Raw genomic sequence first — 144179 nt, forward strand, 5'->3', positions numbered from 1 at the left:
CTGGGAACCCCAAAGTTGGGAACAGAAAAGAGAGGGGTGCCAAGCTGACCATAGCGTAGTGAGTTTGAGGAGATCATAAAAAAAGGTAAAAGTTGCACTCCCAAACAAAAATTGATTAAAAGCATGTTTCTTAAATCAAAATGGAAGACCAGAGAGCAGCTCCCACCATATCTGCTATACCAGCGCTGCTGCAGCCAGGCACTATAGATGGGGGAAGAGTCGCCGCTGTGGGACACAGAAGACACTACCAGATGATGTGCTCACATTGCCAGGACCTGGCAGTGTGATTGAGCACAACTTTTACCTTTTTTTTTTTTTTTGATCTCTTCAATAAACTCACTTACTACACTATGGCCAGTTTGGCGCCCCTCTCTTTTCTTTTTCTGTTGCATTTTACTACAACATGTTGGAGTAAATGGAGAATCTGCTGTTTGGTGACAGTAATTATTTTCTGTATATAGATCAGTAGTTCTCAACCTTGCTAGGGCCGTGTCGGTGGGTAGGAACTGTGCTATGACCAAATTGTGTATGGATCTCTGAAGGATCACATAAATAATGAGAAAAAGCACAAACATACTGTGTATAAAAGATATTAAATCAATAAAATAATAAAGTCCAAAAGTGAAATAAAAAAAAAAGTCCCATAAAATGCAATGAAGTGGGCAAATCCTTCCAATAGCATCTCATGAGAAAAAAAAAAAATCCACCACCAGATAAATTGAATGCTTATCAGCAACAAGCTGGGAAACAGCTTATATATAATCGGGGCACACGATCGTAGTGGCGTCCTACTAGGATCAACAGGATGGAGAGAGGATGGCCAGAATAACCAGGCAGCCAAGCACATCAGGGTAGCTCCATCCGAAAAATCAGTATACAGGCAGCAGGGAGGACCCAAAAAGAATAAAAGCATGGCTCTCCATAGCGCAAATCAGTATGTATAAACAGTTTATTAAATAAAGTATTGCACTTGCGTAGATAGCAGAATGTAAAAGCATGGATTAAAATGGCAGCAGCTGGCCGGCCGGCCGGCCAGCGAACACCCGTCCGAGACACACAGCGATGACGTCAGCGCGTCAACCTTCCAACGTATGTTTCGTCTTAGAAGGACGTCGTCAAGGGAACGACGTCTTGACGTCTTTCTAAGACGAAACGTACGTTGGAAGGTTGACACGCTGACGTCATCGCTGTGTGTCTCGGACGGGTGTTCGCTGGCCGGCCGGCCGGCCAGATGCTGCTATTTTAATCCATGCTTTTACATTCTGCTATCTACGTAAGTGCAATACTTTATTTAATAAACTGTTTATACATACTGATTTGCGCTATGGAGAGCCATGCTTTTATTCTTTTTGGGTCCTCCCTGCTGCCTGTATACTGATCTTTCAGATGGAGCTACCCCGATGTGCTTGGCTGGCTGGTTATTCTGGCCATCCTCTCTCCATACTGTTGATCCTAGTAGGATGCCACTACGATCGTGTGCCTGATTATATATAAGCGGTTTCCCAGCTTGTTGTTGGTAAGCATTCAATTTATCTGGTGGTGGATTTTTTCTCACGAGGTGCTATTGGAAGGATTTGCCCACTTCATTGCATTTTATGGGACTTTTTTTTTTATTTCACTTTCGGACTTTATTATTTTATTGATTTAATATCTTTTATACACAGTATGTGTGTTTTTTCTTATATTATTTATGTGATCCTTCAGAGATCCATACACAATTTGGTCATAGCGCGGTTCCTACCCACCCAGTATTCTATTTGATTGTGCATATCCCACAATTTAGAACTGCTGCTAATTTATGTATTTTTCTTTTTTGTGTTGGCGCGGTAATATTTTTCTGTTTATGGTTTGCTAGGGCCGTTGACCCCTTTATAAAATTTCCCAAGTTGTGGGGACCCGACAGTAAAATTAATTTTGTAGCGTGGGTTGTCAGCACCCAAGGCAAGACAAGTAATTTGTGCCCCTAATGGACCTTTAGCGCTCCGAGTCCCTTCCAATCGTACAGTATTGAAACCCCTTATGGTACATTTTAGGATGTACCACTCTCGCTCTCTTTGTTCTCCTTTCTTTATCTATCCTAATTTCTTGTTTCCCCCCCCCTCCCTCTCTCTAGCTGTCTTTCTTGTTCTTTGTCTCCTTTTTTCTCTCTCCCTTCCATGTATTTTTATTTCTGCTCTTACTCCTTGGTGGGGAGTGGGGGGAATGGGATGAGTAGCAGTGCTGGCAGAGAGTTGGGATCAGTGGCAATGCTGGAGGGAGTCTTGATCAGTCAACTTAGGTGCTCTTGATCAAGGTCATCTGCTGATCTGAGAACTGTAGTGGGGACTTTTAATGGCAACTATAATCCCAGGTAGTGTTACCCACTGTGTCTCGTAACAGTGACACCTATGCCGAAATCAGGAGATGGGGTCTCCTCCAGCCCCTCCCACTTCACATTCCTCACCAGTCAGCTGACCTCTATTCTCTGCCCCCCAGCCATGCCGTGAACTGAATAGGCAGCTGCGAAGAGGCTGGGTGGGTGGCCGCGGGCTCCAGGAACAACCAAGCTCCAGGAACAGCCTTGCTGTGCGGCCACAGGCTCCAGGAACAGCCCAGCTGGCCGGCCGCGGGTTCCAGGAACAGTCCTGCTGGGCGGCCGCAAAAAGGCTGGGAGAGCGGTGCGGGCTTCAGGAACAGCCCAGGATTCAGTGACCCCTGGCAAATCATCATTCGACCCCCAGGTTGAGCACCACTGATATAGATGATCCAGTCAGAGGTTAGTGGAAAATTTGTGCTCTGCTCAGAGATGAGCCATCAATGTTAAATCTGCCAAGCAACCTTCTGACCTGCATGAATAGAACACAGAAGCAGCAATGTGTTCTATGCAAACCATTTATAAACAGTTTAGTGTATTAGCAACATTTGATATTTGACCATAAAGTAAGGGGGAGTTCAGCAGTGCCAATGGGTCACTGGTGAGGCCCTTTCATTCAATTTAGAAGTGATGTGGTGCTGCAAGATGCAAATTTCTGCAAAGGACAATGCCAGAGAAGAGGTTTTAAAACAGAGAAGCTAATGACAAACAGAATGTAATGGCTGAACATGAACAAAATGGTTGCTACACACAGCTATTCGTGAGCGCAGTATGCACGACCATTACACCTGGCACCCAGGGAAATCTGAGATTGTACACTGAACTGCATATCCATGGCTCAGTGTACATCTCAAATTGAGACAGTTGTCTCAACTTAAAGCGGAGTTCCACCCAAAAGTGGAACTTCCGCTCATCTGATTCCTCCCCCCCTCTGGTGCCACAATTGGCACCTTTCAGGGGGAAGGGGGGTGCAGATACCGGTCTACTACAAGTATTTACACCCACTTCCAGGAATAGAGTCACGCCCCTTCTCGCCAACCCCCCCCCCCCCCCCCCCCCCGCTGTCTCCTGGGAAACACACAGGTCCCAGGAGATAGTGGGGACCACATAGGATGCGCAGTAGGGAACCGCGAAGTGAAGCCGCAACGCTTCACTTCCTGATTCCCTCATAGAGAATGGCGGCAGCAGCAGCCGAGAACTAACGGATTGATCGGCTTCAGCTGCCGACATCGCTGGACTCCAGGACAGGTAAGTGTCCATTTATTAAATGTCAGCAGCTGCAGTAGTTGTAGCTGCTGGCTTTTAATTTTTTTTTTTTTTTTTTGGGTGGACTCCCTCTTTAAGCACAGCTAATTAGCTTTTAAATGTTCATTTCCTAAGCTGTGTTGAAAAAAAAAAAAAAAAAAAAAAAGAAAAAATAAAAGTTGTTGGTTGCAAAAATAAGATAAGACTTATTTCAGGCCCTTTTTTTTTAGTGGAACTATACTCCCCTCCACTCCAGAGATGCTACGTCCTGGAACTCTCTTACCAGCTGCTGACATCTTACGTTGGTCTTCTTCCAGGTTCATGATCTGCGGCCATATTGATTGTCCAGGCCAAGAGGACATCACTCCCACACATGCAGGGGGGGGGGGGGGGGGGTTCACCTCATCTCACCAGATGCCAAGATTGTACACTCAGCGGCTTGTCTCTTCTGTTTTAAACAGGACCTTCACCCTAGGAAGAAAAAGTAAAATCAACAGCTAGAAATCCTGTACAAATACTGTAGCTGCTGACTTTTAATAGAAAGACACTTACCTGTCCAGGAATCCAGCGCTGCCCTCACCCAATTCCTCAGCGGTCTTCAGGTCTAAGAGAACCTGGCTGTGACTCCTTGTGGCTTCCCAGCCAGCTTTAACACGATGCATGTGTGAGCTGCGCTTTGTGAATGGGCCTGCAGCCTTCTGGGACCTCTGATGTGTCCCAGAAGGCTGCGGGCAAAGGTGAGGGGGGCCTGAACTTCCACTTGGATCACCTAGGTACCCGTTCCTCAAAAAAAAAAATTATATTGTGCCATATGTGGTAGAGGAGGAGGACACAAAGCGGAACTTCCCCTTTAGGGTGAAGTTCCGCTTTAAAAATCCTGCTTGTTTGACAATTTTTTTCCCCCCAGCATGTCTCTTTCTGTGAAAAAAAATGCAGATTTCTCTTTGAAAGGAAAATTTCCATGTTAATGCATTACAGCCAGGCATCTAGTATTTTCAGAGGTCAGCAATGGCAGCTATCATATCCCCTCCATAAAGAGAACTTTGGATAATTACAGTTACCTTGCATCTGCCTAACGGGATGATGGTGCTTCCAACAAGGATGTGCCCAGGGAAAGAGGGGCAAATCTAATTTCCTGATGAACTTCTACTCCCAGCAGTAGAGGCTGTTCTAATGTGACAATCAACAGATTAAAGTAGAACTAAAACCATTCCCCCCCCCCCTCATTTTTGGATAGAATAAGGGAGGGTTATAACCCCTGTCAGATTTTTTTGCCATCTGTTTCCCATAGGGGAGATTTCCCTTCACTTCTTGTCCCATAGCCAAACAGGAAGTGAAGAAAAATCCATCAAAAGTGGGGGAATGTCTGGTTGTCACCACTGGAAGATTTCCCCTCTATTACTATTCTGGGGACAACCCAAAATTTGGGATTTTATTTCACTTTCGCTCTCAGTGATAATGGTAAACAGGACAAATAGAGAGGGTGAATCTCCCTAACAGGGGCACAGGCAGCAATAAAAACCTGACAGGGGTTGTAATTCCTTTCCACTCCATCCTAAACTAAAATAGGGTTTGCCTTTAGTTCTGGTTTAACCACTTGATCCCCTCCCTTCAGAGACTGGGCTGCAGGGCAGTACTCCTACATGATAACGACCCCAAACACACCTCCAAGATGACCACTGCCTTGCTAAAGAAGCTGAGGGTAAAGGTGGACTGGCCAAGCATGTCTCCAGACCTAAACCCTATTGAGCATCTGTGGGGCATCCTCAAATGGAAGGTGGAGGAGCGCAAGGTCTCTAACATCCACCAGCTCCGTGATGTCGTTATGGAGGAGTGGAAGAGGAACTCCATGCCTAAGAGGGTTAAGACAGTGCTGGAAAATAATGGTGGCCACACAAAATATTGACAGTTTGGGCCCAATTTGGACATTTTTACTTAGGGGTGTACTCACTTTTGTTGCCAGCGGTTTAGACATTAATGGCTGTGTGTTGAGTTATTTTGAGGGGACAGCAAATTTACACTGTTATACAAGCTGTACACTCACTACTTTACATGTTGTCACATGAAAAGATAGAATAAAATATTTACAAAAAAATGTGATGGGTGTACTCACTTTTGTGAGAATATATATATATATATATATATATATATATATATATATACACACACACACACACACACACACACACATACATATATATATATACATACACACACACACATACACATATATACACACTGCTAGAGGGTGGACCTGAACTGGTTAAAGTGCCACTAAAGGCCAAACTTTTTAATATTTTTGGATAGAGTGGAGAGGGATTAGAACATCTGTCAATTTTTATTGCTGTCTGTGTCCCCCATTAGGGAGAGTCACCCTCTCTATTTGCATTGCTCCCAGCTGTCCCTGATTTGAAGCAATGTCCCTCTGTCCCTCTTTCCTTCTCATTTGTCTGATTTTGGTCTGATCTGTATAGATGTATATAAAAAGCACTTTTTATATCTTTCAAAAATTGTTTTCCGGTGCTAAACCTTTCATCCAGTTTCCAAATTGCTGCATATGTAAAATTCCAGAAGCCAGTATAAAGGAATAGTAGTGGTAAAAATAAAAAAAAACCCTTGTGGGTAAACGAAGGGCCAGTCTACTGTTATTCAGACTTTTTTTTGGGGGGGGGGGGGCTTCACACTGTGGCCATCGGGATTAGAAAACATCCTGGTGTCGCCGGGGAGGAATGGGGCCCCCAGTGCTGGTGTCGCCGGGGAGGAATGGGGCCCCCAGTGCTGGTGTCGCCGGGGAGGAATGGGGCCCCCAGTGCTGGTGTCGCCGGGGAGGAATGGGGCCCCCAGTGCTGGTGTCGCCGGGGAGGAATGGGGCCCCCAGTGCTGGTGTCGCCCCAGTGGCCAAATAAAAGCAAGCAAAAGGCTGCATAAAAGCAAGAAATGTACAGGGTGTAGAAGGACTGGAGATTTATTATTTTAAAGTGGTGATCTCTGTCTAGAATATTGGGCAGCACAGAGAACGTCCTCTACTAACTTGGACAATATTTACTTGGCAACTCAATGTAAATACATAAAAAAAAAAAATAGAAATTAAACAGAAAAATGCTGCAATAAAAAAAAAAAAAAAAAAAAAACACAAAAAAACTGAGTACCAGTAACAGAGTACTCTGTTCACAATATTGCATTGTAATTCTGATTGGGCCCCAATGCATGTTAACACAGTGGATGGGTGTGAACCCAGCCTAATGCCCTATACACACGGTCGGACTTTCCGATGGAATATGTGCGATCGGAGCTTGTTGTCGGAAATTCCGTCCGTGTGTAGACAAATCCGACGGACAAAGTACCACGCATGCTCAGAATAAATTAAGAGACGAAAGCTATTGGCTACTGCCCCGTTTATAGTCCCGACGTACGTGTTTTACGTCACCGCGTTCAGAACGATCGGATTTTCTGACAACTTTGTGTGACCGTGTGTATGCAAGACAAGTTTGAGCCAACATCCGTCGGAAAAAATCCATGGATTTTGTTGTCGGAATGTCCGATCAATGTCCGACCGTGTGTACGGGGCATTAGGCTCCATTCACACTTGTATGACTCCAAAGTTGCAACTTGGATAGGACTTTGGCTTTGACCAGTGATCATGAACAAAGGCTGCACACAAGTTGCATTGTATAACATTCAGGTACAACTTTTCATGCAACTTCTGAGGGGTTAACATTGAAGTCTATGGCCTTCAAGTTGCATTAAAGTCGGACCAAAGTAGTGAATGAACTGTTTTGAAGTCGTTGCAACTTAAAGTGACAATAAAGGTTTGGGTTTTTTTTTTTTTTAAATAACAAACATATCATACTTACCTCCACTGTGCAGCTCGTTTTTGCACAGAGTGGCCCCGAACCTGCTCTTCTGGGGTCCCTTGGCGGGTCTTGCGGCTCCTCCCCGCATTAGATAACCCCCTGGGAGAAGCCCTCTCCCTTGCGGGCGCACTCCCGAGTCCAGTATTCGGTGTCCATAGACACCGAATGCAGGACTCGCCTCCCCGGCGCCAGCATCATTGGATTTGATTGACAGCAGTGGGAGCCAATGGCTGCGCTGCTATCAATCTATCCAATCAAGAGCCGAGAACCCCGGGCAGAAAGAGAGCACGTCCCCGTGGGACAAGTTCGAGGGTTCAGGTAAGTAAAACGGGGGGGCTGGGGGGGACAGTCGCTGACAGGTGTTTTTTCACCTTAATGCATAGGATGCATTAAGGTGAAAAAACATGAACCTTTACAACCCCTTTAAAGTCGCGCAGATATTAATGTTATCATTGGAAAACATGGGGTACGACTTGTCGTGCAAGTTTGATGCCCAAAGTTGCATGACAAGTCGCACAAGTGTGAATGGAGCTTAAGGCCCCTTTCACACTGGGGTGGGGCGGCGTCGACAGTAAAGCGCCACTATTGTTAGTGGCGCTTTACCGTCGGTATTCGGCCACTAGCGGGGCGGTAACAGACGCCCAAGACAGATAAGGGGAAAATAGGAGGGAGGAGAAGTGACGAGGATGTGTGGTATAGTGTATCATTAGGTAGCTCCCATTAGGTGTGCTTCAAACGTTTGCCTTCACACCAGCAGAGTCTGCAAATGAGAGGAGACAAAGCTATGCAAGCAAGCATTGGTCAATGTATTATATACTAAAGGTACTGAGTTCCACAAGGAGAGAGGGGAACACTTACATGATGGTATGAAGCTCCTTCCTACTAAACACCCCATATAGTACAAACCATTCATCCAGCACGCCGCCGTCCGTAACAATGACACTGTATCACTGACCGGTGTCTTGCCGAGAAAGTTCCCTCGGCGGATAAGTTCCCCCCTGTACTGCGCAGGCGCAGCACCTGCGCAGTACGAACTACTGTCAGCCGCCGGAGATAGCCGAAGCTCAAACTTTTCAATCAGCTGTACACGGCGCCTGCGCCCTAGGTCCAGTTTCCTTCCCCACCATCCAAGTGGACCTAGAGGGGGAATCAAAAAGAGCCGAGCGAAGCGAGGCCGTGCCCGAAGCGTGGCGAGCGAAGCGAGCCCGCGAGGGGCCCTTTTACAGGCGCCGTGTACAGTTGATTTTCAGCTATTCACCTTCGGCTATTTCCGCCGGATCCTACTGCACAGGCGCAGCGCCTGCGCAGTAGAGGGGGGTCCTTATCCGCAGAACACCGGCATGGCATTTAAAATGCTTCAGGGAGCGGAGTTAGGCGTGGCGCCGCATTAGGCGTGCGGCGTCATCACGTCATTAACCCATCAACAGAGAAAGGGAAAACATATGGCTGTGAGTGATTGCGAGGCAGCGCCGCGCTCTCTGCGGCTTCCCTATGCCATCACTCAGCATGCCAGGAGAGCGGGCAGGACTAACGAAGGCTCCTCCCACAGATAGATCTGTTTTTGCGAATCTGAGCGGTTTCCTAAAAATAGGCCTTAACCGCTCTTACTACATCAAGGGAATGTAGTGCCTTCTTTTCCTTAGATCGAGACTCTGGGGAAAAAAGGCAGAATAATATCTTGGTTCAAATGAGAACCGGTCATCACTTCAGGTAGAAATTTAGGATGAGGCCACAATACCACCTTATCCTTATGCATGATTAAAAATATGGCTCTTTACAAGACAGAGCCGCCAATTCCGATATTCTTCTTGGCAGAAGATATGACAACCAAAAAGACTTTTTCTTTAAAAGAACTAAGGGAATTTCCCATATAGGTTCAAAAGGCTGATTCTGTAAAGCCGACAAGACTAAAACTCAAATCCCAAGGATTTAGAGGTGCATTGACAGGGGGATTAATTCTTGTTACCCCCTAAATAAAAGTACGCACCAGAGAGTGAGAAGCAAGAGGCCGTTGAAAAAATATTGATAAGACCGAGACCTGGCCCTTGATTGTACTCAGGGCCAGGTTCATTTCCAATCCCATATGCAGGAATTCAAGAATCCTCCCTATGACATACTTCCTGGGGTGCCAACCCTTGGATCAATACCAGAAAATATGTGCCTTCCAGATTCTAAGTAACTGACTCTGGGGGCCGGCTTCCTAGCATTAATCAAAGTAGACACTACTGAAGGAGATAACCCACGATCCATTAGAATGTGGGTTTCAATAGCAAAACCGCTAAATTTAGCGTTTGTAAGGTAGGATGAAATACCGGACCTTGAGCTAGAAGGTGTGGCCATAATGGCAAGGTCCAAGAGACTTCTACTGTCATCTTTATGATCTCGGCGCCACGCTAGGGCCACCAGAATCACCTCTTTTCGTTCCTGCTTGATCCTGCGGAGAAGGCGCGGAAGTAGCAGAACTGGAGGAACGCATAGATCAGTGAAAACTGATCCTATGGGAAGACCAAGGCATCTGTTCTGCACGCTAGTAGATCCTTCGTCCTACACACAAAGTTGTCAACTTTGTTGTTAATCTGGACGTGAACAGATCTACGTCCGGATAATCCCATTCTTGACATATCGAGAGGAAGATGTCGGGGTGAAGGGACCATTCTCCCGGAAACAATAGTTGGCGACTTAATAGTCCGCCCGCCAATTCTCTATCCCTGGAATGGACATTGCTGCTAGACAAGGTATGTTGCTTTCTGCCCAAGCTGGAACATGATTCACTTCATTTTGGACTGTACGACTTCTCGTGCCCCCTTGTGATTGATGTAAGCCACAGCCGTGGCATTGTTGGATTGAATCCTGACAGGACAATTCCGTAGCCTGAGCATCCAGAATTCCAGGGCCAGATGTACTGCCCTAATTTCTAGAACGTTGATGGACAGGGTCCTTTCTGGTTCTTGGACCATATCCCCTGGACAGAAGCTTCTTCCAGGACTGCTTGCCAACCTAGAAGACTGGCGTCCGTTGTTACCATTTTCCAAGATACTGGTAAAAAAAGAATTTCCATTTTTGGAGGTTGCTGATATTAACCACCAATTGAGGCTAAGACACACCTAGGTGGATGAGAGTATTGGAAATAAACCAAAGCCTGAAAATTCTTGTTCCAGACCGACAGAATAGCGTTTTGTAGCAGTCTTGAATTAAACTGCGCATAAGGAACGGCCTTGAAGGAGGCCACCATTTTCCCTGACAATTTCATGCACATCTGCATGGAAGGATTTTTCTTTGCTTTGACAAGTTGAATCAGTTCTTTAATGGAACCGATTCTTGCCTGGGGTAGGAATACCTTCTTTGTATGGTATCTATGGCTAGCCCCAAGTTCTGTAATCTCCTTGATGGTTTTAAAGGAAGATTTTTCTAGGTTGAGCCAACCTAGGCATTCCAGGTAGCTTACAGCAGAGATTCTTTGGTTTGGGCCAGAGACTGATTGATCTACTAAAAGCAGATCGTCTAAATAGGCTAGGACTTATGCCCTGGGCCGTTAACCTGACTAAGGGAGGTGTGAGGAATTTTGTGAATACCCGTGGAGCAGTGGCTAGACCAAATGGCAGAGCCGCAAACTGAAAATGCGATTTTCTACTTCAAAGCGTAGAAATTTCTGATGAGTGGGAAATATCGGCACGTGGAAATCTGCATCTTTGATATCGATTGATGACAGAACTCTCCTCCTTGCAAAATGGAGACCACCGATCGGATTGACTCCATGGGAAAGGACCAGATATTTAAGTGCCAGTTCAGATCTTTGAGATCAAAAATAGGACTTACCTCCCCGTTTGGTTTTGAAACCGTGAAAAGGTTTGAATAAAACCCTGAACTCTGTTCCTCTAAGGGAACCTCCGATATCACCTTTTGAGATAAAAGATGATCCAGAGCTAAAAAGAGACTCTTTCCCCTGGATTTCTGAAACATTTGATTTTAGAAAACGGGAATTCTCGGGACTCTAGTTTGTAACCTAGAGAAACTGAGGAAGACCCCCCCCCCCACACTGTCCTGACATTGTTTCTGCCAGATTTGGAAATTGCAGAAGCCTTCCCTCCACCCGAGCGAGCGGGAGCGCGCCTTCATAAGGAGGCCTTAGCATTTTGCTTTGCAGGCTACCTGCCCCAAGACCTCTTCTGGCCCTGAGACTCTTGGTCTTGACGGTGGCAGGCCATCGAGACTGCCTAGGGGCAGATGCTCCTGGTACTGGAGACGAAGCACGCTAAAATGAGAAATGTTTGAACTTCTTAATTTTATTGGCAAAAGAGAAAACTTTTCCCATTAGAATCCTTTGGATATATTTATCCAGATCGTCTCCAATAACCGCTCACCATGAAAAGGCAAACTGGCTAGGAGTTTTTTTACATGGAGCTTCGGCTGACCAATTTACCAGCCACAGTACTCTGTGTATGTACTAGTCCCAACATAAGCCGTGAGGCTTAAATGATAGAATTTTTCATCGCATCCACCGTAAAACATAGTGCATCTGATACGCCCTCCCATTGTTGGGCCTGCTGATCAGGAAGAATCTTAAGTATCTCTACAAACTGATCCTTTTATGGACTGAGATACCCCAATTGCCATAAGAATCGGCTGTGCTACTGAACCTGCCAGAGACATGTTGTTCTTAAACAGGAGTTCCAACTTTTTAACTGTTGGATCCTTTATCATTTGCGCATTGTCTATCAGACAAGTGAGATCTTTATTCACCGAGGTGATTGCAGCATTAATTGCTGGAACCTCCCACTTCTTATAGAATTCTTCCTCCATAGATACACTTTATCGGAGGAAAAAAAACAGCTTATCCAGGTGTTCCCATTCTGAATATATCAGCTTTTTTAGCCATGAATGGATAGGAAAAGCGTCCCCAGACGGGGAAGGTTAGTGATCCCAACCACAGGTGGGCTCATCACAAGACTGCACTACAGGCAGCAAAAAAGGTTAAACGAACCAATCTAGTGAGGGAGTGTACCAGAAATGTGAGATTACTCCCTCCATACTAGGATCCTCAGAAGAGGATATATTAGTATCTTCCAGGTCTCTTTGGAAGACCTTCCTGATCCCCTGCCCCTTGTACCTCAAAATGAGGGTCCTGACCACTGGATGGGGATCTGCTATGATTGAACCCACTATGGAAAGTGATCATAGCATCAGATCTTCTTTTCCACTAGAAATGGTAGGAGAAAAAACCTCCTGTGTGATAGAGATAGATAGATAGATAGATAGATAGATAGATAGATAGATAGATAGATAGATAGATAGATAGATAGATAGATAGATAGATAGATAGATAGATAGATAGATAGATACATACAGGGACTGAAGTGTTCAGTGCTGCTGCAACACCAGTCTCCCCTGACGGCTCATTCTGACCGACCGCATCACTCTCAGAGGAGGATGACATTCTTTTGGACATGGATTTAGGTTGTTTGTAAAATAATCAAACCACTACCACTCAAAGCCTAATGTTCAAAACAGAGGCACTACCAATGCAAAAATGGAAATGTATCATAACACAGAGTGGTACTGTGGATACATAAAAAGTATGCTTGTGCCACGTCCTATAACTTGTATTAATACTCAAAAATCAGAAAAGAGGGACTTTTGGACTTTTTAGGCACCACTACAACAAGTATCTATAAAAGAATTAGTTTATTGAAAAATACATACAAATAGGACATCGATTAAAACCACAAATCATATGTATACATCGAAATATAATGCAGCGATAGCTATACAAAACCATCTAGATATGTAATACTTTATTTTTACACGATTTTAGATAGACTTATTGTGTAAGTACTTTATATAAAATACCCTTGCCATTAGCCTTCCTTTCTCCCCCCTTCTCCCGCCCTTTCCCTGCCCCCCCCCCCCCATTTTCTTTCTTCATCCCCTCCCATCCCTTTCTCCCTCTCTCTTGTTCCTATTTTCCCCCTTCTTTTCTCCTCTTCTCCTTCCTTTCCCTTCCCTCACACCCCCTCTCTCCCTCTCACCCCCCCCCCCCCCCCCCCGTATTAATAGAGGCACTACCAAATGAATGCATACACTGCTAGGTTATAGTCCAGCAATAAAAATGCTGCTCTTAATGCCCAGCCTGAAGCAATAATAATAATGTGTCAAAGGAAATGCCTGTGTCACCAACCTGAAGTAATGCCACCTCTTTGCTTTTGTGTCCCTCCACAGCCTGCAGCAGCACCCAGTGTGCTGCATTAAAAACTTCCTCCATGTGTTCCTGACGCCGTTAGCCCCGCCCCCCGCGCTGTTTTATGACTCCACCCTCCTTTTCAAAAGGACGGGTTTTCCCGCGCGAGCGGCGGGTTATAGGTTTCACTGGAATCCCGAGCCGGTCCAGCGGGGGGGGGTTAAACAACCGCAGAGTTTTTTTGTTTTTTTTTAATTGAATCTGGGCCTTTAAACCCCCGAGGGGGGAATCCCAGCGCAGGGGCTACCGACAGGAGGACAAGTTACCCCTTCTTACCAGAGGTTCTGCTGCTTTGCCGGAGGAGAAGGAGGAAGTGTTCGCTCCTGACACAGTGGCTGTTTCCAGCATGAGGCGGTGAGTGCTCAATACAGCCCCCAGTGGTGACACATAGACATGACAACATTACACACTTAAAGCGGGGGTCCACCTAAACCGCCAAAAAAAAAAATATTAAAAGCCAGCAGCTACAAATACTGCAGCTGCTGACTTTTAATACATGGCCACTTACCTGTCCCAGGGTCCAGCGATGTCGGCAGGCGATGCCGAGAACCCGCTCGGTTCTCGGCAGCTGCCGCCGCCATCCTAGGTGAGGGAATTGGGAAGTGAAGCGTCGCGCTGCGCATCGTAACTGGTCCCCGCTATCTCCTGGGACCTGTGTGTTTCCCAGGAGACAGCGCGGAGGGACAGGAAGCGGCATAGACTCCCATGGGAGTCTATGCTGGAAGTGGGTGCAAATACCTGTCTTAGACAGGTATCTGCACCCCCCTCCCCCCTGAAAGGTGCCAAATGTGACACCGGAGGGGGGGAGGGTCCCAAAAAGGGGAAGTTCCATTTTTGTGTGGAACTCCGCTTTAAAAGGAGACTTTTCATAAAAATTTCAAAACCTCCACTTACCTTTTCCCGCCGCAGGGTTATCTGTGGTAAACCACCAGACCCAATCTTCACCCTTCACGGTGGGCTCCGTAACACCTTCAGGAACAGGGGAACCTCGAGGTATCCCACAATCCTGGACCTGTAACAGCACCCCCCCAGTAAAACTTTATTGGCCTTACTACCAAAAGTACTGGATCCCAGGGTCCAGCTCTCTAGAAAGAGAAGCATTCGCAAGCAAAAACCTCGTTTCTTCGGATATGAGGCCCGGGTACCATAAACCTGGCCTGAAAGACACTCTGAATGGATCCGGCCAGCATGGCTAGCCCCAGCAAGGATTGTTCCAGTGGAGCTCAGCTCAGCACATCTTTACTCGTGACCAACACCTTAGACACTGGCGAAAAAACTGAGGTACTCCCAGTAGTGGGAGGGGTTATATAGGGAGGGCACTTCTAAATTTAGGGCGTGCCAGTGTCCATCACCTGAAGGTGGCCTATAACCCACATAGTAACTACTATGGCTCTGTGTCCCCTGATGTATGAAAAGAAAAATTGCCCCTACCTGCCTGCTGTTATCTCCTATAGCACTGTAAACAGTTGCGCATGCACAGCTTAACCTTACAGTGCCGGGCCAGGATGATGGCTTCCGGCGCAGGAGTGATGTCATACCCTGCTGGCCAATGAAGAGGCCAGAAGACCGGCACTAAGATGCCGGCGCAGGACAGGTAAGTACCGTGACTTTAGTTCTGCTTTAAAGTGCAGGAAATCCAAAAGTGGACTGTAAGCTGGACAGTGGTGGCTGGTGCTCCAAAGTTTTTTGGGGGGGGCGCAAAAAATTTTTGAAAAAAAAAATCATCAATTGCAGCCACTGTGCCATCAAACGCTGCCACTGTGCCAAACGCTGCCACTGTGCCCCTCAAACGCTGCCACTGTGCCATCAATTGCAGCCACTGTGCCAAACGCTGCCACTGTGCCATCAAATGCTGCCACTGTGCCCATCATATGCTGCCAGTGTGCCCATTAAATGCTGCCAGTGTGACCCCTGCTCGCTGTCTGCCCGGCACTTACCCTGTCTTGGTGAGGAAGCGGGTGACGGCGACGAGCGGGGTCCTTTATGCATCTCGTGCCGTCCTCATCTCACATCCTCTCCTCCTGATAGGCGTCCAATAGCGGCGCCTGTCGTTTCAGCTAATCAGGTGACAGGTAACAGATCCGAGCCCCTGATTGGCGGAGAGGCAGTTTAGTGTTAGGAAAGCGAATAGTCATTCGCTTTTCTAACACAGCTGAGTGACCTGCGAGCGCCCAGCATGGTCACCTTTTTTTATGCCTATTAGAGCCTATAGCTCTAATCAGGTGCTTCAAAAACTGTCCCCCCCCCGCTGCTGTAATTCAGGCACCCTGCGCCCGAAAAGGGCACAGCGATCGCTCCAAGGACTCAGCTCAATACATGACAGGAAACTGAATGACCCACCGTGTCCCGGGGGGATTCAGAGAAGCAATGACAGAACATAGAGAACATCCCCTGATCATCATGCAAAAAGTTCATTGCAGACATCCATGTGTTAGATTTGAGAGAGAGAAAAAAAAAAAGCTTGCAACATACAAAGGAGGAAAATACTCAAACCATCTGTAAAGTGTGGGGGTTGCACAGGTATTGTGAGTATAGAGCAGAGGTCTCCAAACTTTCTAAAGGGTAACCCCACTTTTGTGGGGAAAAAAAATATCAAATAAAGAAAAAAATAATATAGCACATATAATCATATTGTAATTGAATGTTATTAAGAATGACCTTTCCTTTTCAATCTGCAGCCACTGTAATTTTCTGAGAATGCAATAGGACTACCTGGAGTTGTTCTGTACACAAAATGTGTACTGACCACACCCCAGAAACATCATTTCCTGCTTGTGTGATTGGCTCGCCGATTTTCCCAGAAGTATGCCTAAGATACTTATCAGATTTCAGGCATCCCCTGCAACAAAAATGTCATTTTTGGAGAGATACTTTCCAATAGGAACCCGTCTAAAGGAATGAAGGCCCAGGAGATTTCCTCATTAGTGCCCTGCAGCTGCACACCTGACAGTTAATAATGAAACCACTCCCATTAGACCTACTCAGTACAGAGGCACAGACAAACACATGTGGATTTCTTCAGAATAACAAAAGGTAGGAATCTACAACAAAGGTTTTTTCTAATCCTTGCAATGTACATAGATCACCCGGGGGGGGGGGGGGGGGGGATTTTTTTTTTAACAAAAGTGGAGTTACGCTTTAACTAATCTTTATTTTGTACAATTCTCCTTTAAGGGGGTGTGGCAAGGGGCGTGTCCTATGCCTACATACTTTTGCTAGTAGGTGTCCCTCATTCCCATCTCAAAAAGTTGGGAGGTATGCATTTGTCCCGTTTACCGATATTACAGAAAGTAAAAGAAAATCATAGTTACATAGTAGGTGAGATTGAAAAAAGACACAAAGTCCAAGCTATGTGTGTGATTATATGTCAGTATTACATTGTATATCCCTGTATGTTGCGGTCGTTGAGGTGCTTATCTAATAGTTTCTTGAAACTATCGATGCTCCCCGCTGAGAATCTTAAAGAGGAACTGCAGTCTGCTCACATAATTTGTAATAAAAACATCTTTGCCATTCTGAAGCTTCCCTCCAACCACTTTGCCTATTATTTTATATATACTGTGATTCTGCACTTGCCAAATATGCTGCAGAAATCCCCCTCCACTAAGTCTGGCTGCATCCATTTTAACTGTGGGAAGCTGAAGCTGCTGTTCACTTCCTTTACACAGACACACAGAAGTACACCTCCAGCTCTGCAGCTCTGATTGGCCCACTTATGACTCACCCCCCCTTCCTTCCTGGCAAACTCACGAGAGAGAGAGAGAGAGAGAGAGTGTGAGAGAGAGAGCTGTGTATGATGTGATTATGATGATTAGCCTAGGCTAATGACCAGACAAGAAACAGGAAGTGGGCTGTATAAGGTATTTACTGGTAGGAAAAACAAATATTTCACCATCCAAAGCTAAAACAACAACAAGGGCAGAGGATTTAATAGATGGAAAGATGAAAAAATGACTGAAGGTCTGCTTTAAATTTTGCGAATAGCGGAGGAAGTTCTCCAACGGGAACATTAGTTCTGATGACACCCTGGATTCCCTCACTTTGGAGGGATTTCCTCTCACTTCCTGTTTTGACTATGGGTCAGGAAGTGAAGGAAAATCTCCCCAATAGGACACAGATGGCTATCTGTAACCCTCCCTTACTCTGTCCAAAATGGAAAACAAAAAACACTTTAACCCCCTGCACAAACAGTTCTGCACAATCCACTTCTATGACTGATAGCAAATATTCTATCCAAAATCAGCTACTATAGCAAAAACTGGATACATGCAACATACCTCCCAACTTTTTGAGATGGGAACGAGGGACACCTATTAGCAAAAGTATGCAGGCATAGGACACGCCCCCTGCCACACCCCCTTAAAGGAGAAATATACAAAGACAATTTGTTAAACCCACAAGTTTTTTTTATCACTACTATCATTTTAGATTGGCATTTGAAATTTATAAATATAGCAATTTAGAAAATGAGATGAAAGGTTTAGCACTGGGAGAAGCTTTTTGAAAGATAAAATGTGCATTTTATATACAACTATATAGATCAGCCAAAATGAGGGACAAATGAGGGACTTTGTTCCAAATCATAGGCAGTCCCTCGAAATCAGGGACAGTTGGGGGCTATGCATGCAACAATACTGTTATAAATACGTGTAAAATGCAAAACTCCGGTGGGTGTAACAACATGTCCGCTTTCCCCCTTCTTAGTATATCCTTACTGTTGGACGAGTGTGGGGTGTAGCAAGATGGCGGCGACGGAACGTCACTTCCGTAGCAAACTGTGATGGGTCGCCGAATATGTCGTTACAGCGGCATATAAAGGATGTTCGTCCCTTTTGAGGCCACCGTTTATCACTCTAGTAACAAGTTAATTGTCTCCAGCACCCCCCTGGATTCAGGTTGGCGGCCATGTTTCTGAAGACCAATTCCTATTGACTTATACAGGCAGGCTGCGCTACAGAAGTGGAGACACTCAACACCCGGAAGTAAACTTGTACATTTCACAGGCTGAGTCGCGTCTTTGTGACGTTTCAGACAACAACAGAGGTTTGCAGGAGGAGAGACCACAGAGGGAACATGGTGAGTGCACTGTCTTCTAATACTAGAGTCACAGGGTGCTGGGACATAAAGAGAACCTGTCCTCATGGAATGAAGGAGGAAGCACAGTAGTGTCAGGGCGGATATAATGGAGTGTCTGAATATTGCAGCATGACCTGGGGAGCCCTGAGCCCCTGCAGCCTGCAAATACTAAATGCATGGACCCTGTGTTATCTTATAAGTCACACATCACTCACATGTCTGCCATAGAGCCTCAGCCTGCCGGGACATGGATTCCCTCTACAGGGATGGAGCGGCTGGATGATCACAAATGATAAACTCTCTCATTATCTTTGTTTTGTCTTTTAGGGGGAGAGAAAAGGAACCAACAAGTATTACCCTCCGGATTTTGATCCCGCCAAAGTAAGTGCGACTACAGGAAGTGTGATTTATGTTTTGAAGTAGCAGTGGATTTTTGTTTACATGTCTGTAAAACCCCATAATGGTCTGTTCCTTATACCTATACAGGATTTATATAGCGCCAACAGTTTGCAGAGCACTATATAAATTCCTTCACAACGTCTGACTTCATTTACTACCAGAATGCCCATAGAGATGATCGCCATCTGATTTGGCTGACGACAGTCCGGTCAGGAAGTTGTTATAAACCAAATGGCAGGTTTTGACTTCCCAGGGGAAGTGCGATCTTAAAGCGCGACTAAACCCATCGGTTTAAAAAAAAAAACAAAACAACCAAATTGTCAAGCCATAAAATAGCTGAAGTCATAACTGATCACATGTGCGTCATCATGGCAGTTATAGGTCAAACAGAGGCCAAGATGGCAGCTTCCATGGCTGAAAAGCATAGGAGGGTTTAGTTCTGCTTTTAAAGTGTAACCCTTAAAATTATTATGGCTTAAAGCAGGGGTAGGCAACCTTTCAGAGGTTGAGATCTACCTGGACAACTTGGAAGAAGGCAAAGATCCCCGAGGGGAAGGGGGGGGGGTCCACTACACGGAGCCCTTTGAAAAACAAAAATCTATCAAGCTCCCAATAAAAAGACAGCATCACTGTAGTGTCCTCTGCCCCTCCCCCTACAGTAGTGTTCTGTACCCCCCAACGCAGTGTCCTCTGCACCTTTCACATCAGCCCCCCACACACACCGTAGTGTCCTCTGCCCCCTTCCCCCCACAGTAGTGTTCTGTAACCCCCTCTCAACGCAGTGTCCTCTGCCCTCCTTCACATCATCCCTCCCTGTATTGTCCTATGCCCCCCACAGTTATGTCCTGTACCCTCTAATGTTGTGTCCTCTGTCCCCTTCACAACACCACCCCCCCCCCCAATCTGTGTCGCCTGAACCCCTTCATATCAAGCCCCCCCGTAGTGTCCTGTGTACCCCCACCCCACTTACACACGGCGCTGTGTAGGTAGCACTTCCCTGCCAGTGTGTGTTCATCAGAGCGGAGGTCAGGAGACCGCATAGTGCTGGGTGAAAGGTGGGAGCAGGAGACACATATTAGCCAGAGTTCATATTAGCAAGTTGGTGATTGAGCAGCTCCCCCCGCCATCCAGCTTCTACCTCCCGCTCTCCGCTCTGCAGTTGGGGGAGGCAGAGCCATGGTCACGATCCACCTATCACCTGCGCCCCCCCCGGACAACCGGTTGATCGCGATTGATGGCTTGCTGACCCCTGGCTTAAGGTATATCTAAGGGCAAAACATTTATTTATATATTTTTGGCTAGAGTGTAGATGGATTAGAACACCTGTCAGTTTTTTTTTCCCTATCTGTGCCCCCGTTGGGGAGATTGGCTCTTTCCCTTTTGTCCTGTTTACTATCATTGATCGTGAAAGAAAATACCACATATTAGGTTGTCACCAGAACAGGAATAGAGAGGAGAAATCTTCCAATGGGGACACTAGTTCTGGTGACAACCAGGGATTCCCTCACTTTAGAGGGATTTCCTCTCACTTCCTGTTTTGACTATGGGACAGGAAGTGACTCCCCATTGGGACACACATGGCCTTCCCTTACTTTATCCAAAATAAAAAATTTAGCTTTACTTTAAAGGATAAGTTCACTTTTTGAAACATGTTACATGTTCCACCCATATTTAGGTTGGAACGTGTAACTAACATGTTCCAGCAGCTGCAGCCTCTCCTCCTCCCCAGTGACAGCGAGCGGGCATCTTCTCCGGGCGCTTGCTGTCACTGTTTGAAAAAGACATGGCCGTGCGGGGCTCTGCCCACCCGGCTGCATCATTCATTCACAGAGTTCTGTGAATGGGAATATACCTGTCACAACAGCCTTTGCTGCTGTCGGTTTATAGTTTCAATGAACTACTATGGTGCCGTTGAGCGTGTGCATCTGCCTGCCCGTACGAGCAGATACACTGACAAGCCTGCAGGAGTCCTGCATGGTACCCGAGATCTGCTGATCACAGGTGCGACGCTTTCCAGGCTCCTAGTAAAAAACAAAGAAAAGCAAATGCACATTTTTTAACTTGCAAAAAGATGTACATTTTAATATATAAATATATATATTATTATTATTTTTTTTTTTTTTAAGTGAACTTTAAATGTGTCTAGTAGGATCTCTTCTCAGCCTTTTGGCCAAGATTAGGTGTAGTATCTGTTCTCATCAGTGTAAGTGGGGGTGCTCTGCCATCATTCTGGCTTTATGACTGGGATGGTTGACTGTATGGTGTCACTGCTGGTATGATGGGGGTCCTGAGGGATCTTCCCATGGGAACAATAATCATTGTATAAGATGAGGGCTGGGAGTAATTCCCTGGTGGAAAATTCTGAGGGGCCTGGTGCCACCTGATTTGAGAGGTGCTATCTGGTCTGGCCAGGGGATGGGATGGCGGAGGGCCCATGGTGTCAAGCCACAGAGGGGTGGCAGACTAACACTATGGGTGTGGGACCCCTCCCTGTGTGAAACTGCACTAGGCCATGACAACCAAGTTTTGTATTTTTGTTTTTTTTTCTGCACAACACCTCATGGACTGGAGCAATTTTTGGTGCTGGGCTGCAAGGCTGCGCCAATGCACCTGCATTTTTTTTCATTTTTGCATATTTATTTTCTCTCCATGCATTTTACCTGCCCTTATTTATGTGGTTTCCTTTTCACTCAGAATTGTAGGGTGTGGGTGTTCCGGCCTACCCTGAAGTATACGGGGAGGATGTGCAGCTATTGGGTACATTCTGCCCATGCTCTTCGAGAGAGCTCCTCACCTAGTACCCGCTGGTTAACATCGGCTGATCATGAGGAAAGGGGGCCAACCAGGCCTTTTGTCTAGGTGGAACTGAGTGTGTTTTACTCCTGTACGGTGTCTTGCACCCCAGGGGTCCAGGGAAGGGTGCTTCCTCTTTCGGAGAGGACTAAAATACACCCCTAAAGGGGTTGTAAAGGAATTTTTTTTTTTTTTTTTTAAAACAAACATGTTATACTTGCCTCCACTGTGCAGCTCGTTTTGCACAGAGTGGCCCCGAACCTGGTCTTCTGGGGTCCCTCGGCGGCTGTCTCAGCTCCTCCCCGCAATAACTAATTGCCTTCATGCGAGCTCTCTCGCATGGTGGTGAGTTCCTGCGGGCGTGCTCCTGTGATACAGCCGGCGGCTATAGCCGCTGACTGTATCACTCGGCCTCGCCCCCCGGCACGCCGCGTCATTGGATGTGATTGACAGCAGCGCGAGCCAATGGCTGCACTGCTTTCAATCCATCCACTCTAGCCAATCAACGGCCAGGCTGAGCGGCGAAGAGGATATCGGGGGGGAGAGCGCAGTAGGTTTAGGGGCTCAGGTAAGTAAAACGGGGGGGCCGGTATTGTCGGATGTTTTTTCACCTTAATGCATAGGATGCATTAAAGTGAAAAAACGAGAACCTTTACAACCCCTTTAAAGTGATTGTAAACAATGACCTTTTAAAACAACCCATTCCGTTTATAATAGAAATGAAAGGCAAAACATTTTTGTATAGATGTAAAAAAACATTATAAATACCCTTTTTCTAAAAGTGATCACATTCCCTCTGTTCTCAACTGCAAAAGAGCCTGGGGGAGGAGAAGCAGCAGCACACTGAGCTTCCCAGTAAATGGCTGTGCAGCAGGGGCATGTCAGGACAAGTCTGATCATTAGAGAAGAGCAGGCTGAGATCCCAGCATATCTAGAGAACTGACCACACTGCTTAGTGTGGTCAGTTTTGAATAGAAAAGCAGAGGGACTGGCATGAACACCAGGTATTTCGCCCAAAGGAGGCAATACAAAGAGAACAGGATACTTTCTCATACAAGTACACAGTACAGCAGGCACATAGCAGGAATATGAAGTGTTGGGGTAACAAACGCTTTAAATGCACTTTTTTGTGTGTGTTCACATTTATTTTTTTGCTTGCTGCACCACGAAAAGGGAAAAAAAAATGTTTTGTAGGGTATGTTGGTGTCACAAAACAGCCGCCTGTTGTGTCTCAGTTTATGCCTTTGGACACAAATAGCTGGTGATCCTGCCAGTCCCTTTCATTTCATTTTCTAAACTGACCACGTTAAGTACAAAAGCAGATCCATTCTAGTGTGGTCAGTTTGGATCTCTTTTCCTAAAAGATACAGAAATGCAGCGCCTGCATCTCTGTGGTCAGTTTTAAAGACACCCCCCCCCCCACACACACACACACACACACACACACACACACACACACACACACACACACACTCATCCCCACCAGGCTAATTGACATCTTCTGGAGGAACACATAAGGGGAAAGTATCCCCTGCTGTGTATGAGGTCAGTTGTAGAGAGGAGCGCAGAAGGACCATGGTCCTGAAGTACAACATACACCACAGAGAAAGTACTTCAGCGCTGTTAGAAGTCAGCAACAGCCTGCCCCCTTCTGATTCGAGCCCAACAATGGAACATAGAGGAGGCTATGGGACTGGTGACGTTACTAAACTTTTTTGTTTTAGAAAACATAAAATTGATATTTTCAAGGAAAATATTTTGATCAACCAAAATGTATTTTCCCAGATGAACTCCATTGTTTCCCAAATGTGCACAGGCACCAGAGACGTCTACTCATTTACCCAAAAAGGATCATGTTTATGAACAGATCTTTTATTATGCCTATGACTAGTATTAAAAGGACTTTATCACTGGGCGGAGGGGGAAAACTGCTGCAGCTAGAAGGTTTGGGCACCCATAGGTGCACATACCTGAGGGACCCTTCCAAATCTTCCTCTTATGGCTGAATTTCCAGCTACTTTGATGAGCAAAACTTCAGCACTTTCTGATGGGCAAACTCTCCCTTGCTTCCTACTTACTGTATATTCCTATTGGCCAGTGAGACATTAGGGTTTTTTTTGCTAAAACTGGAGCACTCAGAATCTGGTGCAGTTGTGCATAGTAACCATTCAGCTTCTTCAATTAAAGTGGTTGTAAACCCTTACAGACCACTTATTGCTACAGGTAAGCCTATAATAAGGCTAACCTGTAGCTACCCAGGATATCTTCTAAACCTGCACGGTTTAGGAGATATTCCCTGTATTTGCATGTGCCGATGTCATCGGCACATGCGCACTGACACAAACTGAAGCAATGGCACGTATGTGTGTTGCTTCAGTGAGTGTTTCCGTTACCACGCGCATGCACGGGAGTGACGTCATTGACGTCTCCGCCCAATTACAGCGCCGGAGCCGCGAAACTCGGAAGTAATTCCCAGGAGTGATGTCGCCGGCCGGTGCTGTGTACGGCCACCGCAGCGAGGGCTTCGATCTCAGGTGAGTAGTACATAATGAGCTAGTATGCTATACATACTAGCTCATTATGCCTTTATCTTGCAGGTGTTAGGTTTTTTTTTTTTTGTTTACAACCACTTTAAGCTTTAATGGTAAAACCTGGAAGCTGATTGTCTACCATGCAGAGCTGCACCAGATTTTGCACTTTCCAGTTTTAGTAAATCTCCCCCATTGTGTGTACGGTAATGTAGAACACATTTTGATAAGTCACCTTCTTTTTTATTTTTTTGTATAACACTCAGATAAAATAAAAGTTTTTACAAGCCTCATCTAATCTTTTTTTTTTTTTTTTGCTGTCAGCATGGCTCTCTCAATCGCTACCGGAACAGTCACCCGCTGCGGGAACGGGCCCGGAAGCTGTCTCAGGGCATCCTTATCATCAGGTAAGAGGCTGCACAATTTTGTTTTTATTGTTAGGGTGGTGTAAAGCAGTGGTTCTCAACACTGTCCTCAAGTACCCCCAACAGGCCATGTTTGCAGGTTTTCCTTTATCTTGCACAGGTGCTTTAAATCGGAGTCAATGGCTTGGTATTCTGGACAGATATTTTATTGTAAGAGAAATTCCCAAAACATGGCCTGTTCGTGGTACTTGAGGACAAGGTTGAGAACCACTGGTGTAAAGGAGAAGTGCACTTTAAGACAAAGTATACATACCCTTTTTGGCCCTGACCTTGCCTAATCCACCCTCCCCCTCCACAGATGCATACTTACCTAGATCTGACAGGCGCTGCCTCCAGTGCTTGTTCACATCCTGTCTGCACCTGTGCATTACAGCCCTATAGCCTTCTCCATAGACTTCTTTCTCTATGAAGCTGTAATGTGCAGGTGTAGCCAGAACAGTGAGACTTGTCCTGGCTGTACCTGCATATACAGGAGGTTGTGGTAGTTCGTCCAAGGTAAGTATTGAACAGCTGCAACCTTCACTCAACTACAGGGGCTCTACTATGTAGGGTTGCCACCTCACCCTTTTAAAGCCGTAGCGCTTTACAACAGTAGGGCAGACAGTGCAATTACAATCTATATGTGTTCGGTTTAAAGGAATGAGGTGGCAACTCTACTGCTATGTGTTACGGTTAACCTGACCATACAGGTTGTAATCTGATGGTACAATCTTAACTAAAATGACCAAAACAAAGTAATGTGAGGGCCCCAACCTACACAATACAATCTGTATCAGATCAGGCCAGCTTTGCATTACAGAGTTGGTGAATGGAAGGAACATTGCACAATCAGATTTTGATGTGTGTAATCAACACTCGTCACACTGAGATGACATCATACATTGTCAGCATGAGATCAGGCAGTTGTCAGAGCAGCAATTGTCAGCCTGTAGGGGACACTCTCACTCCTAACTCTGACCCTAGAATTACATCTCTGTTTTTGCAGTCTGCGTTTGCACAGACACAGCAGCACATTCATTTGCATGGGCCGCCGTGCCTGCGTTTCTCTAAAAAAAAAAAGTGCATGCACCTTTTTTAAAACGCGGCCCATGGGGTAATCGCATGATCATTTTGACCATGCAATTTCCCTGCTGTTCCTGCACCTGCAAACGCAATGTTTTTTTACATGCGAGGGGGTGCCATTTAGAATGAATGACCGCCCTGCGCGTTTCCTTACAGCAGCACGTTTTCACTGTGAGTGGTTGCAGGTGTAAGAATCGCTGTGATTCCTACACCTGCAGCCACACACATAGGTGTGAACCAAGTCCTAGGGACCTGCTAAGACGTTTTTGATTTGTCTGATTCTTGTTTACCTCTCATCTTGACAGGTTTGAAATGCCATATAACATATGGTGTGATGGCTGCAAGAATCACATTGGAATGGGTATGTGCTCATTTATTCACCTCCTTGTCCTATGGCTCTGTCATTATTTCTTACTGACTAATCTGTGCTCTGTGTGTCCCTCAGGTGTGCGATATAATGCAGAGAAGACGAAAGTGGGCAATTACTACACAACTCCAATATACAGGTAACGTCTTATATTTAGGCTGTATATCTCATCTAGAAACTAACTAAAAAATGTAAGTAGTTGTAAAGTCTAAAGATTTTTTGCCTTCATCCATACTGTGCATGAAGGTAAAAAACCTTTAGTGTGCAGCTCCCCCCTGCAGCTCCCCCCTGCAGCACCCCTTAATACTTACCCGAGCACAATCTAGATCCAGTGATGTGCAAGAGAGCAGCTGCTGTCTCAGCTCTCTACTTCCTCATTGCTCAGAGACAGCAATGGAAGCCATTGGCTCTTGCTGCTGTCAATCACAGCCAGTGGGGCGGGGCCAAGCCCCATTCTGTGTAGGGATGCACCAACATTTCGGCTGCCGAGAATAGGGGTTTTTTAGCATTGTGGCGAAAGGAAAAAAAGGTGTCGCTAATGGGTGCTAAAAACACCTGCGATTTTTGCCACAATTTTACTGCGATTTTTACCCTGCTTATGGTGACTGAAAAAGTGCATTAAAAAAAATGCAACGTGGGTGCATTTTTGATGCGTTCTTGCTGCCTTTTCAATGCATTTCAATGGGGAGGTGCATTTGTGGTGGAGTTTTTTTTAACTGACCAAATATGCACCAAAAATGCAGCAAGCAGGATTTTAACACCCCTTCAAAAGGTGCTGATAATGGCCAACAATAAATTCATATTCATTTAAATTCATGACAATAATTAAAAAGTCGAATATAATACAATTATTTATAAAAAAATATATAATTTTTTTTAAAAACCCTCAATTTTGATTTCGGCCAAGTGCATCCAGAAATTTCGGTTACGGCACCAGAATTTTCATTTTGGTGCACCACCGGTTTTGTGTCTTATGGAGTGACAGCGAGGGATCGGATAAGAATAGGATCGTGGCTGCACTGAGCAGGTAAGTATAACATGTTATTTAAAAAAAAATTATAAACCTTTAGTATCATGGCGTAGCATTTATTCTGTGCTAGAAAAGTGACATATGGAGTTTGGTTGCTAAGGCCAAAATATTAAATTTTTTTGCTTTTTTATTATAGGTGTTTAGTGCGGTCTAATGTGGATTAATGGTGGTGTCTTCCCTATGAATATTCATTCATTAGGTTTAGGATGAAGTGTCATTTGTGTGTGAATTACATTGAGATGCAGACTGATCCAGCTTCTTGTGATTATGTCATTGTGAGCGGAGCGCAGAGGAAGGAGGAGCGATGGGACATGAGCGAGAACGAGCAAATCCTAACAACAGGTCAGTGTGGTGGGAGGAGCTGTGGTGCAGAAGTGCTGCGCCCCCCCCTCAAAGGCTGACACTGCTTGGGGCTCAACTGGCTTTGTTTTCCCACACCATATTATTTTCTTGACCTTTACAGAACATGAACAGAAGCAAAAACTGGAGACAGATTCCATGTACCGGCTGGAACACGGTGCTGCAGATAAAGAGAAGCTGAAGAAGGCCATACCCACACTGTTTGAGCTGCAGGAAGCACAGGGTGCCTGGAAGGATGACTTTGCTCTCAACAGTCTTCTGCGCACCAAGTTTAGAGTGAGCTGCCTTGTGTATTGTTGTTTGCCATTTCCCATTGTGTTATGATTATTCCTAAAGAGAATTTTCAGTTAACACAGAAGGATTTCTTTACTGCCATACCTCCTGGCTTTAACAGGGGCACCTTTTGTGGGCAAAAAATTAAAATGAACTTTTTATGCACTTTAGAACCCCTTTCACACTGGGGCCACGGCTGCGTTGGCGTTGCTTTCCGGCCCCTTTTAACCCCAAAGAAGAAGTTAGAAACTCCCGTGTTGCGGCACTTCCAAAACGCTTTTCAGGCGCTTCAGAAACGGTCCACATTCATTTCAATGGGCAGGGTGCTTTGGGAGCGCTAAATACAGCGCTCCCAAACCGCCTCCAAGATGCTGCTTGCAGGACTTTTCGGGACGTCCTGCAAGTGCACCGCCCCAGTGTGAAAAGTCACAATTGAATGAATTGGAGTCAGTGTTCAGGCACTTAGCAGTGTGAAAACCACCCCAGTGTGAAAGGAGTCTAAGGGGGGGCAAAGTCACCAAGAATAAATACATAAATAGTCCACCTTGTGAAAGCTCATCATTGCCAGGGACTTAGGTAGGGTCACTCCTTGTGCATCTGGACTAAAGGAGGTTTAACCTCCACATATAGATAGTAATAGCTGTGAAGATGTGGAAGAGGAATTAGTTCTGGATAGCTCGTTTGATTGTGTTTGTGTGTTTTTGTTTTTTTTTAACCACTTAAACCCCAGACCATTTGGCTGGCAAAAGACCAGAGCACTTTTTGCGATTCAGCACTGCGTCGCTTTAACTGACAATTGCGCGGTCGTGCGACGTGGCTCCCAAACAAAATTGACGTCCTTTATTTCCCACAAATAAAGCTTTCTTTTGGTGGTATTTGATCACCTCTGCGGTTTTTATTTTTTTCCTGAGTTTAGGCCGGTACGTATTCTTCTACTTATTTTTGGTTAAAAAAAAAAAAAAGCAATAAGCGTTTATTGATCGGTTTGCGCAAAAGTTATAGCATCTACAAAATAGGGGATAGTTTTATGGTATTTTTATTAATAATTTTTTTTTTTTTTTTTACTAGTAATGGCGGCGATCAGCATTTTTTTTTTTTTTTTTTTTTTTTATCGTGACTGCGACATTATGGCGGACAGATCGGACACTTTTGGCGCTATTTTGGGACCATTCACATTTATACAGCGATCCGTGCGATTAAAAATGCATTGAGTACTGTGTAAATGTGACTGGCAGCGAAGGGGTTAACCACTAAGGGGTTAAGTGTGTCCTAGGGAGTGATTCTAACTGGGGGGGGGCTACGTGTGACACAACGCTGATCACCGCTCCTGATTACAAAAAATTAAGTATTTCAAATACTTTTTTTGCTTTTACCTGTATTTTGTCTTAAATGGTGACAAGGTCACTTTTAAAGAACAGTGTCCTTTTACAAATGTGCATTATGTACTGCTTGCTTTGAGACTACAGAGCAATTGGAGCACAATAAAAATCAAAGAAGAAAGAAGCACCCAATCTATCTACTGTCATAACTAGATTGAATACCCAGGCACAATTTCAATTTATGCTAGCTTATAAAAAACCAGTAAAAGCAGTAAAAAATGGAAAATTTGGATATCCCATCCCAGAGCCACCAATTACCTAAAAGAATGTAAAATTTAAATTTACCCTTCAGGCTGAAATATTGTGACCATTCACCTAAGCAATTAGTCGGTGTAGAGCAATATCTCTGATATTCATTACTTTTTGGTTATTCATTAATTTTAATTTCCCTTCCCAACATTATTTCCATACTCCTAGTTTATACTGTAAGAAGCATAGTTAAAGTGGTGACCTTCCAGTCCTACAGCTTGAACCCAACTGGGGTAGGCTGGACTAGGCCATCAAGGTTTATATCAGTACTATACTTTATGCTTTTTCAGTTTTTGTATTACAAATGTTGTATAATATATGCAGCAACTTCAATTGATTTGTATTTGTTTGATAAAATAAATAAAAATTATTGTTCAAAGAAAAAAAAAAATTCTGAGAGGAGGAAGGCCTGGTCAACGTCATGTGACCAGCCCCTCTTCCAACCACAGAGTTCTCCCTGCAGGGACACCACAGGTTCTGTACTAGGTGATCTGCATTTTATGAATAGGGTAAAAAATGCAGGCCACAATGTGGAGTAATATTGTGGTGTCCAGCAGATATAAATCCACTCTTTGTTTAAATGGTAACGCTAGAAAACATCGTCACTGTGCAGAGGTTTGTGAGATAAGTGTATGTTGGTAACATTTACTTCTCCGGTGTCTTTTACTAGTGATGCTGGCAGTTTTATTCTTTCTTCTGTCTTTTGCTGTTGTGGTCCTTTCACTATGCTTTTAAAGAAGTCCCATAGTCTTCGATGGAGCTTTTTTTGCAGGGACCAGGAGTGGTAGCGGTGTGGTAAATGATAGAAATTTTATATTGTTTTATGAATTTGAACCCAGTCCCCATCCTAGAATTTTAGTTATACTCCCTTCTTTCCTTGAATTTATTCTGTTTTTCCCTACATAGGAAGAGAAAAAGCAGATTCTTGAGGAGGAACAGAAGGACCAGGCGTTCCTGAAGAAAGCCTCCTTAGATCTGAAGCTCCTTCCAGAGACAGAGGAAGATAAGAGGATAGCATCTCTACTAAAGTACCGAAGCTTGGAGTGTAAGCATTGGAGGATGCACCCAGATACCACCAGATTGTTCAATGGGAGTCTTTAGAAGATTTAGTCAAGGCAGAAAAGACCTACAGTATATGCTAGTGGTGCACCTAAATGTAAATTTTCGGTACCGAAAATTCAGGATGCATTTAACCGAAACTGATGGTTTAAAACAAAAAAAAAATATATATATATATATATATATAATAAATAACTTTTTTAATGAATATCATTAATTTACATTTAATATGAATTTATTGTCTGCCATTATCGGTACCTTTTTGAAGCAGTGTTAAAAATCTTGCTTGCTGCATTTTTGGTCCATATTGGGTCAGTTAAAAAAAAAAAAAAAAACGCACCTCCCCATTGAAATGCATTGAAAACACAGCAAGCATGCATCAAAAATGTACCCATGTTGCAGTTTGAGTCACATGACCTATGACAAACACACCATAAGCAACGCAAAATCACGGGCGTTTTTCGACAGCCTTTATCAGCCTTTTTTTTTTCCTTTGGGCACAACGTTGAAAACCCTATTTTCGGTCAACCATTTTTGACGTCCAAAATTTCGGTGCAGCACTAGTATATACATATGGGAATTGCAATATAGTGGCAAGAACCTGTGTTTCCACTAAAAGCACTGTCCATTACTAAATACCCCATTTCATGTTGATAGTATTCGTACCGCAGACAGATTAATCCAATTCAAACTCATACACTACCTATATTACACTTCTGCCTTCACTCAAATGAATGGGACTTTGTGATCAGGATCTTTGCCCACCTGCAGTGATATGGCTGACCAGCTTCTTATTTGTTGGTATTGTCCACTAATACATAGCTACTGGACCAATGTACACGTCACTCTACTGCAAAAACTGGGCTTCCTTCTCCTGAGGTATTTCTTCTAGATGTTCTTGGCTCTTTTATGCACAGTTCCTCAGATAGAACCATGTTCAGATTGTGGTGTTTTTATGAAGTGATCTCAAACCTTCAGACTACAGTGTGTTTCAGATATTGGTGCATGAAGCTCTTACTATATATGAAGTAAGAGCATGCCCAGCTAAATTTACCAAAATTTTGGGTCCTTGGCTAGACTTTACCAACACCGAGGCACAAGAGCCATCTTACACTAAGTGAGATATTGTTTAACCCCTTAAAGTGGTTGTAAACCCTTACAGACCACTTTTTGCTACAGGCAAGCCTATAAGGCTTACCTGTAGCTACCCAGGATATCTCCTAAACCTGCACGGTTTAGGAGATATCCTCTGTCACTGGCACATGCGCACTGAAGCAATGGCACGTATGCGCGGGAGTGACGTCATTGCGGCTCCGGCCGGTGTAACCCCCGGGAGTGATGTCGCCGGCCGGTGCTGTGTACGGGCACCGCAGCGAGGGCTTCGATCTCAGGTGAGTATTACATAATGAGCTAGTATGCTATGCATACTAGCTCATTATGCCTTTGTCTTGCAGGTGTTTTTTTTTTTTCAAAGTGGGTTTACAACCACTTTAAGGACTGGAAGGATTTTCCCCCTTAATAACCAGTTTTTTTTGCAATACGGCACTGCGTCGCTTTAACTGAAAATTGCGCGGTCGTGCAACGCTGTACCCAAACAAAATTGACGTCCCTTTTTTTTTTTTCCCCCACAAATAGAGCTTTCTTTTGGTGGTATTTGGTCACCTCTGCGGTTTTTATTTTTTATGCTATAAACAAACAAAGAGTGAAAATTTGGGGAAAATTTTTTTTTTTACTTTTTGCTATAATACATATCCAAAAAAAATATTAAAAAAAATGTATTCATCAGTTTAGGCTGATATATATTCTTCTACATATTTTTAGTAAAAAAAAAAAAAAAAATAGCAATATGGGTATATTGATTGGTTTGCGCAAAAGTTATTGTCTACAAACTATGGGATAGATTTAGGGACTTTTTTTTCTTTTTTTTTTTTTTTTATTGTTTCTACTGGTTATGGCAGCGAGCTGCGTTTATTTTATTTATTTTTTGGGACTGCGACATTGCGGAGGAACAAACCTGACCCCAAATTACATTTTTGGGGGACCAGTGACATTATTACATTGATCAGTGCTATAAAAATGCACTGATCAATGTAAAAATAACACTGGCAGGGAAGGGGTTAACACTAGGGGGCAATCAAGGGGTTGTAAAGAGGTAGTAAACCCCTCTTTATCTTGAACCTACAGGTCAGCCTATAATAAGGCTTACCTGTTGTAGGTACATTGAATATCTCCTAAACATGCAATGTTTAGCAGATGTTTACACGTGTAGCAGTCAGAGACGTCACCAGCGTATACATACTGCGCTCTCGATGGACGGCATATCGTCTATTAAAAGAGCTGTGCCAAGAGCTGTGCCAAGACGCATGTGCAGGAGTGACATCATTGCGGCTCAGCCATTCAAACAGCTGGAGCCCGCAAACCCGGAAGGAAGACCAGGTGAAGTTGGAAGCCTAGTCAGCGATGACAGTGTGGCGCTGGAGGGATCCGTTTTAATGCGGTGCATTCTAGCACATTATGACATGAGCCTACAGGCGAGCCAGTTTGTTTTGGGGGGGTTTTTTGGAACACAGTTTTACTACCGCTTTAATCTTGAAAAATAGAAAGGCAAACTAACTCCAAATATCCTGGCCACCCTTCTGGGCCCCGCTTCATTTAGCAGCCGTGATGTCTCATGCTGCATGCAAGGGTCTGCACACAATACACAGCTCCGGAATAAGAATCCATTATAGTGCTTGAAATGGCAATCACTCATTGGTCAGCGCAGTCATGTGACTATGCTTCATTAGGAAGAATACTCAATCCGGGGCTGTGCATTGGGGTGTTCCGAGGGGTGGCCAGGATATTCAGCATCAGTTTACTTTTACATTTTTTCTGAAAAGGTGAACTTCCACCTTTTAAAGAGGAATTTCAGTTTTTATTTTTTTTTTTTTTTTTTTTTTTTTTTTTTTTTTTTTGTAGCAGCGGCTACAAATAATGTTGCTGTTGACTTTTTAAAAAATTGGATACTTAAAGGGGTTGTAAGCACTCGCCGTTTTTCACCTTAATGCATTCTATGCATTAAGGTGAAAAACCTTCTTTACTGCAGCAACGCCCACAAGCCCCCCTTATACTTACCTGAGCCCCGAAATTCGCACGACGGGAACAAGCACATCAGCTCCGGCCGGTGTCTCGTTTCCTGATTGGATAGATTGATAGCAGCGCAGCCATTGGCTCCCGCTGCTGTCAATCAAATCCAATGACGCGGGGGCGGGGCCGAGTCCTACATTCCTACATGAACGCCGAATGCTGGACTCGGGAGCACGCCCACAAGGTAACCCCCCGGGAGAGCGCTTCTCCTAGGGGGTTATACGATGCGGGGAGGAGCCGCCAGGGGACCCCAGAAGAGCAGGATCGGGGCCACTCTGTGCAAAACGAACTGCACAGTGGAGGTAAGTATGACATGTTTGTTATTAAAAAAAAAACAAAAAAAAACCGAAGCCTTACAATCACTTTAACAATAAAAGATAAGGAACAGAGGGCGCACCAGCCTAGCACATTACCTTTGCGACAATTTATTATTTAAAAAGGTGTATATAAAATTAAACAGATATCTGTGTTAACCAAATTTACAATCTACTAAATGCTCCAACCTGCACGGTCTGCTAGTACATGCCAGAAGTAGGATGAACAGTCCGATAAATTTGATGCGTTTCGAGAGGTGTCCCCTCTTCAGAGCAGACTTACCAATACCAATGCCTGGGGTCCATTACTTTTGAGGGGGGGGGAGGGGGTTGTGGATCGTGCTGGAGTGACTCGATCGGTCACTGTTGTTGGGTAGGCAAAAGTGTGGGCAGATAGGAAGGTTTGGTTCCAAGAGGTTCATGCCCGGCTTGGGGAAAAAGGTGGTGGTGTGCCCTGTTAGGGCCTGGGCTGCTACCTCGGAATAGGCCTCTGAACCCACAGCCAGCATTTGGACATTGATCGGTCTGATCAATTTGTCATAGGCAGTCTGTAACAGGACCATTTCCTTAAAGTGGTTGTAAACCCTTACACACCACTTTTACCTACAGGTAAGCCTATAATCAGGCTTACCTGTAGATCAGGGGTCTCAAAGTGGTGGCCCTCCAGCTGTTGCTAAACTACAAGTCCCATGAGGCCTTGCAAGGCTGACAATTACAAGCATGACTCCCTCAGGCAAAGGCATGATGGAACTTGTAGTTCCACAGCAGCTGGAGGGCCACCAGTTTGAGACCCCTGCTGTAGATACTGGAAATATCTCCTAAACCTGCACGGTTTAGGAGATATTTACCATATACACTTGCACCAACGTCATCGCCGCATGTGCACTGAAGAAAGGGCACGATTGTGCCATTTCTAAAGGGCCCGTGCCATGACTGTCGGCTCCTGCGCGGGAGTGACGTCACGCCCCTCCGGCCAGTTACAGAGCCCGGAAGAAAGAGGGGTGAAGATGGATGCAGCCACCAGCGGGGACATCGCGGGCTTCGTTTGCAGGTAAGTACAACATAATGGGCTAGTATGCATCGCATATTATGCTTTTGCATTATGCTTTTACTTTGCAGGGGAAAAAAGAGGAAGTAAAACCCATCAGGGTTTACTTCCTCTTTTAATAGCTTTCAGTAGCAGCCCTGATGAAGGGGGAGTCTCTGTTCCCCCGAAATGCATTGGCCTTTTTTCATTGTTGTGACGCAAAATAAAACGTTCAATATCTTCATCTACTGGACACTGAGCGCTCCTTCACTTTCATTTCTTCTCAAGCATATGCGGGGTCCATTACTGTCCCCCTTCTTACCGCTGCAGGTCCCTGATCCTACCATCTTGGATACAGGAGTCAGCTGTGGCTTCCTGAGGAACCACAGCCAATTCCCCACTGCGCATGTGCGCGCTTCTGCGGTGCTTTGAGAACGATCCTGCAGTCTCCTGGGACATGTGAATGTGTCCGGGGAGGGGGTGGGGTGAGGGTTGTGGAAGTGGGAGCAGGTACTGATGAAAATCAATACTTGCCCCACTGCGCCCCCCGCCCCCCCCCCAAAAAAAAACCTGTAACTCCATTACAGGCTGGGGGGACAAAGAGAACCTGCGGGACTTCACTTGTGAAGTGATGTTCTGCTTTAATATTTTAAAAGCATAAAAAACATCTTTTTTTATAAAAAAGAATAACCCTGTCATGTCAAGGGTAATCAAAACCTTCCTGACTGGGCCAAATGATGACGTTTTGGTATACTTCGGTTTACTCAACACTATCTTTTTATTCACTTTACATACCAAAATGATTTCCACACAGTTTCTTTTGCGGCAAAATTGCAGTTATAACTATAATTACGCATTAACTCACTAAAAAAGAATATTTAATGAGCTAAACATGTGATTATACATATTTTGCTTTGGATCCTGAGTGTGAAAAGATCTTAGTGAATTAGATGGAGGCACAATGACCTCTAAGGGAGGCCATAAGTGGTGCAAATCTCTTTCCTGCAGCTACGGGTTGCAGAAAAGAAATTAGCATGATTTCCCCATAAACACAGACAATGCTAGGGGAATCCCTGCTGCTGAGACATTGTATTTTTCTGGTGCCTTTATGGCAGCATACGCATGGTTGGTTGCTCCACCACCGGCATGCGTATGCTGCCATGGATAGGCACCAGGAAAGGAAAATTACGGAAAGGTAAGTATTCAATTTCCCTGGTGCCTTCATGGCAGAATCCGCATGCGGGGGTTGGAGCAACCAACCATGCGCATGCTGCCATGAAGGCACCAGGAAAATACAATGCCAGGAAAGGTAAGTATTCATTTTTCCATTTTCCCTGTGGGAGGTGTGGGAAGCCATCCTGCTGGGAGAAGATGGTGACTATTGCTACTAAATAATCGCAAGTAAAATCCAGAAGGCTGGTTGTACCCAAGTTAATCGATCAACTTGGTACATTCAGCCTGCCCATACACGGATTGCATCTCGTCCGATTCCTGCTGATTCGGCTTGAGATTTGAACCGTCTATGGCCGGCCCAAGTCTAAACTATCCTTTTTTGCTGTGATTAGGTTGTTGTTGGGTTAGGCCAGCTATAAGGGAGAGACGATTAGTTTACTGAGATTGTACTATTTCTTCACCTTCCAGCATATGACAAAAGGCAGCAGAAGAAACGCTCAGAGATCTCCAGCCGCTCTTGGTTTTCTCAGGGAGGTGACGTGAAGATCCAGACAACAAATAACACCTTGAAGAATCTCAAGATCCGACCTAAACCTCCATCCAGCCCCGTAGCATCGGCATTATCGCTCGGAGTGGTACGGAGGGAATCAAAGGAGGGGAATGATAAGGAAAAGATTGTTTCCCCAGCTGAATGTGAACAAGAAACAACAGAGGAGATTGATAGGAAGCGGCGGGAGAGCAATGAACTGATAGCGAACGAGACTGCTGCTCTACAGACTGTCCGTAATACAGACACCTCTCTACCTGAGACACCACCAAAGGACAGACCTTCCAAACAGCCAGCTACTCCCTCCTGCCTTGTACCTGACTACTCTGATTCCAGCTCTGAGTCAGAGTCATAAACTGCATTTCACATTACCTAGATCTGGCTTTATTGTCTTGTATTTCCTGGCTGGAGGACGTCTAGCATCGTCTAGCTCTTTCCTCCCAAGCCTGATTGTCCCTGGCCCACTCCTTTCATTCATTGGAATTCAGTTCTTTCAATTATGGAAAACTTGTACATCGCCCTACTGGTTCCTCTCGCCAGCAATGATATGCCTGCATTGCATACACAAGCATAAAGATACAGTTATGATGTCACTGGATATAAAATAAATTTAACTTGTTTCCATTATATACTTTAAAGTGGTTGTAAAAGCTCAAGGCTCTTTACCTTCATGCATTCTTTGGAGGATGTTAAAAAAAACTCTGTGTGCAGCAGCCCCCCAAATACTTAGCCGAGCCCAATCTCGATCCAGCAATGTGCACGAGAGCAGCAGGTCTCCTGTGTCTCTTCCTTCTCATTGGCTGAGACAGCAGTGCGAGCCATTGGCTACTGTCAATCACAGCCAGTGAGCCAATGAGGAGAATGCGGGTGAGGCCAAACCATGCTCCGTGTGTGAATGGACACACTGAGCAGAGGCTCAGGAGCAAGCTGCTTGGTATAGGGGCACTTGGCAGGAGGGAGGGGCCAGGAGCACCGCCGTCGGGGGACCCAAGAAAAGGCGGATCCACTGTACAGAGCAGGTAAGTATGACATGTTTGTTATTTTTTTAAAATAAAATATCTGCCTTTTAAAGCGGAGCTTCACCCAAAAGGGGAAGCTCTGCTTGTTTGCTTCCTCCCTCCGCTGCCACATTTGGTATTTTTTGGGGAGGAGCGGGTACCTGTTTTTTACAGGTACCCGTCCCCACTTCCGGGAGACCTTGCCGCGGCGAGGTCCCCCATAAAGTCGGCCCCCCTCCTCTCTCCCAGCCTCGGGACCATTCACAAAGATCAGCGTGCTTCGCGCAGTAGGGAAATGGCTGTGAAGCCACAAGGCTTCACTGCCGGTTTTCCTTACAAGGAAGGGTGGCAGCAGCACCCGGGAGTCGATTGAAAAATTGGCTGGGGTACCGACATCACGGGATCCCTGGACAGGTAAGTGTCCCAATATTACAGTATTTGTAGCTGTTGACTTTTAATTTTTTTTTTGGAGGGGGGGGTGCTGAAGCTCCTCATTAATATCACTTAAAATGGTGTTCCGCCCACCGCTGCAAAAAATGTAAAGCCAGCAGCTACACATACTGCAGCTGCTGGCTTTTAATAATAGGACACTTACCTGTCCTGGAGTCTAGCGATGTCGGCACCGCAGCTGATGTTTCCATCAGCTGTCGGGTGCTGCCGCCGCCATAGCAGGGCGGTGTAGCCTTACGGCTTCACACCGGGAACCCTACTGCGCATGCACGAGGCTCCGCTCCTCTCTGCTACTGGCCCGGGGGCAGGGTGAGGAGGAGGGAGCCATGCAGTGACGTGGTGGGCCGTGGCCCGGACTCCCGGAAGTGGGAACAGGATACCAAAGACAGGTATCCACTCTCAGCCCTCCCCCCCCCCCCCAAAAGCTCCCCCTGCAGCGCCGCCAACTTTTCCTCCTTTCAGCTGCTGCAGGAAGAGCCACAAGGGGATTGGTTCCAGTAATGCCCCCCTGCCACACCAATCACCTTCCTCCTTCTCACAGCTCTGATCCTTCTGTGCAAAAAAAAAAAAAAATTGCAACAAGAATCAAAAACATTGTAAAAAATAAAATAAAAAATAGGGGCTCATTTACGTGAGTTCTCTGGCCCATACAGTGTGAATGAGTGGTTTGTTCATGCAGCTAGAGTGCATGTTACTCCAAGGGAATGCAGCGACTGTACAAACAGACGCAGGTTTGATCTTGGCTTTCTGCAATCCTCCACTTTTTATTTTTTTTTTTCCAGAGCAACATTTTAGGTGCATCAATGCTATCTGTTCCCTTTGTGTGTGTATATACAGTATCTCACAAAAGTGTGTACACACCTCACATTTTTGTAAATATTTTTTTCTATCTTTTCATGTGACAACACTGAAGAAATTACACTTTTCTACAATGTAAAGTAGTGAGTGTACAGCTTGTATAACAGTGTAAATTTGCTGTCCCCTCAAAATAACTCAACACGCAGCCATTAATGTCTAAACTGCTGGCAAAAAAAGTGAGTACACCCCTAAGTGAAAATGTCCAAATTGGGCCCAAAGTGTCAATATTTTGTGTGGCCACCATTACTTTCCAGCACTGCCTTAACCCTCTTGGGCATGGAGTTCACCAGAGCTTCACAGGTTGCCACTGGAGTCCTCTTTCACTCCTCCATAACGACATCACAGAGCTGGTGGATGTTAGAGACCTTGCGCTCCTCCACCTTCCATTTGAGGATGCCCCACAGATGATCAATAGGGTTTAGGTCTGGAGACATGCTTGGCCAGTCCATCACCTTTACACCTCAGCTTCTTTAGCAAGGCAGTGGCCATCTTGGAGGTGTGTTTGGGATCGTTATGTTAGAATACTGCCCTGCGGCCCAGTCTCCGAAGGGAGAGGATCATGCTTGGCTTCAGTATGTCACAGTACATGTTGGCATTCATGGTTCCCTCAATGAACTGTAGCTCCCCAGTGCCGGCAGCACTCATGCAGCCCCAGACCATGACACTCCCACCACCATGCTTGACTGTAGGCAAGACACACTTGTCTTTGTACTCCTCACCTGGTTGCCGCCACACACGCTTGACACCATCTGAACCAAATAAGTTTATCTTGGTCTCATCAGACCACAGGACATGGTTCCAGTAATCCATGTCCTTAGTCTGCTTGTCTTCAGCAAACTGTTTGCAGGCTTTCTTGTGCATCATCTTTAGAAGAGGCTTCCTTCTGGGACGACAGCCATGCAGACCAATTTGATGCAGTGTGCGGCGTATGGTCTGAGCACTGACCGGCTGACCCCCCCACCCCTACAACTTCTGCAGCAATGCTGGCAGCACTCATACGTCTATTTCCCAAAGACAACCTCTGGATATGACGCTGAGCACGTGCACTCAACTTCTTTGGTCGACCATGGCGAGGCTTGTTCTGAGTGGAACCTGTCCTGTTAAACCGCTGTATGGCTTTTGGCCACCGTGCTGTAGCTCAGTTTCAGGGTTTTGGCAATCTTATAGCCTAGTCCATCTTTATGTAGAGCAACAATTCTTTTCTTTAGACCCTCAAAGAGTTCTTTGCCATGAGGTGCCATGTTGAACTTCCAGTGACCAGTATGAGAGAGTGAGAGTGATAACACCAAATTTAACACACCTGCTCCCCATTCACACCTGAGAACTTGTAACACTAACAAGTCACATGACACCAGGGAGGGGAAATGGCTAAATGGTCCCAATTTGAAAATTTTCACTTAGGGGTGTACTCACTTTTGTTGCCAGCGGTTTAGACATTAATGGCTGTGTGTTGAGTCATTTTGAGGGGACAACAAATGTACACTGTTATACAAGCTGTACACTGACTACTTTACATTGTAGCAAAGTGCCATTTCTTCAGGGTTCAAACAACAGACCTGGGGGGCACACCCTAAAAATGCGTTTCTGTTTGCGGTCTTATAGCAGCACCATCTTGAATGTAAACACATTTTTAGGGTGTGCCCCCAAGTCTGTTGTTTGTATATTGTATTGATCCTGACTAGGTTCCTTGGGCCGGAGCACCCCATCTCCCCTTTATTACCTCTTATTAGTGTCCACCAGTGTTTTCAGTTCTCCCATAAAGAGGCGTTTGTCTCCCATGGTTGAGACGCAGGATCTTTCATTCTATGAATTGTGTAGGACCCACTGATAATGGGGTACATTGACGCAGTAAGTGGGCTTAGCACTATATGGCCATATAATGTGACCAAATCCCCATATTTTTGAATATGTTCAGGTGTTTTTAAAGCGCCTTACAGGATTTAAATGTCATTTTTGTATGTGTGTGCTATAATCTATTCTATTTCTTCAGTGTTGTCACGTGAAAAGATATAATAAAATATTTACAAAAATGTGAGGGGTGTACTCACTTTTGTGAGATACTGTATATATGTTCATAAATGTAAAAAATATAACTCAGAAAACAACGGATGTGTATTTAAATGTTTACAAGTGCCCATGCTACCCCTACACCCTTAGAGCACCATTGTAAGAATCTGTAATTGTTATTATTATACAGGATTTATATAGCACCAACTGTTTACGCAGCGCTTTACAACATGAGGGCAGACAGTACAGTTACAATGAGGCAAAACACCAGTTTACAGAAGCCTTAGATCAGGGGTGCCCAACCTTTTGAGGAGCAAGGGCCAGTTTATCGACTTGGTAATCAGTCGCGGGCCACAATGAGGGTAAAGGGGGGATGGCAGGTCTGTGTCCACTCTGCATATGTAGAGCAGACACGGATGCAATCCACTCTACCCTAAGGGCCCTCTGATCCGCCCAGACAGAAGGGGACAGATCCCCTTCTGTTTTTTTTTTTTTTTTTTAAGGAGATCGGATTGCAGATAGGCGGGTGAACATGGACACAAGTCCGTTTACATCTGCTGCTCTATAGAGGTGAATGGAGAGTCCATTTGAGTCCACCTGAAAAACAGACAGGCGGACCCAATCGGACCGATCATGTGAAAGGGGCCTAAGGCTGCTTTACACTGATACACAGCGGTTTACCTGCTCCTCAACTGACCTCAATCTTCACTTCTTCCTCAGGATTCCTGCAGCTGGCTGTTACTGCTGGCTGGTGGGTACTGGTACTGCTTGTGGGTACTAGTACTGCTGGCTGGTACTGGTACTGCTGGCTGGTATGGATGATTGGTACTGGTACTGCTGGTGGGTACTTCTGGCTGGTAATTATACTGCTGGCTGGTACTGATGACTGGTACGGATGGTGGGTACTGGTATTACTGGCGGGTACTTCTGGTGCGTACTGGTACTGATGACTGGTACTACTGGTTGGTATTGGTACTGCTGGTTGGTTGGTACTGCTGGCTGGTACTGGTACTGCTGGCGGGTACTGGTACTGCTGGCGGGTACTGGTACTGCTGGCTGGGACTGGTACTGCTGATTTATACTGCTGGCTTATACTGATGACTGGTACTGCTGGCGGGTACTGATGACTGGTACTACTGGCTGGTTGGTGCTGGTACTGTTGGTTGGTACTGGTACTGTTGGTTGGTACTGCTGGCTGGTACTGGTACTGCTGGCTGGTACTGATACTGGTGGCTGGTACTAATACTGGTGGCTGCTGTCCCAGATCGTGGGTTCCTGTCTCCTGACCCGCCATCCCCGAGCATAATTGTGACAGAAGCATGCAGCTGCAGTAGAGAGCAGAGCTGATGCTTCCTGTCACAGGCGGAGTACATTTGGTATCACTCCGCCTGTGAAGGAGCCAGCGTTATGCAGGAAGCATCGGTTCTGCTTCCTCTAGCGGTGGCTCCTCTTCTTCGCACTAATGCTTGGAGATGGCGGGTCGGGAACCAGCGATCTGGGCTTGCCGACCTGCCCTCTCAGAGCAAGACATGGCGGGTGATATCGGAGGGCACTGCGGGCCAGCGGTTGGGCACCCCTGCCTTACATAGAAGCTGACTGCTTGATTTGTATAGCGGTTATGTGGCAGTGTCTTCAGAGCATCGAAATCTTTTCAGTTTCCCTACAAGTCACATCACCACAAAAAACATAAGAGGGTGGGAGCTTCCATCTAAGGCTTCTCACACGCCTGTTATTTTGTGACAAGTTCCATTTAGATGCCGATATGCAGCCTATGAATCCGTCAGGAATTGTATACTTTGTAAACAGTTATGTACTAGCTGTTAGTTATATGATAACTCTCTACACTACTGGGCATCTACAGTGCCTTGCAAAAGTATTCACCCCTTGGCATTTTTCGTGTTTTGTTGCCTCCCAACCTGGCATTAATTGTTTGAGGATTTGCATCATTTAGTTTACAGAACATGCCCACAACTTTGAATATATATATATTTTTTTTTTTTATTATTGTGAAGCAAACAACAAATAGGACAGAAAAAGTCAATGGCCATAACTATTCACCCCCCTAAAGTCAATACTTTGTAGAGCCACCTTTTGTGGCTATCACAGCTCCAAGTCGCTTTGGATAAGTCTCTACGAGCTTGCCACATCTTACCACTGGGATTTTTGCCCATTCCTCTTTGTAAAACTGCTCCAGCTCCTTCAAGTTGGATGGTTTGTGCTTGTGAACAGCAATCTTTAAATCTATTGGATTGAGGTCTGGGCTTTGACTAGGCCATTCCAACACATTTACATGTTTCCCCTTAAACCACTCAAGTGTTGCTTTAGCAGTGTGTTTGTGGTCATTGTCCTGCTGGAAGGTGAACCTCCGTCCTAGCCTCAAATCACACACAGAGTGGTACAGGTTTTGCTCAAGAATATCCCTGTATTTAGCACCATCCATCTTTCCCTCAACTCTGACCAGTTTCCCAGTCCCGACTGCTGAAAAACATCCCCACAGCATGATGCTGCCACCACCATGTTTCACTGTGGGGATGGTGTTCTTTGGGTGATGTGATGTGTTGGGTTTGTGCCAGACATAGTGTTTTCTTTGATGGCCAAAAAGTTCAATTTTAGTCTAATCAGACCAGAGCACCTTCCTCCATACAATTTGAGAGTCTCCCACATGCCTTTTCCCAAACTCAAAACATGCCATTTTGTTTTTTGCTGAAAGTAATGTCTTTCTTCTGGCCACTCTGCCATAAAGCCCAACTCTATGGAGCGTACGGCTTATTGTCGTCCTATGTATAGATACTCCAGTCTCTGTTGTGGAACTCTGCAGCTCCTCCAGGGTTACCTTACGTCTCTGTGCTGCCTCTCTGATTAATGCCCTCCTTGCCCGATCCGTGAGTTTTGGTGTGCGGTCGTCTCTTGGCAGGTTTGCTTTTGTGCCATGTTCTTTCCATTCCATTAGTTTTGATAGATTTGATGGTGCTCCTAGGGATCATCAAAGATTTGGATATTTTTTTATAACCTAACGCTGACTTGTACTTCTCAACAACATTGTCCCTTACTTGTTTGGATAGTTTCTTGGTCTTCATGGCAGTGTTTGGTTAGTGGTGCCTCTTGCTTAGGTGTTGCAGCCTCTGGGGCCTTTCAAAAAGGTGTGTATATGTAATGACAGATCATGTGACACTTAGATTGCACACAGGTGGACATCATTTCATTAATTATGTGACTTCTGAAGGTAATTGGTTGCACCAGAGATTTTTATGGGCTTCATAACAAAGGGGGTGAATACATACGCACATGCCAATTATCAGTTTTTTTTATTTCTGAAAAATAGTTTTATGTATATATTTTTCTAATTTTACTTCACCAACTTAGACTATTGTGTTCTGATCCATCACATATAATTCAGATTAAAATAACTTTGAACTAAAGGCTGTAATGTAACAAAATAGGTAAAAAGCCAAGGGGGTGAATACTTTTGCAAGGCACTATACGTCTTGCTACAAAGAGGACCTGTCACAGCAGTTGTTACTTGGCACAACTAAAGCTGCTATCTAGTATTCTTGCCTGATTCATGAATACAATGGTAGTTCCAGGACAGCACATGACTGTGTGTATAAGCCCCCGTTCACATTAGGCCGGTTTGACATGTCAAATGGCATGCCAAATCAGATCCTATTGCCGGCAATGGCACTGTCTGAATCGGTGCAACGCCAACCTTGCGGCACCACAGCGATTCCCAAAAGTAGTTTCTGTGACTTCGGGGGTGATTTCAATAGACATCTGTGCATGAACCTGCACAGATGTCTAGCAAATGCCCCCCCCCCCCCAAACCGATTGCAGGGTTTTGTTAACTTGACCTACACTCTGCAATTGGTTTGCATGGGTGGGTTGCAGTTTTAGATGCGCTGCTGAATCTGCAGCGAATTCGCTGTGAATTTGCCCCGCATCTAGTGTGAACCCAGGCTTAGCCCTCGTTCACGCTGAGCACAGCTTTGCAATTGTGCTGAGTTCATCTGAACCTGCACGATTTCAAAGCCGCATTTCCCTCTGACTTCGGGGACGACTTGAAAGGCATCTGTGCGGGTTCATGCACAGATGTCTATTGAAATCGCCCCAAAAGTCACCAAAAGTAGTGCAGGAACTATTTTTGGAAATCGATGCGGCACCGCGAAGTCGGTATTGCACCGATTGGGACGCTCTTATTTCCGGCAATAGGCTTCGATTTGACTTAGAACAGCCTGGACTCAGAGGAAGCTGTTTGAGTGAAACCACTGTAGTGTAAGCAATGCTCCCATGTCATTCTGTGGGCACCATTCGGCCAAATAATAAGGATCGCCCACCAGCAACCTTCCGAAGTAAAATTTACTGACAGACAATTTTTTTTCTGACAAGACACAAATAATTTACTGACGGAGCCAGATTTTTAGATCAGTGACCCCCCCCCCACACACACACAGACTTTGTGTGTCCTGGCTGAAGCTGTCACTGACCTCTTCTTGCTCGGGTGCAGGGCAGTCAGTCTTCCGAGAGGCTCTTCTGGTTTGATCCTCATCACCAGCTCTTCTCCTCCAGACCTCCCATGACAGGCCTGGTGGCACTCCCAAGTCCCTGCTCCCCCTCCAGTGCTATAATTCATAAAGGGTGCCAAGCGGTTCCATGACATCACTATGCGCCAGACTGAACCTGGCCCACTCATACACAGTTCTGGAGCTAGTCCACGGACAATTTTTTTTATGGGCAGCTGCTGCCCTTAATAGATATTTATGGACAGTTTTTAAATCGACCGATTGTTACAAACTGTAAATTTAAAAGGTAGTTCACAACTCTGCTACCCGATGCCACGGGAGAAGAAGAGTGAACCATGATTCCATCAGATAGGCCAGAAGACCCTTGGAAAAATGTAATTATTTTTTTTTAAAGTGTTGTGGGGGTGATTTTTTTTATCTTAGACTGGAATTCAACCTCACAATATCTAGCCTATTATGTTCAGGAGCCAAAGAATACCTGTGTTCCGGGCATATTCCCTGAGTGCATACGACACTAAGCGCAAGTGACCCTCTGTAAAGTGCTCAGCCCTGTCCAGCATATTTCAGCCTACCAAAGACTTTGCCAGGTTGCAGGCAGTGTTAATTTAGTCGACTAAAACGACTAAAACATTTTAGTCAACTAAATGAATACTATTTTACGACTAAAACTAAAACAATTGAGTTGACTAAAATACGACTAAAACTAAAAGCCATTTTAGTCAAAAGACTAAAATTAGACTAAAATTAAAATGCCATTTTAGTCAAAAGACTATGACTAAAACTAAATTGCAATTACTGAAATATACTGGAGATTTTAGTCGACTAAAACGTAGGACCTTTTAGTCGACTAAAATGTACTGGAGATTTAGTCGACCAAATACGACTAAAACAAAAACAATTGCAGAAGACTAAAATGGGACTAAAACTAAAATGCCATTTTAGTCCTAAGACTAAAATTAACACTGGTTGCAGGCAGTGTGGCTGGACGCTGTACCTGTGCCTTCCAGGTGCACTAAATCGGATGCACACAGGCTAAACATCTAATGTGCAAGAGGCCTTCATGGTTTTCTAGGCAGAACAGGGTACATTGCATATACATGACCATACGGATACCTTATCCGGTACAGTGTGTGAGAGTGAGGTTGTACATGCAAAGATCAGCTACAGCAGTGGTTCTCAACAACTGGGCTGTGGCCATTGCTAGGCGATGGGCCTCCTTCCTTCTGGGCCTCCAACCAGCTGCAGATTCCCTAACCTCCCATAGTGTCCCACACTACCCCTTAACCTCATACAGCTCCCTCTGGCCCCCTAGCTTGCTGGAGAGCCTCAAGCCCACCATAGTGCCACCAACTAGACATGTGCGCCGTCAATAAATTTGTTTAAACTAAGTATAAAATTGATGCGCTTTAAATAAATAGTGCACAATATGCTGCTGCGACTAAGCTTAAATCCAGGAATAAAAAATGCATACATGTGAATAAAATAGATAAATAATTATGGTGCTAATACATGTGTTAAAATTGCCAAAATAAATCTTCAAATTGGTGATGTGACGGTGAATATAAATAAATAAATAAATTATATTCACCGTCACATCACCAATTTGAAGATTTATTTTGGCAATTTTAACACATGTATTAGCACCATAATTATTTATCTATTTTATTCACATGTATGCATTTTTTATTCCTGGATTTAAGCTTAGTCGCAGCAGCATATTGTGCACTATTTATTTAAAGCGCATCAATTTTATACTTAGTACTATTTGTTTGGTTATCTGATCACCCTATATTGATAGCAGCTTTAATTTACTGATTTTCATTATAGCACTAACTATATTGGTTTATATATATTTTTTAGCACAATTTATTTATATCACACATATCTATCCACATGAGCGCTTGGTTTTTATTCATTTTTTTAATAAATTTGTTTAGTTTCGTTCCGTATTTCGTAATTCGTGTCCCTCCAGAGCCCATGTCCTCCAGAAACTAGATCCCTTACAGGGCCACCAAATTTGCTCCCTAACCCTCTCCAGGACTCCCCATCCTCCCAAATTGACACCCAGCCCCATCCAGTACATATTTTGCGTTCCCATACTTTTATTGTATGAATATAAACTTTTTTTTTTTTTTTATATTGAGGCATGTAAAGTTTTGAAAGAATTGATAGAGCCCTGATCTCAATAAGGTTGAAAATCCCTGAGCTGCAGTATGTGAAATTGGTAACTTAAAAGAGTGAAAAGTCAGGGTGCAAGCATGCCCAAACATTCACATCAGTAACAACAAGGGTCTGTATTCTTTCCTTGTCATGGTGAGTACACGGTAGGAGCAGTAGAGGAGGAAGGTGTTTGGGTTCCTGAAGGGGATTAGTAGGTAAGAAGGTAAAAAAAAATAAGGGGAGTGTAAAGGGGAAAAAAGGGGAGGAAGAGAAAGGAGGTAGTGGGGTATGAGGGGGCATTGGAAAGTGTCCATGGTGGGTAATTAGATCTTGTTGTTCCCAAACGTAGGGCAATCACATAGCTCCCAACTGTCCCTGATTTTGAGGGACTGTCTCTGAGTTGGAACAATGTCCCTCTGTCCCTCATTTGTCCCTCATTTTGGTCTGATCTATATAGTTGTATATAAAATGGACTATTTAACTATCAAAAAGTGTTTCCCAGTGCTAAACCTTTCATCCGATTTCCAAATTGCTGCATTTGTTAATTCCAAAAGTCAATATAAAGGAATATTAGTGGTAAAAAAGCACTTGTGGGTTTAACCAACCATTTTTTTTTGTACAATTCTCCTTTAAGGGGGCGTGGCAAGGGGTGTGTCCTTTGCCTGCATACTTTTGCTAATAGGTGTCCCTCATTCCCATCTCAAAAAGTTGGGAGGTGTGCAATTTTTCTGGTCAGGAAGGATCAGCCTGCATATGAATGGTACTGGGGCTGACTTAGGCTAGAAGCCTTAGAGAATGCGGGGGGAAGGGAGAGGGCATGTATGATTACACTCATGAGGTCCATACTTTTTTAACCACTTCAGCCCCGGAAGAATTTACCCCCTTCCTGACCAGAGCACTTTTTGCGATTCGGCACTGAGTTGCTTTACCTGACAATTGCGCGGTCGTGCGACGTGGCTCCCAAACAAAATTGACGTCCTTTTTTTCCCCCCACAAATAGAGCTTTCTTTTGGTGGTATTTGATCACCCCTACGTTTTTTTTTTTTTTAGCGCTATAAACAAAAAAAGAGCGACAATTTTGAAAATTTTTTTTTCCTCAGTTTAGACCGATATGTATTCTTCTACATATTTTTTTTTTTTTTTTAAATTGCAATAAGCGTTTATTGATTGGTTTGCGCAAAAGTTATAGCGTTTACAAAATAGGGGATAGTTTTATAGCATTTTTATTAATAATTTTTTTTTTTTTTTTTTTTTTTTATTAGTAATGGCGGCGATCAGCGATTTTTATCGTGACTGCGACATTATGGCGGACACATTGGACATTTTTGACACATTTTTGGGACCATTGTCATTTATACAGCGATCAATGCTATACAAATGCACTGATTCCTGTGTAAATGACACTGGCAGTGAAGGGGTTAACCACTAGGTGGCAGTATAGGGGTTAAGTGTGTCCTGGGGAGTGATTCTAACTGTGGGGGGGAGGGGCTGTGTGTGGCACGTCACTGATCTCTGCTCCCGATCACAGGGAGCAGAGATCAGTGACACTGTCACTAGGCAGAACGGGAGATGCTTGTTTACACAAGCATCTCCCCGTTCTTCCTCTCAGTGAGACGATCGCGGACATCGAGTCCACGGGACCCGCGACCCGCGACCCGACTCACGGAGCTTGCCACGGCGTGCACGTGCCTGCAGGCCGCCTCTTAAAGGCCAACGTACAGGTACGTTAGTTTGCCTGTACGTGCCATTCTGCCGCAGTACATCTGCGTGAGGCGGCCGGCAAGCGGTTAAAGGGTTAGTTCACATTTACCAAAAAACTGCATATCAGGTAGGGGGGGGTGCCTGTAGATAAAAATAAACTGTGCAGCTTTGGCTAAAGTTGAATGATGCCCTATGCCATTTATGTACCCCAAGAAGCCTGACTGGAATACTCCCAGGACGTTGCTAAGCGAGGCCTAGTCATCACTGCTCACCTTCTCCATCACAGGAGTGAGCTCTCAAAGGCTGAGCTCAGATCTACTGCATCAGGGGAGAGATGATACATGTGAGGGGGGTTTGAATTAGAGGAAGAGCTTACTCCTGTGATGGAGGAGGTGAGCAGTAATGACTAGGCCTCACTTCGCAACGTCCTGGGAGTTTTCCAGTCAGGCTTCTGGAGGTATGTAAATGTCCTACACCTATAGCAAGGGCATTATTCATCTTTAGTCAGAGCTGCACAGCTTGTTTTTATCTAAAGACGCCCCTTACCTGCATAGGCAGTTTTATTTGTAATGGTGAACTAACCCTTTAAATTTGGATATAATATGGCTCTTTATCAGTGTAAGTTATTCTTGCATACACACAACTGGAGAATCCAGGGTTTGACCTCCACACAAGGGGATTGTTGGAGTCTTCCATGCCTGCGCTATCACACTTCATGCAGGTGTGGAGATGTAAATTGAACTGAGTGACTGTACAGGCCTTGCCCTTATTATGCTCCGTACTTCCCAATATGGAGGAGCAAGTGACAATGCTGATGCTTTCTGATTTGTCCAACATGTCACATGGTGGCAGCGGCGTTCTTGCTCCCAGCAGATGAATGGAGAGGAGGAGCAGTAGATGAGATAAGATGAGTATGTGCTGCTGCAAGGAAAGGTTTGCTGTACAGCTAAAATTCCAAGAAGGTATTAAAAACAAAAATTAAATCAGAAAGGTATATTCATCATTTGGCCCCATAGAATATGCAAACCACATCCAAAATGTGAAACCACAAAGCTCCTGATTCACTCCCTAGTTATCTCTCGCCTCGACTACTGCAACTCACTCCTCATTGACTTACCTTTAAATAGACGACCCCCCCTTCAGTCCATCATGAATGCTGCTGCCAGACTCATCCACCTTACAAACCGCTCAGTGTCTGCTACCCCTCTCTGCCAATCCCTCCATTGGCTGCCAATCGCCCAACGAATTAAATTCAAAATACTAACAATAAGTTACAAAGCCATCCACAACTCTGCCCCCAGCTACATCACTAGCCTAGTCTCAAAATACCAACCTAATCGCCCTCTCTGTTCCTCCCAAGACCTCCTGCTCTCTAGCTCCCTCATCACCTCCTCCCATATCCGCCTCCAGGACTTCTCCCGAGCCTCGCCCATCCTCTGGAATTCCCTACCCCAATCTGTCAGACTGTCTCCAAATTTATCCAATTTTAGGCGATCCCTGAAAACTTTCCTCTTCAGAGAAGCCTATCCTGCCTCCATCTAACAACTGCACTATTTTCTCCATTAGCTCATCCCCCACAACTATTACCCTTTTGTATAACTTGACCCTCCCTCCTAGATTGTAAGCTCTAACGAGCAGGGCCATCTGATTCCTCCTGTATTGAATTGTATTGTACTTGTACTGTCTGCCCTCATGTTATAAAGCACTGCGTAAATTGTCGGCGCTATATAAATCCTGTATAATAATAATAATAATAATAAAAAAATGCAACAAAAGTAGCTTCAAAGTTTCATTACATAATCGCACAACAAATCGAGTCAAAATCACATCACAGTTGTGTGAACCGAGCCTAAGTGAACTTACCCTTCAACTTAAACTGGAACTTTAGTCAGAAAATGAAGTCCTGATAGATCACATCAGGCTGGCCCCTTTTGCAGGTATAGCTATGTATAACATTAAAAACAAGTGTCTATACTGTTTAAAATCCAGTTGCTCTCCATTTTTAGGCACTGTTGACTTTGTAGCCAAGGAAGCTGCTTCTGTTTGATCTGAAACTGCCATGGTGCTGCCAATGTGATCAGTTATGACACCAGCTATATGATCAGTGGCGGCTCGTGTTTTTTTTTTTTTTTTGGGGGGGAATTAACCAACCCCCCCCTCCCAGCAGACTCATCCAGTGACACCCCCACCACCATCCCCGCGGCCAGCAGCACGGACGCACACAGCCACCCCAACCCCCCCACCCGGTCAGCGAAACGGACTGATCCAGGAGGACCCTAATGTTCCTTCCATCCGCGGTTATACGGCAATCACTCATCCAGCACCCCACCCGCTGTATGCCCAGCACTTACCCCATCTTAGTGGCAGGTCAGGCAGCAGGTGAATGGCGGCAAGATGTGTTCCTGGGAGCGGCTCTGTTTCCACTCATTGAGACACCGTGCGTCTCGTCTCTCCTCCTTGCAAGGCGTCCAATAGGATCACCTGTACTGTCAGCCAATTGGGTGACGGGTACCAGGCTATTAATTCGCTGTTGCAACACACCTGGATGGGCTCCGGATGCAATGCTCTGCGCCCCAAGCCCACCCTATTTTCAAACCTATTAGAGCATCTGGCTCTAATCACGTGCTTCAAAATACACCCACCCCCGCCTATCCCTGAAATTGTAAATCAGGCACACGGCATCCTGAAAGGGGCAGGGGCGCATGGACAGGGAGGGCGGTGTTAGGGGGGGCGGCGCCTGATCCGTGCGCTCACAATGCACGGGCCCCCCCTGCATATGTTTGACAGTTTGGTAGAGGACGCAATCAAATGTGACAAGTTTGCATTTCCAGCATTCCAGGAATGTAACTGTTTTTTGAAACCATAAAATCGATGAATTCAGTTCCGCTTTATGATTTACTGCTGTTCAGGGGCTCTGGGCTTCAGCAAAAAGGCAGCCTCCAGCAAGAAGAGACAGAAGCAATGCTGGAGGCAATTTATAGCACACACTCATTTTGGTAGCATAATTATTAATGTGGAATGTATGTTCCTTGCTAAAGAACATTATTTATTTTTTGTTATCAAGTTGTTATGGGTAATGTTCTACTTTAATTGTATTTCTTTCTATAAAACCAGCACAGTTGTTAATCAGGCTTTACTGTCGGTGTGCTGCAGAAGGAGAAATCAGAGTGAACCAGGAGGCACCAGGCCCTCGGCTGTGAGCAGGATGCGCCGATGGTGTGAACCCAACCTAAATCTATAATAGGTTGTCAGAGGAGTCTCCATATTTCTCTCAATCCTTATGCTCAGATCAGAAGATCTGAAGACAAGAGATTTTTTTTTTTTTAATGTAGTTTGCTGAAAACCCAGGCTAGGTGTGAGGAGAGGACACATCTCCATAACCACTGATCAGCACTACACCTTCACTATTCAATGGTATGCCTTCGTGCCAACAACAAATATGGCGGCCGGCGATCTCTATATGCCAACAATAAACATGGCCGATCGTGGGCTTCCTGGTTGCACCGGAAGTTGTGTGCAAAGCCGGAAACGTGCGTAGATGTGCGGGGAAGAAGATTTTCTGTGTTGTAACCGGATAATTCTGTGACTGGACCGAGTGAGGGGGAGACAGGAGCCCCGAATTTACTGGTAATGTCCATCCCCACCCTTCACTGACATCTTCATCACTGTCTGTCCTCACTGATCACCTCTTCTTTCTTCATTCTCCCCATCAGCTCTGATTGAGTCACCAGCTCAGGTCACTCCATAGACCAGTATCCGCGTCTCTAGTAATTCGTGTGAAGTGAGGAGATGACCTGCTTTCTATTTCTTCTGTTGTGCAGCCCCCTCCCCCCACCATGGATCTGGAGATGTAGAGAGGAGTCAGAAGACTCTTCACAGCTCTGGGCTCAGCTCCTGTTTCCTGTGTTCTGTACAGGACCTCCCCTGCGGTGCTCTTGTGGCTCCAATGGATCAGCTGAAATTCAAGCCATAGAGACATCACCCAGCTGCACAAATCTCAACTGAGGAACCGAAGGAGCCAGATGGAAAAAAAGTCAGCCAGACGCTGATTACAGCCGATGATCGGGGCGACTGCAGCCGATGATCAGCCCTTGATTGGGGCAACTGCAGGCAGGGCCGGTGCTACCACTAGGCAAACTAGGCAGCCGCCTAGGGCGCAATACTGCCTAGGGTGCCTGGCCAGTGGTGTTCCTACTCTCTTCTTTCTGCAGCAAGCACCTAAGTCTCAGCATTAGCAGGCAGCCGCAGCGGCCTGTGTCTGTGTCCCAACTCTCAAATGAATGGAAGCAAGCAAACATTCATTGATGGGCACTGGTAAGGCTGCATTTGATGGGCGCTGGTAAGGCTGCATTTGATGGGCGCTGGTAAGGCTGCATTTGATGGGCGCTGGTGAAGCTGAATTTGATGGGCACCTAATTAAAAAGGTGGGGTATACATAGGCAGGGCAAAGGGTGTGGAGCCAAATGGGGGGGGGGGGGGCAAAATGAGGTTTCACCTAGGGTGTCAAAAATCCTTGTACCAGCCCTGACTGCAGGCGATGATCGGGGGGGGGGAGGGGCGACTGCAGCCAATTATTGGGGTGGGCGACAGCAGCCGATGGTCGGGGGGGGCAACAGCAGCCGATGGTCGGGGGGGGGCAACAGCAGCCGATGGTCAGAGGGGGGGAGCGACTGCAGCCGATGGGGGGGGGGGGGGCGACTGCAGCCGATGGTCAGAGGGGGGGAGCGACTGCAGCCGATGGGGGGGGGGCGACTGCAGCCGATGGGGGGGGGGGGGCGACTGCAGCCGATGGGGGGGGGGGGGGCGACTGCAGCCGATGGGGGGGGGGGGCGACTGCAGCCGATGGGGGGGGGGGGCGACTGCAGCCGATGGGGGGGGGGGGCGACTGCAGCCGATGGGGGGGGGGGGCGACTGCAGCCGATGGGGGGGGGGGCGACTGCAGCCGATGGTCGGGGGGGGGGGCGACTGCAGCCGATGGTCGGGGGGGGGGGGCGACTGCAGCCGATGGTCGGGGGGGGGGGGCGACTGCAGCCGATGGTCGGGGGGGGGGGGCGACTGCAGCCGATGGTCGGGGAGGGGGGCGACTGCAGCCGATGGTCGGGGGGGGGGGCGACTGCAGCCGATGGTCGGGGGGGGGGGGGGCGACTGCAGCCGATGGTCGGGGGGGGGGGCGACTGCAGCCGATGGTCGGGGGGGGGGGGCGACTGCAGCCGATGGTCGGGGGGGGGGGGCGACTGCAGCCGATGGTCGGGGGGGGGGGCGACTGCAGCCGATGGTCGGGGGGGGGGGGCGACTGCAGCCCTTGATCGGGGGGAGACTGCAGCCTTTGATCGGCGGGCGATTGCAGCCCCAGGTTCCGGCTGTTGGAATACAATAGCTGGCAAAGAAGATTGCTCTGTCTGTTTAGCATTGATGGGGAAATGTTTGGAGTTCCCTTTTACATATAAGGCTGGCTTATGCTGTTGCTGCGCTATGCCACACCTGCAAAGTTCTACTTCTCTCTAGGTTCTGACGCCCTCTTGTATCCCCCCAAGACCTCCATCCTTGTATAATCCCCACCCCCTCCTCACCTCCTGTATCATCTTTGCTCTGCTTCTCTTTCCTGTGTCCTTCTCCCATTCATCAGTTTTAATTCCATGAATTGTATCCTCCTGTATTCCAGGTGTGGAGCTCAGGTGATAATTCGTTTCCAACTATGACGTCCCTGGTAAGTGTGCTGTCATTGTTACTATCAAACAGACCGTACACAGGAACTTCATAAGTGGGTTCAGTCCCACGACTTGTGTTTTAGGTGGCTATTATTATTATACAGGATTTATATAGCGCCAATAGTTTACGCAAAGCTTTACAAAGTGAGGGCAGACAGTATACTTTTATAATACAATTCAATACAGGAGGAATCAGAGGACCCTGCTTGTTAGAGCTTTCAATCTAAAAGGCAAGGTCAAGTTATACAAAAGGCTGTATGACTGTGGGGGGATGAGCTGATAGAGAAAATAAAAGTACAGGTATTAGATGGGGGCAGGATAGGCTTCTCTGCAGAGAAGGGTTTTCAGGGATCGCCTAAAAGTGGACAGAGTAGGAGATAGACAGATTGGGGTAGAGAGTTCCATAGGATGGGAGAGGCTCGGGAGATGTCCTGGAGGAGAGCATGGGAGGAGGTGACAAGGGAGCAGGTGGTCTTGGAAGGAGGTGACGAGGGAGCTGGAGAACAGGAGGTCTTGGGAGGAGGTGACGAGGGAGCCAGAGAACAGGAGGTCTTGGGAGGAGGTGACGAGGGAGCCAGAGAACAGGGGGTCTTGGGAGGAGGGAGCCAGAGAACAGGGGGTCTTGGGAGGAGGGAGCCAGAGAAGAGGAGGTCTTGGGAGGAGGTGACGAGGGAGCCAGAGAACAGGAGGTCTTGGGAGGAGGGAGCCAGAGAACAGGAGGTCTTGGGAGGAGGGAGCCAGAGAACAGGGGGTCTTGGGAGGAGGGAGCCAGAGAACAGGGGGTCTTGGGAGGAGGGAGCCAGAGAACAGGGGGTCTTGGGAGGAGGGAGCCAGAGAACAGGGGGTCTTGGAAGGAGGGAGCCAGAGAACAGGGGGTCTTGGGAGGAGGGAGCCAGAGAACAGGGGGTCTTGGGAGGAGGGAGCCAGAGAACAGGGGGTCTTGGGAGGAGGGAGCCAGAGAACAGGGGGTCTTGGGAGGAGGGAGCCAGAGAACAGGGGGTCTTGGGAGGAGGGAGCCAGAGAACAGGGGGTCTTGGGAGGAGGGAGCCAGAGAACAGGGGGTCTTGGGAGGAGGGAGCCAGAGAACTGGGGGTCTTGGGAGGAGGGAGCCAGAGAACAGGGGGTCTTGGGAGGAGGGAGCCAGAGAACAGGGGGTCTTGGGAGGAGGGAGCCAGAGAACAGGGGGTCTTGGGAGGAGGGAGCCAGAGAACAGGGGGTCTTGGGAGGAGGGAGCCAGAGAACAGGGGGTCTTGGGAGGAGGGAGCCAGAGAACAGGGGGTCTTGGGAGGAGGGAGCCAGAGAACAGGGGGTCTTGGGAGGAGGGAGCCAGAGAACAGGGGGTCTTGGGAGGAGGGAGCCAGAGAACAGGGGGTCTTGGGAGGAGGGAGCCAGAGAACAGGGGGTCTTGGGAGGAGGGAGCCAGAGAACAGGGGGTCTTGGGAGGAGGGAGCCAGAGAACAGGGGGTCTTGGGAGGAGGGAGCCAGAGAACAGGGGGTCTTGGGAGGAGGGAGCCAGAGAACAGGGGGTCTTGGGAGGAGGGAGCCAGAGAACAGGGGGTCTTGGGAGGAGGGAGCCAGAGAACAGGGGGTCTTGGGAGGAGGGAGCCAGAGAACAGGGGGTCTTGGGAGGAGGGAGCCAGAGAACAGGGGGTCTTGGGAGGAGGGAGCCAGAGAACAGGGGGTCTTGGGAGGAGGGAGCCAGAGAACAGGGGGTCTTGGGAGGAGGGAGCCAGAGAACAGGGGGTCTTGGGAGGAGGGAGCCAGAGAACAGGGGGTCTTGGGAGGAGGGAGCCAGAGAACAGGGGGTCTTGGGAGGAGGGAGCCAGAGAACAGGGGGTCTTGGGAGGAGGGAGCCAGAGAACAGGGGGTCTTGGGAGGAGGGAGCCAGAGAACAGGGGGTCTTGGGAGGAGGGAGCCAGAGAACAGGAGGTTTTGGGAGGAGGGAGCCAGAGAACAGGAGGTTTTGGGAGGAGGCGACGAGGGAGCCAGAGAATAGGAGGTCTTGGGAGAAGGTGACGAGGGAGCCAGAGAACAGGGGGTCTTGGGAGGAGGTGACGAGGGAGCCAGAGAACAGGGGGTCTTGGGAGGAGGTGACGAGGGAGCCAGAGAACAGGGGGTCTTGGGAGGAGGTGACGAGGGAGCCAGAGAACAGGGGGTCTTGGGAGGAGGTGACGAGGGAGCCAGAGAACAGGGGGTCTTGGGAGGAGGTGACGAGGGAGCCAGAGAACAGGAGGTCTTGGGAGGAGGTGACGAGGGAGCCAGAGAACAGGAGGTCTTGGGAGGAGGTGACGAGGGAGCCAGAGAACAGGGGGTCTTGGGAGGAGGTGACGAGGGAGCCAGAGAACAGGAGGTCTTGGGAGGAGGTGACGAGGGAGCCAGAGAACAGGGGGTCTTGGGAGGAGGTGACGAGGGAGCCAGAGAACAGGGGGTCTTGGGAGGAGGTGACGAGGGAGCCAGAGAACAGGAGGTCTTGGGAGGAGGTGACGAGGGAGCCAGAGAACAGGAGGTCTTGGGAGGAGGTGACGAGGGAGCCAGAGAACAGGAGGTCTTGGGAGGAGGTGACGAGGGAGCCAGAGAACAGGAGGTCTTGGGAGGAGGTGACGAGGGAGCCAGAGAACAGGGGGTCTTGGGAGGAGGGAGCCAGAGAACAGGGGGGTCTTGGGAGGAGGGAGCCAGAGAAGAGGAGGTCTTGGGAGGAGGTGACGAGGGAGCCAGAGAACAGAGGGTCTTGGGAGGAGGTGACGAGGGAGCCAGAGAACAGGAGGTCTTGGGAGGAGGGAGCCAGAGAACAGGAGGTCTTGGGAGGAGGGAGCCAGAGAACAGGGGGTCTTGGGAGGAGGGAGCCAGAGAACAGGGGGTCTTGGGAGGAGGGAGCCAGAGAACAGGGGGTCTTGGGAGGAGGGAGCCAGAGAACAGGGGGTCTTGGGAGGAGGGAGCCAGAGAACAGGGGGTCTTGGGAGGAGGGAGCCAGAGAACAGGGGGTCTTGGGAGGAGGGAGCCAGAGAACAGGGGGTCTTGGGAGGAGGGAGCCAGAGAACAGGGGGTCTTGGGAGGAGGGAGCCAGAGAACAGGGGGTCTTGGGAGGAGGGAGCCAGAGAACAGGGGGTCTTGGGAGGAGGGAGCCAGAGAACAGGGGGTCTTGGGAGGAGGGAGCCAGAGAACAGGGGGTCTTGGGAGGAGGGAGCCAGAGAACAGGGGGTCTTGGGAGGAGGGAGCCAGAGAACAGGGGGTCTTGGGAGGAGGGAGCCAGAGAACAGGGGGTCTTGGGAGGAGGGAGCCAGAGAACAGGGGGTCTTGGGAGGAGGGAGCCAGAGAACAGGGGGTCTTGGGAGGAGGGAGCCAGAGAACAGGGGGTCTTGGGAGGAGGGAGCCAGAGAACAGGGGGTCTTGGGAGGAGGGAGCCAGAGAACAGGAGGTTTCGGGAGGAGGTGACGAGGGAGCCAGAGAACAGGAGGTCTTGGGAGGAGGTGACGAGGGAGCCAGAGAACAGGGGGTCTTGGGAGGAGGTGACGAGGGAGCCAGAGAACAGGAGGTCTTGGGAGGAGGTGACGAGGGAGCCAGAGAACAGGGGGTCTTGGGAGGAGGTGACGAGGGAGCCAGAGAACAGGGGGTCTTGGGAGGAGGTGACGAGGGAGCCAGAGAACAGGGGGTCTTGGGAGGAGGTGACGAGGGAGCCAGAGAACAGGAGGTCTTGGGAGGAGGTGACGAGGGAGCCAGAGAACAGGAGGTCTTGGGAGGAGGTGACGAGGGAGCCAGAGAACAGGAGGTCTTGGGAGGAGGTGACGAGGGAGCCAGAGAACAGGAGGTCTTGGGAGGAGGTGACGAGGGAGCCAGAGAACAGGGGGTCTTGGGAGGAGGGAGCCAGAGAACAGGGGGTCTTGGGAGGAGGGAGCCAGAGAAGAGGAGGTCTTGGGAGGAGGTGACGAGGGAGCCAGAGAACAGAGGGTCTTGGGAGGAGGTGACGAGGGAGCCAGAGAACAGGAGGTCTTGGGAGGAGGGAGCCAGAGAACAGGAGGTCTTGGGAGGAGGGAGCCAGAGAACAGGGGGTCTTGGGAGGAGGGAGCCAGAGAACAGGGGGTCTTGGGAGGAGGGAGCCAGAGAACAGGGGGTCTTGGGAGGAGGGAGCCAGAGAACAGGGGGTCTTGGGAGGAGGGAGCCAGAGAACAGGGGGTCTTGGGAGGAGGGAGCCAGAGAACAGGGGGTCTTGGGAGGAGGGAGCCAGAGAACAGGGGGTCTTGGGAGGAGGGAGCCAGAGAACAGGGGGTCTTGGGAGGAGGGAGCCAGAGAACAGGGGGTCTTGGGAGGAGGGAGCCAGAGAACAGGGGGTCTTGGGAGGAGGGAGCCAGAGAACAGGGGGTCTTGGGAGGAGGGAGCCAGAGAACAGGGGGTCTTGGGAGGAGGGAGCCAGAGAACAGGGGGTCTTGGGAGGAGGGAGCCAGAGAACAGGGGGTCTTGGGAGGAGGGAGCCAGAGAACAGGGGGTCTTGGGAGGAGGGAGCCAGAGAACAGGGGGTCTTGGGAGGAGGGAGCCAGAGAACAGGGGGTCTTGGGAGGAGGGAGCCAGAGAACAGGGGGTCTTGGGAGGAGGGAGCCAGAGAACAGGGGGTCTTGGGAGGAGGGAGCCAGAGAACAGGAGGTTTCGGGAGGAGGTGACAAGGGAGCCAGAGAACAGGAGGTCTTGGGAGGAGGTGACGAGGGAGCCAGAGAACAGGGGGTCTTGGGAGGAGGTGACGAGGGAGCCAGAGAACAGGGGGTCTTGGGAGGAGGTGATGAGGGAGCCAGAGAACAAAAGGTCTTGGGAGGAGGTGATGAGGGAGCCAGAGAACAGAAGGTCTTGGGAGGAGGTGATGAGGGAGCCAGAGGACAGGAGGTTTTGGGAGGAGGCGACGAGGGAGCCAGAGAATAGGAGGTCTTGGGAGAAGGTGACGAGGGAGCCAGAGAACAGGGGGTCTTGGAAGGAGGTGACGAGGGAGCCAGAGAACAGGGGGTCTTGGGAGGAGGTGACGAGGGAGCCAGAGAACAGGGGGTCTTGGGAGGAGGTGACGAGGGAGCCAGAGAACAAAAGGTCTTGGGAGGAGGTGATGAGGGAGCCAGAGAACAGAAGGTCTTGGGAGGAGGTGATGAGGGAGCCAGAGGACAGGAGGTTTTGGGAGGAGGCGACGAGGGAGCCAGAGAATAGGAGGTCTTGGGAGAAGGTGACGAGGGAGCCAGAGAACAGGGGGTCTTGGAAGGAGGTGACGAGGGAGCCAGAGAACAGGGGGTCTTGGGAGGAGGTGACGAGGGAGCCAGAGAACAGGGGGTCTTGGGAGGAGGTGATGAGGGAGCCAGAGAACAAAAGGTCTTGGGAGGAGGTGATGAGGGAGCCAGAGAACAGAAGGTCTTGGGAGGAGGTGATGAGGGAGCCAGAGGACAGGAGGTTTTGGGAGGAGGCGACGAGGGAGCCAGAGAATAGGAGGTCTTGGGAGAAGGTGACGAGGGAGCCAGAGAACAGGAGGTCTTGGGAGGAGGTGACGAGGGAGCTGGAGAACAGGAGGTCTTGGGAGGAGGTGACGAGGGAGCCGGAGAACAGGGGGTCTTGGGAGGAGGTGACGAGGGAGCCAGAGAAGAGGAGGTCTTGGGAGGAGGTGACGAGGGAGCCAGAGAACAGGAGGTCTTGGGAGGAGGTGACGAGGGAGCCAGAGAACAGGGGGTCTTGGGAGGAGGGAGCCAGAGAACAGGGGGTCTTGGGAGGAGGGAGCCAGAGAAGAGGAGGTCTTGGGAGGAGGTGACGAGGGAGGCAGAGAACAGGAGGTCTTGGGAGGAGGGAGCCAGAGAACAGGAGGTCTTGGGAGAAGGGAGCCAGAGAACAGGGGGTCTTGGGAGGAGGGAGCCAGAGAACAGGGGGTCTTGGGAGGAGGGAGCCAGAGAACAGGGGGTCTTGGGAGGAGGGAGCCAGAGAACAGGGGGTCTTGGGAGGAGGGAGCCAGAGAACAGGGGGTCTTGGGAGGAGGGAGCCAGAGAACAGGGGGTCTTGGGAGGAGGGAGCCAGAGAACAGGGGGTCTTGGGAGGAGGGAGCCAGAGAACAGGGGGTCTTGGGAGGAGGGAGCCAGAGAACAGGGGGTCTTGGGAGGAGGGAGCCAGAGAACAGGGGGTCTTGGGAGGAGGGAGCCAGAGAACAGGGGGTCTTGGGAGGAGGGAGCCAGAGAACAGGAGGTTTCGGGAGGAGGTGACAAGGGAGCCAGAGAACAGGAGGTCTTGGGAGGAGGTGACGAGGGAGCCAGAGAACAGGGGGTCTTGGGAGGAGGTGATGAGGGAGCCAGAGAACAGGGGGTCTTGGGAGGAGGTGATGAGGGAGCCAGAGAACAGGGGGTCTTGGGAGGAGGTGATGAGGGAGCCAGAGAACAAAAGGTCTTGGGAGGAGGTGATGAGGGAGCCAGAGAACAGAAGGTCTTGGGAGGAGGTGATGAGGGAGCCAGAGGACAGGAGGTTTTGGAAGGAGGTGACGAGGGAGCCAGAGGACAGGAGGTTTTGGGAGGAGGTGACGAGGGAGCCAGAGGACAGGAGGTTTTGGGAGGAGGTGACGAGGGAGCCAGAGGACAGGGGGTCTTGGGAGGAAGTGACGAGGGAGACAGAGAACAGGGGGTCTTGGGAGGAGGTGACGAGGGAGCCAGAGAACAGGGGGTCTTGGGAGGAGGTGACGAGGGAGCCAGAGAACAGGGGGTCTTGGGAGGAGGTGACGAGGGAGCCAGAGAACAGGGGGTCTTGGGAGGAGGTGACGAGGGAGCCAGAGAACAGGGGGTCTTGGGAGGAGGTGACGAGGGAGCCAGAGAACAGGAGGTCTTGGGAGGAGGTGACGAGGGAGCCAGAGAACAGGAGGTCTTGGGAGGAGGTGACGAGGGAGCCAGAGAACAGGAGGTCTTGGGAGGAGGTGACGAGGGAGCCAGAGAACAGGAGGTCTTGGGAGGAGGTGACGAGGGAGCCAGAGAACAGGGGGTCTTGGGAGGAGGGAGCCAGAGAACAGGGGGTCTTGGGAGGAGGGAGCCAGAGAAGAGGAGGTCTTGGGAGGAGGTGACGAGGGAGCTAGAGAACAGAGGGTCTTGGGAGGAGGTGACGAGGGATCCAGAGAACAGGAGGTCTTGGGAGGAGGGAGCCAGAGAACAGGGGGTCTTGGGAGGAGGGAGCCAGAGAACAGGGGGTCTTGGGAGGAGGGAGCCAGAGAACAGGGGGTCTTGGGAGGAGGGAGCCAGAGAACAGGGGGTCTTGGGAGGAGGGAGCCAGAGAACAGGGGGTCTTGGGAGGAGGGAGCCAGAGAACAGGGGGTCTTGGGAGGAGGGAGCCAGAGAACAGGGGGTCTTGGGAGGAGGGAGCCAGAGAACAGGGGGTCTTGGGAGGAGGGAGCCAGAGAACAGGGGGTCTTGGGAGGAGGGAGCCAGAGAACAGGGGGTCTTGGGAGGAGGGAGCCAGAGAACAGGGGGTCTTGGGAGGAGGGAGCCAGAGAACAGGGGGTCTTGGGAGGAGGGAGCCAGAGAACAGGGGGTCTTGGGAGGAGGGAGCCAGAGAACAGGGGGTCTTGGGAGGAGGGAGCCAGAGAACAGGGGGTCTTGGGAGGAGGGAGCCAGAGAACAGGGGGTCTTGGGAGGAGGGAGCCAGAGAACAGGGGGTCTTGGGAGGAGGGAGCCAGAGAACAGGGGGTCTTGGGAGGAGGGAGCCAGAGAACAGGGGGTCTTGGGAGGAGGGAGCCAGAGAACAGGGGGTCTTGGGAGGAGGGAGCCAGAGAACAGGGGGTCTTGGGAGGAGGGAGCCAGAGAACAGGGGGTCTTGGGAGGAGGGAGCCAGAGAACAGGGGGTCTTGGGAGGAGGGAGCCAGAGAACAGGGGGTCTTGGGAGGAGGGAGCCAGAGAACAGGGGGTCTTGGGAGGAGGTGACGAGGGAGCCAGAGAACAGGAGGTCTTGGGAGGAGGTGACGAGGGAGCCAGAGAACAGGAGGTCTTGGGAGGAGGTGACGAGGGAGCCAGAGAACAGGGGGTCTTGGGAGGAGGGAGCCAGAGAACAGGGGGTCTTGGGAGGAGGGAGCCAGAGAAGAGGAGGTCTTGGGAGGAGGTGACGAGGGAGCTAGAGAACAGAGGGTCTTGGGAGGAGGTGACGAGGGAGCCAGAGAACAGGAGGTCTTGGGAGGAGGGAGCCAGAGAACAGGAGGTCTTGGGAGGAGGGAGCCAGAGAACAGGGGGTCTTGGGAGGAGGGAGCCAGAGAACAGGGGGTCTTGGGAGGAGGGAGCCAGAGAACAGGGGGTCTTGGGAGGAGGGAGCCAGAGAACAGGGGGTCTTGGGAGGAGGGAGCCAGAGAACAGGGGGTCTTGGGAGGAGGGAGCCAGAGAACAGGGGGTCTTGGGAGGAGGGAGCCAGAGAACAGGGGGTCTTGGGAGGAGGGAGCCAGAGAACAGGGGGTCTTGGGAGGAGGGAGCCAGAGAACAGGGGGTCTTGGGAGGAGGGAGCCAGAGAACAGGGGGTCTTGGGAGGAGGGAGCCAGAGAACAGGGGGTCTTGGGAGGAGGGAGCCAGAGAACAGGGGGTCTTGGGAGGAGGGAGCCAGAGAACAGGGGGTCTTGGGAGGAGGGAGCCAGAGAACAGGGGGTCTTGGGAGGAGGGAGCCAGAGAACAGGGGGTCTTGGGAGGAGGTGACGAGGGAGCCAGAGAACAGGAGGTCTTGGGAGGAGGTGACGAGGGAGCCAGAGAACAGGGGGTCTTGGGAGGAGGTGACGAGGGAGCCAGAGAACAGGGGGTCTTGGGAGGAGGTGATGAGGGAGCCAGAGAACAAAAGGTTTTGGGAGGAGGTGACGAGGGAGCCAGAAAACAGAAGGTCTTGGGAGGAGGTGACGAGGGAGCCAGAGGACAGGAGGTTTTGGGAGGAGGTGACGAGGGAGCCAGAGGACAGGAGGTTTTGGGAGGAGGTGACGAGGGAGCCAGAGGACAGGAGGTTTTGGGAGGAGGTGACGAGGGAGCCAGAGGACAGGAGGTTTTGGGAGGAGGTGACGAGGGAGCCAGAGGACAGGAGGTTTTGGGAGGAGGTGACGAGGGAGCCAGAGGACAGGAGGTTTTGGGAGGAGGTGACGAGGGAGCCAGAGGACAGGAGGTTTTGGGAGGAGGTGACGAGGGAGCCAGAGGACAGGAGGTTTTGGGAGGAGGTGACGAGGGAGCCAGAGAACAGGGGGTCTTGGGAGGAGGTGACGAGGGAGACAGAGAACAGGGGGGAACAAAGAGAATGATTTGTTTGTTATTTTTAGACTAGGTTAGTGATGTAGTTGGGGGCGGAGTTGAGGATGCCTTGTCAGTTGTTAGTATTTTGAATTTAATTCATTGGATGAGTGTCAGCCAATGAAGGGATTGGCAGTGTGGGGTAACTAGGTAAATAGTATGTGAGTCGCTCAGGCTTTGAAGGGGTGCTAGTCCTCAGTCCACTGCTGTGAGTGCCGGCAGGGGAAGGAGATCGTCCCAGCCCCAGACGTCAATGTGTAGTGGGGTAGGTGTCCCTGTAGCTGCACATCAAAGCAGACCCACTAGTTATGGTGTTGGGCTACAACCAGGCCACACCCCCAACACGTTTTCGCTCCACCCGTCTGAGCTTAATCGTGGGGATTTCCTTCATGATCAAGCTCACAGGGGCAGAGCAAAACATGCTGGGAGGTGTGGCCTGGTTGGAGCTCAGGCTGAGGTTGCCATACACCGTAACTAGTGGGTCTGCTTCAATGTGCGGCCACCAGAACATCTACCCACTACACAGGGTGGAGTAGCTGACACTAAACAGTTGGTAAGGTAGATATGTCTGGCAGCAGCATTCATTATGGACTGAAGAGGGTAAAGCCTATGTAAAGGTAATCCAATGAGGAGGGAGTTGCAGTAATCAAAGTGAGAGATAACCAGGGAGTGGATTAAAAGCTTGGTGGTGTCATTGTTTAGGAAGGGACGTATTTTGGAGATGTTGCCGAGTTTGAGGTAGAAGCTTTGGACAGTGAATGGATGTGGGGCCGACAGGAGCGTTCACAGTCCAGGATTACACCTAACAACCTGGCATGCGGGTACGGATTGAAATTTGTTCCATTGATCTTATCAGGGGACGGGGCACATGGGGGAGGCAACGTTATGTGCTCGGTTTTTTTCAATAGATTGAGTTTGAGGAAGTGGTGTGACATCCAGGCTGATATGTCTGTTAGTAAATTGGTGATGTGTGGTGAGATCTTTGACATGGTTGACTGAACATGTGCCCAGCAAAATCTGCAAAGTTTCAATTTATGCATTCCTGCTGAAAACCTCTATTAGGACTTTAAAAGCAACTAAATTGTCCTAAACTTTATTGTACATGATATTAAAAATCATAATGTGATGATATGCACCCATGACACATTGCCATGTTTGTTCCTGTTCTCACTTGGTCTTTGTCTTGCAGGGGGGAAGCGGTCAGTCTGTGACGGAGTATGTCGTTCGTGTTCCCAGGTGAGAACCAATACAGTGATCCAGGGACTATCCATGGAGGTCTGGCTTTATTTTTCACAATCCCCAAGAAACGGCCGTGGTGTTTTCCCATAACTAGTCCAAAGCCAAGAAGCAGCTGCTAACGTCAGACATTTCTCACATGAGCAGTTTATGACGGTGATATGTGGTCCAGCAGGGGAGAATTTTAAAGACACAACAAATGGGGATGTACTGCAGTGATTTACTACATGGGTTTTTTTGCCCAGACATATACAGTGCCTTGAAAAAGTATTCATACCCCTTGACATTTTCCAAATTTTGTCATGTTACAACCAAAAACCTAAATGTATTTTATGCAATAGACCAACACAAAGTGGCACATAATTGTGAAGTGGATGAAAAATGATAAATGTTTTTTGCAAATGTGAAAAGTGTGGCGGGCATTTGTATTCAGCCCCCCTGAGTCAATACTTTGTAGAACCATCTTTTACAGCAATTACAGCTGCAAGTGTTTTTGGGGATGTGTCTACCAGCTTTGCAAATCTCGAGAGTGGAATTGTTACCCATTCTTCTTTGGAAAATAGCTCAAGCTCTGTCAGATTGGATGGAGAGCGTCTATGAACAGCAATTTTCAAGTCTTGTTACAGATTCTCAATTCGATTTAGGTCTGGACTTTGACTGGGCCATTCTAACACATGAATATGCTTTAATCTAAACCATTCCATTGTAGCTCTGGCTGTATGTTTAGGGTAGTTGTCCTGCTAGATGGTGAACCTCCAGCTCAGTCTCAAATCTTTTGCAGACTCTAATGCCGCGTACACACGGTCGGACTTTTCGGCTACAAAAGTCCGACAGCCCGTTCGACGGACTTTCGACGGACTTTCGGCGGACTTGCGGCGGACTTTCTATCGAACGGACTTGCCTACATTCGATCACACAAAAGTCCGATGGATTCGTACGTGATGATGTACACCAGACTAAAATAAGGAAGTTGATAGCCAGTAGCCAATAGCTACCCTAGCGTGGGTTTTTGTCCGTCGGACTAGCATAGAGACGAGCGGATTTCTGGGTCCGGCGGAGTTACGACGTAAAGATTTGAAGCATGTTTCAAATCTAAAGTCCGTCAGATTTGCGGCTGGAAAAGTCCGCTGAAAGTCCGGGGAAGCCCACACACGATCGGATTATCCGCCGGATTTGGTCCGTCGGCGTACGTCTGACTTTTGTAGACGAAAAGTCCGACCGTGTGTACGCGGCATAACAGGTTTTCTTCCAAGATTGCCTTGTTTTTGGCTCCATCCATCTTCCCATCAACTCTGACCAGCTTCTCTGTCCCAGCTGAAGAAAAGCATCCCCACAACATGATGCTGCCACCACCATGTTTCACGGTGGGGATGGTGTGTTCAGGTGATGTGAAGTGTTAGTTTTCCGCCACACATAACCTTTTGCTTTTAGGCCAAAAAGTTCAATTTTGGTCTCATCTGACCAGAGGACCTTCTTCCACATGTTTGCGGTGTCCCCCACATGGCTTCTTGCAAACTGCAAACGGGACTTCTTATGGATTTTTTTCAACAATGGCTTTCTTCTTGTCACTCTTCCATAAAGGCCAGATTTGTGGAGTGCACAACTAATAGTTGTCCTGTGGACAGATTCTCCCACCTGAGCTGTGGATCTCTGCAGCTCCTCCAGAGTTACCATGGACCTCTTGGCTGCTTCTCTGATTAATGCTCTCCCTGCCTGGCCTGTCAGTTTAGGTGGACGGCCATGCCTTGGTAGGTTTGCAGTTGTGCCATACTCTTTCCATTTTCGGATGATGGATTGAACAGTGCTCTGTGAGATGTTCAAAGCTTGCAATATTTTTTTTATAACCTAACTCTGCTTTAAACTCCTCCCACAACTTTATCCCTGACCTGTCTGGTGTGTTCTTTGGCCTTCACAATGCTGTTTGTTCACTAAGGTTCTCTAACAAACCTCTGATGGCTTCACAGAACAGCTTTATTTATACTGAAATTAAATTGCACACATATGGACTCTATTTACTAATTAGATGACTTCTGAAGGCAATTGGTTCCACAAGATTTTAGTTAGGGGTATCAAAGTAAAGGGGGCTGAATACAAATGCACGCCACACTTTTCAGATATTTATTTGTAAAAAACATTTGAAAACCATTTATCATTTTCCTTCCACTTCACAATTATGTACCACTTTGTGTTGGTCTATCACATAAAATCCCAATAAAATACATTTACGTTTTTTGGTTGTAACATGACAAAATGTGTAAAATTTCAAGGGGTATGAATACTTTTTAAATGTAAACCTTTACAATCACTTTAAAGCTGTTGTATTCCGCTGGCCTTTTTTTTTTTTTTTTTCCCCTGCAAGGTAAAGTCATAATGTGCTAGTGACTGGTGAGAGCCGCGATGACGCCACTCCCGCGTATGCATGTGGAAGCCACCATTTACGGCACAGGGGTCAGAAGGAAAGTTTAGGAGATATTTACACTACCTATAGGTAAGCCTTATTATAGGCTTACCTATAGGTATAAGTCAGAGCTGGGAGTTTACTTCCTCTTTTAAGCAAGATTAAAAAAAAAAAAAAAAAAAGAATTTGAATTAGCTAACAGGTTCACCTGGTAAGGATCATTTCATAATGTGTACAGGGGTAATTTCCTATGTCCCTCTCTTATACAGGAACCCCAGTAAGAGGTACAATGTCATGGCCTTCAATGCTGCAGATAAAGTGGACTTCTCTACATGGAACCAGGTAAACAACATTTGCTGTATACATCGGTCTCTGATGTCTTCCCGGTGTGTGACCACAGTCATCTCTGCTTCTTTTAGTGCTTTAATGTAGCACAGGAACCTTTTTGAGGTCTATGTAAACTATGAACTGCTATTATTTCCTTCCTTTAGGTCCGTTAAATATACCATTTTCTTTAAAGCATTTTGTTATATCTATTTAATTAAAACAAAAAAAAGTTAATCTTGCCAGAAATCTTGTGAGCTGATAAACTTCTGTGCGTTCCATCTCTATGGATGGATCAGTTACATTGTTCAGCTATCACTGTTGACTAACCCCTCTCTCCCTTCTTCCCTATACTATGGAGAAAAGGAGGTGGGGGGTGTTCTGTAGCCTCCACAGATACAGTACATTGAGAGTGTTGTCACCCGGGCACAGGAAATGTTTGTGAGCTTCTCACAATGTGCATTAGAAGAGGCAGCAAGTCGGAGCCAGTTTTTTTTTCTGGCTAGAATATGTCCAGTATCCTCTAGCGCAGGGCTCTCCAAACTACGGCCCTCCAGTTGTTCAGCAACTACAATTCCCATCATGCCTAGTCATGTCTGTGAATGGCAGTTTTACAATGCCTCATGGGACGTGTTCTGCAACAGCAGGAGGACCGTAGTTTGGAGATCCCCCTTCGTCTAGCCCAGGGGTCTCAAACTGGCGGCCCTCCAGCTGTTGGGGAACTACAAGTCCCATCGTGCCTCTGCCTATGGGAGTCCTGCTTGTAACTGTCAGCCTTGCAATGCCTCATGGGCATTGTAGTTCTGCAACAGCTGGAGGGCCACCAGTTTGAGACCCCTGGTCTAGCCTTTTGCTCCCCAGCTCAACTGTCCCTGGACCACCCTTTTCATTCATTGGATTTCAGGTCTTTTAAACATTGAGCCTTGATCACATGTGTAGGGGGTAGTCTGCATGCACTGACGCCCACCCGTCAAGGCATTTTAAAGACCCCTAATACTTATCAGTCCCGCCATCCCTTTTTTGGATTGGATTTTTCTCATCCAAGCTTCCGAATTGTTTTGAATGCCTGCACAACATTTGCACATTGGAGTTCCAGCCACCAATCCCTGCATCACTAATGTGTTTGTGGCTCTTGAACAGCCACATCTTCAACAAAGATCTCAGGCATGGGCAGTGGAACAAGTAGGTATAACAGGTCTCCTTTTGCAAGGGCGTTCTTTTTTAAAGAGGCAACAGAGTCACTTAAAAAGTCCTCCATGTAGCATAGATCAGTGTTTCTCAACTCCAGTCCTCAAGGCGCCCCAACAGGTCATGTTTTCAGGATTTCCCTCATGCAACGGCTGTCGTAATTACTAAGGCAGTGAAACTGATCAAATCACCTGTGCAAGATAATGGTAAAAGCCTGAAAACATTGAGGACTGGAGTTGAGAAACACTTCAGAAAACGCCCACATTCCCCTGTTAAGTAACTAAGGTGGAAATTGATAGAAAGGAAGCTGTTGTGTACTGTGAAATGGAATATTGTACCTATTAGCAGGACTGTTTTATGACATACACTTCCACCTAAAGGCAGATGTTTTTCTCTACAATCCAGGCTCGCATGGAGCGTGACCTGAGTGCTAAGAAAATGTACCAGGATGAGGAAATGCCTGACTCTGGGGCTGGGAGCGAGTTTAATCGCAAGCTGAGGGAGGAGGCCAGACGCAAGAAATACGGCATCATTCTCAAAGAGTTCAAGGTGGAGGACCAGCCCTGGATGCTGAGGGTTAACGGCAAGGCTGGACGCAAGTAAGTCTAACGCTGGGAGATGTTCTGTGACTGTCTGACAAGGTGAACCCATGGCCTTTTGTTTAAGGACAGCAGTCAGAGTGTGTCTTGTCTCCCCAGGTTTAAAGGAATTAAAAAAGGTGGAGTGACAGAGAATGCCTCCTACTTCATCTTCACCCAATGTCCAGATGGAGCGTTTGAAGCGTTCCCTGTCTCCAACTGGTACAATTTTACTCCAGTGGCCAAGCATCGGACGCTGACTGCAGAAGAGGCCGAACAGGAATGGGAAAGGTAAGGGCCTTGTTTATTGATAAAATATTCAATGAACAATTTAAATAGGCCATTAAAAGATAAAGATTATATATATATATATATATATATATATATATATATATATATATATATATATATATATATATATATATATATATAATGTGTGTGTGTGTATATGTGTGTGTGTGTATATATATATATATATTGACAGAGAATAGCGCACACATGCAAAAGGAGCAACTTTTAAATCTTACAAGGCTGATTAACCACTTCCTGCCCGCCCAATGTCATATGACGTTGCAGACTTTGAGTGGGGATATCTGAATAATGCCTGCAGTTTGCCGCACATTAAAGCGAGAGCAATAATTCTAGCACTAGACCTCCTCTGTCACTCAAAACGGGTAACCTGTAAAAAAATTTAAAGCGTCGCCTATGGGGATTTTGAAATACCGAAGTTTGGCACCATTCCACAAGCGTGCACAATTTTAAAGCGTGACGTTGGGTATCTATTTACTCGGTGTAACATCATCTTTCACATTATGTGGGCTAACTTTACTGTTTTTTTTTTTAATTCATGAAACTGTTGTTTTTTTTTCCCAAAATAAACGCATTTAAAAAATTGCTGCGCAAATACCGTGTGATATAAAAAGTTGCAACGACCACCATTTTATTCCGTAGGGTCTCTGCTTAAAAAAACATATATAATGATATATATATTTTCAACCAAAAAAATGATGATTTTTACATGTAGGAGAAAAATGTCAGAATTGGCCCGGTAGGCCATTGGTAAAAGCATCTAATCTTAATGAGTAAATATGGGGGTTGCTTTTTGATGAATAGTGTAGGACCCACTGAAAACGGGGTACTTTGCCGCAGTTTTGAGCTTAAGCATGGTTTGGCCATATTAAGTGACTAAATACCCATATTTGCTCATTAAGATTAGGTGCTTTTAAGAAGCGTTGTAAGATTTAAAAGTTACTCCTTTTGCATTTTTGTATGCACCAACTTTACATATTCACGTTTAGGGTGCGCCCCCCCCCCCACACACACACACACACACACTCTCTTTACAGGGGGTATTTGTGTTAATACATGTTGTAGTAGTAAGGCAGCCTAGTGAAGATAATGGGCTGCCACAGATGTATGCATCACAGAATTCTTGCTGCAATGCACTATGTAGGGGTACCATTCAAGAGAAATGTCAGAGTTGTGTAATGTGTGTTACCTCGCAGTCTTGCAATGCAAAAATTGTAAATTGGCTCTATGACCTGACAAGCAATTGGTGAGTGTTTACATTTTTCCTAAGTAAGGAAATCGTGCAGCACTTGAAATACATGCCTGCAAATTGGCCTTGAATGAGAGATGCAGGAACTAAAGTGACCACAAAGTGGTGCTGTTTTCTTTTTTTTTTTTTTTTTTTTCTTTTTTTTTTTTGAGTGTTATTGAACGTTTTTTTATCTTTCTCCAAGAAGTAAACTGGCTGCTTCTTTCCTCCAACGCAGAATAATGGCAACAGCTGAAAAAAAAAAAAAAAAAAAACATGGTGGTTCCAGCAATGGCAATACAAAACTCCTTAAATCTCCCTTCAATGTTTTTTGTTTAGGCGAAACAAAATCCTGAACCACTTCACCATCATGCAGCAGCGCCGCCTGAAGGACCAGGGCGGAGAGGGTGATGAGGATGAGGAAGGTGGCGGAAAACAAGAAAAGGGTGGGAAGAGCAAGAAAAAGAAGAAGAGTGACCTGAAAATCCACGATCTGGAAGATGAACTAGAGATGAGCTCCAGCGAGAGCGATGGCAGCGGAGATGATGGTGAGGGACCAGAGGAGATCCAGCTATGGGGTCGTCTGTAAGAAGGAATTGGTGGGTGGAGTCTTGTGTCAACCTGCTGTCCTCAGTAAAAGTTAAAGCGGTAGTAAAGCCCGCTTTAAGGCTTAACTGTAGGTAAAATGAATATCTCCTAAACGTGCAATGTTTAGGAGATATTCACCCTGTATGAGGCCGCTGACATCCCTGGCGCATGCGTCTGAAGGCCTGGCATACCGCGCCGGAGCTTCTTGCCGGAACCGTCGGCCACCTCCAATAATTTCAATGGTAGCGCACCTTAACCATGCCTATATTGTTTATGGCATGTCAGTGAAGCATTTATAAACTGTTAGCTGTGTGCTGTTGAGAGACAGATAATTTCCTCTACATCACTTCCCCTTTAAGCACTTCCCCCTAGAAAAACAACATTTCTTTCTCGAACATCACGGGACACAGAGCCTCAGTAATTACTGATGGGTTATATAGGTATCACTAGGTGATTGGACACTGGTCACACCCTAAACAGAAAGTTCAACCCCCTATATAATCCCTCCCCTTATCGGGATACCTCAGTTTTTACGCCAGTGTCTTAGGTGATGGACAAGTATAGAGTGGTATTGCGCCCTCATCCTAGTTTTTTTACCGAAGGTGGTTTCAGGTTTTCATCTAAACCAAGACATTGTTCTGCCTTCCTTTTTTCCAGATCCCTGTTCTTCGGAAGAAAGGTCACTACATTCTTTGGATGTAGTAAGAGCAGTCAAGGCCTATCTGGAAACAACTGCTCAAATTCGCAAAACGGATGTTTTGTTTGTGCTGCCAGAGGGTCCCAATAGAGGACAGGCAGCGTCAAAAGCTACCATTTCTAAATGGATTCGACAATTGATCATTCAAGCTTACAGTTTGAAACAGAAGATTCCTCCGTTTCAGATCAAAGCACATTCTACAGGAGCTATTGGTGCTTCTTGGGCAGTGCATCACTGGGCCTCTATGGCTCAAATCTGCAAGACCGCAACCTGGTCTTCAGTTCATACATTCACCAGATTCTATCAGGTGGATGTGAGAAGGCATGAGGATATCGCCTTTGGGCGTAGTGTGCTGCAGGCAGCGGTACAGGGTCCTCAGGTCTGATTGCACCCTACTTGGTCGTGGTTCCCCCCCCTCAGGTAGCATTGCTCTGGGGCATCCCATCAGTAATTACTGTGGCTCTGTGTCCCGTGATGTTCGAGAAAGAAAATAGGATTTTTTATAACAGCTTACCTGTAAAATCCTTTTCTTTCGATGGACATCACGGGACACAGAGGTCTCACCCCTCTTCTAATACACTTATATTGCTTGGCTACAAAACTGAGGTATCCCTGCAAGGGGAGGGATTATATAGGGGGTTGAACTTCCTGTTTAGGGTGTGCCAGTGTCCAATCACCTAGTGATACCCTATATAACTCATCAGTAATTACTGAGGCTCTGTGTCCCGTGATGTTCATCGAAAGAAAAGGATTTTACAGGTAAGCTGTTATAAAAAATCCTATTTTTCATGGGCATTCAACAGACTTTCTTGAGGCTATTTCATCGCGTCAAAAATGCTGTAAGTGTGTTTGAGGGTTGCTTCATTCTTCAGAATCCATACACGTGTGAATGAGCCCTATCGCACTGATTGGGAGATCTCCTACCATCACTGATCACGTAGACCAGTGAAAGAGCTTACATCAGCTAAGAGTTTTCCTCTTGGCTCATGTGATGAAGGTGGTACTTGAAGTGGGAGTAAACTCCCATCTCTGACTTTATAAGTAAGCTTATAATAAGGCTTACCTATAGGCAGTGTAAATATCTCCTAAGCATGCACTGTTTAGGAGATATTTACTGTACATGCAGCCAGTGACATCACTGGCACATGCGCTCTGAAGGAATGGCCAACCGTGTCGTTCCTTCAGAGCTCTGTGCCATAAATGGCAGCTCCTGTGCGCATGCGTGTGAGTGACATCATCACAACTCCGACCAGTCACACAGCCGGAGGACGCAAACCCAGAAGAAAGACCGGGTGAAGATGAGCACGCCTGCAGTGGTGACAGTGAATGCTTCGTTTTCAGGTAAGTGTAACATAATGTGCTAGTATGCGATCCATACTAGCACATTCTGGCATTACCTTGCAGCTTGGGGAAAAAAAAACACCCAGCAGTTTACTACTGCTTTAAAAAATAAACTTGAAGGGTAAGATAAAATTAATACAGAAAATAGATGTATTGCATTACATTTAACAGACAAATGAGCGCCGCACTCCACTCTCCACTCCTCCACTTTTATTAAAGCATCAACAGTATAGCCTTGTGAGCAAGTAATTTGTAGTGAAATGCTTGAAGAGGGCAGTGGTTACTTTGGATGGAGACACCATGTTTGCAGCCATACTGTTGATGCTTGCATAAAAGTTATTGCAAGAGTGGAGTGCAGCTCCCATTCATCTTTTACTTATAACAGTGAGCCAGGATGAGTGTCTTTAAACCGGCAACCCTGTTTATCCGTGGACAGGTGAAATGAGAGGGTCTGGAGCAGTGCTGCGGGTCTGGGATGTTGCAACTATTGCATTACATTACTATAGATCTTTTGATCCATACAAGGGTTTTATAGATGTGCAGTACCCATCATTCAGTCATTTTTCTTTCATTTAAGATGAACATAAGCCAAAGACTCCGAAGAAAAATGCAAAAACTAAGAAAAAGAAGAAGAAGGTTGAGGATGAAGCCATAGAGGACAGTGATGATGGCGACTTTGAAGGACATGAAGTAGACTACATGTCTGATGGGAGCAGGTAATAGAGACTCGCGTTTCCACTGATTTATATCCTCAGCAGAGCATACGGCGAGTACAGACAACTGACCTTCATTTTATCTTTCTGCAGCAGCTCAGATGAGGAACTTCCTGGCAAACCCAAAGTCGCCAAGGAGGATCAGAATGTTCCTAAAGGTAAAATCGAAATGCACTAGGTGTATTCTAACCTGGGAATACTCGTTTAAAGAGACCGTCACTCTGCCCATTGAGGGGATCTATACAGCCCCATCCCCAACCTGCTTATACTTGGCATCTTTGCTGTGAACTCCTAACTCTATGTACGTTCAATGACAATGAGTTTACATAGGGTTCATGATATGAACTCCTATAATATGACCGTGCTTGGATCTAGGGATTGGCTGCTGAAGCCCAAGTACTGCATCTTGGGACATAATCACATAACCAGGTATTTTGCAGTGGCTGTGACATAGGAAGGAGTGCCAGGAAAGTGCTGGTAAGATATTTTAGGGTCAGAGTTGGGCTTTAACCACTTGAAGACCAAAAGGCCTTTTCTGGCACCTTTTTGTTTACATGTAACAATCAGTATTTTTTGCTAGAAAATTTCTTGGAACCCCCAAACACTATATATTTTTTTTAAAGCAGAGGCCCTAGAGTAGTGATGGCGAACCTTGGCACCCCAGATGTTTTGGAACTACATTTCCCATGATGCTCACCTACACTGCAGAGTGCCAGAGCATCAAGGGAAATGTAGTTCCAAAACATCTGGGGTGTCAAGGTTCGCCATCACTGCCCTAGAGAATAAATTGGGTTTTGCAAATTTTTTTTTTTTTTTTTTTTAATGTCACACGGTATTTGCGCAGCAGTTTTTTTTTTTTTTTTTTTTTGGGAGAAAAAATACACTGTTTTTGAATCTTAATGCAAAAAAAAAAAAAAAAACACTATACGTAACCCAGTTTTTTTTTTTTTTTGGTAAAATATAAAAGATGATGTTATGCCAAGTAAATGGATACGAAACATGTCATGCTTTAAAATTGCACACACCCATGCAACGGCGACAAATAAAGTAAATTTTACTATCCATAGGCGATGTTTTAAAAGCCTTTACAGGTTACCGCATTAGATTTACAGAGGAGGTCTGGTGCTAGAATTACTGCACATGATCTGACGTTCGCAGTGATACCTCACGTGTGTAGGGATGATTGCTGTTTGCATGCCTGTGGGACCCAAAAGTGTCATGTAAGGATGGAGGCACTTCAAAAACATTTTCATTTATTCATTTCAATGTATTTTTACACTGTCACTTTTCCCTAAACATCTTTCAGGACAGCCACCTTTGAGAGATCTCGGCTCCTACCTTCACAGGAAAACACCGCCTTAGCTTCAAGATTTAAGCCCCTCCTGCCCCACTGGACCTTCCGTTTTGGTGTTTCCTCCAGCGGCGAGACATCGCTGGGAACCAGGGCTGATCAACTGGGGAGGTTCAAGCCGGTTTTTACTGTGGGGAGAAGCTCTCCCTATCTCTATTTTTTTTTTGGCGGAGCCTTGGGGAAGGTACCGTTGGGTCCGCCACTTAGCCACTCCAGCTTCTCCTGAGGGTGGGGAAGAAGCTTCAAAGACCCCGCTCTCATTCTGTCCAGGGGGCCATCGTCGGAGGTGCACCGTTCCTCCCCGCGTTCTGTGTGGCCAGTGAGGCAGCTCGAGGCTGGACCGGAGGGCATAGTGACGTCTTGTCTGGCAGGGGCATGCACTTCTACCGGGGCCGCGGCTTTCGGTTGCAGCTTCGGTTTGAGAGAGGGCCAGGCTCTGGCCGGTGCGAGCCTGTAAACGCTTTAGATGTCAGCGGGTGGCTCAGGAAGGCGGGACCACCGCAATCCTCAGTGGGAGATGTCCCAGGCAGAGGCGGCCCAGACTACTCCTGGTATGCCAGCACCAGCCACTAAGGTGAGAGGAACCCGGGGGTGGATATTCCCTTTCCCTTTTATCCGATAGCTCCACGGGTGTAGACCCCCTCTGGTGGTCGAGGGGTTGGGAGGTGGTACTGGGACTTTGGTGGTGTTTGGTCCTAGGGACATTCCTGGGGACACTCTACTTACGAGTATGGCCTTTGGTTTTAAAAGTGAGCTGGAGGACTGCAATGCCCAGCATGCCCTTTGTGCAGTAAGCCTGAGGAACTGCAATGCCCAGCATGCCCTTTGTGCAGTAAGCCTGAGGAACTGCAATACCCAGCATGCCCTTTGTGCAGTAAGCCTGAGGAACTGCAATACCCAGCATGCCCTTTGTGCAGTAAGCCTGAGGAACTGCAATGCCCAGCATGCCCTGTGTGCGGTGAGCCTGAGGAACTGCAATGCCCAGTATGCCCTCTGTGCAGTGGGCCCGAGGAACTGCAATCCCCAGCATGCCCCTTTTTTCAGTCGGGTTCAGCCCCAGGCTGGCCCCCCGTCAGCTCAGCAGAGTATTGCACCTGCCCGTCGGTCTTATTCTCCGCTAATGGAGGGGCATTGTGGGGGCACTAGTGACAAGCTGAGGAGGAGCCAGTTAGCGCTTCTTCAGGCTCCCAGGTGGAGTCATAGGGAGAGGGGTTGGGTAGTAAGCCCTCTCGCTACAAGCTTTCCCTCGGGGGGTGGAGGATCTCTTGGGAGACATCCGTACCACCCTGGGAATCCAGGAGAAGAAGCCACTATTGCTCCATGACCAGATGTATCAGGGCCTGGGGGAACAGAAGAAGTTGTTCCTGCCCCAGGAAGGTCTGGTGGAAGCCATCAAAGATTGGCAAGATCTGGGGATGAAACCCTTCCTTTCAAGGGCCCTGAAGCCTAGGTTTTCTTTTTCACGGAGGACGGTCCTCCGTCAGTCGGTAGGGTACCCAGACTGGACGCAGCCTTCTATCAGGTTTCCAGGCATACAGACCTCTACCTGGGAGAGATCCCATGGACAAGAGGATGGATCCACTCTTGAAGGACACCTGGGAATCTACCTTGGGGCGCACATAGGAGCAGGGATGGAGACAATCTTGTCGTCCTTTCCCATGCTTTTGGGGGTGGCATATAGTGTGGATGCCTTGACTGATTCACTGCATATGTCTGCCAGATCCTCAGCCCTAGTCATCTCAGTTAAAGCTTGGCATTAGGACAATGCGTCCAAGGCTAAGCTCTGCAGGATTCTCACGGAGGGCTTATTTTGGTTATGTCCTGGCCTGGAAACCGTTTAGATTGGACGGCTGATGGGTGAGAGTCCTTTCCTGTCTGGTGTAGTGCGGGGAAGCAAGCAAGGAATAAGTCTCGCCCCCAGAGAGAATTCGGGGTCCCAAAGGCCAACGTTCCAAAGAGGTCTTGGGGTCAGAAAGGCAGGACAAAATAGGGGGTTCGTCGTCCTGAATGGAAATTGGGGGCCTTCCTCCCATAGTGGGTAGTGGTCTCCTCCAATCATTTCTTTTGGGAATTGTAAGGAGGGGTCACCGGCTTGAATTTGCAAGCACACACACACACATTACCAGTTTGCCAAGCTTCACGGAAAAAGCGTCAGCCTTACTACCCTCCCTGAAAAATCCTAAACATTGTATCAACAGTGGCTTAGTGGCTGGCACTCCGGACTAGCAGCACTTAAACCATAGGTAGAATCAGTAGGTTGTTTTAAAAGGGTGTTCCCGGTCCTTGAAGCTTGGGTGGAAGCCATCAAAGGATGGCAAGACCTAGTGAGGAAATCCTTGTTTTCAAGGGGAGGTAGACTTCTTCAGACTCCCAGGTGGAGTCAGAGGTAGATGGGTTGGACGGTGAGTCCTTGAGACCCTCTCGCTAGGAGCCTTCCCTGGAGGAGGTGGAGGATCTCCCTGGGAGCCACCCTGGGAGCCACCCTGGGAATCCAGGAGTAGAAGCTGTTATCACTCCATCACCAGAGGGATAAAAGTGGCAGAACAGTGGCTAATGGGTTAGCATTTCTGCCTACCAGCACTGAATTTCTGGGTTCGCACCCCAAATGCGCCACTTCATATAGAGAAGGTCTGTTCTTCCTCTGTTGTTAAACATAACTCCTGACTCAGGGACTTCCCTAAATTCAGGGCCTGGGGGAACAGAATAATTTGCAGAAGGCTCTGTATGGACTCAGTCTGCACATTCCCATGGTGGACAGCTGTCAAAAGTTTCTCAGGCTGACAGAACCAGGGAAGGCATGCGACTCTTGGGCATTTCAATTATCTGGACGACCTGCTCCTATTTATCTTCAAACCAAGGTTAAGTCTCTTATTCTCATTGCACTGCCATTGGCCCAGGTGGCTGTGTTTCCCAAGCCGGTACAATCTGGTGTTTAACCTTCCTGGATGCTGCCAATTCGAGAGGACCTTCATTTTGGGGTCCATTCTGCTGTCCCCAGGTGGAGCTGTGGATTCTCCCTGCATGGCTTCCAAGGAAGAAATGCTAAAGGCAAGAGCTTCTCGGATGGGGTGGTAGCCCTGATAAGTAGCAAGAAAAGGGAAACGCGCTCCATCTACCGGAGACATTTTCAACAGCTGCTACGCATTTCCAATCGGGGCCCCCTTTTCTACAAATATTTGCGTACCAGGTTTTTTTTTTTAAGAGGGTGGCCTCGAAGTTTCACAGAGGCCAAGAAATTATTTTGCCAACTTTCTGTTCGAATCCTGTGGGTGAACATAAGTTAGATGTTAAAAGGTCATAGCACTTTTGCCAAACACTACAGGTTGGACCTGTGGATCGCTAAGGATCGGACCTTTGGGGGAAAAGGGGATCTTACAAGCCGTGGTCCCACCCTAGGTTTGGGTGCTCATTTGTCCTCTCAAAGGTGACTGTCCTGAAAGATGTTTATGGAAAATCAGAGTTACGTACCGGTAACGTCTTTTTCCAGGAGTCTTTCAGCACAGCACCGATACCCACCCGAAAAATGTGTTTGCAATAAGGAGGCTGCCCACTGGCTAAGTGGGTAGCAATTTGGTCTAGCAGCACTGGGGTTGCTGGTTCAATTCCCCAACATGCTAATGAAGTCCCTGACAGGGAAACAGTCAGAAGGATTAAAAGTTATGTGTATGACATGTTCTTGTGTCTCCCCAGCTGGCCGGAGGTACTCTTAGAAGACTGAGGGTCCAGTGTAGCAGGAGGGGCTTAAATCTTGAAGCGAAGGCAGTGTTTCCTGTGAAGGGAGGAGCCGAGGTCTCTCAAAGGTGGCTGTCCTGAAAGACTCTTGGAAAAAGACGTTTCCGATACGTAACTCCTGATTTTTTTTTTGCTGTCACAAGGAATGTAAACCTCCCTTGTGACAGCAATAGGCATGTGACAGATTCTCTTTAAGGAGAGCTCTAGAGATGTGGGGTCTATAAGACCACCAGATCCCTCCCTCTGCCTCTGTAAGCATTTGATCACACCAAGATCAGTGTGATCCAAATGCTTTCCATTGATGATGTGACGTCATAGCTTCAATTTTACTATATCATAGAGCCCAACAAAGCCGATCCAGTCTTTGTTGGGCTCGATGATCAGCCGGTGGAAGTGTTGGCTGGTCGTTCAGGAACCCCAGTGTTATGGTAGATCCTGGCAAAGCCACGGGGGAGGGGGAATGTCCCCTCCCGCTGCTTGTAAAAGCAATCCAGTAGCCAATTAGCCGCTAGGATTTTTTTTACACGAGAGCAGACCTTCACACTAGATGCGGTGCGAATTTGCTGCAAAGCCTCACCGCATCAAAATCGCAACCTGTTCATGCAAACTGACTGCGGAGTGTATGTTAACGACACCCGACAATCAGTTTGCAAAACCCATGCGATCCGATTCCGGTGTTGACAAAAAAAAGGGTCCTTCATGAGTTTGGTCCAAATGCAATGCAAATTCAGCCATAAAGTTTGCATGGCTGAATTCGCATCGCACAGACTTTGCATGTGATCTACACAGCAATGCGATGTCTGGCATTGTAGTTGCAGGCATCATCCTGGTATAACTATGCAAACTCCAGCGCCGTATGGGTACGTCACTGGAATTGAAGTGGTTAAAAAGATTCTGTCCTGAATGGGTGGTGTGTCATTTTACAGGGGGATTTAGGCAAAGAAATGTAATAAAAAAAATACCAGGTAAAGAAATATTAGGGGAGAAATCTCCCCTGTGAGCTACAAAGGCTCCATTGTATGAGCTGTGAACCAATTGGGCTGTACGGGAGCAGGTGGCACCCTGCTGTACGGAAAAGTGCTGTGAACCCAACACCTAATGGATTACTTGTGTCTGAGGGAGGTTTTCCTGGGATGTTTTCAGGGAGCAGCTACCAGTGTGACAATGACAATTTCTTATGCAGTGAGTTTACTCATAGAAAAGTGACACAGAAAGCTGCACTAATCAAAAGAGGTGTCCCCCTCTTGAAGTAGGCAACAAGCATTACAAATGTAATAGTAGGCAAGACAAGCTTATATATTTTGTTTGTGCTGTTTGGCTGGAATTCTGCTTAAATGTCGATAGGGATTGATGAGGCAAGCGAGAGTAGCGAGGAGAGCGAAGAGGAGAAGGTGGAGGAGGAAGAGGATGAAGAGAAGAAAGCCTCCACACCTCAGGAACGGAAGAGGAAGAGAGGTGAGGCTGGGGATAAGTCTCCCCGGAACACTTTGGGGGGGGGTGGGGGGTTTAAGTCTCTAATGGCACTTTCTGTTTTTCTACCACAGATAGCAGTGAGGAATCGGACACATCAGATGACAGTGATATTGACAAAGAGGCTTCCTCCGCTCTTTTTATGCAGGTATCACTTATTAAATTAGAGGCAGATGTTGAAGGTAGTTTTTCTTAAAAATATATATATATCTTCCCGCCTACGCTATATTTGAAAGACGGCTACAAATTGCCGGTAAGACGTCCTTGTACATCCTCCCGTGCATGAGCTGCCTGCGAGCCCCCTGTGGGGCGTGCGCCGCTCGCTCTGTGATCACTGAGTCATGAAGACTCGGCTGATCACAGATCGGAGTAAGGGGTTGATTCCGGTCCCTTATCATGTGATCAGCTGTCAGCCAATGACAGCTGATCACATGTAAATGGTGTCAGTAATCGGCTTTTAAAAAAAAAAAAAAAACAGCCGATTACTGTCTGGAGTAAACAGGACATCGGTCCCGCACACTCCAGACCAAGTAGTGCCACCTACCAATGCATATCAGCACTGCGACACAGTGCCACCTATCAATGCCCACCAGTGCCAGCTATCAGTGCCTCATCATAAGTTCTGCCTACCAGTGCCGCCTTACCAGTGCATATCGGCACTGCTAAGCAGTGCCAGCTATCAGTGCTGCCAATCAGTGCCTCATCCGTTCTGCCTACCAGTGCCGCCTATCCATGCCATCTATCAGTGCAGCCTCATTAGTGCACATCAATGAAGGAGAAAGATTACCTGTTTGCAAAATTTTATAACTAACTATTAAAAATTGTTTTTTTTTTTTTTTCTTTTTTCAAAATTTTCAGTCTTTTTTTGTTTAGCAAAAAATAAACCCAGTGGTGATTTAAATACCACCAAATGAAAGCTTTATTTGTGTGAAAAAAAAGATAAAAATTTCATATGGGTACAGTGTTGCATGACCGCGCAATTGTCCATTCAAAGTGTGACAGCGCTGAAAGCTAAAGATTTGGCCTGGGCAGGAAGGGGGTGAAAGTGCCTAGTAAGCAAGTAATTAAGCTAAAATGTCATCCTTGTGCTTAACCACTTGACCTCCAGAATATTTACCCACCTTCATGACCAGGCCATTTTTTTGCGATACGGCACTATGTTACTTTACCTGACAATTGGGTGGTCATGCAACACTGTACCCAAATAAAATGTATGTCCTTTTTTTCCCACAAATAGAGCTTTCTTTTGGTGGTATTCGATCACCTCTGCGTTTTTTTTTTTTTTTTTTTTTTTTGAAACAAAGAACGACCGACAATTTTGATAAAAAAACAATTTTTTACTTTCTGCTCTAAAATACATCCAATAAAATAATGTAAAAAATCAAATTTCATCATTAATTGAATACACAATCAGATCTCGCAATGAGCCGCTATCTAAGATCTTAACACTGCGCCACAAAGAAAACCAGTATGAATGGAGCAGCCTTTTCAAAGAGAACAGTATAATAAAACAGATCTACCAAACATAAGTTAAAAAGGTAAATAGTGGCGCTAAGTAATGTAACAACACATACATAAGTATTACACACCCAATGATGGTACTGTGCAAACATAGGAAGAAATAGTCCATATACTATGATAATAAAAGGCAGAGTGGTATCTTCATGATAGACAATTCAGTTGATGGACTGATCCGACACCGCACCACGTGATCAATACCGTGTCTCCACTCCCCAGTTGGATGTAAACTCACCAGCATTAATTGCCTCACACTCTCGTGTTTGGCATATAGAGCAGTAAACCCCTCAGGGTCAAGTATGTCACATCAGAAACGTTCCAAGTATCCAGAGACCCAAGGGTATCCACAATACGTGGAAGAAAATGAGACTCAAAATAGTATAATAATGTCAAACATTAGATTTATTAAAATCACATGGCCTAATGGTAATGCACTTACAAGGCGGCAAAATAAAAATCACATTGGTATGGTGTGCAGATGCCAGAGATACCTAGTCACAGCGGACATAGGTTAACCACCAAATCTCACCTGACCAGTGGTTCAAAACATGTCCCGACGCGTTTCGTCATAGCGACATCATCCTAGGATCAGTCTATCAACTGAATTGTCTATCTATTTAGGCCAATATGTATTCTGCTACATGTTTTTGGTAAAAAAAAAAATCCCAATAAGCATATATTGATTGGTTTGCACAAACGTTATAGCGTCTACAAACTATGGGATATTTTTATTTATTTTATTTTCTTACTAGTAATGGCAGTGATCAGCGACTTCAAGCGAGGCTGAAATACTGCGGCAGACAAATCGGACACTAAATGACACTTTTTTTTGTGGACCACTAATACAGTGATCAGTGCTAAAACCATGCACTGTCACTGTACTAATGACACTGGCTGGGAAGGTTAACATCAGGGGCAATCAAGGGGTTAACTGTGTGCCTGACCAGTGCTTTACTACAGTGGGGGAGGTGTTTTTACTAGTGGAAGACATGAATTGGTGTTTCTGCTGTACAGAAACACAGGATTCATGCCTTCTGTACTGACAGAATGGCAGTCTGCTTTGTTTACATATACATATAATATATTGTGTGTGTGCGTATATATGTGTGTGTGATTCTGCACAGCACAGAGCAGTAAATGTGCTATGGGGAGGTCGGCAAGCAGTTAATACCTAGTGCATCGCATCATACTTCACTGGGCCACTCGTTTGGTTACCTAGATTGTTTTGTTTTTGAAAGTGGCTGAAACAACCTGAAATTGCATTGGGTGGGGTAAAAACAAGTCGTCAGTGATGGCTCACTTACCTGTCCTACTTGGTTTCTGTAATTCTGTTTGTGATCGCTCCTCTAGGAAAAGCTGTATTTTATAGATGCTCTTCTGTTTTGCGTCTTCAAGCTGTGACATGTTTTCTCATCTTTCCTAGAAAAAGAAAACTCCCCCGAAGAAAGATAAAAAGGGGGGCTCCAACAACAGCTCCCGTGGTAACAGTCGGCCTGGTACACCGTCTCCTGATTCCGCCAACACTTCCAACACTCTCAAAGCTGCAGCCAGCAAACTGGAACAAGGTGTGTCCAGCAAGCTGTGATCATCAGTCCGAGTCTTGAGTTGTCCCCGCTGCCCATTTCTAACACCACCTTGTATTTCTGTCCACTAGGTAAACGTGGCGCGCTCCCTCATACGCCGGCCGCAAAGCGCCTAAAAATGGAGTCTGGGCCTCAGAGCACATCTGGAAAATCAACCCCACAGCCGCAGTCAGGAAAGTCCACGCCGTGCAGTGGGTGAGTAATAATGCCATACGTATCTCACGCTGTCACACGAAAAACACTCATACATTTTTTGTGAGGTTTTGACATGTCTTCAAGGGCCCCATTCTATTCCTTTTAAAGAGGGGGTCATTAGCCTGGACAGGCAATGTTCTGGGACCTGTGACGTATCCCAGAAGATTGCCGAGAGGGAGGGGGCATCTAAGGGGAGAGGAGGAGTCGCCTAGGCGGCCCATAGTCGGAAGCAGGAAGTGGGACAGGAAGTCCCACTCAAAACTAAACACCCACTCCCCCCCAAAAAAATGACATGCAGAATGTGGCATGTAAGGGTGAGAGGAGTGCTTAAAGCGGAGTTCCACTCAAAAGTGGAACTTCTGCTCTAAGGACTCCTGACATGCCACATTTGGCATGTAATTTTTTGTTGGTGGGGAGGAGTGGGTACCAAGCTCCCACTTCCGCTCATGACACAGGGCGAAAGTTCTCCTCTTCCCCCCTCCCTCTCTGCCATCTTATGGGACACGTCACAGGTCCCAGAAGATTGCCTAGCCATTTAGAACGTGTAGCGCAAGTCGCGCAGTGCGCATCTGGCTGTGAAGCCGCAAGCTGTCACAGCCGGGTGCCCATGCTTGCAATGCCGGTTCTGCGGGGAGAAGCAAGGCTTCGGACGGCCGCATCACTGGACCGTGGGACAGATGAGTGTCTGTTTATTAACCACTTCAGCCCCAGAAGAATTTACGCCCTTCCTGACCAGAGCACTTTTTGCGATTCGGCACTGCAACACTTTAACTGAAAATTGCGCGGTCGTGCGACGTGGCTCCCAAACAAAATTGACCTCCTTTTTTTTCCCACAAATAGAGCTTTCTTTTGGTGGTATTTAATCACCCCTGCGCTTTTTATTTTTTGCGCTATAAACAAAAAAAGAGCGATAATTTTGAAAAAAACGCATTATTTTTTACTTTTTGCTATAATAAATATCCCCGAAAAATATATAAAAAAAAAACAATTTTTTTCCTCAGTTTAGGCCGATACGTATTCTACATATTTTTGGTAAAAAAAATCACAATAGGCGATTATCGATTGGTTTGTGCAAAAGTTATAGCATTTACAAAATAGGGGATAGTTTTATGGCATTTTTATTAACAATTTTTTTTTTTTTTTTTTTTTAATGGCTGCGGTCAGCGATTTTTATTGTGACTGTGACATTATGGCGGACACTTCGGACATTTTTGACACATTTTTGGGACCATTGTCATTTATACAGCAATCAGTGCTATACAAATGCACTGATTCCTGTGTAAATGACACTGGCAGTGAAGGGGTTAACCACTAGGTGGCAGTGTAGGGGTTAAGTGTGTCCTAGGGGCGTGTTTCTAACTGTGAGGGGCATGGCTGTGTGTGACACGTCACTGATCTCTGCTCCGATGACAGGGAGCTATGATCAGTGACACTGTCACTAGGCAGAATGGGGAGATGCTTGTTTACATTAGCATCTCCCCGTTCTTCCTCCCCGTGAGGCGATCGCAGGTATGCCCACGGCGATCGAGTCCCGCAACCCAACCCATGGAGCTTGCCGCGGGCGCGCGCCCCCGCTGGCCGCCCCTTAAAGGGGAACGTACAGGTACGCGATTCTGCCTGTACGAGCCCTTCTGCCGCAGTATATCTGCGCGAGGCGGTCGGCAATCGGTTAAAAGTCAGCAGCTACACTTTTTTTGTAGCTGCTGACTTAATAAACACAGAAATGGGTGGAACTCCGCTTTACATTGGTTGTATACCCCATTTATGAAATTTGAACTAAGCACATATATCTGTAGTGTTTACTTGTCTGTCTCCAAAGCTCTAAGTGGCGTTTCTCTCTGGTGCTCCGTTCCTCTGTTATCAGCAGAGTCACTTCTGACAAGCTCTCTGACACATGAGAATAACATTAGCTGAAAATTTGTGTCAGGGAGGGTGATGAGCACTGAGCTTGTCTGTTCAGAATACAGCTCTGCGTGTTTCTTCATTCCTTTGCCTATGGGGGGGGGGGGGGTTGGTCCCCCTTTCCTCCACTCAGCTCTCACACAGTGTAAGTGCAGACTCCTAAATAAATAATAATTTTAAATAATGGAGAAAGATTTTTGACATGATCTGCACTTTCTAAAGAATATATATAAAGCTGAAGACTGAAGATATACATGTAAAACGTATGTAGGGAGATTTCTTTCATCCCTGTGTATCATCTGAGGCTGTTCACTTCACTGGGTATATGTGAGGGTTTACATCCACTTTAATGTAAATCTTTTTGGGTAACGATTTAAGGTCCAAAATGCCAGCCTTCCCTTCAGTCTTGCACAGGTGTACCGGCTCCTTTCCTCTACTAAAATTGCTTACTCTGATTCCACTGCATAGAAGCAGGTCGAGCCGCCTGATTTCCTGGCTGGGGAACATCCGGCATCATCTAGCCGTTTTTTAACCAAGCCTGACTCCCTAGCCCACCTATTTATTCATTGGATTTAGATTATTTCAATAACTGAGGCTCAGCCTCAAATGTGGGCATTTACTAGGGTGGTCTGCATGCTATAGTCTGCTTAGAAACATCCATTCCCTCAAACTGACATGCACCCATAAAGGCATTTTAATATTTATAAAACGCTTCCCAAGAGCCAGCCCATTGCTTGCATCAGGGCTGAGGGCTCTTGAGAGGATACTGGAGGCAAGATGCTGTGATTTTCAGGAGGCCATGTACAGCACCCTGCTTGACCCTCCCACTAGGCATGATCTACGTACATTGCCACTGGATCTAAAATCAGGTCTATAATGAAAATGGAGGTTTTAATAAAAAAAACATTTGCATGTTGATGGGGGATGTGGACGAGGAGAGATCAGGAAAGCAACAATATTAGCAGATTCAATTTCAGCTTTAAAGTGGTTGTAAAGTCACATCTATTCTTGTATCCTCTCTGTTTTAGGAACATTAAATACAGTGTGTGTGTGTGTGTGTGTTTTGTTTAAAAAATTATAAAGCTAAATCCCTTTTTTGCCCAGCTCTTTTGTGTGGTCACATGTCCTTCCTCTGCTCTCCTTCCCGATCTAAAGGAGTACAGTGGGAGGGGCTGAGATTCCCCTCTGACGTATGTAAGCTGGCAGAGGGATGACATGTGACCACACAGCAGCCCTAGGTAAAGAAGATACTTAGCTTTTATAATTAAAAAAAAAAAAACACACACACTGTACTTGCTAGGTTCCTGAAACAACAGAGAGGATAAAATTATTAAATAGATGTTACTTTACACTTTACCAAAGGGGAGGAGCAGCTGCAGCAGGATACTTAATCAAGTCAGGAGGAGAGGGGAGGAGATTGGCTCTCACACAAAGTATAGAAATACAGGGAGAGAGGGAGGGGAGTAGGGGAGATGCAGAGATGCTAAATGCACAGCAAGATGACGGAGGGATGTAAACTGACCATGCTATCAGGGATCAGCAGTCATAAGCGTGGTCAGTTTACAGAGGGGGAGACGGGAGCAGGCAGGATCAACCAGGTATTGTACAACATAGAAAGGGACAATTGGCATGGCAAAAGCACTGCTATAGCTCATGCCTTAAAGGGACAGGAGCCTCTTTTTTTTTTCTTTTTTGGGTTACAACCACTTGCACCTTGTCTTCATGGATAGTTTGTTATAGTAATTGTACATGTAGGCAACCCATACTTGTTTATTCCACGTTGTGCTTCCTGTTTACTAGTGCAGCACAGCAGTTCTGCTTTGCTGTTCTTATTTCAGTGTAAAGCTACTTTGTCAACAGACTTTTTCTCAGCAGGCATTAAGCATCATTGTTCTCCATAACAGTGAATTAAAAAATAAAAAATATGTACAGTCCAAGCGAAATTGTATATACTGACATAAGAGCAATAAATTCCCACTTCGTCAGTCATTGTTGAGAGCAGACAATAGACATTCATTAAGCAAGCTCTGTTCATTTAGGTTTCACAGTCTGGAATATAATAGGATTTCCCCCCTCACCTTCCAGGACAGCTACTTGAGAGATGATTGGCTCCGTCCTCTACAGGAAACACAAATCAGAAACAATTTAAAAGGCCCCTCCCTTTTCTTCTGACCCTCAGTTGTTTTGTGTTTCCAGACCCTCCAGGAGCACCGACACGTTTTTTTTGTTTTCTTAAGGTCTGGTAACTGTGGTTGGTGGACCCCCCTCTCTGGTTTCACCCAGGACTAGTTGTGGCCAAGTCCTGGATGATAGTCCGTACTTTACCAGAAGGGTTCCCTATTTCTAAGGGTTACTTTCCTACCTGGTGATGTGAGTAGTGGCAACTCCCTTCCATTTTTTCCCCAGCTCTGCTATGTGGAACTGTGTTCTAGTGCTTCATTGCGGTGTACCAAGATGGCGTCAGAGGACTTCCGGTGACGCGGCACCGGAAGTCACATGACGCACTTCCAGACGCCGTGTTTTTTCATAAGGAAACATGGTGTGGAGACACTGAGGACATGCTGCAGGGGAATAGTCTGCTAAACGCTGTTCTGAGTGCAGTTTTTTGCAGTACAGCAGCAGTCTTCGATACGGCCGATCTCCGCTTGCTTAATAGAAGTACCTGCATGTCTGTGCATAAGCTATGATCTTGAGGTGGTGGCACATCTTGGCATGTAAAGCTGCCCATACATGTTTGTGCAAGTTCTCTACAGTCTCCTTTTTAGATCTGATGTAAAAGACTCTCTAAACAATCCATTAAGGTTGTAGTTAATCAGGCAGGACCTTGTACTTTATAGTTGGTAGAACTAAAGGAGGTTGTACGTTCTGACTTGCATGTTTGGTCAACGTAAACCTTGTAATGCATGTCAAATACCTTTTTATGTGAAATTACAGCATGCACCCAGAAAGACTTCTTAAAAGACATTGAATTACCCATTGGGAAAATGCATATTGGGAAGTAAAATATAGCATGCATGTAAATTACATCATGGAGGAGACGGGAAACACCAGAGAGTGCAGAGTCATGGATACAAAGGTCTGTTATCTACCTCCTCTCCTTCCCCACCTGCTTTATGCCATTTATTTACCAGTTATCTGAGGTTTTCTGCCTTCAGGTTGTAGAGAAAGGGGGCTTATATGACCATCAATCTGCTTTTCCATCCTGCAGTGCATGTGCTAGTGGGAGGAGTCAAGTGGAGCCCGCACATCACTGCAACAGTGATTGACAATTTGCAGACATCAAGGGAACCATATAAGACACTAGACCAGATGCTGTGTGTTGCAGGGTTTGTGACCCAGATCACTTTGCACACCAAAAGACACTCCTCAACATACTAGCTGCTGAGGAAGAACTCCAGAGTCCCATGATTCATTGGGCACAGAGAGGCTCTGCAGCTAACCCTTTTCTTATGCAGATAAAACTGGCTCTTTGGAAGTTGTGTGCACCACATAGAACACAGCAGCTGTGGGTTGATACTCCATAAAGCCTAGGTGGGCCTGTCTATGATGATCAGTGGGTCTTCTGGGAGGCTTGTTGTCAGACTCACAGGGAAGTGTGCCTGTTGCAAATCTCTTCAATAAAAATTCTGAAGCTCACAGTTGGGAGAGGAGGGGGAGGACGTTAGAGAAGCCATTTTCCACCAAGAAAAAGATTGGACAGAAACCGCGAAAGCTGGAGTCCCGCTTTAAACATTTTTCTTCTATTTCCAGGGACGTCCAGCTTACGGAAGAGGCCGTTCGGAGGTACTTGACCCGCAAGCCAATGACCACAAAAGACTTGCTGAAAAAGTTCCAGACCAAGAAGACAGGACTGAGCAGCGAGCAGACCGTGAACGTGTTGGCCCAGATTCTGAAGAGACTGAACCCCGACCGTAAAACCATACATGAGAAAATGCACTTCTACCTGAAGGAATGATCCCGTCCTTCCAGCAAGAGCTCGTACTTCTTTTTATACTCATTGGAATCTGGTGACTTGAGGGTGACGCTGTACTGTATACGGCATGTGGCTTTTGTAATTTTCAATCTAAATCACTAGGGCTGGGTGACTTGTTGCTTTGTTACAAAGGAAACCTATACTGTATATGTATACGGCATGTGGCATTTGTAATTTTCAATCTAAATCACTAGGGCTGGGCGATTGGTTGCTCAGGCGCCCAGTTTTATCTCGTTTGGGTATAAAGTCTTGAGCTCTGTGTAAGCTCCAGGTCATGACTTGGAGCTTACACAAGGCTTGCTGTCTTTGTTCTCAGTGACTAAACGGATCAATGAAGGAGCATAAAGATAATGAGTATGTGCAGCTGGTTCATTTTAAAAGCAGCCCTGATACTTTTATTATGTGCAAGTTAACCTTTTTATTTTCCAAGACTCTGACCTACTTAGGTTCCTAAATAGAGTTCTGCATTTTGCTGTAAGTATTGTGGCTCAAAGTATTGCAGCTATAGACAGCCAAGCAAACATGCATTTTCCAGAAGCCAGCCAACAACGACACCCTCCATATTTGAGGTATTTAAAATGCTTCAAGTAGCCAGCAGCCATTTAGATTCCAAACGTTATTTTTCAGTTAGGATTTGAACACAAGCATTGGATTGGTTTAGAAAGCCTCTTCATCTCCGCAGACCAAACTTCAGGTGTGAAGAGAGTCGGGGATGACGTGTTTGGAGAAAATGTTTTGATTTATTGTGTGTGACAGCGATGCGTGAGCGATGAATGTTCAGTACCTGGACTATGTTGTTCTTTGAGGAGTGATAATTATTAAAAAGGAATGAATTTTTATACTTCCTCTTGTGGTTTTTGTCTTTCGGTCTGATCCAGTTGTCTGGCACTGGAGATTCATTCCTGACAGATGTATGTAGCGGGGGCAGGGCCTGCTGTGATTGGCCGCAGTCCTGTCTGAATATTTCACATATCTGAACAATAGCCCAGATCCATTTTCTTTCCTATGTGGGAAGAGTGGCCGGACTTGTGATCAGACTCAGCGTGAAATGTGATGGCCTTTAGGAACCTGTGGGATTGATTTACTAAAACTGGAGAGTGCAAAATTTGGTGCAGATGTGCATGGTAGCCAATCGGCTTCTAACTTTAGCTTGTTCAATTAAGCTTTGACAAAAAAAAAAAAAAATTGGAAGCTGATTGGTTTCTATGCACAGCTGCATCTGATTTTGCACTCTCCAGTTTTAGTTAATCAACCCCAAAGTGTTTAACCACTTCCCACCCGGCCTATATCAGATTAACGGCCAGGCGGTGGTTCAGTTACCCTGACTGGGCGTCATATGACGTGCTTCAGGATAACGGCCGCCACGCGCCCGTGGGGGTGCGCATCGCGGCGATCGGTGGAGCGGTGTGTCAGTCTGACACACCGCTCCACCGATCTTGGTAAAGAGCCCCTGGCGGAGGCTCTTTACCACGTGATCAGCCGTGTCCAATCACGGCTGATCACGATGTCAATAGGAAAAGCCGTTGATTGGCCCAATCTGTGCCAATCAGTGCCCACAAATGGGCACTGACTGGCACCATTATAAAGCAGTGATGCCCAGCAATGCCACCCATCAATGTCATCAGTGCCACCAATCGGTGTCCATCTGTGCCACCCATCAGTGTCAACAGTGCCACCCATCAGTGTCCATCTGTGCCACCCATAAGTACCCATCAGTGCTGCCTATGAGTGCCCACCAGTGCCGCATACCAGTGCCACCTCATTGGTGCCCATCAGTGCCGCCTTATCAGTGCCCGTCACTGAAGAAGAAAACTTACTTATTTACAAAAATTTTTAACAGAAACAAAGAAAAACGTGGGTTTTTTTCAGTCTTTTTTTATTAGTTGAGCAAAAAATAAAAACCGCAGAGGTGATCAAATGCCACCAAAAGAAAGCTCTATTTGTGGAAACAAAATAATAAATTTAGTTTGGGTACAGTGTAGCATGACCGCGCAATTGTCATTGAAATTGCGACAGCGCTGAAAGCTGAAAATTGGCTTGGGCAGGAAGGTGTGTCTGGTATTGAAGTGGTTAATCAGCCTGGCTAATCTTGCTCCTTGCCTATAATCTACACCACCTTCATCCACTGTATTTTTGTTCCCCAGGTTGTAAAACCCAACAGGTAGCATTTTTACTGCTCATGTCACATTAACCACATCCCGCCCGGCCTATAGCAGAATGACAGCCGGTCGGGGGATCAGTTATCCTGACTGGGCACCATATGATGTCTAGCAGGATAAGCAGCTCGCGCACCCCTGGATGTGATCAGCTGTGACCAATGACAGCTGATCATAGCGGTAACCAAGAAGTGCAGGTAATCGGCTTTCTTCAGTTGGCACTGATAAGGTACGAGTAGAGGAGAGGCGATCAGCGGCTCTCCTGACGAGGGGGCTGCACTGATAATCAGCACAGTGCCCAGCAGAGGTGCCCATCACACATGCCATTCAGTGCCCATCAGTAATGCCCATCAGTGCTTATCACACATGCCCATCAGTAATGCCTATCAGTGCTTATCACAGATGCCAATCAGTGCCCATCACAGATGCCAATCAGTGCCCATCAGTAATGCCTGTCAGTGTTGCATATCAGTGCCCGTCAGTGTTAATTTTAGCAGCAAACTTCTATTTAGTTTTAGTCTTAGGACTAAAATGGCATTTTAGTTTTAGTCCCATTTTAGTCTTCTGCAATTCTTTTAGTCGTATTTAGTCTAACTAAATCTCCAGTACATTTTGGTCGACTAAAACTCATTTTGGTCGTCTAAAATCTAATGGGTGTAATTAAATTGTAATGCATTAGTTAAATGTTTATCTACAATTTCCAAACTCATTATATGCTGCTGGAGTGAAAAATCTAATATGTTATTTAGGGTATTGAGGTATGAACATGCACTACAGACCAGTGTTCATTTTGAAGTCAAATTTCAATTTAGTTTTAGTCTTAGTCCTTTGACTAAAATGGCATTTTAGTTTTAGTCCCATTTTAGTCTTTTGATTAAAATGCCATTTTAGTTTTAGTAGTATTTTAGTCATTTCAGTTGTTTTAGTCGTATTTTAGTCGACTAAAATAGTATTCATTTAGTCGACTAAAATGTTTTAGTCGATTAAATTAACACTGGTGCCTGTCAGTGCCCGTCTGTGAAGGAGAAAACTTACTTATTTACAACATTTTATAGCCGAAAACGAAGAAAAACTTCTTTTTTTTTTTTTTTTTGCTGCTGCACCTCAAATCCGATTTAAGTATTCAGTGGCCTTACTGTGATAGATATGCATAGTATAACCCATGCGTGTTTGTGACAACAGCCATTTTTGACTCTGGGTTAGAGCCATGGTGTTTATTTAACATTTATTGGAAACACTTTTTAAGTCTTTTACAGTGCCTTGAAAACGTATTCATACCCCTTGAAATGTTCCACGTTTTGCCATGTTACAAACAAAAACCTAAATGTATATTATTGGGATTTTATATGATAGATCGACACAAATTGGCACATAATTGTAAAGTGGAAGGAAAATGATAAATGGTTTTCAAAATCTTTTTACAAATAAAATATATGAAAAGTGTGGGGTACATTTGTATTCAGCCCCCCTGAGTCAATACTTTGTAGAACCTCCTTTCACTACAATTGCAGCTGCAAGTCATTTTGGGGATGTCTCTACCAGCTTTGCACATAGCACTATTTGCACTATTACAAAATAGCTCAAGCTCTGTCAGATTGGATGGAGAGCGTCTGTGAACAGCAATTTTCAAGTCTTGTCACAGTTTCTCAATTGGATTTAGGTCTGGACTTTGACTGGGCCATTCTAACACATGAATATGCTTTGATCTAAACCATTCCATTGTAGCTCTGGCTGTATGTTTAGGGTCTTTGTCCTGATGGAAGGTGAACCGCCGCCCCAGTCTCGTCTTTTGAAGACTCTAACAGGTTTTCTTTTAAGATTGCCCTGTATTTGGCTCCATCTTTCTTGCCATCAGTTCTGACCAGCTTCCCTGTCCCTGCTGAAGAAAAGCATCCCCACAACATGATCCAGCCACCACCATGTTTCACGGTGGGGATGGTGTGTTTAGGATGATGTGCAGTGTTAGTTTTCCGCCACACAGTGTTTTGCTTTTAGGCCAAAAAGTTCAATTTTGGTCTCATCTGACCAGAGCACCTTCTTCCGCATGTTTGCTGTGACTTCTTATGGCTTTCTTTCATCAATGGCTTTCTTCTTGCCACTCTTCCATAAAGGCCAGATTTGTGGAGTGCATGACTAATAGTTGTCCTGTGGACAGATTCTCCCACCTGAGCTGTGGATCTCTGCAGCTCCTCCAGAGTTACCATGAGCCTCTTGGCTGCTTCTCTGATTAATGCTCTCCTTGCCCGGTCTGTCAGTTTAGGTGGACGGCCATGTCTTGGTAGGTTTGCAGTTGTGCCATACTACTTTTTTTTTTTTTTCCATTTTCGGATGATGGATTGAACAATGCTTGGGAAATTTTTTATAACCCTGCTTTAAACTTCTTCACAACTTTATCCCTGACCTGTCTGGAGTGTTCCTTGGTCTTCATGATGCCGTTTGTTCACTAAAGTTCTCTAACATACCTCTGAGGGCTTCACAGAACAGCTGTGTTTATACTAAGATTAAATGACTTCTGAAGGCAATTGATTCCACTAGATTTTAGTTAGGGGTATGAGAGTAAAGGGGGCTGAATACAAATGCACGCCACACTTTTCACATATTTATTTGTAAAAAAATGTGAAAATCATTTATCACTTTACTTCCGCATCACATTCATGTGCCTCTTTGTGTTGGTCTATCAGATAAAATACATTTACGTTTTTGGTTGTAAAATGACAAAATGTGAAACGTTTCAAGGGGTATGAATACTTTTTTCAGGGCACTGTAGCTTCCAAGAGCCCTCAGACATGATGCTTTTGGCCACAGTGAGAGATATGCATTGCTTTTGAACAAGCTGTATATCAGGCACTGGAGTTGATTTACTAAAACTGGAGCGTGCAAAATCTGGTGCAGCTGTACATGGTAGCCAATCAGCTTCTAACTTCAGCTTGTTCAATTAACAAAACCTGGAAGCTGATTGGTTACAATGCAGAGCTGCACCAGATTTTGCACTCTCCAGTTTTAGTAAATTAACCACATTGTCTTTTTAAACCTTTTGGATGTGATGATTAGGCCAGCAGTGCTCTCAGAAGTTCAGACATCTTTAGCCTAATGGTCCAATTTGAATGTGTACATATTATCACATGGTTTTGTGATTGCAGCAAAGGAGATAATTGAGACATACAAATGTTGTTGCGTTAAAAATCTGTATATCCTGTGCCACTAGCTGACCTCTATTATGGTAGACAGCCTTTTTTTTTTTTTCTTCCAAGGGATATCCTTTATGAGAATGTTTCTTATATAACCCTTTGGCTTGACAAATCTGCTTTACAGCTCCCATGTACCCTATGCAGGCCCGAGGATCAAGCGGCTTTGCTTTCTAGCACTTTTTATTGATTGTACCAAGCAGGAGGTTTATACACCTATTGGCCATAACATTAAGACCACCCACCTAATTTTGAGTAGATCCTCTTTTGCCCACAAAACAGCCCTGACCCATTGAGGCAAGGACTCCACTAGACCTTTTGAAGGTATGGTATCTGGCACCAAGCTGTCCATAGCAGATCCTTTAAGTTGCGAGGTGGGGCCTCCATGGATTGTACTTTCCATAGTGCACCCTAGTGCCATCTTTTCCCCAGGTATGCAATACACATGCACCTGGCCAAGCACATGATGTAAAAGAAACCTTGACTCATCAGACCCGGCCACCTTCTTCCAGTGCTTTGTAATCCAGTTCTGATGCTCACATGTAAGGATGGGCTCAGTCTTGTTCAACTCCACGTGCCTGAGCCCGCCAGGATCTTACACTGCGCAGCGCACGTGGAGTTGCGAACACGCTTGAGCCCATCCTTACTCACATTCCTATTGTAGGCACTTTTGGCTGTGGACACGGATCAGCATGGGCACCCTGACCAGTCTGCAGCTAGACAGCCCCATACACAACAAAGTGTGTTGCACTATGTATTCTGACAACTTTTAATCAAAACCAATATTAACTTTTTCAGCAATCTGAGCTACAGTAGCTCTTCTATTGAATCAAACTACATGGGCCAACCTGCACTCTCCGTGTGCATTAGTGAGCCCTGATCCTGTCACTGGATTACCAGTTTTCCTTCCTTGGCCCACTTTTGGTCTGCTCTGACCCCTGCAGACTGGGAACATCCCACAAGGTATGTAGGTTTGGAGTTGCCTAGCCAACTTCAGGGGCAACCTGTTCACTAGCTGCCTAATATATCCCATCCACTTTCAGATGCCATTGTATCCAGACAATCAGTGTTATTCACTTTACCTGTCAAGGGCATAATGGCCTGGTTCGCAGTCTGCGCTCTAATTCATCCAAATGTGTTCTATCAGGTTGAGGTCAGGACTCCTTGTAGACAACCCCACACCATAATTTCCCCTCCACCAAATTATTTGGACCAGTGCACAAAGCAAGGTCCATAAAGACATGGATGAGCAAGTTTGGGGTGGAGGAACTTGACTGGTTGAGTCCTGACCTCAACCCAACAGAACACCATTGGGATAAATTAGAGTGGAGACTGTGAGCCAGGCCACCTTGTCCAACATCAGTGCTTGACCTAACAAATGTGCTTCTGGAAGAATGGTCAAACATTCCCATAGACACACTCCTAAACCTTGTGGACAGCCTTCCCAGAAGAGTTGTAGCTGCAAAGGGTGGGCAAACTCAATATTGAACCCTACAGACTAAGACTGGGATGTCATTAAAGTTTATGTGGAAAGGCAGGTGTCACAATACTTTTGGTAGTACAGTATAGTGTATGTGCTACCTTGAGAATGCCAGGATTTGTATGCGGACAGAGACTGGATATTATTATTAAATCCGATCCCAACAAACCTATACATGCTATGTGATTTCATGCTGTCCTTATCACAAGCATTGAGGAGATTACTAATCTTTCTAATACCCACAAAATTGTGTGATTCCGAGTGATTTTTGACGTGCATCAGGAAAGTATTCATGCTTCACTTGTTCCACATTTTGTTACAGCCTTATTCCAAAATGGATTAAATTCATTATTTTCCTCAAAATTCTACAAACAATAGTCAGGGAGGTGACCAGGAACCCGATGGTTTCTCTGTGGAGAGAGGAGAACCTTCCAGAAGAGCAACCATCTCTGCAGCACTCCACCAATCAGGCCTGTGTGGTAGAGTGGCCAGACTGAAGCCATTCCTCAGTAAAAGGCACATGACCGCCCGCCTAAAAGGTGCCGAAAGGCACCTGAAGGACTCTCAGACCATGAGAAACAAAATTCTCTAGTCTGAGGAAACAAAGATTAAACTCTTTCGCCTGAATGGCAAGCATCATGTCTGGAGGAAACCAGGCACCGCTCATCACCTGGCCAATACCATCCCTACAGTGAAGCATGGTGGTGGCAGCATCATACTGTGGGGATGTTTTTCAGGGGCAGGAACTGGGAGACTAGTCGGGATGGAGGGAAAGATGAATGCAGCAATGTACAGAGACATCCTTGATGAAAACTTGCTCCAGAGCGTTCTGGACCTCAGACTGGAGCGAATCTTCCAACAGGACAACGACCCTAAGTACACAGCCAAGATGACAAAGGAGTGGCTACGGGACAACTCTGTAAATGTCCTTGATTTGGCCCAGACTTGAACCTGATTGAAGGTCTCTGGAGAGATCTGAAAATGGCTATCCAACCTGATAGAGCTTGAAAGATCCTGCAAAGAAGAATGGGAGAAACTGCCCAAAAATAGGTGTGCCAAGCTTGTAGCATCATACTCAAAAAGACTTGAGGCTGTAATTGGTGCCAAAGGTGCTCCACCAAAGTATTGAGCAAAGGCTGTGAATACTTTATATACATGGGATTTAGTTTGTTTTTTATTTTTAATAGATTTGTGAAGATTTCAAACAAACTTCTTTCATGTTGTCATTATGGGGTATTGTTTAGAATTTTGAGGAAAATAATGAATTTAATCCATTTTGGAATAAGGCTGTAACCTAACAAAATGTGGAAAGAGTGAAGCGCTGTGAATACTTTCCGGATGCACTGTATGCCTTAAGGAAGTCCAGGAGCTGGTTTATTTAATCTCACAGTTATGCTATTTAATCATTTATTCAATTGAGCATTCGTATGACACACATTAATTAGGAAAAAAGTACCTCAATTTTTGTTTTGTTTTTTAACATATTTACAGTGCCATCATCCATATAGAGAAATAGAAGGGCCAATGTAAATGAAACATTGTGTGTTTAGTATCACTTTTAGGTAGTCTGTTGTGCCCATAACCTGAGTATTTTGGTGTTTTATGTGTGATTGTAATGAGAACTCCAAACCACCTTCGTGTTCACAGCAGAGCTCAGAACTTAGGTGGTGAATCTTTGCAGTGGATGAGCCTGCTTGCTGTAGAACTAAAGTATCTTTATGTCTTGTAGTGAATTGGCCCTTTTAATGGGGCAGGGAAATGATTTCAGATACTGCAGCTGTTCAGTACACACTCTTTGTTGAAGCTTAGGATTCCTCATCTGTAAAGAAAAGCTAGCTAGGATGGAAAAACTGTATAGGAGATGCCAGCAACGACATCCTGTTTTTGAAGGCTTCGATGCTCTCATCCTTGCTGACAAAAAAAAACTGCAGCCATTGAATTGAACATGAAAAAAACTGTTTCATTTATTTTTTTTTTTGTTTGCTTCGCTATTGTTTTTGACTATGAATCTTCAGCTTGTGTCATTGGTAACCTGGATTCCAGTAGCCACTGCCCTGTTTACCATGTGACCTCATACAGAATAGACCAGTGGTTGTCAACTTATAAAGCAGGGTTCCATGAAACCTAAGGGTTCCTTCAGAAGTTGCTAGGGGTTCATTGATCAATGAGACATTTTTGCCTCTCAGATAAGTTCCCACTGACACCATTGATCTTTTTAGCTATCTGTTGAGGGGTAATTCTTCCCAATGACCACAAGTGTAAGGGGCATTCTTTCCACTGACCATCACGCTAATGTATCATGAGTTGTAGATGTAGTCCTTTTTAGCAGGGGTTACCTGAGACTGGAAAGTTATTTCAAGGGTTCCTCTGTGTTGAAAAGGTGGAGAAAGGGTGTTCAAAGGTATAGGAGGTCTCAACTGTGGCCCCAGACGACATCAAAGTGGCGCACATAATGTTGAGTATTTGTACAGAGGATTGTCAGATCGCAGACATACTAGAGCAGCCTTTCTTAACCTTTTTAACACAGAGGAACCCTTGAAATTATTTTCTTGTCCCAGGGAACCCTAGATATTATACTGTATATGCAGCTAGAGTAATGGTCACTGGCAAGAGCACTTCTAACATTTGTGGCCACTGGGGACAGTCCCTCCATTAGCACAGGTTCACATTGAGGGTGGGTTTGAAATCGTGTGTTCAAACCGGCAATGCAGTCTGACTTAGGGGGCAATTTGACAGACATCTGTGGGGGTTCCTGCACAGATGTCTATTCAAATCTCCCCCAAAGTCACCAAAAGTAGTACAGGAACTACTTTTGGGAATCGGTGCAGCGCCGCACTGATTCGGACGGTGCTATTGCCAGCAATAGCCGCCGATTTGGCATGCGATTTTACATGTCAAATTGCATGCCAAATCGGCCCAATGTGAATGTGGGCTTAAAGATAACTAAAAAGATCATTGTTGTCTGTCATTACTTATCTGAGCGGTGGAAATTGCTCATTTCTCAAGGAATTCCTAACAACCTATGGAGGAACGCTGGGGTTCCATGGAACCCTGGTTAAGAAAAGGCTGTAATAGAGGAAATTATGGTATGTGGAGTTGCTGCAGGTTTGGTTGAAGACTAGAGACATACTGCAAAAGACAGAGACTCTGGACATGTTACATGAGGCTAGTAGAGATCACTGCCATTACCCCTTTACAAATCCGTGCTTCCACTACCAACTGCTGGGGTTCAATGGTCACACAGCAAGTACCAAAGGGTTGCAGGTTGAGGAGAACCAGGGCTGTACACTCACAAGCTAAAGAATTGTGATTTTACTGCAGCAACAGTTCAGCAAGAGGTGCTTACTAACCCATCTGACCTCCAGCTAACCAACATAAGAAGACTCTGTACGCTGAAAAATCAAGACATGCAGAAAAGTACCGTAATTAAAAGTAAAAATGTGAAGGTTGCTGTTACAGTAATTTGCCCAGTGAAATTATACCACAGTTTACCTCCAAGTGAACATACATGTTAAAAAAAAATAGCAGTCAGGTATTTGCTTTTCCTAAGTTAAAAGAATGTTGATGCACAAAAAAAAAAGAGATGGATCATGTACAGACATTGCGTACTAGTAAAAGGTAGCCACGGGTCACTTTCCAGGTCCAGAGCCATATCATTGCCTTGGCAATTGCCCTGTTTCTGAAGACTTACAATCTGACTAGGCTGTTCAGGCTGAGCACCGAGGGCTACGTCATTATGTAAACCACTGAGTCCCTTAAAATGTCCTGTTCTGTCACTTTCTCTGTTGAAGGTGTTAACACTGATTGAGCATCTCCTGGTGGAGTGTTGTGCACACATTTGGGTTTATTTACTAAAACTGGAGAATGCAAAATCTGGAGCAGCTGTGCTTGGTAACCAATCAGCTTCCAGGTTTTTTTGTCAAATTTGAATTGAACAAACTAAAGTTAGAAGCTGATTGGCTACCATGCACAGCTGCACCAGATTCTGAGTGATCCAGTTTTTAGTAAATCTCCCCCATTCTGTGCTCTATTTATCGCTGTTGGGGGTTGAGGAAGCACTTTCCTGGTGCTGCTCCTGCTTGCAAAAGCAATGAGGAACTCTGATGCTTTGTTCGTTCCTACTGCCTGCCTGCAGTGACATGGTCATCGTTGGCTAACTGACATTACACCTATTCCCAAGCAGTTGGTTTTGTATCGGAGGCTTTGGCTCGTATCTTGAGCTACCTTGCCTGTCTGCCTTGTGGTGCAATATGTCTGATTCTAGATAGAATGGGACCAGTCCCATTGTATCAGTTGCTTTCTTCCCATAATTCAGCTCTTGTGCTCCTTGCAGCTCAACCACTGATGGGACGAATGCTTAGGGGTAGATATCCTAAAACTGGAGAGTGCAAAATCTGGTGCAGCTGTGCATGGTAGCTAATTAGCTTCTAGGTTTTATTGCCAAAGCTTAATTGAGCAAGCTGAAGTCCTTCACCTCCTCTGATCTATCCAAGGAGGGTTTCATTTCTGTCATCAGGTTGGGGAGGAGTCCTGAGTATCCTGTTGGTGCGGAGACTTGGAGATCATCAACATTCTGGAACATTGGGCGCTTTGGTTGTCCCTGCAAGGCTGACTAATCTGGTTGGACCAAAAGTCGCTGCAAGAAAGTGGATCCTGTCCAAAGGAGAACTCTACATTTCAGCCTTGTTTGCTATTTACATCCTAGGTGTGGACAATTTCCAGGCAGACTTCATCAGCTGACAGCATCTGGACCCAGGGGGGTGGTCACTACTCCCAAAGGTGTTCCAGGATCCTTGTCACAGGTGGGTAACGCTAGATTTGTGCATCCCCACTTCCAGGAACAACAATCTGGACAAGTTTATTTCTAGGTACAGGGATCCTCTGAATTGTTTATTCCCATGATACCAAAACCTAGGAAGTGTACTTCAATCAAGGTTTATCACTGTACTTGAAGGCATACTTTGTTTGGCGTGAGGTGAGAGGCTTCCATGCCTGGAAATTCTCTGTGGGAAAAGTCCTTACCTCCCTACAGATGGGTTTGGACCAACATTTGGCGCTCAGGACCATTAAAGACTAACTCCACTTTTAAGACCAGTTACACCCTTATTTACAAGGCAGACCTTCCATTGATTCAGTCCTCCAATTACAGAACACTTTTCATTGTGAGAAGTGATAATACAGCTTTTGTGAATAGTTGGCACTTTTCATGAGTGCTTGTGACAGGTCACGCAGGGCTCGTATTAACACAAGGGACATTTTTCATTCAACGTAAGTACTGTCCCTGGTGCTGATTAAAAATACAGTGGATATAAATAGTTTACACACCCCCTGTTAAAATGTCAGGTTTCTGTGATGTAAAAAAATGACAAAGATAAATCTTTTCAGAACTTTTCCCACCTTTAATGTGACCTATAAAATGTACAACTCAATTGAACAACAAACTGAAATCTTTTAGGTGGAGGGAAGTAAAAATAAAAAAATAATATGGTTGCATAAGTGTGCACACCCTTATACTAATACTTTGCTGTAATAAAATCAAAAGGTTCTTCAATAATCAGCCTTTTTGGGTATGAGTTTATCAGCATGGCACGTCTTGTCTTTGCAAAAACACTCCAAATCCATCAGATTGCGAGGGCATCTCCTGTGCACAGCCCTGTTCAGATCACCCCACAGATTTTCAATCGGATTCAGGTCTGGGCTCTGGCTGGGCCACTCCAAAACTTTAATCTTCTTCTGGTGAAGCCATTCCTTTGTTGATTTGGATGTATGCTTTGGGTCGTTGTCATGGTGAAACATGAAGTTCCTCTTCATGTTCAGCTTTCTGGCAGAAGCCTGAAGGTTTTGTGCCAATATTGACTGGTATTTGAAACAGTTCATAATTCCCTCTACCTTGACTAAGGTCCCTGTTCCAGCTGAAGAACAGCCCCAAGGCATGATGCTGCCACCACCAGGCTTCACTGTGGGTATGGTGTTCTTTTGGTGATGTGCAGTGTTGTTTTTGCACCAAACATATCTCTTGAAATTATGGCCAAAAAGTTCAACCTTGGTTTCATCAGACCATAACACATTTTCCCACATGCTTTTGAGAGACTTCAGATGTGTTTTTGCAAAATTTAGCCAGGCTTGGATATTTTTCTTGGTAAGAAAAGGGTTCCATCTTGCCATTCTACCCCATAGCCCAGACATATGAAGAATACGAGAGATTGATGTCACATGTACCACACAGCCAGTACTTGCCAGATATTCCTGCAGCTCCTTTAACGTTGCTGTAGGCCTCTTGGCAGCCCCCCGGACCAGTTTTCTTCTTGTCTTTTCATCAGTTTTGGGTGAACATCCAGTTCTTGGTAATGTCACTGTTGTGCCATATTTTCTCCACTTGATCAGTGTGTTCCATGGGTATATCTAATGCCTTGGACATTCCTTTGTACCCTTCTCCTGACTGATACCTTTTAAAAATGAGATCTCTCTGATGCTTTGGAAGCTCTCTGCGGACCATGGCTTTTGCTGTAGGACAAGACTAAGAAAATGTCAGGAAAGACCTACTGGAACAGCTGAACTTTATTTGGGGTTAATCAGAGGCACTTTAAATGATGGCAGGTGCGTACCAACTCCTATTTAACGAGTTTGAATGTAATTGCTTAATTCTGAACACAGGTACATCCCCAGTTATAACAGGGTGTGCACACATATGCAACCACATTATTTTATTTTCTGTTTACTAGTACGGAGGTCCTGTATCACTGGAAATTTATGGCACTCTATGCCCTTTAATTTCTGTATGGACTAGAGAACTGTGCCATACCATGCAAACATAAAATTGGACTACCACACGTACATGATAGACACGAGACTCACTTTCACATCTGGGTTCCCTGGTTTCTATATATTTGATCAATTCAAACCCTATAATTGTGAATAAATCCAGAGAAAGGTAAAGCTGCTCCAGGTGATTGTAATCCAATGGATCAAATGGACTGGGTGCTAGCCCCGGCTGGCAACCAAAGTATAAGGAGGGAAAAAGATGCGGCTGCACACCACCATAGATCTAATATTGATTTATTTATGTCAGCATGACTGCCACCAAGACAAGGGACACAGAAGAGGTGAAAAGAAGCACGAGTCAAGTGTGAAGCACCTCACCTCTTCTGTGTCCCTTGTCTTGGTGGCAGTCATGTTGACATAAATAAACCAATATTGGATCTATGGTGGTGTGCAGCCGCATCTTTTTCCTTTCCCATCTATAATTGGCCCTGATAGCGATGGTTGGCAGTAATCCCCATCTTGATCACCTTTCGGAAGTTGCATGCCCAGTGAGACACATTACCTTGTTTGCTCTGTCTCTTTCATCTTTACCTATATGCTTGCTCTCTCATTTTTCCAACTTTCCCTCCATACATTTTGGGTTTTTTCCAGGTCATTTATTATAATTTTGCATGGACATTCATTGTTCAAATTATATTTTTGATGGACAATATCCTTTTCTCCTATTATTACACCCCCTTTTAACCAGTAAATGTTGAACTTGACCATCTCTTTTTTTTATTTTTGACATATGTTGGTCCTGTTGTAAAATGGCCTCTCCCTTCAAAAGCCCTAGGCACAGGTCCTTATGCTGTCTATGGGCTGTATGCAGCCTCCTGCTCTGCACTATGTGCTGTGCACTGGCCTAGTACTCTTTCCAGTCTAATGCCCCGTACACACGGTCGGATTTTCCGATGGAAAATGTCCGATCAGAGTGTGTTGTCGGAAATTCCGACCGTGTGTGGGCTCCATCAGACATTTTCCATCGGATTTTCCAACACACAAAGTTTGAGAGCAGGATATAAAATTTTCCGAAAACAAAATCCGTTGTCGGAAATTCCGATCGTGTGTACACAAATCCGACACACAAAGTGCCACGCATGCTCAGAATAAATAAAGAGATGAAAGCTGTTGGCTACTGCCCCATTTATAGTCCCGACGTACGTGTTTTACGTCACCGCGTTTAGAACGATCGGATTTTCCGACAACTTTGTGTGACCGTGTGTATGCAAGACAAGTTTGAGCCAACATCCGTCTGAAAAAATCCTAGGATTCTGTTGTCGGAATGTCCGAACAAAGTCCGACCATGTGTACGGGGCATTAGGCTGTTTCGCCATGTTGCTCAGGTCACGTTTCCCTCGTGCTGTATTTCATTGCATAGTATTGTTCTCCTATTTCCTCCATCAATTCATCTTCCTGTCCCAGGTGCACCTCTGGCCCGGCAGATATAATTCCTTTTGTCTCCCTCTCCTCTGATTTATTTTGACGGGAGGAATTGCAAGATCGTGGCATCTCTGATATTTTCTTTTTTATGGCTGGCCTTACTGTAAACATCTCCATCATTGTCTCCTGCCAAAACTTCCCATATTTTAACTGTTTTCTGCTCATGGTTCCACCGCTCATTCATGTTTCCATAAAAGGGGAATTCATCCAGCAGAAATGTCTAGTGTTCTCCAGATGGTGCTGACTAAGGTGGAGCCTGGGTCAGCAACGCATCCTTATTCACCTATTGACAAACGATTCCCGCTACACTAGATTAATGGTACAGACATTGTGTTATGAGCATCATCATGAGCAGTGGTAGTGAAAATCATCCATACACATAAAGTGCCTTGCAAAAGTATTCACTGGCTTTTTACCTATTTTGTTACATTACAGCCTTTAGTTCAGTGTTTTTTTAATCTGAATTATATGTGATGAATCAGAACACAATAGTCTAAATTGGTGAAGTAAAATTAGAAAAATACAGTTGGGTCCATAAATATTGGGACATCGACACAATTCTAATCTTTTTGGCTCTATACACCACCACAATGGATTTGAAATGAAATGAACAAGATTTGCTTTAACTGCAGACTTTCAGCTTTAATTTGAGGGTATTTACATCCAAATCAGGTGAACGGTGTAGGAATTGCATCAGTTTGTATATGTGCCTCCCACTTTTTAAGGGACCAAAAATAATGGAACAGATTAACAAACATCCATCAAACTTTCACTTTTTAATACTTGGTTGCAAATCCTTTGCAGTCAATTACAGCCTGAAGTCTGGAAGGCATAGACATCACCAGACGCTGGGTTTCATCCCTGGTGATGCTCTGCCAGGCCTCTACTCCAACTGTCTTCAGTTCCTGCTTGTTCTTGGGGCATTTTCCCTTCAGTTTTGTCTTCAGCAAGTGAAATGCATGCTCAATCGGATTCAGGTCAGGTGATTGACTTGGCCATTGCATAACATTCCACTTCTTTCCCTTTAAAAAAACTCTTTGGTAGCTTTCGTAGTATGCTTCGTGTCACTGTCCATCTGCACTGTGAAGCACCGTCCAATGAATTCTGAAGCATTTTGCTGAATATGAGCAGATAATATTGCCCGAAACACTTCAGAATTCATCCTGCTGCTTTTGTCAGCAGTCACATCATCAATAAATACAAGAGAACCAGTTCCATTGGCAGCCATACATGCCCACACCATGACACTACCACCACCACCATGCTTCACTGATGAGGTGGTATGCTTTGGATCATGAGCAGTTCCTTTTCTTCTCCATACTCTTCTCTTCCCATCACTCTGGTACAAGTTGATCTTGGTCTCATCTGTCCATAGGATGTTGTTCCAGAACTGTGAAGGCTTTTTTAGATGTTGTTTGGGAAACTCTAATCTGGCCTTTCTGTTTTTGAGGCTCACCAATGGTTTACATCTTGTGGTGAACCCTCTGTATTCACTCTGGTGAAGTCTTCTCTTGATTGTTGACTTTGACACACATACACCTACCTCCTGGAGAGTGTTCTTGATCTGGCCAACTGTTGTGAAGGGTGTTTTCTTCACCAGGGAAAGAATTCTTCGGTCATCCACTACAGTTGCTTTCCATGGTCTTCCGGGTCTTTTGCTGTTGCTGAGCTCACCGGTGCGTTCTTTCTTTTTAAGGATGTTCCAAAGAGTTGATTCGGCCACACCTAATGTTTTCGCTATCTCTCTGATGGGTTTGTTTTTTCAGCCTAATAATGGCTTGCTTCACTAATAGTGACAGCTCTTTGGATCTCATATTGAGAGTTGACCGCAACAGATTCCAAATGCAAATAGCACACTTGAAATTAACTCTGGACCTTTTATCTGCTCCTTGTAAATGGGATAATGAGGGAATAACACACACCTGGCCATGGAACAGCTGAGCAGCTAATTGTCCCATTACTTTTGGTCCCTTAAAAAGTGGGAGGCACATATACAAACTGTTGTAATTCCTACACCGTTCACCTGATTTGGATGTAAATACCCTCACATTGAAGCTGAAAGTCTGCAATTAAAGCACATCTTGTTTGTTTCATTTCAAATCCATTGTGGTGGTGTATAGAGCCAAAAAGATTAGAATTGTGAGATTTTCCAATATTTATGGACTTGACTGTATATACATAAAACTATTTTTCAGAAGTTAAAAACTGATAATTGGCACGTGCCTATGTATTCACCCCCTTTGTTATGAAGCCGATAAAAAGCTCTGGTGCAACCAATTACCTTCAGAAGTCACATAATTAGTGAAATGACGTCCACCTGTGTGCAATCTAAGTGTCACATGATCTGTAATTACATATACACACCTTTTTGAAAGGCCCCTGAGGCTGCAACACCTAAGCAAGAGGCACCACTAACCAAAAACTGCCATAAAGACCAAGGAACTCTCCAAACAAGTAAGGGACAATGTTGTTGAGAAGTACAAGTCAGGTTTAAGGTATAAAAAAAATATCCAAATCTTTGATGATCCCTAGGAACACCATCATATCTATCATAACCAAATGGAAAGAACATGGCACAACAGCAAACCTGCCAAGAGACGGCCGCACACCAAAACTCACGGACCGGGCAAGGAGGGCATTAATCAGAGAGGCAGCACAGAGACCTAAGGTAACCCTGTAGGAGCTGCAGAGTTCCACAGCAGAGACTGGAGTATCTGTACATAGGATGACAATAAGCTGTACGCTCCATAGAGTTGGGCTTTATGGCTGAGTGGTCAGAAGAAAGCCATTACTTTCAGCAAAAAACAAAATGGCACTTTTTGAGTTTGCGAAAAGGCATGTGGGAGACTCCCAAAATGTATGGAAGAAGGTGCTCTGGTCTGATGAGACTAGAATGGAACTTTTTGGCCATCGAAGAAAACGCTGTCTGGCGCAAACCCTACACATTACATCACCCAAAGAACAAAAGAAACCCAAGTCTGGCCAGTCCACCTAGAAATCTTTGACTTCTACATAAGTCCTTCAAACCCTTGGATAAATATTCTTCAGCATGAGGGGGTGTCCCCACTTTGCAAAGTGAGGAAGAAGATGGGGTTTTTAGCATTTCCAGATGCTTGGGTGTGGGAGGTGGTATCCAGGGCTACAAGCTAGAGTTTCAGTAACAGTCACCTCCCTTGTTTACTGCTTCCAACTTGCCTGTGTCACAGCACAGATTAGCAGATCTCCATACTACCCTGGGAGGTCTTCTGGAACAGGGTGTCTTTGCCCCAGTCCCTGGGATAGAATGATCAAGAGGTTCCACGCTAGCTTGTTCACAGTTCCCAAGCCAAAACAGAGCATACATCCCATCTTGGATCTCAAGGCTCTAAAATGTTTTCAGTTGTGACCAGACATTTTGTATATATTCCACCAGGTTTGATGTAGCCTCCCTTCATCAGGGAGACTCTTGCCTCAGTGGACTTCAGGGATGCATACTTACATGTTTCCATTTTTCAAGCACACCAGCAAATTCTTCATTTTCTGTGGGTGCTCTGCATTGAAATTTTGTGCCCCTGCAATTCATCCTGACCTTTGCGGCATCTTTAACCACATACATGCTGGCTCCAGTACTAGTCTTTCCTATGCTCTCAGGGCATCCCCACTGTGGGATATCTAAAGAATGTTGTGCTGAGGGAAGAGCCAGTGCAGGCTCTGGTGGACAACAAAGCTATTATCCTCCAGACCTTGCAGAGGTTCAGCTTGGTTCTGAACCTTCAAAAGTAGGTTCTGGAACCAAATCATCACTTGCAATATCTGGATTTTACCATAGACAGTGCTCAAGCCAAAATTGTTCTTCTTTAGGAGAAACTTCAACTTTACGCTCCCAGATATGCTTCTGCATGAGAGTCCTAGTATTGATGATAGCCTCTTTTAAGGTAGTCCTGTTTGCCCACTTCCACTCCAGACCCCTACAAAGCAACATCCTGTTGCTGTAGGACAAGTCAGTCCAGTCCTTGTACAAACCTAATCTTCTGTCATTGCAGGCCAGGTTGTCCCTGGCTTGGTTGCTTAGAAATCCTGCTGTGGAGTTGGAAAATTCTTCCTTGCGGTCTTCTGGAAGATCGTTATGATGGATGCCAACCTGCCAGGCTGGAGTGGAGAGGCATACACGAACCATCAAGAAGGAACCAGAAGTCTTGCTGCAACAAGAGAGATAAAGTAGACTCTGTCTTTGGAACTTAACATTCCAACCTTGTTCTTCATTTACATCCCAGATGTGGACACTTGGCAGGAAGACTTCCCCAGCCAGCAGTACCAGGCACCTGAGAAGGTTCCTTACATTGGAAGGTGTTCCAGGATCTGTGTTACTGGTAAGAGATGGCAGATGTGGACCTCTTGGCCTCCTGGTTCATCAACAAACCAAACTACACAATTTCTCCAGGTACTCTGGCAGGTGACTCAGTGGAATCAGTACACACTGATCTACACCTTCCCCTCCCCTGAAACTCCATCTGCTTCACAGATTCAAGAAAGAGTTCATTCCAGTGATCCTTATAGCTCCGAACTGGCCTAGGCTGATGTTGTAACCCAATCTGATCCAACTTCTGGCAGATGCTATGTAGACTCTTCCGGGTCATCTGGATATTTTTTTTCAAGGACTGATTTACTACCATGGTCCAGGTTCTGAGGAACAGTGGCATCTAGGCCTCATACACACTATTAGATTTTCTGCAGATTTTTGTCTTCAGATTTACCAAAACCATATAATATGAGGTCAAACCTTAAGAGCTTCAATTTGTATGCAATCAGGCAGGCCCTTGCACTACATGGTTTTGGTAAATCTGAAGACAAAAATCTGCAGAAAATCTAATAGTGTGTATGGGGTCTAAGAATCACGTATCTCCACAATGCTAAAAGCTAGGAAATCTACTTCCCACAAGATCATCAAAGGCATACTAACCTTGGAGAAACTTTTATCCCAGGAAACTCTCTGTGGGATGATTCCTGACCTTTTTACAGATGGACTTGGATCAGCATGTGGCCATAAGCACCAAGGGTCGGGTCTCTGTACTTGGGATCTTGCTCTAGAGACTGCTTCTTCGATTAAGACCTTCTGAAAACGGTGTTTCCCATTTTCCCACATTCAAAAAACACTTTTTTGGTGGGATAGTCCCCTTACCACTCTCACTCACAAGGTTGCGTTCCTCATTGCAATCACATCTGCAAAGGGAATGTCTGAGCTGGCAGTCTTATCTCGTCCTACACAAGGACAAGGTGATGTTGAGGCTCAGAGCATCCTTCCTACAGTACCTTGAAAAAGTATTCATACCCCTTGAAAATTTCCACATTTTGTCATGTTACAACCAAAAACCTAAATGTAATTTATTGGGATGTCATGTGGATAGACCAACACAAAGTGGCACATAATTGTGAAGTTATAAGAAAATGATAAATGGTTTTCAATTTTTTTTTTACAAATAAATATCTGAAAAGTGTAGCATGCATTTGTATTCCCTGAGCCAATACTTTGTAAAACCACCTTCCACTGCAATTACAGCTGCAAGTCTTTTTGGGTATGTCTCTACCAGCTTTTCACATCTAAAGAGTGACATTTTTCCCATTCTTCTTTGCAAAATAGCTCAAGCCCTGTCAGATTGGATGGAGAGAGTCTTGCCACAGATTCCCAATTGGATTTAGGTCTGGAATTTGACTGGGCCATTTTAATACATGAATATGCTTTGATCTAAACTATTCCATTGTAGCCTTGGCTGTATGTTTAGGGTCGTTGTCCTGTTGGAAGGCGAACCTCCGCCCCACTCGCAAGTGTTTTGCAGACTCTAACAGGTTTTCTTCTAACATTGCCCTGTATTCGGCTCCATCCATCTTTCCATCAACTCTGACCAGCTTCCCTGTCCCTGCTGAAGAAAAACATCCCCACAACATGATGCTGCCACCATCATATTTCACGTGGGGAGTGTGTGTTCAGGGTGATGTGCAGTGTTAGTTTTCTGCCACACATAGCGTTTTGCTTTTAGGCCAAAAAGTTCAATTTTGGTCTCATCTTACCAAAGCACCTTCTTCCACGTTTGCTGTGTCTCCCACATGGCTTTCCGTAAACTTCAAACGGGACGTCTTATGGCTTTCTTTCAACAATGGCTTTCTTCTTCTTGCCACTCTTCCATAAAGGCCAGATTTGTAGAGTGCATGACTAATAGTTGTCCTGTGGACAGATTCTCCCACTTGAGTGGTGGATCTCTGCAGCTCCTCCAGAGTTACCATGGGCCACTTGGCTGCTTCTCTGATTAATGCTCTCCCTGCCTGGCCTGTCAGTTTAGGTGGACGGCCATGTCTTGGTAGGTTTGCAGTTTCCATTTTCGGATGATGGATTAAACAGTGCTCTGGGAGATGTTCATAGCTTGGGATCATTTTTTATAACCTAATCCTGCTTTAAACTTCTCCACAACTTTATCCCTGACCTGTCTGGTGTGTTCCTTGGCCTTCATGATGCTGTTTATTCACTATGGTTCTCTAACAAACCTCTGAGGGCTTCACAGAACAGTTGTATTTATACTAAGATTACATGACTTCTGAAGGCAATTGATTCCACTAGATTTTAGTTAGGGGTATCGGAATAAAGGGGGCTGAACAGCTGTATTTATACTGAGAATAAATTACACACAGGTGGACTCTTATTTACAAATTAGGTGACTTCTCAAGGCAATTGGTTCCACTAGATTTGAGTTGGGGGTATCAGAGTAAAGAGGGCTGAATACAAATGCACACCACACTTTTCAGATATTTATTTGTAAAACATTTTGAAAACCATTTATCATTCTCCTTCCACTTCACAATTATGTGCCACTTTGTGTTGGTCTATCACATAAAATCCCAATAAAATAAATTAACGTTTTTGGTTGTAACATGACAAAATGTGGAACATTTCAAGGCACTGTATCTAAGTTAGCTTTTAGCCTCAACCAGGGCATCAATCTTCTATCCCTCTGTTCAGTTCCAGCTCCGCAGAAGGAGATCTCCCTCCATTGCCTGACTGCAGTTCATGCTGAGCAAATTTACCTTACAACCAGTGCTTCTATTAGAAAGCCTGACTCTCTACAGTATTTATTATTCCTGAGGGTCCCTGCAAAGGAAAACAGCTTCTCTATCCACCATTTCTTGGTGGCTCAGACAGACCATCATTAAAGCCTATAAAAGATCTGTGAGTTCTTTTGGCACCAAGCAAATGTTTCCTAGATTTGCAAGGCTGCCACTTGGTCTTCTGTTCATATGTTCTTGAGGATTTACCTGGTGGATGTTCAGGTCTCTTCTGATGCTAGCTTCAGACATCACGTTGCTCTTCAAGGAGAAGCAGTCCCCGGATCTTTTGTTTTTTTGTAGGCCTGTTAGTGTTTTGTTGCTGTTGCCAACCCCTGCTTTTGGACGTTCCAACAGTCTCTGAATTCCTTGTCCCTTAATGGATAAAAAAAGAGAATGGGAGATTTGTACTTACTGTAAAATCCTATTTCTCAAAGTCCTTTGAGGGGCACAGATCCCACCCCTCCGAGTTTATGGTCATGCCCTTGGTACTGCTTAACCACATAACTGAGGCATGCTTGGAGCAGGAGGGGGTTATCCTGGGCTAGACCACAATTTTTTATTTGTCCAATCCTTCTGTAGGTGACCATACATCCCAGCAGTCTTTTAATTGTTGTGTCCCTCAATGGACTCCAATAAATAGATTTTACAGTAAGTACAAAAATCCCATTATTTTGATTGTGTGAGGTATAGGCCCAAACCTACCGTAAGTATACATACCTGAACACAAAAAAAAAACAATTTACTGTTTCTTCAGTACAAAAATGGCTTTTCCATTATCCCATCCACCACGTGACTACTGAAAGACACCATGGACAAATGACCCTTTTATTGTCAGTTATATGATCCTGACACGCACCAGGCGAGGATGCACTTGCCTATTGGTAACTGAGTTTTTCTTGTTGTTTTTAGAATAATAAAGTTGTCCTTACATAGCAACAGCAAATCAAATAATTAAGTAAATGATGAATTGAAACATCCACTATAAATCATGTGCATAAAAATGTGAAAATCACACACAAGAAAATGCAAAAATGTCCGTGTATTGCTTCCACCATCCAAAAAAGGGGGACACCACGTGCAGGTAAGCCTGCACCTCACCAGCTGCCAATGCACCAAGTCACGCATTGGGAACTATTATTCTCGGCTTCCACTCTGTCCAGCTCCATCGATCCACCTGAGGTCCTCTGACTGTAAAGCAGCAGCCCACCACTGGGGGAGATTTAGAAAAACCCAAAGTGACACTAGTTGGAAAAAAAGGTGCTCGTGCAAGGAGCCAAATACCAAATTGGGCCAGATATAGTGCAGTAATTTATTACTAAAATGGAAGAATCACATAAAAATAAAAAAAACATCCAGATGCCAAATAGTAAAACCATATACAGCAGTGCACTTACTTAGCTGCCAGCTCAGGAACCAGAAGTAGCAGTGTGATGTTAAGGTATAGCTTGGCCCCGTCACGTTTCGTGCCAAAGCACATCTTCAGGGTACACTTGTAAGATGCACTCTTGCCGATTGCTTACTAATTTTTTTTCCTTGTTGTTCTTAGAAAACACAGCAGACTTCTGAAGGAGGTAGGGCTGAAACAACTAATCGATTAATCGACAACTAATTGATTATGAAATTAATTGATTACTATTTTCATAATCGATTAATCGGCCAGTAACATAATGTTGTTAAAAAAACGAAAATGAGCCCTTTATAGTACAAAAAGAGCAAATAATCGCTACTGTAAATATTACTTTCACAGTTCTACAGTAAAAAAATGAACCCCTTACAGTAGTGGTTATTTGCTTTTTTAGTACTATAAAGGGCTAATTTTAGTTTTTTAACCCCATTATGTTACTAAACATCTTAGACCTGGTTCACATCTATGTGTTTTTTGGTGCTTTTTGCACCAAACGCACTACAGTTCATTTACATGGTTTCCTATGGGACATGTTCACATCTATGCTTTTTTCAGCCGCTGCATATTTGGAAAGGGTCAGGGACTTTTTTTTAACGCAAAACGGTGCTTTTTTGTTTAAATATACTTCAATGGAGAAGCTGCAGAAAAGCATGTAATGCGTTTTTACAGCAATTTGTGTTTTTTAATCTTCCTAACAACAAATTGGCCAAAAAAAATGCAAAAACGCAAAATGCAGTAAAATCACGTGCACAAAAATCAAAATGCACAGCAAAAAGCACTGCAGAAACAGATCAAAAGCAAAATGCATAGGTGTGTACTGAGCCTTATGCTGGCCACACGGATCAATTTTCAGACGAGAATATTCAGACGAAAAATCTTTGTACATTCGCTGAAGGAAAGAATGTTGTTTGAAAATTTCACTTGTTTTAACATTCTGTTTTTAAAATGAATGTAATTTCTTTTTTTTTTTTTTTTTTTTTTTTTTTTTTTAAATTCTTTATTTATCGTTTTGTATAAATAACAATACATTTCCTTGCAGGGAGATGTCTTCAAACATAACCTCTATAAAATTTATAACACAAAACCCTGTGTCCCCTCCTACCCCCCGTCCCTCCCTCCCCCACCCCCCCCCCCCCCCCCCCAGGACCGTGCTAGTCTAGTGGAACATGAGTCCATATACATTCAATTATGGTAAATCAACAATCTCCTTCAGATAATCCCAAGTCCCTTTGAACTTGGTCCAGGCGGCCCATTTCCCTGGTTGCTCTTCTTCTTTAGGTTCGACTCCTCCCCTGTCTAGTTTTTCGATGTTATATATTTCGTTGAGACTGATCAGCCAGTCTCGCGTGCTGGGCCTCGAGACATTCGTCCAGTTCAAGGATATCTGTCTCTTGGCTTCATCCAGCATAATAGGGACTAGGGAGGACTTATAGTTTTTTACCGAGTCCGAAGTTTTGTGGAAAAGACAGACCCATGGGTCCTCATCTAATGCTATTCCAGTAATGACTTTTATTAACCTTAGTACTTTTTCCCAGAAGGTTTTTATAACGGGGCACCCCCACCAGATATGGGCCATTGTTCCTAAAACTTGGCATCCTCTCCAGCAGGTGTTTGGTTTAGTCCCATCCATTTTACTAACCCTATCTGGTGTGGCGTACCATCTCGCAAGGCATTTAAAATGGCTTTCTGTTCTTCTGGTGTCTATTGCTACATAATGGGCCATCTTCAAGATCTTTTCTATCCCAGCTTTGCTACATTGAGACCCCAATTCCTGTTCCCACTTTTTGATATAGGGGGGTATCTCCAGTTCCTCCTCAATTCCCAAGATCCTGTAAATTTGCGTTATTGCCCTTCCTGTCTGTTCCTTTATGCAGAGCTGCTCAAATGGTCTAAGTTCTTCCATACTCCTAAGTGGTTTAGGAAGTCTCTCTATGAAATGGGAGAGCTGAAGAAACCTCCATCTGTTCATTACCCAGAGATTAGATTCTGTACTTAGTTCTGAAAATGTGCGGATTTGCCCCTTGTGTAGGAAGTGTTTCAATTGTACCATATCACCCTTCAACCAGCTCCCTCCCACCTCCCTCCTCCCTGGCTCAAAAAAAATATTATCTTTCATGTGTTTCAGTGGTGAATTATATGACCATTTGTTCTTACAGTGTATCCTATCCCAATGTTTAAATGTGTTTTGCGTTAATTGTGATGTGTGAGTGCTCAGTGGTCTAAATTTTGGGGGATTCCAAAGTGCCTGTCCTAAATTTGTGTCACTCAAAAAGTGTTCTATGTGAACCCAACGTTTATCTGTGTCTTTTTTGTTCCATTCCGTGATCCTAGATAGCACTACAGCGCTATAATATCTGCTAAAGTCCAGTAGAGCTATTCCCCCTTTTTTCTTCCCCCTGCTAAGAACTGTATAGGCGATGCGTGTTTTTTTACCCCCCCCATACTGCCCCACTTATTAGCCTCCTAAGGGCCTTAAAAAAATACCCGGGTAAAGGGATGGGCAGCATTTGAAATTTGAACAGGATCTTGGGTGTTAGACTCATTTTTATCGCGTTGACTCGCCCAAACCACGAAAGAGGTCTGGTCTGGAGTCGTCTCGCTTCTCGTCTGGTATCATCTAGCATAGGTAAAAAATTTTTTACGAATATTCTGTTGAAGGAGTTGGCCAATTTAATCCCTAGATAATCCATCTCCTCTTTCCAAGGGAAGGGAAAAACTGCAGCTAAGTGACATTCTTCTTGCTTGTTTATATTTATGTTTAAACATTCTGATTTGCTGGAATTAACTTTGAAATTCGAAACTTCTCCGTATTTTCCAATAATGTGAAGTAAATTGGGAAGGGTTATTCTAGGGTTGGTAACAAAGAACACGATATCGTCAGCGAAAGCCGCTAGTTTGTGCTCCTCCGTTCCGACCCTTACTCCTCCACAGTCCACACTTTTGCGGATGGTAGACAGTAGCGGTTCAAGGGTCAGGACGAACAAGAGAGGGGACAGGGGACAACCCTGTCTTGTTCCATTGAGCATCCTGAAGGGCTTAGAAGTAGTCCCATTTACTCTCACCATCCCTGCCGGGTTACTATATAGGGCCCTGACCCAAGAGACAAACCTCTGACCAAGCCCTAGGGCCTCTAAAGTGTTCATCATGAACCCCCAGTCTACCCTGTCAAAAGCTTTTTCAGCATCGATTGACAGGAATAGAGCTGGGGGTCCACCTTGTTTACATACTTCTGATAGGAGCACCGCCCTAACCCCATTGTCCCTACACTGTCTCCCTTTAACAAAGCCTGCCTGGTCCGGGTGCACAAGATTTGTCATTTTCTCTTTAAGCCTATTTGCTAAGACTTTTGCATAGAGTTTGATGTCTGAGTTCAGAAGGGAGATTGGTCTATAACTAGAACACAATCTGACGTCCTTCCCTTCCTTCTGAATAAGTGTAATTGTAGCAGTCAAGGCCTCTATTGTCAGATCACCTCCTGTTCCAAGGCCATTCCAAAAGTGGCAAAGCCTCGGGACCAGGATATGTTTCATTTTCTCTAGGTAGAGAGTGGTGAAACCGTCCGGGCCTGGACTTTTCCCCTTCGGAGACTCCCTTAATGCTGCCAAGATTTCTTCTTCTACCAAAGGTTTATCCAATAGTTCCCTGTCTTCTGCTGACAGACCCCTTAGTCCTGCCTCCTTCAGGAATTCCTTACTCCTGTCTGAGTGGGATGAATCTTCTACTCCCCGATGCCCTATCGAATATAAATCCCTGTAATACTTTTGAAATTCGTCTGCTATGGCACTATTCGTCACTCTTACTGCCCCTTCTTTGCTAAGTATTTTCTCCACGAAGTTCCTGCTTTTTTTTTTCCTGATTATCCTGGCCAGGTGTTTACTGGGCTTGTTGGCCCAGAAGTAGTTGTTCCTAGTTATGGCGTTTATAGCTCTCTTGGCCTCTAGGTCCATCGTGTCTCTTAACTCCTCCCTCTTGGCGACCAGTGCATGGTAACTATCTAGATCACGGCCCTTAGCTTTTTTATGTGCTTGTTCCAAGGAAAAGATTTTCTCTATCAATTTTCCTCTAGCTTCTCTATTCTTTTTTTTCAGACCTGCACCTATTGAGATTAGGATACCCCTTATATAAGCTTTATGTGTGTCCCATAATAAAGCTGGTGATACATCCCCCGTGTCGTTTGCTTTAAAGAAAAAGTCTACTTCTTCTTGAAGTCTCTCCACAATCTTGGGATCTCTCAATAGATCCTCGTTCAGTTTCCATGAGTAAGGACGCCCTTGCCCATCTGGTATTCTAATCTGCAACACAATCGGGGAGTGGTCTGATAGGGTCGTTACTTCTATTTTTGTTTCTTTTATCCAATCTAGCAGGTTATGATCTATAAGAAAATAATCTAGCCTAAAGTAGGTCCCGTGCACAGGGGAGAACGTGTAGTCCCTCTCATTGGGATGCTGGAGCCTCCAGACATCCATTAACTGACTTTGATGTAGCTTACGCCTAATGGCCCTGAGTGACACCTTCCCTGTCCCCTGAGCACGGGACGTACCATCCAGTTCCGGGTCCAAACAAAAGTTTAAATCCCCTCCCAAGATCACCTCGCCCTCTCCGAACTCAGACAGTTTTTTCAAAATCTGGCCCAGAAAGACCGTAGGTTTCCTGTTGGGGCAATAGACGTTTACTAGGGTGACCAGTTTAGGACCAAGTTTGCCTTTTAAAAAAATAAAGCGGCCATCAGGGTTTGCCAATCTTTCTCTTAGGGAGAAGTGTATGTCCTTTGAAAGCCCGATGGCGACTCCCCTCGACCCCCTATCGGGGGAGTCCCCATAGAACCACTGCGGGAACCTGGCTGAGAAAAGCCTAACTCTAGTGTCAAGGGTCAGATGAGTCTCTTGTAGAAAGATTACATCCCCCCTTAGTCGTTCCAGCTCTTTTAAAATTTTATGTCTTTTACAGGGTGAGTTTAGGCCTTTCACGTTGTATGAAATAAATTTAATTTCTAGCATATCTGGAGGTTGGCTCATCTATAGAATCCTCCCTTATTCCTAGCACGTCCTGCGGTACCCTCACCCCTCCCACCCCACCAACACCCCCCCCTCCCCCACCACCCCCCCACCTCCCACCCATGGTGAAATTATCACCCTGAGTCCCCCAGATTGGAGCTTCGCCCGTTCCAATCTTCAGAACTCCCTCCTCAGGGTGAAGCTCCAGCGAGAGCTCTAGCGTCTACACTCCCTCCCGAAGGAAGAGAATGTATGAGAGGTATCTTGGCTCCTTAATACGGTGGGACCACCCCTGAACCTCCACCCCCCCCCACCCCCCCCACATCCCCCCAAGGACAGCAAGCTACAACACCCCCCGGCACCACCACAGCCCATATTTTAGTTTAAAGCTCAAGGCCCTCCCCCCCCCTCCCGCGCCAATCCAGAAGGGAGAGGGGGAAAAGGCCAGGGGAGGGGGGAGGGGGGAGGCCGACCGGGAGAAGAGAAAAAAAAAATTCCTCTCCACTATCTCGCCCCCCCCCCCCCACCACACCAACAACAGATCAAGACATTTTAGTATTTTAGTCCTCTGAGTCTCTCAATCTATTTTGACCTGAGACATATCTGGGATGGGAATGCCCAGGCTGTCACAGAAGTCCCGTGCCTCTTCCAAATATCTCATCCTGCTTGGTCTACCGTTTTTTAGGACGATCAGGGAAGTTGGGAACCCCCAACTGTATTTAAGATTTGCTTTCCTTAGCTGCTCCAAGATTGGTCTCATCTGTCTTCTACGAGCGAGAGTTCCTGCAGAAAGATCGGAAAATATCTGTAGCTCTTTGTCTTCGAACATTATGGGGGGGGCGCCCTTCAAATTCTTCCATATTTTCTCCTTATCTTCGTATTGGTGGAATTTAACGATCACGTCTCTAGGAGAGTCTTGTTTTGCATGAGGAGGCCTTCTTACTCTGTGTACCCGGTCTATCAAGATAGGCTCTTCTTTTCGCTTTCCCATTATAGGATTAAAGATTTTCCTCATCTTTTCCCCTAGGTCCTCACCCTGTTGCTCTGGGATTGACCTAATGCGTAGGTTTTGTCGCCGACTTTGATTCTCCTGTTCTTCCAATCGAAATACCATATTACGGTTTTCGATCCGCAGTTTGTTGAGTTGATCTTTTAATTCGGAGATTTCTTTGGCGTGGCGCCCTGAAACCTCCTCCACCTCCTCCACTCGACGCAGGAGGTGACCCATGTCTGCCCGGACATTGGATATTTCAGTTTTTATCACATTTTCTAACTTAGTGAACATTTCTATAAGATCTATTTTACTTGGTACAAGCGCCATTATCCTTTGTTCTTCTGCCGAGCTCCAGACCGATGCCCCCTCCAAATCCAATTCTTCACGGACTTTGTCTCCCTGAGCCCCTTTTTGCTTCTGTTGCTCTTTCTTTTTATCTTTTGACCCTAGTTGTTTTGTCTTCATACCTGGACTTTTGGTACTTGCTTCTTTTAAATATCTTTGGATGGAGCTGGTATTGAGGCTATCTCTGGTATTCTGGGGTTCAGTTGTTCGCGTTGAGCGGCCTCTCATAATTTCACCTCTTGCTGCCGTTTACTGCTACCCCTTGCTCAAGCCTATTTACCCTGGGCCTATTATCCCCTCAAGGGGCTAAGGTTGTACTGTAGTGTACCCTCACTGTATGAATGAGTGATGGAACAGTCCAGGTGTGATGGTCAAGAGGGGGGAGAAGAGAGTGGAGGTGGGGGGGAAATGCACCTCGCCACCAGTGCCGTCTGCAAAGCTCAGGGCACAAAACGTCCAGCCAGTATATAGTCCATAAAAAGATGGTCTCCCTCACAGCCGGCTTTGGCGGGATTCACAGGGGATGTTGTATTTAAGGAAGGTTCATTTACTCCTCTGCTATGGCTGCTGAGCGTTTTTTACCTTTCCCTTTCCTCTTCTTTGCTACCTCCCTCCTCCCCTCTTATCCCCACCCCCTCCACGCCTCCCCTCCTCCAAAAAGGGAGAAAGGGAAGACCTATAGGGTTTTATTCACAACACAAAGTCAATGTGAAAAAGTAAAAATAAAATAGAGAGCAAGCTTTTGGCCTACTTTTTACCGCCCATGGGAGGAAGTTATCAGTACACAGTCATGTTGGAAGAATCAAATATCCTCTAGTTTTCCTCTATTTCCTGCAGATACTCTGCACTTGTGTCCATGAGAGAAAACACAGTTCATAAGTCAGGCGATTGTCAGTAAACAAGCTGTGAATGCTGGGTTTTAGTAACCGGGGTTATGTTGTTAATTATACATCCTTTCAGAACTTTGTTTCTTATATCCACAGTTTTTCAGTTGTAATACATGCGGTTCAGAGTTTAAGCAGATGCATTGTTTCCCTACCGTACCGGTGAAGAGTCACAGGACCTCAGCCTGGTTTAGGATCCCCTGCTTCTGAATCCTTCACGGTGTCAGTCTCTGAGGAAACCATCTGCTAGAAATGCTGCTTGGATGTGTGGAGCTCAGATTATGTTCCTCCATACCAGGGGGAGGGGGTCCGCGGATGCCGTCTCCCTCCGTCCCCTCAGCGGTGGGGGAGCAGGGGGGGGGGGGGATGGGAGGCCAGGCGAACTAGCCCAGGAAGCGGCCGCTACACCTAGCCCGGTCCGTGCTCAGCGGTCTCTCACACGGCGAGACCTCCGGGCGCTCTGTCTCTGCACCTCCGCCAGAGCTGACGCTGGGCTCCTCCCTCGTGCGGACGTCACACGCCCATCCTCCTCGTAATTTCTGTACCACATACAGTAAGTGAAAATTCCTTTGACCAAGAAGTTTTCTATTATTTCCAAATTTTCCCGTCACTGTGGTTGAAAATGAACGTCGATTTGACCCCACTAACGATTAGAAAATCAAACGAACGTTCTTAAAATTACATTTTTGAAGGAAGACATTGTTTTTTAAATAAAAACGTCTGAGTCTGATGATATTTACCAGATTCACCCTTTAATAGTTTATACAGTATATCTCTCCTCTAATAGTATATACAGTATATCTCTCCTCCAGGGCTTTTTTTCAGCAGGAACATGGGGGAACGCAGTTCTGGCACCTCCAGCGGTGGAGGTGCCGGAACTGTGAGTGGTATGTTAGTGTATGCAATAGTAAGGGGTGCTGGGGTGTGATGGAGGGGCTACTGATGCTGCTTGCTGGGGGATCTATTCTAGATGGAGGGGATCTATTTTTGCAGGGGGTTCTATTGCTGCTGGTGGGGAACTATTGCTGCTGGGGCTGGGTCTTATATTACTTGGGGGTCAATTATTGCTGGGAGAGATCTACTGTTGAGGGATGGGTCTATTGTTGCTGTCTGCTGGAGAGTCTATTGATGCTGGCCGTGGGGAGATCTGTTGTTGCTGCTGGGGGACATTCTGTTTCAGGTGGTCCATTGTTGTTGGGGGGGGGGGGGGGGGTATTGTTGCCTGAGGGGGCCTTATTGTTACTGGCTACAGTGGACCTATTTTACTGCTTTTTCTGTTATCATTAACACATTCCATACAAATTACTGATCAGCACAAAATACTTGGTTCTGTATTCTCTAAAAGGGCGGTATGGGAGGTGTGTAGGGGGTGGAACCAAGAATCAGTGCTTAGGGGTGGGTAGGGGCGGAGAAAAGGAGGAGCTCCTGCATCTTTTCTCTGAGAAAAAAAAGCCCTGCTCTCCTCTAATAGTTTATACAGTATATCTCCTCTAATAGTATTTACGGTATATCTCCTCTAATAGTGTATACAGTATATCTCTTCTGTCTGTTGTTCTCAGAGTGGATTAGATATTTTGCTCCCTAACCATATAGTTGGTTATTTATATTTACCACTGCATAGAGGTATTTAAGAATAAATTGCCTTTTTTTTAAACTTTACATATTAACTAAAATATACACCACAATTTTCTTTAAGGTTATTAACTGATTAATCAAAACAATAATCGGCCAACTAATCGATTATGAAAATAATCGTTAGTTGCAGCCCTAGTAGGAGGGTCCTGGTCAGATAGCAGCATGTATGGAGAGCAATAGGCTTTCTGTATGTGGCAAGCAGCTTACAGAGGTGTGTTTGAGAATTTTCTGCAGTCAGTGTGAGGGACTTCTTGGTCCCGCCCACCGCTCTGCTCTGTGCAAAGGCAATGATGACAGCATAGTGATGATGTCACTGCTAATTTTTCAAGATAACAACTGGACTTGCAAAGGCAATATGTGTTTACAAGGTGAATTTTTTATTCTTTGTGGCTATTGAGGTGTACATTTTAATGTTTTTGTACCTGGAGTTCGGCTTTAAATAGGCAACCCGCTACCTTGCATTTTTTACAGAGCGTTAACTTGCTGACGGTTGGCAAACCGGATATGCCTGCTTCAGCAATTACAGTGATGGAGAATCAGCCTCGATGATGGCTTTAGGCTTTATGTCTCCCTCTTGCCTTCATCCTCTCAGACCCAGACATGCAGGGGAATCTGCTTCCTGATTTACGGGAATTCCTCTCACATTCCGCGCGTGACTGGCAAGTTATCAGCAGGTTTCGCTGGTTAGACTGGAATGCGCTGGGAGAGATGGATGCTTCCATCCAACTATCCAGATGCTGCTAAAAATAAAGGCAGAATGGAGAGGGTGTCACCCCGGCCGGATGCCGACTGACGCACTGGCGTAGCGAGAGCCACATCATAAACTACCTAGCGGTCTTTGAAGACCAACCTATTACAACATCTGTCTTCATAGTGGTCCGCCATTCTTGAATATTGCGTGTATGCTCATGACTCATAGTAAGCCTTTAAATGTGGCTGGTTAGTAATAAAGAAATAAGTCAGATGAAGTACAATGTGCTTCATTGCTTCAAGGACTTGAAATGGAAGGACCTATCCGAGGAGGCGTAGGTTCAAATGGATCCAAGGAGACATACATATTGGATGGGGGCTACATTTTTCTATTTGGCTTTTATGTCAACAGACGTTTAACAACTAAATGAAATACCAAAGTAGATGTAAACTCAATCACTAAAATATCATATACAGTATATACTCGAGTATAAGCCGAGTTTTTCAGCACATTTTTTTGTGCTGAAAGTGCCCCCTTCGGGTTATACTCGAGTCAAGCACTTTTCTGCAGCAGAAAATGACATTTTCCAAACCGACTTTGGGGCCCCGTATCTCGGGGCCACTTGGTGCTAGGAACCCAAATTTGGGGTTCCTAGCACCAAGTGGCCCCAAGGTACGGGGCCCCAAAGTCGGTTTGGAAAATGTCATTATCTGCTGCAGAAAAGTGCTTGACATTTTCTGAACCAACTTTGGGGCCCCGTATCTCGGGGACACTCAGTTCTAGGAACCACAGCTTTAGATATGTTGTAGTGCTATTTACACTGGGTTTTCACACCGAATTTGGGGTTCCTAGCACCAAGTAGCCCCAAGATACAGGACCCCAAAGTCGGTTTGGAAAATGTCATTCTCTTCTGCAGAAAAGTGCTTGACATTTTCCAAACCGACTTTGGGGCCCAGTATCTCGGGGTCACTTGGTTCTAGGAACCCCAAATCTGGTGTGAAAAACCTAGTGGAACTACCACTACAACATATCCAAAGCTGGGGTTCCTAGCACCAAGTGGCCCCAAGATACTAAAAATGTCATTCTCTGCTGCTCGGTCAACTGTATCCATCTGCAGCAATGTCATTTCAGGACCCTTTGGGTCCAGAGACCCCAAATTTTGGCTGCAGCTAGGGGGCATGCAAATGGGCACAGTCACAGTGAGGCTGCAAATGGGCATTGTTGACCCTCTTTTCCACTTACAGTAGCTGCGCATTTCTCACCCTAGGCTTATACTCGAGTCAATAAGTTTTCCCAGTTTTTTGTGGTAAAATTAGGTGCCTCGGCTTATATTCGGGTCGACTTATACTCAAGTATGTACGGTATGTTTATAAGTTTAGGAATACCTGGTGATCCTACAATGGAGATCCTTGTTCAGGCACTTCCTTTTATGGGTCAACAACGGTCTCCTTATTTTTACTTACAGCAACTCTGCCAATATGTGTACATTGCATAGGCATGATCTAGTTCTGTATACAGTTCATACTTTCGATTTGCCACCTAATGGGGCGTACACACGGTCGGACTTTTCAGCTACAAAAGTCCGACAGCCTGTCCGACAGACTTTCGACGGACTTGCGGCGGACTTTCTAACGAACAGACTTGCCTACACACGATCACACAAAAGTCCGTCGAATTCTTACGTGATGACGTACACCGGACTAAAATAAGGAAGTTGATAGCCAGTAGCCAATAGCTGCCCTAGCGTGGGTTTTTGTCCGTCAGACTAGCATACAGACGAGCGGATTTTTCGACCGGACTCGAGTCCGTCGGAAAGATTTGAAGCATGTTTCAAATCTAAAGTCCGTCGGATTTGAGGCTGAAAAAGTCAGTTGAAAGTCCGGAGAAGCCCACACACGATCGGATTACCAGCCAGCTTTAGTCCGTCAGCGTCCGTTGGACTTTTGTAGACGAAAAGTCCGACCGTGTGTACGCGGCATAAGCCTAATCACGTAGAAACTATTGTTTCCACTCATTGCGCTAAAAATGGCCAACAAGTCTGGCACAGTTGTATGAAGTATAGTGTAAATGGATCTATGTTAGGCTGTATTTTTGCTATAAACATGTTGTTCTGCATGTTTGTTGACCAACCATCCTACCAAAAACTCCTCCATAGGTAATCCACAGTACATTCTATTCTCTTCTACAGCTAACAATGTCAGTGGACTCTTTTTACAAAACTGGTTTTAGCAAAGACTTAGCTCTACTCTGGCCAGTGTTTACTATAGGCAATGGCTAAGTGGGCAGTGTATTGACTAAAATTTTTTCTTCAGGGACATTATTTGCATAAAGGTTTTTTATTCTCTCCATGTTTTTTGGGTTTCAACCAACAGCATACTAGTAGATTTTCTTCTGACAAAATATCTGCTTGCATGAGTGCAGTACTACAATATGCTAAAGTGACATATAGGATCCCAGAATAATGACACACTGATATTTCCACACTGACACTTGTGGTCCCGGAACAATGACACACCAACACTTGAGGTCTAAGAACAATTGCACACTGACACTTTGGGGTTTCATAATAAAGATGCGCTGAAACTTGATGCAACACACTTCTACATGGAATCCAAGGACAATGGCACTCGAACACTGGAGCACTGACAATTGCACTTCCAAAACAATAACACAGTGACACTTGTGGTCCCAGAACAGTGACACACTGACACTTGTGGTCCCAGAACAATGACACACTGACACTTGTGGTCTCAGAACAATGACACACTGGCACTTGTGGTCTCAGAACAGTGACACACTAAAACTTGTGGTCTCAGAACAGTGACACACTGACACTTGTGGTCTCAGAACAGTGACACACTAACGCGTGTGCTCCCAAAACAGTGACACACTGACACTTGTGGTCTCAGAACAATGACACACTGACCCTTGTGGTCTCAGAACAGTGACACACTGACACTTATGGTCTCAGAATCTTGACACACTATCACTTGTGCTCCCAGAGCAGTGACATACTGACACTTGTGGTCTCAGAACAATGGTACTGTGACACTTGTAACCCCAGAACAATGGAACACTGACACTTGTGGTCTCAAAACCGTGACATACTGACACTTGTGGTCCCAGAATAATGGAACACTGACACTTGTGGTCCAAGAACAATGGCACACTTACACTTGTGGTCCCAGAGCAATGCCACACATACACTTGTGGTCCCAGAACAATAGCACATTGACAACTTGTGGTTTCAGGACAAAGACACACTGTCACTTGTCATGCTAGAACAGTGAGACACTGACACTTGTGGCCCTAGATCTATAAACACTGACACTATTAGTACAATGGCACAGTGACACTTGTGATCCCAAAACAGTAACACTTTGCATTCCATAATAATAGTGGGATACCTGCATAATTATGAAGTGACCTAGGAGTTGAAGAAAATGACAGAAGAAAAATAATGAATACCCTTTTCATTTTATCAGCTGTCTCTAAATATAAAAGGTGCAATGAGGAAGACGTATTCAGAGCCAAGGTGATCCCATCTTACAGATATATGATAAGCATAAAGAAGGGAAGTCTGTGTCTGATCTTTTTACCAGACATACGGGGTTAGGAGGAGTGTGCAGAATCTTCCCTTCGTGATGAACACTTAATCCTATATCTTCTACGTAAAAGCTATTCTGGTCCAAATCTGTCTGTAATCAGTGCAGGAATTCCTTCCCTGAATACCCTTGCATATTTAACCCCTGCTGGCACAAAGAGACCCCGCCATCACTAATTAATTACTGATATTTCTTGCACTTATCTTCTAGAAAGAACAGCCCCAAACTGGCATAGAAAGGCAGGTACATCTAGCCGTGATCTTAAAGAATCATTCCACCCAAAGCTAATATTTTAGTTCCTAGTAGACCAGTGGCAGTCAACCTACAGGGTATAGGAAGCCTCAAATGTGGCCCTTGACATCACCAAGGAGTCGCATATAATATCCTACATATGTGCAGATGTTGTTCTCCAATTTCAAGAGACTCAATTCTTTGTATACTCCCAAAACAATCGCAAAGCTTACTTGTGCCCTTTGCTCTCCAACAATTCTATAAACTTATGGGACACAACCTGTAGGAGATGGCCCCTGCGCCCCCCCACATATCTGCAGCCCCCTGTTTTAAAGCCCCCTCTTCCTAACGGGCATGCAGTCTGATAGATTTCACTGGTGGATGAGCAAGGGCCTTTACCACATAGGGGACTTCTTAGACCACAAAGGGAAACTCCCCTCATCGTACTTTATACAAAGCTTGAAGATGCCCCCCTCGGAAAACTTTAGTTTGCAGCAAATTTATCATTTTTTTTAATGCATTGCAGAATCACAGCCTTGACTTAACAGTACGCACTGTTCGGAAATAGATGTCTGCAGGAGACCCAGTTGCAGAGATGTGTTTCTAACCTATAGAAGCTCTTTATCACTCCATCTAATAAACGTTCTTACCAGGTGGCGTGGGAGAGAGATTTGGGTATGATCTTTGAGGCGGAAGACTGGTGTTCCTGGAGTACCCGTATTCACAAAGATGTACTGAACACTGCTCTGATAGAAGCAAGATACAAAGTTCAGGCCAGGTGGTATCTGGTGCCAGAGTGCCTTTCAAAGATGTACCCAGGTTCGTCAGCTTCCTGCTTCAGGGGCTGTGGCCAGATGGGCACTACTTTAAACATTGTGGACTTGTCCTAAAGTTTGCCACTTTTGGATGAGACTACACTTCTATTACTTGGTAACTGTAGTAAATATTACCAAGGACGTGAGCATAGCCCTGTTAAATAAGCCGGTTGAGAATGTCCCTAGATGCACAAAGACATTAAATTTACCTTATGTTTTTAGCAGCTAAAATCGCTATTACATCAGCATGGAAAAGTCCAGGTTTTTTATCTTGCCTTGATGAAACGCAAACTCACCTGGATCATCCTGAATGAAAAGATTGTGAGCGTCTTACGGGACAAGCAATTGCGTTTTGAAAAAAATTGGTCCCCCTGGCTTAGCTATTTGCAGGTACCAGACATGCAGAATTGATCCCCAGGCTCGAGAGATTCTGACCACGGGCGGAACCACTTTCTTCCTTTTCTTTCTCTTCTTTTTTAGACCTACAATTCTCTTCTCTATCCTCCCCCAGTACCTCGCCTCTCTTTGATTTCTCAATTTATTTTTATATGTATATGGCCCTCCTGGCATTGGTAGAGGGGTCCTTGGACCCAAATACAGGGTCGAACAGATGTTTGGACCTGGCCCTGGGAGGGTGCTGGTTATAAGATGGAAGTATTGTTGTTATATAGAGTTTTCATTGATGTTCAGTGTTTATGATGCCCTAGGATTTAGGGGCTTTTATGTTTCCTACTTCCAATCAGGGTCCTCCACATTATGGAACTAATGTGAATTGACCCACAATAACTATCTAGACTCAATAATGAGCTCAATAATGAGCTGTCCAACCTTGTTTTTTTTTTTTGGAATCACTGAACACATCATTTTAGCAATAAAATATTTTGCCATGCCATTTTTGAACACCGTTTTATTATATTTACTATATACATTTAGTTCAGAATTGATTGGTTCACATTTGCCCATCCACTTCATGTACCACACCTGAGGTCCTTGTTGTTCCCCCGCGGCTTGTCATTTGGGGCGGTTCTTCCCCGCCTCATTCCTGTGACAGGCGTCTTGGCGCCTCCACTTCTCCTCCCTAATGCTGAGCCCTTTCTTTGAGGTGGCATGTGAGTAGTATAGTATTAGTAGTGAGTAGTATAGTATAGTGAGTAGTATAGTATAGTGAGTAGTATAGTCAATCATCATGATATTTTTTGTGCACAGACTTACATAAGAATTATATTTCTATTATGCATAAATATTTTATCGCATCAAACTCTTGATGAGTGGACATTAATACGATCCACAAAATGCGTTGAGTTCCATGAATAGTACACAATGGGTTTCATTATATATCATCATATACTCTGGTAGACCTTTTACGAATATTATTATACATGCAATGTTTTAAGATATATGGACTTGTTTATGATGATTTCATTTTGCAGATGGCTATATGTATATTGTGATACCATTGTTGTAATATATTTTAGTAACCATACATTAAACTATTTTTCATTTATTTTATTTTGTGACCCACCTCATTCAAAGTCCCACAATCATCATTCTGTTTTTATGTGCAACCTTGTTTCTTGTTGCCTTATGTGTACCAATGCTGCTGTGTATCTTACATTAGCAAATTACTGTTGTTGCTATATTTTGTATTTCTTTTATATCTGCAAAAGAAAAACCTAATAAAAACGATTGAAACAGAAACTGCAGACATAATAGAAGAAATGATGGTCAGAGACCATGGACAAGCTACAAGTTTGGTTGGAGACTGGGGACATGCTGCAGAAGAGAGTGAGAGACGGAACAAGCTACAGGTTTGGTTGGAGACTAGGGACACGCTGCACAACATATTATATGGTGTTAGTAGAAAACAAAGCATAAAGTAAAAAAAAAGTATAATAAATGAGTATAAAAATATAAATAATGCATAAAAAAAAAATAAAAAAAAAAATATATATATATATATATATATATATATATATATACACACTGCTCAAAAAAACGGAAGGAATACTTTTTAATCAGATTAGAGCATCGAGTCAATTAAACTTCTGGGATATTGATCTGGTCAGTTAAAGCGGGGGTTCACCCACACCGCCAAAGAAAAAAAATATTAAAAGCCAGCAGCTACAAATACTGCAGCTGCTGACTTTTAATACATGGCCACTTACCTGTCCCAGGGTCCAGCGATGTCGGCAGGGGACGCCGAGAACCCACTCGGTTCTCGCCAGCTGCCGCCGCCATCCTAGGTGAGGGAATCACGAAGTGAAGCGTTGCGGCTTCACTTCCCGGTTCCCTACTGCACATGCGCGAGTCGCGCTGCGCATCCCAAATGGTCCCCGCTCATTCCTGGGAGCTGTGTGTTCCCAGCGCGGTGGGGACGGGAAGAGGCGTAGACTCCCATGGGAGTCTATGCCGGAAGTGGGTGCAAATACCTGTCTTAGACAGGTATCTGCAACCCCCTCCCCCCTGAAAGGTGCCAAATGTGACACCGGAGGGGGGGAGGGTTCCGAAAAGCGGAAGTTCCATTTTTGTGTGGAACTCCGCTTTAAGTAGTAAAGGGGGTTGTTAATCATTTTTAACAACAGGTGCACTATATGGGCAGCAATGAGACAACTGGCAAATCAGGAATGGTTTTACAGGTGGAGGCCACTGGCACGGCTTCACTTCCTTATTCCCTTACCGAGGATGGCGGCGGAAGCAGCCGAGAGCCGAAGCACGGATCGGCTTCGGCTGCTGACATCGCGGGCTCCCTGGACAGGTAAGTGTCCATATATTAAAAGTCAGCAGCTGCAGTATTTGTAGCTGCTGGCTTTTAATATTTTTTTTTCAGCGGACCTCCGCTTTAACCCATCAGCAGGTATCTGCTCCTTTGTGCAAGATGGAACAGGATGAGCACTGCCGGAGTCATACAAAATGACCTCCAGCAGGTCACTGGTATCAATGTCTCTGACAAAACAATCAGAAACAGACTTAATGAGGGTGGCCTGAGGGCTGACGTCCTCTAGTGGGCCCTGTGCTCACTGCGCAGCACCATGGAGCTCAATTGGCATTTGCCAATGAACACCAGAATTGGCAGGTCCGCCACTGGTGCCCTGTGCTTTTCACAAATGAGAGCAGGTTCACCCTGAGCAAAAGTGACAGACATGAAAGGGTCTAGAGAAGCCGTGGAAAATGTTATGCTGCCTGTAACACTGTTCAGCATGACCGTTTTGGTGGTGGGTCAGTGATGGTCTGGGGAGGCATATTCATGGAGGGATGCACAGACCTCTACAGGCTAGACAATGACACCCTAACTGCCATTAGGTATCGGGATGAAATCCTTGAACACATTGTCAGACCCTACGCTGGTGCAGTGGGTCCTGGGTTCCTCCTAGTACACGACAATGCCCGTCCTCATGTGGCGAGAGTATGCAGCCAGTTCCTGAAGGATGAAGGAATTGATACCATTGAATGGCCCCCACGTTTGCCTGAACTAAATCCAATAGAACACCTTAGGGACATTTTTCTCAGTCCATCCAACACCACCAGGTTGCACCTCAGTCTGTTCAGGAGCTCGGTGATGCCCTGCTCCAGATCTGGGAGGAAATACCCCAGGACACCATTCGTCATCTCATTAGGAGCATGCCCCAACATTGTCAGGCATCAATACAAGCACGTGGGGGCCATACAAACTGCTGAGTACCATTTTGAGTTGCTGCCATGAAATTTCAACAAAATGGACTAGCCTGCTGCATCATTTTTTTACTTTGATTTTCAGGTTGCATTTGAATTCAGCCCTCTGTAGGTTGATAATTTTCATTTCCATCAAATGATGTGGCATCCATTTGTTCCCAACACCAGTTCATATCAGTATGGCTATCCAGCATGATATTTTTACCCATTGAGATCTGATTGTTGTGTTTTCAAAGCGTTCCTTTAACTTTTTTGAGCAATCTATCTATCTATCTATCTATCTATCTATCTATCTATCTATCTATCTATCTATCTATCTATCTATCTATCTATCTATCTATCTATCTATCTATCTATCTATCTATCTATCCACACACACACATACATACATACAGTGGGGCAAAAAAGTATTTAGTCAGCCACCAATTGTGCAAGTTCTCCCACTTAAAAAGATGAGAGAGGCCTGTAATTGTCATCATAGGTATACATCAACTATGAGAGACAAAATGTGGAAACAAATCCAGACAATCACATTGTCTGATTTTTGAAAGGATTTATTTGCAATGGTGGAAGATAAGTATTTGGTCAATATCAAAAGTTCATCTCAATACTTTGTTATATATCCTTTGTTGGTAATGACAGATGTCAAACGTTTTCTGTAAGTCTTCACAAGGTTGTCAGACACTGTTGCTGGTATGTTGGCCCATTCCTCCATGCAGATCTCCTCTAGAACAGTGATGTTTTGGGGCTGTCGCTGGGCAACACAGACTTTCAACTCCCTCCAAAGGTTTTCTATGGGGTTGAGATCTGGAGACTAGCTAGGCCACTCCAGGACCTTGAAATGCTTCTTACGAAGCCACTCCTTCATTGCCCGGGCGGTGTGTTTGGGATCATTGTCATGCTGAAAGACCCAGCCACGTTTCATCTTCAATGCCCTTGCTGATGGGAGGAGGTTTACACTCAAAATTTCACGATACATGGCCCCATTCATTCTTTCATGTACACGGATCAGTCATCCTGTTCCCTTTGCAGGGAAACAGCCCCAAAGCATGATGTTGCCACCCCATGCTTCACAGTAGGTATGGTGTTCTTTGGTTGTAACTCAGCATTCTCTCTCCTCCAAACACGACGAGTTGTGTTTCTACCAAACAGTTCTACTTTGGTTTCATCTGACTATATGACATTCTCCCAATCCTCTTCTGGATCATCCAAATGCTCTCTAGCAAACCTCAGATGGGCCCAGACATGTTCTGGCTTAAGCAGGGGGACACGTCTGGCACTGCAGGATCTGAGTCCCTGGCGGCATAGTGTGTTACTGATGGTAGCCTTTGTTACGTTACGTACCCAGCTCTCTGCAGGTCATTCACTAGGTCCCCCTGTGTGGTTCTGGGATTTTTGCTTAACGTTCTTGTGATAATTTTGACTCCACGGGGTGAGATCTAGCGTGGAGCCCCAGATCGAGGGAGATTATCAGTGGTCTTGTATGTCTTCCATTTTCTAATTATTGATCCCACAGTTGATTTCTTCACAAAAAGCTGCTTGCCTATTGCAGATTCAGTCTTCCCGGCCTGGTGCAGGTCTACAATTTTGTTGCTGGTGTCCTTCGACAGCTCTTTGGTCTTTACCACAGTGGAGTTTGGAGTGTGACTGTTTGAGGTTGTGGACAGGTACTTTTATACTGATAACAAGTTCAAACAGGTGCCATTAATACAGGTAATGAGTGGAGGACAGAGGAGCCTCTTAAAGAAGAAGATACAGGTCTGTGAGAGCCAGAAATCTTGCTTGTTTGTAGGTGACCAAATACTTATTTTCCACCATAATTTGCAAATAAATTCTTTAAAAAATCAGACAATGTGATTGTCTGGATTTGTTTCCACATTTTGTCTCTCATAGTTGAGGTATACCTATGATGACAATTACAGGCCTCTCTCATCTTTTTAAGTGGGAGAACTTGCACAATTGGTGGCTGACTAAATACTTTTTTGCCCCACTGTACATACACACACATGTAATATGTGGTTTTCTGCATCCGGGAAGCACAGGTACTGCTTACAGCTGACAATAGAAATGAATGGCTGTGTGCAGATGTATGTGGGTATACACTGGCACTACCTGTATAACGTACAAGCAAATTCCCATACACTATATGCATGTTTACGTGAGTACTGTCATAAACATACAGCCGCCTACAGCCATGCTTTTCTAAGTGAATACACCCGCACATTTACTCTAGTATCAGTATATACCAGCATACAACTGCGCACAGCCATTCATTTACGTGTGCTGCTGTAGCACCTGTGCTTTTTGGGTGCAAAAAACACCAAAATTTTACTTTGTATGGACATAAGCGACCATGTGCATAAGGCCAAAAAAAAAATCCCTCCCCAGTATAATTCCTAAGTTGTAACAATGACGTCGGATGAGATCTGGATGACATTTGTGTTGACAGTGCAAGTACCGAATGCTCATGTACGTGAACAAAAGGTCACTGTCGTAAATCTGTTCCCGCATCAACCCAACTTAATGTTATCTTAATGTTATCTTAATCCTACACTAACAATTTATGCATACTGTCCCCCCCCCCCCCTCCCCAAATTGCAATGCAATGTAGCACTGAAAGGGGAATAAAGCATTACCATTCTGCTACATTGCATAAAGGTAACACAAAGTAACATTAATGGGCAGTTGGGGCCCGTCCATTAGGGGTGCATGGGCGCCGCCGCTCCCCCCCCCAATCCATGCATCCGGCTCCCTGATCTACATGCAAGGCGTCCGGCGCATGGGTTCCAATGAGGGATTTTTTTTTGAAGCGCATGATTAGAGTAAATAGAGTTGGAGGCTCTAATAGGCTTCAAAAAAGGGTCTGCTCGGGGCGCTGAGCACTGCGCCCTGAGCCCACCCAGTTGTGTGATAATAGCGAATTAATATTCGCTATTGTCACACTGATTCTCCTCCCAGCCAATCAGGAAGCAGGTTGTGAGTCCCGTATCCTAAATGGCCGAAAGGAGAAGCGATCCTATTGGTCTAAGAGGAGGAGGAAGGAGACGCAAGAGTGACCCACCAGCTGCTACTGTGACTCCATCAGGTGCTAAAGGGTTATGACTGCATGTTAACCAAAAATTCTACATAAACCCTTTTCACACTGCTATACACTCTTCTTAGCAAACTAGTTGGGAAAGGGTGTATCGCAGTGTGCACAGGGTTCATGCAGGATTTTCAGTCCTACCACTCAATGCAATACATGGAAAAAAACTGACTCAGTTGTTTTCAGGTATTGATAGACAATGGGGGTTATTTACGAAAGGCAAATCCACTTTGCACTGCAAGTGCACTTGGAAGTGCAGTCGCTCTAGATCTAAGGGGTAGATCTGAAATGAGTGGAAGCTCTGCTGATTTTACCATCCAATCATGTGCAAGCTAAAATGCTGTTTTTTATTTTCCTTGCATGTCCCCCTCGGATCTACAGCGACTTTACTTCCAAGTGCACTTGCAGTGCAAAGTGGATTTTCCATTAGTAAATAACCCCCTAAGGCACACTTATATGGTATCCTTGTGTACAGGAGAGATAGCTAAACACATAGCTAGATGCAGTTTTTAAGCATGCCATCACTGTGTTTGCAAAACCTGACATTGGGGGTTATTTACGAAAGGCAAATCCACTTTGCACTACAATTGCAAACTACAAGTGCAAAGTGCACTTGAAATTGCACTGAAAGTGCACTTGGAAGTGCAGTCGCTGTAGCTCTGAGGGGGACATGCAAGGAAAATAAAAACAGCATTTTAGCTTGCACATGATTGGATAAAATCAGCAGAGCTTCCCCTCATTTCAGATCTACCCTTCAGATTTACAGTGACTGCACTTCCAAGTGCACTTTCAGTGCAATTTCAAGTGCACTTTGCACTTGTAGTTTGCACTTGTAGTGCAAAGTTGATTTGCCTTTCGTAAATAACCCCCATTGAATTGACACTTTTGTTGCAACTTTTGTATTTATATTTTATTCCTAACTTTGCTGTCAAGTGCATTTTGAACAAGAAATTTTCAAGGTCCAAGTTATACCTCTTGCCAAAAACATTGCTAGTCATTTTTGGGGTAGTTTCTGGGGTCCTGGCAACACTGAGCCACTGTTAATAAATTTCGGTGCCACAAAACTGAAATGTCAGCTGGAATGCCTCTCTTATTTCTGGGCCCTGCCTTATTCCCACCAAGTGCCTAAGACATAATTATGTGTTGTTCTCATGTATAGGAGAAGTAGGTTAACCGCTTGCCGACTGTCCGCCACAGTTGTACTGTGGCAGAATGGTACCGGCAGGCGAATCGCTGTTATGCTACGCTGGCCACAGCGATCGGATTCGATCAGGAACCGATCAATCCCCAGGCCCAGGCCAATAAAATCTGGCCTGGACCTGGTGATCGCTCCTGACGAATGATATCCTTCCCCTGTCTGTGTAATTGTAAACATTGACAGGGGAAGTGATGTCATCACTCCTCGTGTCGGTCTTTTCATTCCAGACCGAGAGGAGAGAGCATCAGAACAGTGAGTTGCACAAAACTACACTGACACCAGGTCATGTAGGCACACATTTACCCCCCGATCACCCCCCCAATTAACCCCTTCACCACCTGTCACTGTGTCACCCAGTACAACAATCAGGTTTTTTTTTGATCGCTGTACTAGTGTCATTAGTGACACTAATCAGTGTTAGGGTAATAAGTATTAGGCTCAGATAGGTATAGGGACCCCCATAACCCCCCAAATAAAGGTTTAACCCCTTGATTACCCCCTGTCACCTGTGATCACAGTATAAGTGTCACGGGTGATGCAGTTTAGCTAGATTTATTTTTATAGCGTCAGGACACCCGCCGTATTTTAACCAATAAATGTTTAACCCCCTGATCACCCGGCGGGTGATCAAAGTTAGGTTTTAGCGTCAGATAGGGTCTGCGTCGCCCCAGGCATCATCAGATCAGTGTCAGTACCGCTAACACCCACGCATGCACCATACGCCTCCCTTAGTAGTATAGTGTCTGAACGGATCGATATCTGATCTGATCAGAACTATATTAGCGTCTCCAGCAGTTTAGGGTTCCCAAAAATGCAGTGTTAGCGGGATCAGCCCAGATACCTGCTAGCACCTGCGTTTAGCCCCTCCGCCCAGCCCAGCCCACCCAAGTGCAGTATCGATCGATCACTGTCACTTACAAAACACTAAACAGACATAACTGCAGTGTTGGCAGAATCAGGCCTGATCCCTGCGAACGCTAACAGGTTTTTTTGGTAGCGTTTGAATCAGTCGCTAACATTCAGGAGCTTTTTTACCTGTGAGTCTCACTAGTGTACCAGTAAATTTAGAGACCAAAATGTCAAATCGAAGGTACAGTAGTGAAGAGGCCTACACGTTTCTGAGCATGACAGATAGTGAAGAGGAAGTCACTCATCTGTCAGATTCAGGCTCAGAATACGAACCTTAAATATAGTGATATCTACTGCAAAAACATCAGCTAGTGTTATTAAAACCAAACAGTGTCTTTTTATATTATTTTATTTATTTATTTTTTTTTTACGTGGGAATTCTGATGATCCTAGGTTGAGATCATTACGTATTTATGCATTGAGTTCAACTGAAAGGAACACGGGATTCAACCAGACATAAAAATATACAGAAGCAATGTTCAGAAGTGGTTGTAGTATGCTTGATTACAGTTACCACATGTGTATACTTTCTAATATATGTGAAGTATTGTTATGAGATACTGTAACATGTCTTATATGTTGACTTTCTGTTTAAGAAAATAAAAAATTTATATTTGAAAAAAAAAAACCAAACAGTGAATAAAAAGGTATCCGTGATAGTTCATAATAAGTTTACCTCTCCATTAATGACCAAGAGAGCATGTAATAAATTAAATTAATAGAAAAAACAGTGATAACTGATAAGTATAAATAAACACAGAGTGACACCTGTCCATGCAATAATGGAAAAAACGTTGAGACCATGGAAAGTGCTGCGTGTCAGAACAGTGAACCTGGGAAGCAATCTTGTTATGCCATACAAATTCTCTTCCACCACACCGATAGTGATTGTGATCCGCTCATATGGAGCCATATGTGTCATGTATTTCAGGTGACCACATTGAGGGAAGAGATAGTTATGTAGAGCTGGAGAACTGCCCTGGCTACATAGGGAGCGCTGGTAGGGTTGTGTGGGACTTGGTGTCACCCTTTTTCAGAAAGGTACTACTTGTATGTGGACAATTATTACACAAGCGTGCCACTTTTTTAGTCACTTGTTTGATCATCAGATTGTCGCATTTGGCACCGTTCGATCTAATCGCCGGGGCTTACCCCAGCGGCTTGTAGATTCCCGTCTTAGGCTGGGGGCGAGAGCCTGCTTGAGATGTAATAATTTGCTCGCTGTGAAGTGGAGGGATAACAAGAATGTTTTTGTTCTTTCCTCCCTTCATGCAGGCACGACTGTCCAAATTACTACAACGACTGGTGTTGTGGAGAAACCCCTCTGTATCCACGAATATAACCTCAATATGGGAGGGGTGGAGCTCAACGACCAGCTGTTGGCACCGTACCTAATTGCCCGTAAGGCCAGATGCTGGTGTAAAAAAGTGTCTGTATACTTTTTTCAATTGGCTTTGCTGAATGCTCATGTGCTATACAGAGCTTCAGGACAAACTGGATCCTTCCTTAAATTCCAGGAAGAGATCATCAGAGCCCTTCTGTTTCCAGACGGTGCTCTGGCCCAACTTCCCAACGCAAATGCAGTAAGCCGGCTGCATGAGAGGCATTTTCCGCATGTACTCTCTGGTACCCCTACCCAAAGAAACCCCCAAAGAAGATGTCGTGTCTGTAGAAAGCACGGATTTAGGCGTGAAGCCCGCTTGTTTGTCGCTCCTGTCCTGACCAACCTGGTCTTTGCATTGGTGACTGTTGCTATTACACACTAGTTGAGCATTAGCATAGGGTACAGCACCACACAGTCATAGGCACACGTACACAGGGTCTCGGGGTCTCGTAAGATGTGATGGCCATCATATTTTGAGAGACCCCAATCTGCAATGTTCAGTTTATATTTTTTTTTTACAGTTTTTATAAAAGTGAAAAAGTGAAAAAAAACTCCCACAAAAACACAAAAAAATAAAAAATAAAAAAGCCAAAAATAGCTGTGGTTGTTTTTTTCTTCTCTCTCTCTCTATTGTTCTCTCTTTCATGTTCGCTTTCCACTCTACTGTTTGCTCACTATTGTTTTATATCTATCATTCTGTCTTGGTTTTATTTTTACTATGTTTTATTGTATTTGCTTTGCAGGTATGGTATGTTATACTGTAATGTTTGTTTCATTGTTAACCATCATTTGCTTAGCAGGTATGCCATTCGGCTGCAGCGCAGATTTATTTATCTTGACAGCAACAGCGTTTGCTCCCATGATAGATAAAGCCGTGACTCCAGCGCTATAGGAGGTGATTTTACCACCACAGTTAAAAAAAAGAGCATATATGCCGGAGCATGGGGGCAGCAGGGGTGGAGGAGCGATTTGCTCCAAACTTTTAGGGCGAATGCCCCCATGCTTCGGCATATATATATTTTAGGCACAGATTGCGTTAAAAAATGTTTTATTTTTTACTATGTTTTTTTTGTATTTGCTTTGCAGGTATGGTATGTCTTACTGTTATACTGTAATGTTACTTTGTTTTATTATTAACCATCATTTGCTTAGCAGGTACGCCATTCAGTTGCAGCGCGGATTTATTTATCTTGATAGCAACAGTGTTTTCTCCCACGATAGATAAAGCCGTGACTCCAGCGCTGTAGGAGGTGATTTCACCACGACAGTTAAAAAAAAAGAGCATATATGCCGAAGCATGGGGGCAGGGGAAGAGGAGCGATTTGCTCCTAACTTTTGGGGCGGATGCCCCCATGCTTCGGCATATATTTTTTAGGCCGTTCAGTTGCAGCACCGATTTATTTATATTGACAGCAACAGCGTTTGCTCCCACGATACATAAAGCCGTGACTCCAGCACTGTAGTAGGTGATTTCACCACCACAGTTAAAAACGAAATGGTGCATGTATGCCCATCATTAGAAGTGGGTGGATGAAGGGAGGTATTCTAATGGTGGGCATACCCACGATCAATCTCTTTTTTTCATGCAGCCCTACAAGCAGTGGGAGGGAATGTTCCCCCCCTCCCATCGTCTTCCATGGTTTTCTCAGGCTCTCTTGTCCCAACAGGGAACCTGAGAATGCAGCCGGTGGTTCAGCCAGCTGACCATAGAGCTAATCAGAGACCAAAATGGCTCCAATCATCTCTATAGCCTAAGAAACCAGAAGCTATGAGCATTTAATGACTTAGATTTCGCCGGATGAAAAAAGCGCCATTGGGAAATTGGGAAAGCATTTTATCACACCGATCTTGGTGTGGTCAGATGCTTTGAGGGCAGAGGAGAGATCTAGGGTCTAATAGACCCCAATTTTTTCAAAAAAAGAGTGCCTGTCACTACCTATTGCTATCATAGGGGATATTTACATTCCCTGAGATAACAATAAAAAATGATAAAAAAAACTGAATGGAACAGTTTAAAAATAAGATAAAAAAGCAAAAAAAATAATTAAAAAAAAAAAGCACCCCTGTCCCCCCCTGCTCTTGCGCAAAGGCAAACGCAAGCGTTGGTCTGGCGTCAAATGTAAACAGCAATTGCACCATGCATGTGAGGTATCACCGCATAGGTTAGATCGAGGGCAGTAATTTTAGCAGTAGACCTCCTCTGTAAATCTAAAATGGTAACCTGTAAAGGCTTTTAAAGGCTTTTAAAAATGTATGCAGTTTGTCGCTGATGCACGTTTGTGCGCAATTTTAAAGCATGTCGTGTTTGGTATCCATGTACTCGGTCTAAGATCATCTTTTTTATTTCATCAAACATTTGGGCAATATAGTGTGTTTTAGTGCATTAAAATTTAAAAAAGTGTGTTTATTCCCAAAAAAATGTGTTTAAAAAATCGCTGCGCAAATACTGTGTGAAAAAAAAAAATGAAACACCCACCATTTTAATCTGTAGGGCATTTGCTTTACAAAAATATATAAATGTTTGGTGGTTCAAAGTAATTTTCCTACAAAAAAAATATATTTTTTCATGTAAACAAAAAGTGTCAGAAAGGGCTTTGTCTTCAAGTGGTTAGAAGAGTGGGTGATGTGTGACATAAGCTTCTAAATGTTGTGCATAAAATGCCAGGACAGTTCAAAACCCCCCAAATTACCCCATTTTGGAGAGTAGACACCCCAAACTATTTGCTGAGAGGCATGTTGAGTCCATGGAATATTTTATATTTTGACACAAGTTGCGGGAAAAACACAATTTTTTAAAAATTTTTTGCACAAAGTTGTCATTAAATGATATATTGCTCAAACATGCCATGGGCATATGTGAAATTACACTCTTTATAAGAGTATATACTCTTCCCTACACTTGATTTTATCTTTTTACGTGATCACGCTTTTTATATTGCTTGTTGATTATTGGTGATATCCAATAAAAATACGTCATTTGATCTGCACTATTGGCGTTTTATACATTTTTTTTGGGAACCACCCATACTTCTGAGACTTTCCTGTGGCTGTAACTCCCCTTCGGCCTTCTGGACCGGCAGTCGCGATTTGGATTACAGAGGAAAGATTCCCCTTGAGATCCGGGGTTTCTGGGATCAACCATTTTCCATCTGGGATCTCTGAGCCTGTCTGATTCGGTGTCACCGGCATCCGAATCCACCTCCTCTGGTAAGCGTATTTCATCTGTTTCCAGTTCAAGATCGTATAATCAATGATATACAGACTAGAAGATTCCCATACCAGTCCAATATATTTCATACACTATATATCTTGGGACTTTTGTTTCACTGTCTTCATAAGAAATTTTCAAAATTTTCTTATGAATGTCTCCTTTAATTAGTAAATGTTGTCATGTCTATGTGTCACCACTGGGGGCTGTATAGAGCACTTACGTCTCATACTTCTCAGAGAGCCCACGATGTGTCCAGGAAACAGCAGTTTTCTCTTCCTTCGGCCGGCAGCAGACCTCTGGTAAGTCTGGAGGGGTTTTGCCTCCCCATCAGAGGCCCCCCCTGTGCTGTTTTTTCTTCAGGGAAGAAGCACTTCAAAAAAAAAAAAAAAAAAGAAGCACGAACGGCACGCAGCTCGGCGGCTTCCAGGGCCCCCCTCCACCATTTCTCTCTGTTGATTCCATAGGATCGGAGTCCACGCTCGCGCGGGAAAAGCTTTCTTTTGAAAGGAGAGGAAGGCCCGTGGCGACAGGGGGGTGGGGCTTAGCGCAGCGTTGGCGTCCTCTAATGCCCAGTGCGGGGAATATGTGTTTTAAAGGCACCATTGTTGCTGGCAAGCTGCAGAGGGACACAAGAGCGAAGGTATATATGAGGTTTGGTGACACAGGCATTCCTTTGACACATTTACTACTGCATCAGGCTGAGCATTAATAGCAGCAGCAGAGCTGGACTATTGCTCAAGCAATGCATGCATTCCTTCTGGTAGTACCTCTGCTTTGTGCATCGCGCTATGGTTGGAAGGTAGGTTAAAATCACCTCAAAAAAGGGCTCTAGAAAGACTATAGTCACTAGGGAGCCTAGACCCATCTCAGAAAAGATGGCATCCTCCCCTGAGAGTAATATGGCTGGTGAGAATGAGCCATCAGGAGGGGCAAGTGTTGCAGCTGCATTGCAGCCCCATGTATATATGAATATATGAATAAGGAGTTTTTTTTCTCCAACCATTCTAAGTTTGGAGCAAAAAATTGATGCTTTAATCGCATCCCAGAGTGGGACTAAGCATAACAGGTCCCTGTCCATTGCTCAGGACCTTCATGCTGAGGAACAAGGGGCGAGAGATGACTAATTTCTCTTAAGGGACCAGGAAGAGGCTGATGTCCTAAGAACCTGATACGAAAGGATCAGGTTCGCAGGAATGGTTGTTGGTACAATCTCTCACTGAATTGGTCCGCTCCACATTTTTACTGCCAATAAGCACAGTCAATGAGCACACCTCTGGTTTGGGTTCACTAAAGCCTCCTCAATCTGTTCATGCTTTTCCTATCCATTCATGGCTAAAAAAGCTTATGTATTCTGAGTGGGAGCACCCAGATAAACAGTTTTTTTCCTCCAAAAAAGTTTTCAATACTTTATCCTATGGAGGAAGAGTTCTATAAGAAATGGGGATTTCCAGCAGTTCATGCTGCAATATCCTCTGTACCTGACTTGTCCAGTAGACAATGCTCATATGCTAAAGTAGTGGTCTATAAGCTGCGGCCCTGGGGCCGGATGTGGCCATTTGCTTGCCACTATTTCATCCACAAGTGACACCAATGATAGGGCACCATTGCTCCCACTGACACCAATGATGGGGTGCTATTCCTCCCACTGATATCAACAATGGGGCCATATTACCACCACTAAAACCAATGATGACACATTGTTTACTCCCACTGACACTGGTGCATTTTCTTCTCCCAATGGCCACAGTCCGGCCCCCTTAAAGTCCGAAGGATAGTAAACTGGCCCTTTGTTTAGAAAGTTTGGAGACTCCTGTGCTATAGGATCCAACAGATAAGAAGTTGGAATTCATTTTTAAAAGCTATATTTCGCTCGCAGGTTCAGCCTATGCTGGCAGCGATCAGAGTATCTCAGTCCTTAAAGGACCAGTTTATGGACGATAGATAGATGATTGTGTATTAGCTAGACTTTCAACTGCTTCCTAATAAATGTTATTATATTTGAAGCTTTCACTCTTGGTCGAAAGGAACTCTCATTTAACCCACATCATATCTATGAGATATGAAAAATCTTAAATATAGATTTTTCAGGGTAACAGATGGCGACCACAAAGGGACCCTTTGAAAGGAGTAGGTGTAAAACCATGGAATTGGCTCTCTA

At 45.6% G+C, this 144179-nt stretch overlaps 2 protein-coding genes and 1 non-coding gene across 3 annotated transcripts; all 3 read left to right on the top strand.

The window, feature by feature from the left end:
- Positions 1–18663: 18663 nt before the first annotated feature.
- On the top strand, positions 18664–37501 carry YJU2B (YJU2 splicing factor homolog B). Its single transcript, XM_073622746.1, has 9 exons — positions 18664–18763; positions 19091–19144; positions 24808–24890; positions 26276–26331; positions 26416–26476; positions 27567–27709; positions 27831–28003; positions 30535–30673; positions 36796–37501. The coding sequence occupies exons 1-9, from the start codon at positions 18761–18763 to the stop codon at positions 37227–37229; spliced, it is 1146 nt and encodes a 381-aa protein (XP_073478847.1). The 5' UTR covers positions 18664–18760; the 3' UTR covers positions 37230–37501.
- Positions 21313–21512, top strand: LOC141135860 (U2 spliceosomal RNA). The gene has a single exon (XR_012243649.1). It is a non-coding gene; the product is annotated as a U2 spliceosomal RNA (small nuclear RNA).
- Positions 37502–53044: 15543 nt separating the features above from the next.
- Positions 53045–91668, top strand: GTF2F1 (general transcription factor IIF subunit 1). The gene is made up of 14 exons (XM_073622747.1): positions 53045–53192; positions 55228–55272; positions 65693–65739; positions 68407–68479; positions 70055–70248; positions 70348–70518; positions 72104–72312; positions 74968–75106; positions 75197–75261; positions 81531–81641; positions 81731–81804; positions 84598–84739; positions 84829–84952; positions 90605–91668. Exons 2-14 carry the CDS (start codon positions 55261–55263, stop codon positions 90807–90809), a joined length of 1566 nt encoding a protein of 521 aa, XP_073478848.1. The 5' UTR covers positions 53045–53192; positions 55228–55260; the 3' UTR covers positions 90810–91668.
- Positions 91669–144179: the final 52511 nt, after the last annotated feature.

Source organism: Aquarana catesbeiana, linkage group LG03 (genome assembly GCF_042186555.1).
Source record: "Aquarana catesbeiana isolate 2022-GZ linkage group LG03, ASM4218655v1, whole genome shotgun sequence".
NCBI lineage: Eukaryota > Metazoa > Chordata > Amphibia > Anura > Ranidae > Aquarana > Aquarana catesbeiana.

Bases quoted from the DNA above. Each gene is read 5' to 3' on its own strand.
- YJU2B (XM_073622746.1), top strand. The intron at 24,891-26,275 runs GTAAGAGGCTGC...TCATCTTGACAG, and splicing joins CAGGGCATCCTTATCATCAG to GTTTGAAATGCCATATAACA. The intron at 26,477-27,566 runs GTAACGTCTTAT...TTCATTCATTAG, and splicing joins TACACAACTCCAATATACAG to GTTTAGGATGAAGTGTCATT.
- GTF2F1 (XM_073622747.1), top strand. The intron at 70,249-70,347 runs GTAAGTCTAACG...TTGTCTCCCCAG, and splicing joins AACGGCAAGGCTGGACGCAA to GTTTAAAGGAATTAAAAAAG. The intron at 75,262-81,530 runs GTAAAATCGAAA...AAATGTCGATAG, and splicing joins GGATCAGAATGTTCCTAAAG to GGATTGATGAGGCAAGCGAG.